A 128,143-nucleotide genomic window follows, 5' to 3' on the forward strand; every position below is an offset into this window, starting at 1 on the left:
TGTGAGGCCTGGGGGCACTTGGTTCGTGCCCCCCCCCAGATTCTGCACCTGGGGCCTCAGTCCCCCTGCCCCCCACACTATACCACTGCATTTATAACCAATATACTGGACTCTGTGTGTCCACAGAATCCTGTAAGATAGACTATGGGAAAACACCTGTGAACCCAGCACACTTAATATGTTTAGGAAAATCTGGGAATATCCGAGTATAATAAAACGAACAGTGATCTCACTATTAGAATGCCACTTTCCGGCGAGGTTGTACAAAAACCAGGACAGAGTAGTGCTACACTATCAGGTGCTTATCCCCCCCCCTCCCAAGATCCAGGCAGATGGCCTAAAACATAGTGGATTATATCCTTCAAAATATATATTCTATGTGGTGCCTGGTGTTTGAAGAAATAAAACATTAGCAAAGTCAGCGCCATAAGACATTGGATGGTATAATTTTCTGAATTTCTTCTGAAATGTGAAGCTTCTTAAAGAGAGAAAAGATACATAGACACTGGCTTCTTTTGGACCTCTACCAACGAGCACTGGGAGGAAGTGGTTGGCAGTGCTGCTTTGGTGGCCCAAGCTATAATGTCATGCCACTTTTAAGTTTATCTGTCACAGATTCTCCCCCAAGAATCCTGGGAGCTGTAGCTTGTTTAGGCTGCTTAGTGCTCTTGGCAACTCCAAGCCAAAGCAAAAAGAAGCAGCTGTTGGGTGGTGGGGTGGTGTAGTGCTTCAAGTTTCATACTATGACTGGTTCAAATCTGAACTTAGCCGTGAATCTCACTTGCTAACACTCAGCCTAACCTGCCTCACACAGCTGTTAGGAGGATGGCATAGAGAGAAAAACCACCTGTACTGCCTTGAGCTCCTTGGAGGAAAGGCATGGCTATAAATTGGAGGAGGAGGAGAAGAAGAGAGGGAAAAAATAGACTATACATATCCACAATTATGTTCAGGGATTCTTCTTTGCACCTGCAACCGGATTCAAATAGCAGGTCAAGAGATATGGCATAAAAGCTGTTATTTACCTTACCATACTAAAACATCCAACAGCTACAGTACAATATTCAAGCAGCAGGTCAAGAGCTATGGCATTCGGCACAGGCAGGTGGAACCAATAGGGTCTTTATAGCAACTGTAAGAGTCTGGCAACCAGCCAGCCCAGTCATGAGTTTACATTTAAAAGAGCCTCATTATCAGCACCTGCCTCTGCTGGTCAATCAATTCCTGACAGTTACATAACATCAACATGTTCTTCATGCAGCTCCATTGCACTCCCAATGTATTCTTTAATTTGGAAAGGGTTGAGTGGAAAAGGCTGCATGGACCTCCTCTTCAGTGCTCCTCCCTCCTATTTAAGGACTCCCTTTTGTTCAGCTCAGGCCTGAACAAGATAATGTAGCATTTGGGGAAGAAGATGCAAGTCAGCAACCCAGCACTGGAGGCTAAGATGGAGAAGATCTCCACAGCCACCATGTATTTCCCTTTGGTGCTCAGGTAAGTTGGAACAAAGGACAACCAAACACTGCAAAACACCAACATGCTGAAAGTGATGAACTTGGCTTCATTGAAACTGTCAGGCAAGTTCCGGGCAAAGAAAGCTACAGTGAAGCTGGCCATGGCTAGCAAGCCCATGTAGCCCATGACACAGTAAAACATGATTGGGGATGACTCGTTACATTGCAGTACAATCTCCTCAGTCATTGACTGGGTGTCAATATCTGGGAATGGAGGAGAGGTGGAAAGCCACACCAGGCAGATGCCTGCTTGGAGAATGGAGCAAGAAACCACAATGGAGATGGCCAGGCTTTTCCCCACCCACTTCCTGATCCTGGATGCTGGCTTGGTGGCCATAAAAGCCAGAACCACAGTAATAGTTTTTGCCAACACAGAAGAAACAGCCATTGTGAAGACAATGCCAAAAGCTGTTTGGCGGAGGAGACACGTCACCATTGTAGGTTGGCCAATGAAGAGCAATGCACAAAGGAAGCAGAGCAGGAGGGAGATGAGAAGGATGTAAGTGAGGTCCTGGTTGTTGGCTTTGACTATTGGAGTATCCTGGTGCTTCTTGAATATTCTTAGCACCAGAGCTGTGGTCAAAGAAAATGAAAGAGCAGAAATGGTTGAAATGATGCCCAAAGGTTCTTCATAAGACAAGAAAGTTACTGTTTTGGGAATGCATAAATCCTGGTTCTTGTTTGCATATTGCTCATCTGGACATTTGAAGCAATGGGCCATGTCTGAAAAAGAAATGTTATATTGTCTGTACATAAATATGAGTTATATTTTTCTTTTAAAAATAGTTTCTTGGGGAAAGTAGTTCCAATGTTTTTGGATTTTTAAAGCACAATGTGGGGCTGTTTGAAAGCCCTTTTGCAAACAGCTTTTTGCTGCATTCTGAACCTCCAGTTTCCAGAGGATTAAACTGCATTACAGAGCTGTTTGTAGAAGGACTTTCCAACAGCCCTGTGCTGAAATTTGTGGTACTCACATTTGGGACTTCAATGTGCAGCACCATCTGATGATGTAGGGATGTCAGAGGATAGGCAAGGTGTATAGCCCTACCGAAAGTGGGGAGATATGATCTGGTCTACCTGCCAAATAAAGTTCCCCTGCCTTTGTTCACATTAATGAAGAATTCTTAGAAATGATACAAAGCTGTTTGTCTTGCTCAGGTATTGCATTCTTTGCTGATGCTGTGAAACGTACCAATCTTTGCAGGGAATAATGGTTATGGGTTATGGGCCCTAGCCCTTTTGTTTTTGAGTCATTTTTTTGGTCTCCCTTTTCTTTTTTTTGCTGAGGGGAATAGTGACTCACTACCAACATTATATCTTCTAATTTTCCACACCCATCAATTTTGTGTCCCATTTTCGGCTAATGTAAAAAATAAAATAAAATAAAATGTAATATTTTTGCAGTTATGGCAATTTTGTGCATTTTGTGAAACTTGTTTCTTAACAATAGCACCCCAGGATCTAATGAGTGGTCATAGTTTTACCCTTTTGGTCCATGGAAAATGGGATTGGATATCCTTTTAAGGGCGAAAGGGCATTAAATTGCACAAAAAGCCAAGACCCACAAACAATGTTGAGGAAGCATGCAAATGAGACAGAGAAAGCAATTTTGCAATGGGAATCATTGTGCAAAGTTTAGAATACTCCCAGTTGATTCAAATTAAGCATTGTGAAACTGCAGCCAAAGCTTTAAAGAAGCTAGAATTAGAATTTGTTAGCAAGAAGTTTCCGGTCAAATGGATGAATCAACTATTGAGGCTAACACTGAATTCCAAAAGAAACTGTGGCAAGCATTTAACCCCGGTAGCAACACTAATTGACCAGTTTGGCCCTAACAGGCTTTGTTCTTGGTGATCAGCAAAAGGTCTCTGTGCTGATCAGCTCACTAGGAGATAATTCTGATGCTTTTGCAACAGTATTGGAAAGAAGAGATGCCTGGACTTTAACAAAAGCCATAGGATTTCTGAAACAGCATTGTTTTCAAAGGGAGGAAATAATACCATCTGCAAGCAGAGAGCCTTCTGGCTCAAATTACGTTTCACATTCAAGTGGGGAAAGCGCAGCCCTAGAGGGAATATCTTACCTGTTTCAAATGTGGGATGGAGGGCACAGGACTATTGTGTGCTGGAGTAACAACCCCGCCTACAAGGCAACACATTCCAGGCAACAATGGGGGAAAACCCCAGAGCAACAAAGCAATATGCTCCTACAGTGCAAACTTGTTGCAACTCAGAAAAATGCAGACACACTCCTATATACCATATTTCGAATACTGAAGACTGGTAACTTAGTAGAACAAGGAAGCATGAAAGATCATTTCTCACACTGAGGTTATGCACCCAAGAAGCTCTGTGTGTGCACTGATGTTCTTGCATGCATGTTCCTCTGGATCCTCACCAGTCTTCTGATGTGTCTGTGCACTAGAAGCCTCACCTTCATGGTCAGATATCCACCCTGTGGGGCATGGGATGCAATCATAGCAGCAGAAGGGCTCCCCATCCTTCTTTTTCATACTGTAACCAGGCTGGCAGTTGGCACTGCAGACAGAAAGGGGCTGTACCTATCCACCAATGGAAGAGGAGAATGTTAAGCTTCAGAAGAATAGTCCTGGAATCATTGAGGTTCAGGAAACAACCTGCTTTGGATTTTTCTATTATCCTAAGCCTGATCAGCAGCATTTGAGGCCTCCCTCCCTTCAACTCCACAGCACTTGAGCGCAATTCCAGACATCTGACATGGGAAGGTGACATCTGTCCCAGACTCTCTCCAAGACACATCACCAGGGATTGGGAGTGTAGAGAAAAACCTGTTGGCCATGCCTTCCTGACACCAATTCAAATCAGATCCTGGATCCCAAGACCCTGTCTCGATAATGTATCTGCCACTGCATGTGTTTTGCCTTGCTGGTACCCTGCTTGAGGATTGCTGCACATCATGCATACAACAAGTCACTGGCACTCAGTCCAAATCCTTGCAGTGTATCAGAAGTACTAAAGGTATGTGGTGATAGTAGAGTGTGAAGGATTCTAGCCCATAAAGGTGCACTGCCTGGTAGCAGTTCTTCAGGGCTTCAAACAGGGCGTCTCTCCCAGCCCTCAAGATGCCAAGGATTGAACCTGGAAGCTTCTAAATGCAAGGCAGATTCTCTGCCACTGAACTACAGCCTCTCCGCTCAAGAAATAATAACATAATAAAAACAAATTGTAATTTCGTATGCACTAGTACACAGGTGAGAATGCGAGGAATGCTCTAACAAACATATCTTGCAATAAAGGTACAGTGGTACCTCTGGTTACGTACTTAATTCGTTCCGGAGGCCTGTTCTTAACCTGAAACTGTTCTTAACCTGAAGCACCACTTTAGCTAATGGGGCCTCCCGCTGCCGCCGTGCCACTGGAGCACGATTTCTGTTCTCATCCTGAAGCAAAGTTCTTAACCCGAGATAATATTTCTGGGTTAGCGGAGTCTGTAACCTGAAGCATATGTAACTTGAAGTGTATGTAACCCAAGGTACCACTGTATTTGACTATGAAATACCTTTAAATGAAAATACCTTATGGTTTCCTATTTAGGATAAACAGTGGAACCTTGGTTCTCAAACTTAATCTGTTCCAGAAGTCTGTTTGACTCCTGAAACATTTGAAAACCAAGGCATGGCTTCTGACTGGCGCAGGCACCCCAGAAACAATAGCCGACAGCTGCATCGGATGTCTGGCCTCTGAAAAACATTTGAAAACTGGAACACTTACTTCCAGGTTTTTGGCGTTTGGGAGTTGATTTGTTCGTCAACTAAGCTGTTCGAGAACCAAGGTTCCACTGGATGAAAATGTCTGATCTGGAGTCTGTCTTGCTGGTTTAGGTTTTGGGTATTTTTTGTATTTAGAGGCCTTGTTACCTGGGATCCTAAGCTGTAGCTTACTATCATGTGCAAGAAAATTAGTATTGCTTATACACCATACAATTTAAAGGTTAAGGGGGGGGGGGAAATCACATTTGTTTTGCATTTCAAAATTTGTGGCTGATTTTGAGAACCACCTCATTAAAGGTGTAGCATATACAATTTTAAGGACTGTAAGTAACAACAGCAACAAAGATACAGAGTCCTTTATCTGTGTGATAAAGGCATTTGCATATTACAATTTGTCTTGAGACTAAATCCAGTAATTAAGACATGTTAAGGATTTGTTGTTTAGACAGAGAAAACTCTTCCAACTTCCAAAATTGGGACACTTCCCAAAAGATCTGCGTTTAAACCCCACCTGGTTAAACCAGCTGTGCCATACTATGGAAACCTCGCTGATCGCAAATTGTTCATCTGGAAGTGCCCAGGGATCCATCTTCCCAACCTTTGCTCGAATGAAAGACTGATTGGGAAATGTGACCCAATTTACAATGTCAAATCCTTGAACAAGCTCCCCTTTCTGGTCAAATGACACCTTTTCGCCAGCACTGTTGTTAAATGACACGTATTTCAGAAAATGGTGGAGCTGGATTGAAAAGGAAAAGAGAAAAACGTCATGGAAAAGTTGCAACTGGAGTACAAGGAACTGTACGGCTCCCAGCATCAGGATAGGGCAGGTTGCTGGCACTGGGGGGGCAGGGCAACTGGGGGAGGGGGGGAGACAGACATCTGCAGAGCCCACACAGAGAGTGAACAGAGTCCACCACACCAGCCCAGCCCTTGTTGCTGTTGCCGCCGGAGCCAGATATTAAGTTAAGTTTTGTATTTTTCTCTAGAAACCTTAATAAAAAAAATTACCAAAAAAGAGAGAATTATTAGAGTGGAATTGAGGGGACTGTAAAATTAAAACAAGTGAACAACTAACAAGAGAAAGTTACAGTCTCCAATGGTTTGCTCATTTACTTTTTTCCCCTTTTTCTTCATGCATAATTTTTATTAATTTGCGTAGTACAAAATACAAAATACAGAAAAAGATTCAATGCTCATTTACAACTAACTGAGAGATTTTAGATAGATAAAAAGACCTTTGGTAGAGAACCAAAAAAGACAAATTTCAAAACACAGTTGTGTACATATGATGAATATATTATTGAAAAAATGTAGAAATTATTGTTGAAAAGTGAAATTCAAGAAGAACAAGTTAAAGAATGCATAATTAAATGGGTGAGAAATTTTGGGTACAATATACAAATAGAACAGCAGGAACACATGTCAACTGAAGGGTAAACATATACACTGCGTTATGACTTAAAATAAAATTTCTATAGAATGATGTACCTTTGGTACTTAACTCTTGGAAAATTATTTAAAATGTACAAAAATGCCCCACATACTTGTTTGAAATGTAAAGAACATGAAGGGACATTTTATCATGCTTGGAAGGACACATAAAAAAGCCAAAAAATATTGGATACAAATACATACACTGATACAGAGAGTTTTGAAGGTTAAATTTCAATTGAAACACAATTCTTCCTGCTGGGACTTATGGACATACAGTTAGAAAACGACTATGGAACTTAGCTTCAATATATGAGACTTTTATATGCACAAACATAGAAAGACTCATCATTTCCAACAATGGAGGAATGGTTGTTAAAATAAATGGACTTAAGCTGAGGTGTTGAAATTGACATGTTTAATCAGAACGAAAGTCATTGTTAACATTTAGTATAGACTGGAAACCTCTCATAGACTTTTTGCATGAAAAAGAAATAATGACATTTGTATTGGAAGATTGAAGATAGTGATTAATAGAAAGTGGCTTTATTAGCTATTATACTGAACTGGATGAAGTGAATAATGTTTATATATAGTGGCTAGACGAAGAATTGGAAGTTCCTTAGCTTCTTAACTTCTCTCTCTCTCTCTCTTATTTTTTCCCCTATTTCCTTTTCTCTATCTCTTCTCCTTCCTCCCTCCTCCTGTTTTAGGTTGGAGAAAAGAAGATATTTGATAATAATCTTTGCATTTTTAAAAATAAACCCTAATAATTTCTTTTTTTCTAAGATGTGCTTTAAAGGTCTGTACGACAAGGATCTGTCCATTGTCTGTTTCTACAGAGTGGATTCTTATAGGTCAGCAGTGTCCAATCGTTTTTCAAAGAGGGCCAGATTTGATGAAGTGAACATGGTGGGGGCCGACCAAAGTTGTTGACCTTTTTCTAGGATTGAAGCTGTTGAACTTTTTTATTATTGAAGTTGTTGAGCTCTTTTTAGGATTTTACCCCAGGAAATAAACTGCGACAGTGGCTGGATTAAATCGACCAGCAGGCTGGATTAGGCCCCCAAAATGAACATTGGACATGCCTGTTATAGGTGATACTCTTGCAGAACTGGTTCATACATCACTCGAGACATGGAAAAGACAGATAGGGCCAATGTAGAAACAACCATACTTTTACCTCTCCATCACTGTCTACTTGCTGCAATCATTACCAGGAGTGGAACAGGGACAACCATGGTAATGCATTACCCCTTCCCCCTTAAGAAGTTGAGTCCACTACCTGCCAAGGCTGCTCTTTATGAAACTTTCTTCTCTTTCCCAGCATCATACTCTTACTGTTGGATATGGATGAGTGCAGGGCATGTAAAGCATGTGCCACAGCATAGACGCCATTGTAGATGCTGTAGCTGTAGCCAGTTACATTCATTGGGAAGACATGCCCAGGAAGGTTCTCTAGCTTTTCCTCTCCAGTGCAGATATCACCACTCATGTTGCCTGAAGCAGAATCCTGGAATGAACAGCCAAATGCCTGAGCCCAAAAGTCTTTGATAAAACCATCTGTTTCAGTGGTGGAAGGCTTTCTCTCCTGAATAAATGGTCGAAATCCCCAAATTTCATTAGAGTGAAGGGAAAGTCCAATAGCACCATGGAAGTCTTGTATGTCCCACCATTGTTCCATAGGAAAGGATTTTAACTCCATCATGACTGTCAGAATCCAGACTTTGCCTTTGGGCTTTTGTTTTGTGATTTCTGGGCTTAACAACCATCTCAGTAAGATCATGGACTTAACATCCCCACAGATGACCAAAACATTGGCTTCGTTGTTCATGACCTTATCATAAAATTGCAGGACACCTCTGACAAAATCCCCCTTCACAGCATCATAAAACAAGCTGCTGAAGGATTCCATGACTGCAAAACAGATGCCACGCTTGGAAAATTCAGGAACCATGTTCTGTTTGAACCATTCTAAAATTTCCCCGTTCTCTTCAATGAATCCAACCCATCTCCACTTGAAGTGATGAAGTAATTGGAGAATCCCTTTGTACTGAAGGGATCTATTTGGAACCATTTCGTAGAAGGAAAAGAGTTTTGGGTTATCCATGATCACTGAACCGGAATTATACATCAGCTAAAGATGCAAGGTGGGGATAGAGAGAAATATGTTTTTAATGACATTCATATTATCTGTTTATGAGAGGGGGTGCATTTGTACAATACTGTATTTTAAAATAAGATTTGTTCCATATGCTAGCCATACTGATTGTCCCAACATTTTAATGGAGTTTTAAAAAAGTTTCTTCTAAATTCTTCTAAAATGTTCTCTTTGGGAAGCATTACATTTTGCTGAGTTCTTATGCCACACTGTTGTATGAATATTTCCTTGTAGGTTTGATAGCATATAAATGGAAAGACAACAATACAGATGTGATCTTGGGGAAGGGGAAGAAAATAACTTAATTTTATTAGCCTTCTGTGATGAAACAGTTGGTTTTGCAGGACAGGTTGGATCAACAAGTGTCCCCCCCCTTTCTTTCCCTGCCAGCAAATGGTAAACAAATGGCAGCCTCTGATTGGCTGTGGTTCTAGGAGGGAAAGTTTAAAAGGAGAGGATGTGAAAAGAGAGATTGTTGAGATGGTTGGTTGAGGTGGGTTGGAATTGAGGTTGGAGAAGCTGGGAGACAGGTTGAGGTATAAAGAGTGAATGGGAGAAAGAGTTGGTTCTGGGGGAAAAACAACTTCCACTCTGAGTGTATTGTGAAGGACAGTGTGGTGTCTTGTAGGAGGAATAGACCAGAATTTTACTGGGAGGCAGAGGTTGGGCCAGGAAAAGTAGGAGCTGGAAAGGAACAGCCTACTTGGGACTCAAATCTAGTCTGGAGGGGAGAGATGCTTCTAAGGAAAAGAAGAAACCCCCCCAGCCCCGTGAAGGGAGGGAATGTGGAGAGCCCTTTGGTTTATTATTTAAATTACCTCAGGAGCAGCATTGTTAAAGGGGGTGGATAATTGAAAGAAAGTACAGTAGTACCTCGGGTTAAGTATTCAATTCGTTCTGGAGGTCTGTTCTTAACCTGAAACTGTTCTTAACCTGAAGCACCACTTTAGCTAATGGGTCCTCCTACTGCTGCCACGCTGCTGGAGCATGATTTCTATTCTCATCCTGAAGCAAAGTTCTTAACCCGAGGTACTATTTCTGGGTTAGCGGAGTCTATAACCTGAAGCGTATGAAACCCGAGGTACCACTGTATCACCATATAAAGGAGCCAAACCTATAACGCAAAAACAACTGAGGATGAATTAAAGCAAAATTGTACTGTATTCCTGAAGTAACCTACATTTAACCCATTTGTTTTATATACTACCTTGCCTTAAATAAATCTTTATTGCTTATTTAAAGAAAACCTGTCTGAGACTCCAACTTACTAATTATCCCCTCACAAAGGTCCCCCACAGGCTACTCTGGGCTAGAATTTTAAGAGGAAAGGAAAAGAAACCTTCAGGTAAAGGGTTGTTCGTGGGTGGTGGTGGTGGATTTATCTAAGTGAGAGTGGGCCCAACGGCATGAGAGGAAAAAGTGCCGTCATGCTCGTCACACCTTCATCCATCCATGCTATGTTGTAAAAGTGCTGACATAATGGGGAAATGGTTGCACTTTCATCCAAGTGGGAAAGGCATTGTCTTAACTGCAGTTCTGTTCCTTAGCCCTAGGCAGATGCCAATGTCAAACAGGAATGAGGGAACTTGGCAATTTCAGCTTCTCTCAGTATCTTACTTTTCCAGTCTTCCCTTCTGTACTCTATATTTTCACATCTGTTTGTGATGAAAATTCAACAACATTTGTGAATTTCTCAAAATATAGATCTTTTAGCAAAGCAATATTCCCTTATTGCAATGCAATTCTCTAATATATATGCACTCATACATACACTTTTACACCAGGATATGCATTTTTGTATGCATTGCAAAATCAGGAGAAACATAAATTTCAAAAGATGGCTGTATTTTATTTTATTTTTTAGTTCAGATCTTGTTTTGGAATGTGCAAACTAGGTAAGTTTGCTTTTACATGTGAATTTAATATCTCCCCCATTTCTGGACAAGTCTACATAATTAGGATTAGTGCATTTCTAGAATGAAAGGTAGAGGAAGCCTGAGGTGATTTACCTGTGGAATCTTGTAAATATTGAAAACAGTTGATATTGAGTGGGAGAATTCAGATGTCAGTTCCCCAATGACTGCCAGTAGATTGTTCTGGATATCACAGTTGTAATAGGGGAGAAAATTGTTTTGGGGAGAAATAAATTCCATTACGGCACGAGAAATCCAATTTGGATTCAAACAGCTGTCATGGATGCCGAATCCAAGTGTAATATTTGGTAGGATCTGGGGATTTTCATTGATCTCCTTTACAGCAAATGCCAAAGCCAGGATGTGCTGGTAGTTCTCAGTTATGCTTAAAAGAGATTGACATTTTGTTTCATAAACATCTTATACACTTTCCGAACCTGTATTATGGATTTTTTTTTTAAAGGCCTCCTCTTTAACTATTGTTGCCTGCAACACATTCTAATAAGCCTTTGCCTATTCACACATATAGATCATTACATTCCTGTGCAGCTTCCATCCTTTTCTCTTCCTAATGCATCTGCTGGTAGTTCTCAGCTGCTATGCTAAAAAGAGATCAACATTTTGTGTCTTAAACATATTCTACACTTTCTAATTTTTGAATATTTTTGTCATTCGTGAAAATATACACTATGCTTCTTTAAACTGTAGTAGGTAAAACAGAAATAAGACAAGCATATCAGTCCACAAGCCTATATTAACTGACATTATTATTATTATTATTATTATTATTATTATTATTATTATTATTAGTTTTATTCTTTGAATTTATATACCACCCTATACCTGGGGGTCTCAGTTCACAGAATAAAATCAAGATATAAAACCGCAAAAGACCTAATAAAAACAAAAACAATCCAACCCCCCCCAAAAAAACCATTTTAAAAGGGCATAGGCTGTAAATCAGATCAACCAAGGTAAAACATGCTGTATTCAAATAAGGCGAATTATTTACCACAGGGTGTACTAAAATGAATGCACACAAACTTAAATCTCTTCTTACTTTCCTAAATTACATCCCTCTTCCCACCCCCCACCCTATAATACTATTTTGCATCATTACATAAAGGAGATTTAGATGTGAGGTTTCAGCTCCTGATGATACTGAAATAAAGCTGAGTGGGGCGATTTATTTTTATTTTTTTTGGGAATTGCACTGTCTTCCAGTTTTTCGGGGGGAGGCAGCTTGGTTTGTGGAGTTCAAATACACCGGATTTACAGTGGGTTCCCAGGATTCTCAACAGCGTGAGACAATCCTGGGATGAAATCAAGCTGATAGGGAAGAGAACTAAGAATAGGAAGAGGACATAATGCAAATATAAGTCAGATAATGTTTCCAACTCTCAATACATGGTGGCTTTTTTGTACATGGAAAAACACCTTTACAGGGAAAAATGCCTCTTTAATTAATGTTGCCTACCAAACATTCTAGTAAGCAATTGCCTGGAGGTTAGTCATATTTCTGTTCACTTCATCCTGGAATGAAAGAAAGTCCAATAGGGAAGAGAGCTTGAAGAGGATGGAGATGTAAAATGAATGAATAATAATAATTTAAAGCCTCAATATATCCCAAGTGACTTTTTACACAGGAGGAAAAGACCTTCTTCCTTACAGTCCCTCTCTTTAATTAATGCTGCCTTAGCACACATTGTCTGGAGGCTACTTGTTTTTCTATTCACACACAGATCATGAGATTCCCGTGCAGTTTCCCTCCTTTTCTCTTCCATGGTCACATTTTCAAAGTGAAATTACTTTGCAGTGTTCAAGCCAGGTTTGCAAGGGGAACTGTTGCATCTATTCCCTTTCAGCTACAGAATGCAATCTAGATCTAGTCTTAAATTAGATCGGCTGGGCTCCCCAACCATCTAGACAAAAGTAAAGTATCAGGCATAATTTTTTCTTTATACAAACATTTTAGGTGATTGTTGTGGCCCACGAGAATGTTTGTTGAAGGCAACTGGAACAATGCATCCAAAGATGAAATCTCCTGATTGAGAATATCTGGAAAGAGAAGGCTGGGAGTGCTGCATCCCACATTGAACCTTCTGGTTTTGGCATGCTGTGTGAGGCAGTAGAAGCAGCAACATTAATACTAACATCAACATCCTGAGTACAAATGTATAATATGAACACAGGTTGCAGGAGATGCAAACAGGGAAATCTCAATCTTTATAATCTCTGTAATTGCACCAGACTGTTTTGACTGACCCAAATGATCATTCTGTTTGCAGATAAGACCAAATCCAGCATTATCAAACACAGAGTACCAGAAATTAGTCTGATGGAGGCTTGTTGCTCCTGAGACCCTGGTACTGGAGTGCATGGGAGTATTTATACCGCCCTTCACAAAGCATATTATTTCTTTTCTTATTAGTCATTAGATTTCCAGAGAGGACTCTGCAAGTTCCAGAGTTAACTCCTGTCCTTATGGTAATTACAGGGGACTCAGCTCAAAGCCTCTATGGCATTGCTGGAGAACACCTGTTTGTCATTCATGAAAGGAAGTATTTACTATGCACTGGATAGCATTGTCTGGAAGCAAAACTTGCCATTAAAGACTTCAGCCTATAGCCCTTCAGTAAAAAAATAAAAAAGGCTGTAGGACAGGTCTGAGCAAGACTACGATGAAATATTTCCCATCTCTGGAGAAAGAAAACACACTTTCGACATTCATGGATTTCCTTTTGGGAAGGGTCATAGGTCAGTGGTACAGCTTCTTCGTTACATGCAGAAGGTCCCAAGTTCAATCCCTGGCATCTCTAGCTAGGACTGAAATCATAGTGTAGACAACCCTGATCTAGGTGGACTAATGGCTTGGCTCAGTATGAGGAAGCTTTGGTATGTTCCTCCAAGTGTAGATCCACTGAGATGAGCAATTTAGGATGATCGCCAACTCAGTGGACTCATTCCTGGCTCAGCAGGCACTAAGTCTCCAAACCTAGTTTAGCCAAAGGTATGTTACTGCTAGTTGCTCGTTCCTGGCAACCTGGCACAAAACACTATTTTAAAGGCTTGCTTTCCTTGTGCCAGGTTTAGAAAGAGCAGCCACAGGACCTCTGCTACTGAATAGGAATCTATCTGGTATAACTTTAGACAAGCTTAACTTACAGAGGCTTGCTTTTTGCACTTATTGTGCATAGGATGGCTGCCTTAAATACAACACAAACCTCTCCAAAATGTAAAGTGGTATAGAAATGGCTTTAATAAATAAAACAAGAAAAGAAACATATTTTCTGAAAAATATGTTTTATGGTTATGGTGTTACTCTCAGCCTCGCTTTACTCAGACGTTATGAAAACAAATCATCACTATACAGTACAGAAGTCAGTAGGAGAACACTTCAGTCTCCCAGGACATTCAATACAGGATCTCAAAACAGCTGTCTTATTGCAAAAGAATTTCAGAAACAGACTTGAAAGAGAAGTTGTTGAATTACAACTTATCACTAAACTGGAGAGACCTGGTCTGAATAGAGATATTGGATTCCTGTCTCATTACATATGCTAATTATCTGCATACTATCACTTGCTTTTTCCTGTAGGACTAATTGCAGTCATTAACAGTTGTCAGCAGGTTTACCATACCCATTGAGTCAATCACCCATCTCCTACTACCCTCCTGAGAAAAACCCCACCCCACCCTCCCACTATATACAAGGGTCTGGTGACTTCTGTTTCAGTGTATCTGAAGAAGTGTGTATGCACACGAAAGCTTATACCAAGAACAAACTTAGTTGGTCTCTAAGGTGCTACTGGACAATTTATTATTTTATTATTATTTTTATATTTCGACTGTGTCAGACCAACATGGCTACCTGTCAGCTTACACCCAGTTACCCTGCCCACCTTCCAAACCCAGTCTCTGTTTACACCTCAGGGCAGGAGGCAGGGATCCTTCTCTTGCCTTGCCAATGTCTCTCAATGGCCCTCTATTGTTCCTTAATGACCCCAGCTGAGCCAGGTCGTTTTGCATAGGCTAGCCCAGAAATTACTCTGCAGCTTGCATTCTCCCTTCATAACCCAAATAATCAAAAGGAGGTAAGAGTCCAGTCCTGGGATTGTTTTTCTGACAGAGGATACAGCGTCTCGAGACTTGAGAAGCCAACTGGTACACCTTGGAGATATAGTAACAGCTCCCCAGATGTTTAGCTAGAGCATCTGGTCCCACATGACAGGAGTCATGATACTGTCGCACGACCTGCGGACCCAGAGACTCCGGCACCCACAATCGGTTGTCAGGTGTAAGATACCATCCTTGCTCTGTAACAGCCAATTTATCAGCCTCTGCCATCAGTCGCTCCTGTATTGCGTATGGTAGTTTGAGGCTAGTGTTCACAATCTTTTTCGGTAGCAGAGATCCTATGAAGAAAGCAGGTGCCAGTTGTCTCGCTGCTTGTTTAGCTGTTTTATTTGCTAGGCGGTTTCCTCTAGCCGTATCACTTGGTCCAGTCAGATGTCCATAGCAATGTATCACGGCCACTTGGTTGGGTGCCCATACTGTGGTTAAAAGATCTATGAGGGCTTGGGGATGTTGTACTTGGTTTCCTTTTGATGTGAGCATGCCACGCTCCTTCCAGAGTACTCTGTGGGCAAGCAGGGTGAGGAAAGCATACTTTGAATCAGTATATATAGTATACTATATATACTGATTCAAAGTATGCTTTCCTCACCCTGCTTGCCCACAGAGTACTCTGGAAGGAGCGTGGCATGCTCACATCAAAAGGAAACCAAGTACAACATCCCCAAGCCCTCCTCTAGGGCCACCACTGCGTGCCCCGCTTTCCGTTGTCCATCCTCTACAAAGCTGCTACCATCCACGAACCAGGAGGGCCACCTGGGATTTGCTTCATCCTTCAAATCAGGCCTACTTGAATATACTTCATCCATCACTTGTATGCAGTCATGTGTTGGGGGCCTATCCTCTCCCATATGTAGCAGCGTAGCCGGGTTAAGCGCCTCAGTGACTCAAAACTGCAATCGTGGGTGCATGAGCAGTGCTTGGCACTTCATCATCTTCGCCTGGGATAGGAAATAAGTCCCTTTCATGTCCAACAAAGCTGGTACAGCATGAGGAGTGACGCATGTGGTTTCCTGTCCAAAGGTGAACATGTCAGCTTTTGTAATCAGAGTGGCAGCAGCCACTACTGCTTGCATGCAGGGAGGCAAACCTTGTTCCGTAGAGGTTAATTTTTCGGACAAATAGTCTATGGGTTGTTGCCAGCTACCTAGCTTTTGGCAAAGAACACCCTTAGCTAGTGTGGTGTAGTGGTTAAGAGCGGTAGTCTCGTAATCTGGGGAACCAGGTTCGCGTCTCCGCTCCTCCACATGCAGCTGCTGGGTGACCTTGGGCCAGTCACACTTCTGTGAAGTCTCTCAGCCCCACTCACCTCACAGAGTGTTTGTTGTGGGGGAGGAAGGGAAAGGAGAATGTTAGCCGCTTTGAGACTCCTGAAGGGGAGTGAAAGGCGGGATATCAAATCCAAACTCTTCTTCTTCTTCTTCTAGCTATACCTTGTTCTTCATCTACGAACAGGGTAAATGGTTTTTCTGGGTTGGGAATTCCCAGTGCTGGTGCCCGCTGCAAGGCTTCTTTGAGCTCCCGGAACACCTGTTGTTGTTCTGGCCCCCACACGAAAGGGTCCTTTTCCATTCCATGGGTGGAGTTGAGTAGAGGTTGAGCGATGGCACTGTGGTTTGGTATCCATACTCTACAGAATTTGGATGATTGCCTGTCTTCGCTCATTTCGTAGGGTACGCTGGTGGTGGGAGATATCAAATCCAAGGTACCTGATGATTGGTCGACAGACTTGGGCCTTGGCCTTAGACACCCTGTAGCCAGCTGCTGCCAGGTGATTCAGAAGATCTTTGGTCGCTTGCGGACACGTGTCTTTATCTTTACACGCAAGACGAAGGTCATCTACGTATTGTAGAAGAACGCGGTTGGGGGAGGTAGGGAAGCTAGCCAGGTCAGTAGCCAGAGCTACCCCGAAAAGTGTGGGCGAATTTTTAAACCCTTGTGGGAGTCGCGTCCACATGTACTGTGTTTTAGTACCGGTCTCTGGGCCCATCCACTGGAAGGCGAATAAACTCTGGCTCTCCTCAGCTAGCCGACAGCAAAAGAAGGCGTCCTTCAAGTCCAATACAGTGAATTGTGTTGCATTTGGCGGAATCAGACTTAGCAGGCTATATGGGTTGGGGACATTTGGATGGAGGGTTTCCACGGCCTCATTTACAAAGCGCAGATCTTGCACCAGATTATATCCTCCCCCTCCTTCTTCTCTGGGAGCAGCGGGGTGTCCATTGTGACTGGCAATGTTTCAAAATCCCATGTTGGAGTAGCCTTTTGAGATGGACCCATACCCCTTCGGCCGCTTGGTGTGGGATGGGATATTGTCTGGCAGCTACAGGATTAGCAAATGGTTTGGGCTTCACGATTATGGGGGGTATATTTCTAGCCATGCCCGGGGGATTGTCTTCGGCCCATACCTCAGGATTCACACTTTCCAGGATGCAGGGAGGGATAGGTTCCTCCCTTTCCTGTACCATCATGAGGCGCCAGTGTTCCCTTAAAGGGGCTTCCACTATCAGTTCTCCGGATGGCCCGGCAGTGGACATCGTAACCTCTCCTGACGGTTTGAAAGTGATTTGTGTCTGTAGTTTGGCCAGTAAATCCCTGCCCATCAGTGGAATGGGGCAATCTGGTATGTAGATAAATTTATGTTGGACTGTTTGTCCCCCTAGTTTACAGGTCACAGGGTGCAAGACTGGCACTCGCTGTGATTTCCCGGTGGCCCCAATAATGCTGATCGATTCTGTCGTCGGTTTAGCAACGGGGTTTGGTACTACGGAGTAGGCTGCCCCAGTGTCTACCATGAATGGTATGATTTGGTTCCCTTTTACAATGCTGACCATGAGCTCATGGGAACCTGCTTTTGTTGGGTCCGGTCTGTCCTAGTAAGTCACTTCCACCCCTCTCAGGGCCATTGCTGGCTGGCCCCTGTCCTCGCCCTCTGCCTTGATTTCACAGAGTCCATGGACGGGCCTGTGGCTGTAATGCGGAGGCCCATGGCTGGGCTTGTGGCATCGGCCCTTGGTTACTGTTCCCAGCCTGTGGGGTGTGGGGTCCCTGGTGCTGTGGGCATTCCATTTTCCAATGACCCTTCTGCCTGCAGATGGCGCACTGGTTCCTTCCTTGGCATGCTCTGCCTCTCCCGCGGGCACCTTCACTCACACCGGGACTGCATCTGCATGGACTTTGAGGATGTTGTGCTATAGGGGGTCGACTAGATTTTCATCAAAAGTCCCTTCACTGGGCCACCCTGTCCCTTGGGACGGCCAGTCAACTTCACATAGGGCCCGGAGTCTTTCTTTCTTCAATTTAAACCCCCAATCATCTCCCTTCACGGCGTCCTTCCAATTGTCCAGAAAACTAAAAGGGGGTCAATTTACTGCTTGTCCCCCCCATGATGCGGGACACTCCGTTCACCTAGCATTATTTCTCACTCAGTCACCTTTCTCCACATCCTGTCAGTGGCCTGGATGGACTTGCGTCGCCAGGAACCGCACCTCAAGGTCCACACTTCGCTTCGCCAGTGGCTCTGAGCCCCAGCGTCTCATTCACTCAAACAGTAGCTGGAGTGTCCCCATACACATACACCATTCACCTTCCCCACTCCCCTTTACCCTAAACTTCCCAAAACCGATGGCACTCTACTGCTCCAACTGGAACCGGCGGCACTTTACTGCTCCTACCGGCGGGGATGATCAAGCCCTTTAGCTCCCACAAAATAAACTGCAGAGCTTACCTTTCCTCTGGGTACCCTCTTTCCTGCGCGGCTGCTGCCTCTTTCTCTCATCGCTGCAGCGTCTCCACTCAGGAATGGGGTGGCCGGTTCCTCCTGCGAACTGGCAGGATGCTAACTTGGAGCCGCCGACACTGAACCGAGCTGTTCGCCTTGCGGTGACGCCTCAGATCTTTGTCCATCGTCCTCGGGGAACGCAGTTTCCCAGCCAATGCACCAAGAAATGTAGTCTTCTTAGACTTTACCGATTGGTTGGGTGAGCTTTGCTCTCGGAGAGGGAGGAAGGAGTCAAAAGACACCGAGGTTGGTTCAGAGAAAGAGTTTTTTATTTCTGCTCTCCGGAGCAGCAGAAAGGCACTTGTGTGGTCAGTTCACAGCAAGCACACTGAAAGAGAATTTTCATACAGTATATATTCCCTCCAGACCCCCTCTGCCACTTCCCCAGGAATCCTGCCTCTTGAGTAAGTTTACCTCCTTGAGCATCCTTGAGCTTAAACAGATGTTTCGGTTCCTGTGTGCTTATCTTAGGGCAAGAAGGTCACCTAGCTATAGGAGTTTCCCCTGGCGCCGTCTCCGGGATTGGGGGCTGACAGGCCTGACAGGCAAGGTCTGTGCGTCAGCATGGCCAGGATATTTACAACCTACAAGATAAAACCCAGATCTTCCACCCTGTCTCCACTTGCTCCACTCGGAACTGACAAGGCCATCCATCACTAAGCCTTCCTGGACTGATAAGGGAGAGGCTTTGTACAGCTGGGTTCCTGTTATACACTGGCTCAAGTTAATGGATTTTAGCTAATGGACCCTTGAAGAAGGAATGCGGGAGTTACTGGGGCCTGGTTCTGGTCGCTCTGCGTTCAGGCTTGGGTAACCTGTTCCTTCACTAGTATTTATTAATTTCTAGGGTTTCAGCCCCCCCTCTCTCTGGAAACTTTTTTTGCTTTGAGCAATGGCCACGACTCTTGCCTTTATTCCCATGCAACAAGTCAAAAGTCAGATTGTAAGCAAATTGTGTTTCTGTTTGCATAAGTTCACCCAGAAGCAGTAGTACTTCATAAGTAAATACATACAGTGGTACCTCTGGTTGCGAACGGGATCCATTTCGGAGCCCCATTCACAACATAAGCAGAACGCAACCCGCGTCTGCATGGGTCGCGATTTGCCGCTTCTGTGCATACACGTGACATCATTTTGAACATCTGTGCATGCGCAAGTGGCGAAACCCGGAAGTAACCCTTTACAGTACTTCTGGGTCGCCGCGGGACGCAACCTGAAAAGATTTAACCTGAAGCAAACGTAACAAGAGGTATGACTGTATAAGAATAACAGAAGGATGCTTAATAGCCTGGAGCCACTGGGGGAATGTCCAGTGACTTAGTTAATAGCTCTCCAAGAGGAAATTAATCATTCTACAGGGGAAAAATTCCTAGCAGCTTCATCAAACATGATGCAACTTAAAAAGCCAATCATACTTTGAGGGGTAATCACCCCTATCATTGTCAAAATTACTGGTTTCCATCCTCTGACATAACGGATTTCCATAGCCCATTAGCAAGAACAACAATCAGAATCTGGAAAAAGCTATAAAACCCTTCTGTTATTCAGATGCTGATGTAGGTATAGGCAGGACTCTGTCATTGTTTCTACGATGATGTCCCCTTTAAATGATGGTGTACACTTCCACTGGCTGACTCCACCATGATCCTTAAGACACAAATGTAAACTATGAGTATCCCTGTTTCACATTCTTTGCTTTACTCTGTTCATCTTCTATTTTTCTTCCTACTTCCTGCTAATCCACTGCTTCTCTTTCATATACTTTGTATTTTGGGGGGCAAGCTGATAGATAATTCTCTGAGAAAGCCTTTCTACCTTGGGACGCAAAGGACAAAGTTATTTATATCCATAGATGAAGAGGGTAAACATATGACTAGATTTAATAGAAAAAAGTATAGTTGTCACTCAGTGCTGGATGATAAAGTGAAGAGATAAAGAAAACAATCTGTTCAACGACACTTATGTACAATGAGCCATTAATAAATATATGACTAGAGTACTGGCACACATATTATCCCACAGATCAAGCTATAACCAAGTGTAGCAGCAGAATCAACCACAATTTAAGGAAGATTGTAGCAAAACTGGTCATAGTCTCATATGACGCTGTAGATAGGATCATGGGAATCTACGTTCGGAGGGGACTTTTTGTTAACCGAATTGTGCTGGTGGTGATGTTGCTGCTTGTAATGCTGTGTCATACTGTATGCAAGATCCATTCTATTAATTGTTCCATATTTGATGATCCTCATCCTATTCCTCATGAATTTTACCAACCAGGAGATTTTGTCATTGGTGGGATTGTTTCTCAAGTCTTCTTCCTCTATAACAACCTCTCTTTCACGGAGCAGCCAGCACAAATATTGATTGATGAACCAATGTAAGGCATTTCCCCCTTTTGCCTCATATTCTATAATAGTTCAGATCGCAATGACTGAGAGCTCATCATTAAGCAATATTACGATTCATACAAATGATCCGTTATCTTTTGCTTCAATTGACTTTAACTTATTGTATATTTCTTGTTTGATTGAAACTGTTACAGAGTGCTTTTTTCATAGTAGATCCGTCCCTGAGACCATCTACTGCTTATCACCCCATTATTCAGGAAAAAATATATCAAACCGCAGCTCAAAGACAAGGTGGGTCAGCCAACAGTTACTACAGCAGAACCTTGGTTCTCGAACGCCTTGCTACTCAAACATTTTGGCTCCCGGACGCTGAAAACCTGGAAGTAAGTGTTCTGGTTTTCGAACGTTTTTTGGAAGCCAAATGTCCGATGCAGCTATCGGCTATTGTTTCTGGGGTGTCAGCGCCACTCAGAAGCCGCACCTTGGTTTTTGAACGTATCGGAAGTTGAATGGGCTTCTGGAACGGATTACATTTGAGAACCAAGGTACCACTGTATTCAGCTCTGAAGCAACTACAAATCAAATTGAGAGACAGGGAGGGGCAGAGGGTGTGGCTCTAAGTAAAAGAAGAGGGAGAGAGGCAGCCATTCAGTCCTTAAATAGGGTGGCTGTCCCCTCCCAAGGCACCAAGTGCGTGCATGATTCAGAAGTCCTATGCAGACTGCCTCTTTCAGCCTGAACAAGCTTCATATATGTCCCACCGGTTGACACCAAGGTGGAATGGGCAGCAGAACAGGGCACAGTGGAACAGAACAAGTGGGAAAAATCCTTTCTCCCCTTGTTTTTCTTATTACTCCATTAAACAACTGTAGCTCTTATTACAGATCAGTACCTAAGAACTACCAGCATATTCTGGCATTAGCATTTGCTGTCAAAGAGATCAATGAGAATCCCAACATCTTATCAAATATGTCTCTGGGGTTCCGCATCCTCGATAGCTACTATTCTGCAAGGATGACCTATAAAGCCACCCTGAGCCTGCTTTCTGCACACCATAGATTTACCCCAAACTTCAAGTGTGACAACCAGAGCAATCTGATTGCTTTCATTGCAGGATGTGTCTCTGAAATCTCTGCCAACGTGGCAATCATTTCAGCAGTCCACAAGACTCCACAGGTAAGCTGTCAGTATAGAGGTTTGTAGGTTTCACAACAATTTCAATCAAGCATTTGAAAAGTTCCCCTATTTTATTTTTGTTAGCAAACATACTAGAGGTAGGTCATAATGGTAAAATAATTATCAGATGAAAGACTAATGCTATTTTGCATTGCAGTAATGGATCGATAGTTTTCAGGTCATGGGGAGTAAAGTGCTGCCCTTTTCTTCATTGTCCTCTTTTGAACCTGTTTCAGTCTACCTAGATCTTTCTTAAAGGGAGATGGGAATGGAAGAAAGTCGAGGAAACTGGGTATAGTTAACCGTGAGAACAGGAGAATTATGGGAAATGATACATAATGAACTGAAAAAAATGTTTGAAAGTGCTCCCCCCCAACAGATTCCTTTCTGTTGGGGATAATTCAGACTGAAATTCCCAGGTGTCAAAAAAGGTTATTTATGTATGCCACTACTGCGGCCCATGTTTTGTTAGACCCAAAATGGAAAACGAGCGAAGTCCCAACTAAAGAAGAGTGGCAACTTAAATTGACAGAATATGTGCAGCTTGCAGACTTAACATATAGAATAAGAGAACAAGAATAACATATGTTTAGAGAAGATTGGAAAATGTTTATTGAATATATGGGAAATAACTGTGTACAGCTGAAAACGCTAGCAGCATTAAGATAAATTCAACAGTGCAAATAAGTTTTGATCGATGTAATAATGGAATACTAAATGGTATAGTTTTTGTAAAATATGCAGGGATTTATGATATGCAAAATAAACCATGGAAAGAGAAGAGAAGTCATTGATATCTTAAGGATGTAAAAATGAGTACTTTAAATTGTAAAACAGAAAATTTAATAAAAATTAGAGAGAGAGAGAGAGAGAGAGAGAGAGAGAGAGAGAATGTGAGGCTTTTTGTGGGAGGCGGACATTTTAAGCACTCTTCAAATGCCAAATATCTGAATGGTCATCACATCAAAGAGGGCAAAGACTTGCACTCTCTTGCTCAAGGAGTCAGGACAATATTGGGTTGAAAATTATGAGAAATGTATTAATGGTAAGCCCAATTCGAAGAGAGAATGAATTACTAAAGGGTAATAGGTGATGGTTAAGAAGAGGCTTAACAACTGTTTTTGTTAACTCCTGATGGCCTAGTAGATTCTAACTCTTAGATAGCAATATTTAACACACTTTTATTTTATGTGAAGGTTACTTATATTCTTTATTTCAGATCACTTATGGGTCATTTTTGACAGCAAAACGTACCAAAAGGCTGTTCCCCTTTTTGTACCGGATGGTACCCAATGAAGGCCAGCAATATGTGGGAGCTGTACGGTTATTTCAGCATTTTGGATGGACGTGGGTTGGGCTCTTGGCTGTGAATGATGACAAAGGGGACCGCTTTTTACAGACAATGGTGCCACTGCTTTCCCAAAACAATATCTGTTATGCCTTCATAGTAAGAATACCAAAACGTTCTTTTGTGGATGAATTGATAGCCTTGCTTATACAGCGGCTGAGAAGCTTTCACATTATCACGGAGAAAAAAGCCACTGCAGTCTTTGTATATGGAGAACCTCCATCCTTTCAGGTTTTGAGAGTGTTGCTCTTTCTAGCACCTTTCTCGTCACTGCCACCTTTCAGTAAAGTATGGATTATTACATCCCACTGGGATTTTGCATCTCTCTCTGTTCAAAAGATTTGGGACATACAAGCCTTTCATGGTTCCATATCATGGGTCCCTTCTTCCCCACATGGGCTGCCACCCATGCCGTCCACCACCACAACTGCACCCTTGCCTGTGGCTGCACCCATGCTGCTGCCACAACAAAGCAGCAGCAGCAGCGAGGGGGCAGCATTAATGGTGAGGGCAAGAGCACTGTTGCGGCAGTGGTGGTGGCGGCAAGGGCAAAGTTGCAGAAGGGGTGGCAGCAGTGCAATAGTGAGGGAAAGGATGGGAAGGGGAGTTGGTTGGATCTGCCGCCTGAGGTAAATTGGTTCACCCTACTTCATACAAGGGGGACGCGGGTGGCACTGTGGGTTAAACCACAGAGCCTAGGACTTGCCGATCAGAAGGTCGGTTGTTCGAATCCCCGCGACAGGGTGAGCTTCCATTGCTCGGTCCCTGCTCCTGCCAACCTAGCAGTTCGAAAGCACGTCAAAGTGCAAGTAGATAAATAGGTACCGCTCCGGCGGGAAGGTAAACGGTGTTTCCGTGCGCTGCTCTGGTTCAACAGAAGTGGCTGAGTCATGCTGGCCACATGACCCAGAGGCTCCCTCGGCCTATAGAGCGAGATGAGTGCCGCAACCCCAGAGTCATCCGTGACTGGACCTAACGGTCAGGGGTACCTTTACCCTTTTACTTCATACAAGCACCAGCCTTGTCTACTGGGATAGTTAGTACCAGTGCCTGAAACTATGGGATGCTCAGGGTTGATTGGTTTGTGCATTTTGGGTTGCCTGAGTTAACAATATTGTTGGCCAAGTTCTGGGAGTTGCAGTTGTGGCCCATGGATACATGAAAAACAGTTTAGAGTTTGGTCTCTTCTTTGGTCTTCAATGAAGCAAAGAAGATGCCTTGCTGCTAACCACACCTTCATATTTCCATGCAGGTGATGCCAGTTTCTGTATGCAATGATAACTGCTATCCTGGCTATAGTAGGAAAAAGAAGGAGGAAGAGAAATTCTGCTGTTATGATTGTGCTCCATGTCCAGAAGGGATGATCTCTAATCAGAAAGGTATAAGGGATAACCAATAAATTTCACAAAAGAGACAGGGAGCATAAAATACCAGCAAAATACATAGGAAGCAAAAAAACAATACCCAATTCCTTTTTGTTTGTTTGTTCCTGGTATTTCTTGCCCCTACTTCATCTTAAGGTCCCGGGGCAAATTACATAGACTAAAAATACAATTACAAAGAAACTATAATATACATATAAATATATAAAGTTTTAGTGCCAAATACATCTCTGTGAGGAGGGAGTTTTATCATTTTGGAGCCACTACAAATAAGGCTCTTTCACAAACCACCCAATTCTGCCTCCATATATTTAACCACCTTTTCCAAAAAACCTGCCAGTAGCTCCTTAACTTTGATCCCAATATCTTCCCTCTCCTTCTCATGAATCACCCTGAATTATGGAATTACTGGGATACAGAAAAACACATAGCCATTACATTACTACAGCACAGAACCATGTGCAAATTCAGAACCACGGGTACGCAAAAAGATGCAATTTCTATTTTCTTTCTTTCTAGAGCTAGTAAAAACAAAATCAAACAAAATTCATTGATTGTTGTAACTGATTCTTACAGAAAGATGTAGTTCGGCATCTTGAAATACTTATTATATCTTCATTTTATTTCAGACATGGATGCCTGTTTCAAATGTCCAGAAATTGAGCACCCCAATATTGACCAAACTCAATGCATTCTCAAGGTCCTAAGCTATCTGTCTTATAAAGAAGATTTAGGGATCATCTTAACTATTTTGGCTATTTCCTTTTCTTTGCTTACAAGTTTAATCCTTGGAACGTTTATCAAGCACAAGGCCACTCCCATTGTCAAAGCCAACAACCAGACCCTCACCTACATCCTCCTCATCTCCCTCCTCCTTTGCTTCCTTTGTTCCTTGCTTTTCATTGGACAGCCTGGAAAGGCCATCTGCCTTCTGCGACAAACAGCCTTTGGTTTAATCTTTTCTGTTGCCCTTTCCTCTGTGTTGGCAAAAACTATCACGGTAGTCCTGGCATTCATGGCAACTAAACCAGGATCCGAGATGAGGAAATGGGTGGGAAAAGGACTAGCAAACTCTATGGTCTTTTCCTGTTCCTGCATTCAAGCAGCTATTTGTATAGTTTGGCTACTTACTTCTCCGCCATTTCCAGATATGGACATGTACTCATCGAGTGGGGAAATTATATTAGAATGTAATGAGGGTTCACCTGCTATCTTTTCATGTGTGTTGGGATATATGGGTTTGCTGGCCATTGTCAGCTTCATCTTGGCTTTCCTAGCCAGAAAGTTACCAGACAGTTTCAATGAGGCCAAATTTATCACTTTCAGCATGTTGGTGTTTTGCAGTGTTTGGTTAACTTTTATTCCAACTTACTTGAGTACCAAAGGAAAATACATGGTGGCTGTGGAGATCTTCTCCATCTTGTCCTCTGGTGCTGGATTACTGGGTTGCATCTTTTCCCCAAAGTGCTACATCATTGTGCTGAGGCCTGAGCTGAACAGCAGGGAACATCTAATAAGGATGAAGAAGTGAAGTAATCTAAGTTCATCTCTTCTTTGTGCTCTTATATATCCTTCACTGGAAATCGTGTCCTCCAAATCATGGAGAGCCACTTGTTGCGGTGAGCTCACCAAACTGCCTTCTTGTTGCTGGAGCAGACCCATTTGGATGACCTCCTCACCTCATTGGTTGCCTCTTTGTTGCTGGGGAAAATTTTCTGTTGGTTGGGGTTTGATTGGCAACTAAGGGGCTATTTAAGGGGCTGCAGAAGGCGAAGTACTTTCTTTTTCGCATTGTGCAATGGATCTCCCTCTCTCCCTCCATGTAATTTAAGGTTGTGTTTTTGGCCTTGCTATGCCTGTCTAGGGGTGGCCTGTTTTTGGAGCAGGGGCCTGGTAGGAATTTTGCCACTTGGCTGGTGCCATTTGGTTTTTGCCTACCGTGTTGCAAATCGTCACTTTGTAAGGTTGGCAGTTAGGCATTGGTTCATTCTTTGGTGGAGGGGATTATGGATTGCCTGTGCCTGCCCCTCATTTTTGTTGCTGCTCTAGGGAATTCCGTTAATGGAATCCAGGGGCTCGATGTACTGTGTCTGATCCCCTCTCAGGGGTAGGGCCATGTCAGAGTTCCTAGGAGCATCTGGGGTAAACTAAGAGGCGGAAATCCGCCTCTGTGCCCCCCCAGTATGTTTTCACTTACTGACCTCTGGAGGTTCCAGTTGTGAGTCCTGTTCCTGCAGGTGCAGGTTCAGGTAGTCTGAACCAGTGCTAAGCAACCACTCACACATGCTGTAATCAATAAAATTGTGGCCAAAATTAATGCCAAAAATCTTAAACAAATATTCTGTGTCCTGTGTGATTTATTTTGGAGGGGGTTTCGGGGTCTTCACATGCAAATACTGATGCTAGGGATCTCATGAGAATTTGGGTATGTTTAGTAGATCATTATCCCAAGGCCAGAACTGAATACAAAGAGCAACTAATAAAAATAAAGATAAAATAATGTAAGCTCATCTCTTTAGCTAGGTCTTAGATGTACTTCACTGGGAATAATGGTCTTAGTAGTACAGTGGTGCCTCGCAAGACGAAATTAATTCGTTCCGCAAGTTTTTTCTTCTTGCGAGTTTTTCGTCTTGCGATGCACGGTTTCCCATAGGAATGCATTGAAAATCAATTAATGCGTTCCTAGGGAAACCGACTTCAGACCAGGTCCGGGGACAGTCTGTCCTCCGACCTCTTCTGAAGGCTGGGGGGGGGGACAAGGGCTTTTCTTCCCACCCCCAGCATTTTAAAATCGCCCCGGGACAGCGGAGGACTTCTCCGCTGTCGGGGCGATTTAAAAGCCCCTGGGAAGGCAGGCAGGGGGGACAAAGACTTTTGCCCCCCGCCAGCCTTCAGAAGAGGTCCTGGACCTCTTCTGAAGGCTGGCGGGGGCGAAAGTCTTTGCTCCCCCCGCCTGCCTTCAAAAGCTGTCCGGCCAAGGCTTCGCGGACCTCTCCGCCAGCAGCGGCAGCGCTGCCGCTGCTGGCGGAGACTTGCCGGCATGCCGAAGCCTGCGCGCGCTGACATCAGCGCGCCCAGGCTTCGCGGACCTCTCCGCCAGCAGCGGCAGCGCTGCCGCTGCTGGCGGAGACTTGCCGGCATGCCGAAGCCTGCGCGCAGCGCGCCCAGGCTTCGCGGACCTCTCCGCCAGCAGCGGCAGCGCTGCCGCTGCTGGCGGAGACTTGCCGGCATGCCGAAGCCTGCGCGCGCTGACATCAGCGCGCCCAGGCTTCGCGGACCTCTCCGCCAGCAGCGGCAGCGCTGCCGCTGCTGGCGGAGACTTGCCGGCATGCCGAAGCCTGCGCGCGCTGACATCAGCGCGCCCAGGCTTCGCGGACCTCTCCTGCCTTCAAAAGCCGTCCGGGATAGCGGGAAGCGCTTCCCTGCTATCCCGGACTGCTTTTAAAATGCTGGCGCTGGGGAGCAAAGCCTTTCGGGCCCCGCCAGCCTTCCTGGACCTCTTCTGAAGGCCGGGGGGGGGGGAGAAAGGCTTTGCTCCCCACCGCTAGCATTTAAAAGAGGTCCCCGGAGATTTCCCTATGGGCTTTCGTCTTGCGAAGCAAGCCCATAGGGAAATTCGTTTTGCGAAGCGCCTCCAAAACGGAAAACCCTTTCGTCTAGCGGGTTTTCCGTCTTGCGAGGCGTTCGTCTTGCAGGGTACCACTGTATTTTATGAGGATTCAGCAACGAATGCTTACACAGGGGAACAACTACTTTCTTTTCAGCAGAGGCTCGGCCCACCTGGATTTGGCATTCATCTCAAGACTGTTCATAGACACCCTGCCCTATGCTGCCTGTAACTACGTCCAGTTCCCAAATAGGAACATTCAACTTGTGGACCAGGACAGGGGACCATACAACAGCTGTAGCTCCTTTGAGAATGGAAAAAGCTTCTAGATTCCCCATCTCCTTCCATGTTGCTATGTTAGCTGAAAAAGATGCTGCAGTTATACTGGCATGGTGTCTTTTTCCCCTCCAGGGGTCATGGGTGTGGCATCCTGCATGATGGAAGAGGCTAGCTAAGGCTAGGGGGAGGTCCTCCCCCTCCACCATGGTCGTGCCATGCCTGAACTGCTTCTTTGCCACAATTCCACTGGGAACAGGGATTTTTGGCCCATGGGCCATATTCCCATAAGGAGCACAGTGTGTGCCAGAGTAGAATATGGGTAGAGCAAGGATTGTGAGTCTTACCCAGGATGGGGGAGAAATTTAGTTTAGTTTGCATTTAAAGGTCAACCTACCTAATCCACACTTTCTGACACAATATGCATGCAAAACACAACTATCCTTCCAAATGTGTATGTCTCTGAATTTTGCAATTCAAGTAATGTGTGCAATAATGCATAGACTAAAGTGTGCATACAAATGCATATATTAGTGAAGAGAATGTACATTATGCATTATATTATGGAACATTGCATTGCAAAAATGTGTATATTAGGCAAAATCGCATCAAAAATGGTACATTAGGAGAAATATATACTTAAAAAAACCTGACAACATGAAGAGCTATATGCCAACATAATGCTGAGCCTCAAATTCTCCAGGCTGTAACTGAAGTTAAACCTCAGCTTTCACATTATACTAATTTTGAGTGATCTGTGGTTAAACTTAAATATAGTCCTGGACAAAGGTAACCTGGGGTCACCAGGCAAATTTCCATAAACTAGTTATTATCCCTCTATGAAGAAAATAACTGTTCTATAATTTGAGAGGAACTCCTAGCGGTAACAAACTTCAAAGACCAGCAACACATTGGGGAAGATAGAATCATAATTACTGTTTTTTAAAAGTCTTCCTACACAATTGACAACCGAAGCCCATTTGCAAGATCAACAAGCAACACCTGAGGACAACCGCACATATTGTTTAGAACAGGATCTAGGCATAGGTAAGGCGGTGCCATTTTTTTCTATGATCATTTCCCCTTTATATGCTGCCATTGCTTTCACAAGATTTTTCTGTCATGATTTTAACCCCCACCCCAATATAAACTATGTGAATCCCAATTCTTATCCTCTCTTCTTGCCCTTTTCATCTTCCACTTCCCAGTTTCTTACTATGAAAAATTAGACCACATTGATTCGTTATTAATTTACACTTTCATTGCTGCACACTGTCTCACCCTCATTCGGACAAGCTGATTGAAAATCCTCTAGGTTACACTTTTTTTTTTTACACTTTAAAGCAAAATAATAGATAGCTGTACATGAAGAGGTGCGTATGACTATTTTTTAAGAAAAGGAAAATGTGTACTTCTCAGTCTCCCGTTGAGAATACAGTGAGGCAATAAAAAGAAAATTATGTACAGGAACACAGATCGACAAGGAGCTACTTTTAACTATGAGACGGGCACACAAATTCCCTAAAAGGCTCAGTGTAGCAATGGAATCAACCAAAATTCAAGGGAGGCTGTGGCAAAGCTGTTCCTAGCCTTACAGGATGCTGTAGATGGAAACATGGAAATCTACATTTGGAGAGGACTTTTTGCCAACAGAATCATGCTGGTGGTGACGTTGCTGCTTATAATGCTGTGTCATACTGTATGCAAGACTCATTCTATTAATTGTTCCATATATGATGATCCCCATCCTATTCCTCATGAATTTTACCAGTCAGGAGATTTTGTGATTGGGGGAATTGTTTCTCAAGTCTATTTCCTTTATAACAACCTCTCCTTCTTGGAACAGCCAGCACAGGCCTTGATTGAGGAATCGATGTAAGATTTCCTTCCTTCCTTCCTTCCTTCCTTCCTTCCTTCCTTCCTTCCTTCCTTCCTTCCTTCCTTCCTTCTCTCTCTCTCTCTCTCCCACCCCCTCGATCTCTCATTCTATAATAGTTCAGTTCTCAGTATCTGAGAGCACATAATTAAGCACCATTAATGCATTATTTATTGTCTGAAGCTGCAACACACAGCTACCTACCTTACACAGGGACAATCTAGGGTTTATGTTTGGAAATTATTATTTTTTTTTTTTAAAGATTTTTATTGGTTTTACAAATTTTAAAAAACAGACAAACACTTAAGAAAACAAACATACACGTATAAATTCATAACATATTTTCATAAACCTCTTTTCTGGGACTTCCCCATACCCCCCCTTTCTGCATCCCAATGTCTATAATTTTATAGCAACTCCCAATTGTTACTTTCCAACCTCAGTCATCTTAGTCATCTCTATATTCTGACCTTATGTCACTGTATCCCTTTGTTCCTAAGAACCAAAACACTCTAACATTCATTGAGTTTATAATAGTCCTTAAGGTAACTTTTGAATTTTCTCCATTCTTCTTCCGCTGTCTCTTTTCCTTGGTCGCGGATTCTGCCTGTCATCTCAGCCAATGTCATATAGTCCATCACTTTCATCTGCCATTCTTCCAGAGTGGGTAGATCTTGTGTCTTCCAATGCTTTGCGATGAGTATTCTTGCTGCTGTTGTAGCGTACATGAAAAAAGCTCTATCCTTCTTTGCCACCAATTGGCCGACAATGCCCAAGAGAAAGGCCTCTGTTTTTTTAGGAAAGGTACATTTAAGTACCTTTTTCATTTCATTATAGATCATTTCCCAGAAAGCCTTTATCTTCGGGCATGTCCACCAAAGGTGGTAGAAGGTACCTTCAGTTTGGATGTTTGGAAATTAAAGCACCATGGAGAGGGGCCCACAATCAAATCTGACTCCCTAATGAGAGTATGTGCGTGATGAATATGTTTTTAAGAATAGTCTTGTCACCATGTATTATTAATATTTTTTAAACTGCACAAGTGAAATATCATAGTATATGTTTCTTGAAAAGTAATTTCTGAATTGGTATTCACTACCTCAGGCACTTTGCACTCTCTTGACATAACTGGATTATGGTTTTCAAATGCAGCTGAGTTTATGGACGGTTGGAAGTCTCCCCTTGGCACCTTTTGCTTGCAATATCTTCTCTCATTTCATCTGCAAATGGTAGATGCATTTAAATTGCAGCAGTGTGTCCCTGGCTTTAGGAGATTAAATGATACATTAATTGCTTGCACTGATATTTCTTCAATGATTGAAATGGTTGCTACAGAGGTTTTTAAGGCATGTTCACAGACACGTAAAGGTTCAATGGGTGGACAAGGGAGAGGCACACATTCAAGGCCCACTCCCATTGTCCTCGTATGCCTTCCCAGTCCCTATGTTGATTAGTAAAGCACGGCCCATGATAGTGAGAGGTGTTCTACCCACATTCAAGCAAACATGAATAACATTCTCCTGCAGAGCTTCCCCACTCAACACAGGGATTGTTGAGGGCTGAGCATTCGAGGCAATGCACACAGGTCATTGGGGCAGGGCTTGGAGGCACATCCCAGACCCATGGATAGAGTGTTTGCATGGTCAGGCATTAGTGAATACCAAGAGAGACAACAGAAGAGGCTCACTTGTCTCTTCTCAGAGGTTGCTTTCAAAAGCTAGGAAGTACATTATATATGTCAAATCTATTTTGGGCTAGCACTTGTGTTTGTGTGCAAAAGGAGTGAATTATTGTTGTAAAGAAAGTGAACCTAACAAATGTAAGGAGCAGCATGTTATGTTCTTGAATAATCCCCAAACATTCTGATCATTCAACTATTCATCAGAAGAGTACCTGTTTCATATATCTTACTTTCTGCTAACTTTGCTGTACCTTTGCTTTTTCAACTTCTGTGGCATTGAGTTACATCTCAATATCAGTAGTTTGCAGATGAATGTTGATGAAGTGTACAAATGTATTTTTACTGGTGCTTTGCTGCTGCTTTATTAAACAGGCTGTACCTCTTTTTACAGTTCAGTGCCTAAGAACTACCAGCACATTCTGGCTTTAGCATTTGCTGTCAAAGAGATCAATGAGAATCCTAGCATCTTATCAAACGCCTCCATGGGCTTCTATATCCTCAATAGCTACTTCACCGCAAGAATGACTTATAAAGCTAGCCTTAGCCTGCTGTCCAAACAGAAGTTTGTCCCCAACTTCTGTTGTGATGGCAAGAACAAGCTGATAGGTTTAATTGGAGGATCTGTCTCTGAAATCTCTGCCAATATGGCCATTATTTCAGCAATCCACAAAATTCCACAGGTAAGCTCTAGAGATACCACGAAAGTGGCACATGTGGAAATGGAAATTGCCTCAGTTTATATGTTCATTTGTGGTCAGGAATGGAAATCATGCAAGCACATATGATCTTTATTCATTGTTGTTGTTTTCAGTCCCCAAATGATGTGTAACAGATGACACACACACACATATATAATTTTTTCTGATGTTTGCTTTACATTGAAATGAAATGGGCATTGCATTGAAATGATGTAATGACATCATTAATGACATAGTTAATTGCATAAAATTTGGGCACAGCAGACAGAGATATGAATGTAATTCTTAGTGGCAGTGGCATGGAAACAGTGCTGATTGCAATGAATATGGGTTAGAAACAAACTGATTATTTCCTGTATCCCTAGTCTTGATTTCAGCACAGCATTCAAAAAGTTCAAAAAGTTTCATTAGAAATCTGTTTCAATGCAGACTATATGGTAATATCATTAGGTTGATTGAAAGATAAAGAATGGAAAACTGCTCTGAAACTAACAAAATGCAAATAAACAAAGTGCCAAATTAAGGCAGAAAAAAATTTCAAAAGCAAACCTTTGGATAGGGGACAACTGGCAGAACAACAACACACCTGAAAGAGATATAGTAGACCAATGGTTCCCAAACTGAGCATGGTGCTCCATGAAGCATCTTCAAGTGCTCCGTGAAGAGCTTGGAAAGAAAAATAAATAAAATAAATGTAAATAAATAAATAAATAAATAAATAAATAAATAAAATAAATGTAAAAACAGCCCCAAATGCCCATGCATAAGGGTGACAATACTGCTCCATGATTAATTTCTCTCTTGAAAAGACTCCCACCACACAAAAAGTTTGTGAACTGCTGTAGTAGACCAAGAGCTAACTATCAGTTACCACTGTGATGCAGCCGCGGCAAAGTCTTAATGCAATTTAAGCTGCATCAATGCAACCAAAGTGCTATATATTGAGAAGTAAAAGCTGAATGTTATTTAATTAGCACACCTCAAGTTTAGTAGTATGTTCAGTCCTCAGTGCTGCACTTTGTCATAGATAAAGATAACTTGAAACAGCTTCAGAGGAAGACGGTGAAGATGGTCAGGAGAATGGGGAGAAATGCCTATGACAAAAGGTTGGAGGAATTGGGTATATTTAGCCCGGGGAAGAGGAGATTAAAATGTGTGGGTGGGTGGGGGGTCGTGAAGCTTACATCCCTCTTCAAGTATAAAATTTCTGAATAGCTGTGACATTGAGTTGGGAAACAAATTGTCACCTGCTGTTCCAAAGGGTAGGACAAGATTTTGGAACAGCATTAGGAGACTTCTCTTAATGCTAAATGTAGTTCAAATATAGAAACAATTACCAAAGGGTCCTTGCTGGAGCAGTGCCAGATTTAGGGCAGGGTGGATGGTTCCCCCTCACAGAACACCAAGCCAAGGGGGCTCCAAATTGAGAGGATCTAAAATTGAGATTGAGGGTGTGTGCATGGCAAAGTTGGGGTTTGCTTAGAGTACCCCTGAAGTTCTTCAGGCAGAGCCACAAAAAGTCATATATCGTGGGTGATATATATTGATTTCCTGCATCATGCTAGATTTTGCACTTGATTGCCTACGGGACCCTTTCCAGCTCCAGGATACAAAGACAGACCTTTTTGTTATGTGAAAAATTATTATACGTTTTATTTCAGCTTCCTTATGGATCATTTTTCACAGGACAACATGGCAAAATGCTACTTCCATTTTTGTACCAGATGGTACCCAGTGAAGCCCATCAACACATGGGAGCTGTGCGGTTATTTCAGCATTTCGGATGGACGTGGGTTGGGCTCTTGGCTGTGGCTGATGACAAAGGGGACCGCTTTCTGCATACAATGGTGCCACTGCTTTCCCAGAATGGCAAATGTTATGCCTTCATAGTAAGAATACCAAAATGGAGTTATATGGATGAACTGATAGACTTGCTTATACAGCAGCAAAACAATTATGAGATTCTCATGGAGAGAAAAGTCAATGTATTCTTTATATATGGAGAACCTCCATCCTTTCAGGTTTTGAGAGTGTTGCTTTTTCTAGCACCTTTCTTGTCACTGCCACCTCTTGGCAAAGTGTGGGTTGTTACCTCCCACTGGGATTTTGAATCACTGTCTGTTCAAAAGAATTGGGATATGCAAACCTTTCATGGTTCCATATCCTTCACTGTTCATTCAGATCAGCCATTGGGATTTCAAAAGTTCAATGAAGGAATAAGACCTTCCTGGGCCAAAGGAGATGGTTTTATCCAGGACTTCTGGGAACAGGCATTCAGCTGCTCATTAAAGAAGTCTAATGGACAAGAGGAAAAGGGGAAGAAGAGTTGCACTGGAAAGGAGAAGCTAGAGAATCTTCCTGGAAATCTGTTTGAAATGCACATGACTGGCCACAGTTACAACATTTACAATGCTGTCTATGCTGTGGCACATGCTTTGCATGCCATGTACACACAGAGCTCCAGATACAGAAGCATGGAAGAAAGAGGGAAACTAGCATTTCAGAATGTACAACCCTGGCAGGTAATGACAATTAAACACAATGGCAACGAAACAGACTAGTTTATGGCCCAGAGATAAAGGCAACTCGAAAACTACAACTAATTCAGAATGAGACAGCTAGATTGGTGACTGGGAGTGGCCACCTGGTCCTAAAGGATCTCCATTGGCTCCCAGTACACAATTTAAAGTGTTGGTGATGATCTTGAAAGCCCTTAACAGCCTTGATCCTGTATAATACTATATCATCATCATCATTTATACCCAATCTCCAGCCCAATTTTTCAGCCCAGACACTGAGGTTCACCTCCAAGGGCCTTGAGGTGGTTCCCTCACTGCAAGAAGTAAAATTACAGGGAACCAGTCAGAAGGCCTTTTCGACAATGGCGCCCTCCCTGTGGAATGCCCTGCTATCCGACGTCAAGGAGATAAACACAACTTGTAGAAGACATTTGAAGGCAGCCCTGTATCAAGATGTTTTTAATGTTTGACATTTTATTATGGTTGTAAGTGTTGGAAGTTTCCCAGAATGGCTGGGGCAACCCAGCTAGATGTGTGGAATATAAATAAAATGATGATGATGATAATAATGATAATAATATCATTATTATTATTATTGATTACATACCAACAGTTGGGAAGTGTTAGGGTATGGGGGGGAGGGCTATTCATTTTGACAAGTAGCACCAGACTCATGATAGATTAATGACAGTTTTATCAACAATGGGTCAAGAAATGGCAGCTAGAAATAGTGAACTCATAACCAAAAAAGAGCAGGACAGATTTTTTAAGAATGCTAAATATTAAATTACTTTTGAGGCCTACGTAAGTATCTCTTTGTCAATATACCCTTCCAAATTAGGTGCATCACTTTCTAGGTAACACCATATTCAATAACAGTGCTGGAGACATTGTGTACTTTGATGTAAATGGAGAATTAGTGGCCAGTTTTGATGTCACAAACTGGATGATGTTTCCTAATGGCTCGGTGGCTAGAGTAAAAGTTGGAAGACTGGAACCACAGGCTCCTCGAGGCAAAGAGTTAACCATTCACGATGACCAGATTGTCTGGCACCAAAGCTTTAATCAGGTGAGACATGGCACCAAATGATTGAGTAAATAAGAGTCAGTATGCTCAATTTTCAAAAAGGCATTGTTAATGCTTTTGAAAGCATCTTATTGCATTAGTTTTAATTCTTCTAAAATCTCACAGAATCTCTTTATTCCATGAACAAGGTCTCATCTCAAAGAGACTTTGTCATCTTGGTTGGTAGAATACACAACTCCCATCATCCCAGCACTTGAGACTACGTACCTTTTGCAAGTGCTTGTTTTGACGCAGAGCAAATTGAATGAGAAAGATAAAGGAAGTACAGCTTTCACCCTCCCACTGATTCTTTAAAATTCTGGTTATATGTAAAGAGAGCATCTCTACAGAGGTGTAAAAAGTGACAACTTAGATGTATGGTGACAATGTGCTTGGAGAGCAATATCAGCTCATGCTATTTCTGTTTGCCAAAGTGGCTCTGTCTCATTCACCCCACTGGGAATTGCTAGAACTGGACTGGAGGATCCTAGGCTGGACAATAATTTTACTGTCAAGGAGCATAGAATATCATTATGACTTGGCAGGTATCTAAACATGTATTTGAGAGGGAGGAAGCTGTAAAATGTGATGTTCAAGCATTGCCTCTCAGCCTTCCATTTGTAGTCCAATGTATTCATTTTGGCAACGGTGTATCATATCTGTGCATTAGGTAGGTCAGAAGAAGAGGTCCCAAGGAAGAATATACTGTTCCACCTGGCTTGGTGTAATCCTAGATGGACTAGAAATATTGTTGGCTGAGTTCCAGGAGTTCCTGTTGTGGCCTATAGGGCATGCAATAGGTTAGATGGTTTCTTTTTCTCCAAGGAAGCAAATTGCATTGAATTGATGACTGGTTTTGTTGCTAATAATCCTTCATGTTTCTGTACAGGTGCTGCCAATTTCTGTGTGCAATGACAATTGCTATCCTGGCTACAGCAGGAAGAAGAAAGAAGGAGAGAGATTTTGTTGCTATGACTGTGCTCGTTGTCCGGAAGGGAAGATCTCACACCAGAAGGGTAGGAGGAATAATCAATACATTTTATAAAAGACACAGGGAATATAAAACAGCATGACCTAGTTGAGAGAAGTCAATAATCAGAGGCAGAAGCTAAAACTGGGAGGAGGGAGGTCAAGAGGCAGAGATGAGTCAGGTTAGTGAAGAATCATCTTCCGTGACAAGCTCCCATCCCCCCAACTCTGAAAACCAGAAGAGGCACAAAATGGGAGGAGCAGAACACAGGCACAGTTTCCAATTGCTAGGAAACCCCCCCCCCCCGGTGAGGAGGAGACATAGATGGCTGGGGGAGGGGGACGACCCACAAGGAATGAGCTGCTGTACTCATTTGGTATTGAAATTCAGCCAAGTATGTGAAGATTTTTTTTTTTTCTAATCAAGGTTAACTCTAGCTTTGAACATTGTGATTTACTGACCAGCTCGCTCTGTGACAGTAATGTGCCTTCATATCATACTTTGGGATTAAAGGGTTCTCCATACGCAAATAAATACAACTGTAAAAATTAGAAATAAAAGCAATAATAATACTTTGGCATGTGAAAAGTACTTACTGAATGTTTAAAGTGCTCCACCTACATTATTGCAATAACACCTATAACAATTTTGTAAATTACACATGAGGATTAAGATTGATAAATAACAGCATTTCCAGGGACAACCTTCTATGTTCATGACTTGAGAAGAGGTCTGCATCACAAAAATCTTGGGTTACACAGAAACATTTAGCCATTACCAGATCAGTGTGATCACAAAAAAATTCTCACTTTCTCTTTAAAATTATGGGAGTCCTTTCTCCTAGCGTTGGTGAAAGAACTGCAAGAACATAAACATAAGGAAGATGTTGGTTAACATTTTTACATTTTCTACATACGATTGCCTCTACTTGGGCCCGATCCAAGTTGCGACCGCAGCAAAGCCGGAAGTAAATACCGGGTTTGCCGTGATTTGTGCACACACAGAAGTGGCTTCTGCCATTTGCGCATGCGCAGAAGCAGCTGCTGCCGTCTGCACATGCGCACAACAGCGCTTCTACCAGTGACCCATTTCACCTAAAGGGTGGGCCACCGGAATGGATTATGGCGGTAAGTAGAGGTTTCACTGTACTTAAACAGCTCCTCCTTTTTTTTCAGACATGGATGCCTGCATCGGTTGTCCAGAAGACCAGTATCCCAACAACAACCAAATTGAATGCATTCCCAAAATTCTAGTTTACCTTTCTTATAAAGAAACTTTAGGGAATATTTTAGCTACCACTGCTATTTATTTCTCTTTGATCACAAGTTTAGTTCTTGGAATTTTTATGAAGCACAAAGACAGTCCCATAGTCAAAGCCAACAATGCAACCCTTACCAGCGTCCTCCTCATTTCCCTCCTCCTTTGCTTCCTCTGCTCCTTACTTTTCATTGGACAACCTGGAAAGATCATCTGCCTTTTTCGACAAATTACTTTTGGCATCATCTTTTCTGTGGCTCTTTCATCTGTGTTGGCAAAAACCGTCACTGTGGTCCTGGCATTCATGGCAACCAAGCCAGGGGCCAAGATGAGGAAATGTTTGGGGAAAGGGCTGGCAAATTCTATGGTCCTTTCCTGCTCCTTCATTCAAGCAGGCATTTGTGCTCTTTGGTAATTTACTTCTCCTCCGTTCCCAGATAGAGACATGCACTCAGTGCATGGAAAGATAATACTAGAATGTAATGAAGGTTCAGCTACCATGTTCTACTGTGTCTTGGGCTATATAGGCTTCCTAGCCTTTGCCAGCTTCATTGTAGCTTTCCTAGCCAGGAAGTTGCCCGACAGTTTCAATGAGGCCAAATTTATCACTTTCAGCATGTTGGTGTTTTGCAGTGTTTGGTTGACCTTTATTCCAACCTACTTCAGCACCAAGGGAAAATACATGGTGGCTGTGGAAATCTTCTCCATCTTGTCCTCTGGTGCTGGATTACTGGGTTGCATATTTTTCCCTAAATGCTACATCATTGTGCTGAGGCCCGAGCTAAACAGCAGGGAACAGCTAATAAGGAGAAAAAAATGAGACAATATAAAAGCATGCCTTTATGGTACACTGTAATCTATATTTCATTAAAAAGGACAGTGGCAAGGATTTATGGGAATGTGTGAACGTGTGCCCCACAACTACTCTGTGTTTCCCCATCATATTTATTGTACAGGTGATCATGGTTGTAGGGGGTATTCTAAGAATTAAATCATGGATGCTTCCATTGGAGAACTTAGCTCATATTCTTTTTGGCAGAAATGAACAGAGCACAGCTGACTTAGATTTAGCACACACCTCAGTTCTCCTCATGCCCTCATTAGTATTTCTTCTTCTTTCATCCTGTCTTCGTATAAACCCGGAAAACCAGTACAGTGGTACCTTGGGTTACATACGCTTCAGGTTACAGACTCTGCTAACCCAGAAATAGTGCTTCAGGTTAAGAACTTTGCTTCAGGATGAGAACAGAAATCGTGCTCCAGCGGTGCGGCAGCAGCAGGAGGCCCCATTAGCTAAAGTGGTGCTTCAGGTTAGGAACAGTTTCAGGTTAAGAACGGACCTCCGGAATGAATTAAGTACTTAACCTCAGGTACCACTGTACTGCTGTTGATGCAATGTATCTTTTCATTTGTGGACAAGGAAATGAATGATTTTGAGACAATTGGACGTCAAAGAAATATTGTTTAACAGAAAGTGGAGGAGAGTTGTATGTTATCATTTTGTTTTAATGCAACTGGCAGATGGAAAATAAGAATTCCTTTTTTAAATTTTAAATTGTTTCCTTTCCCTTTCTCTCTCCCCCCTGCCTCTCTTTTCTTTCTTCTTCCTGATTCTTCCTCTTTCTTTTCTCTTTTCTTCATTCTCTCTCTTCTCTGACATCCTCTACTCAGGGCTTTTGTTAGGGTCCAGGAGTGATAGATGGTTGATGGAGAGACCCTGGATGGGAGGCAAGAAAATGTTGGTTTTCCAGTGTGAGAGGCTAGGAGGAGAAAGTGGCTACTACCTTCTGTGGGTGGCAAGGGTTAAGAACTACCTTTAAGAGAGGTCACCTTATTCTATTTGTACTTTTTGTAGCTTTTTAGAATAAAAAAATTACATTAATAAAAATCTTAACACCAAAAGAAAGAGAATGCCACAACCCAGCCCTTCTGCAGCTTGTGACCTCCAGCTCATTCTGTTAAGTGGGGCTGTGAACTTCTGCCCCCAGATTGCCCCCTGTTGCCACACTACAGACAGAGGAAGAAAGAGAAAAGCACCACTTACACAATTTCCTTAGAAATCCCACAAAGCTGTTTACAGAAGGAGTCTGTCATAATATTTGACTGTGTACATGACCTCGGATCTTTCACTCTCCCTGACTTCCATGGAATGAATAGGCTCCATGCCAAAAAACAAAACGAAAGATCACCTCAAGGTTAAGCAGACGACACGTGGCAATTTATACACTTCTCCAGAAATACCAATTCCTTTTCTTTGGTGGAATTTGCATTAGTAATTGGCCACCCTCCTTGATTGTCAACTGTCTTTTATGTTTTATCACACAGTTCCTGTTCCACCATTCTTTTTACATGTAGTGACGTGCTTCAGATCCTTCCTAGGAACTCAACTCATTCCTGTTTTGTTTACTCTATACAATTTGAAACTGTAGGAGAGGCTCCCCCCCCCCCAAGAGAGGTGGAATGGCTCTATAAAAGAAGAAGATTAATGCCCTCAAAATGAATGTCGTTCCAAAGCTTTTATACATTCTTAGAGGATTACCAATACATGTTCCCAAATTTTACTTCCAAAAAAGAAATCAACTATTTAGATCGTGCCTATGGGGTACAAAGCCACTAAAAATATCACTACATAAAATGCTACTTCCAACTAAGGAAGGTGGCTTTGGTCTCCCAGATCTGGAACTATATCACCAGGCCTACATGCTGAGTAAGACTAACGATTGGAGAGCTAGCACGAATACTCTCGAATGTAGTTTCTTTGAACCTCTTGTAGGGTGGACTAAACTCGGCTCCAAATATATGAAATATCCTATTATCCTGGAGACTATGAAAGCAACTATAAAAATTTGAATGAATATAAATAAAAATAATAAGGAGAAATTAACAATATGGGCCAACCCAAAATAAAAAATTGGAAATCAAGTAATAATTTGGCAAAATTGGATGGAAAAAGGTATTTTGACATTGAATCAATTAATTAATGAAAATTACAAATTTGTGGAATATAAGTAAAGTATGGATTAACCAGTGAAACACAATGGCAATACATCCATTTGAAACATATGTTGGAAAGGCAGTTTGGCCTTGACGCTCTAGCAGCATCGGAAACACCCATGCTGCTACAAGATTTAATTTCTGCAACAAAAACAAAGAACTCTACACTTGCACTATATAAAACCCTACTCAACAGGAAGAAATATGATTTAGAATATGATAGACAAAAATGGAGTGAAGAGTTAGGGGTACAGATAACAAATGATATATGGGAGTCAAGTATAAAATCAACAGAGATAGCCTCTATGGATCTAAGACTAAGACTTATTCAGCAGAAAATAATATTCAGAGTCCACTGGACTCCAGCAAAACTATACCAGAAGAAAATAACAAGTGCAGACAACTGCTGGAGATGTGGGAGTAAAAATGAGAACTAGTACATATGATGATTAATTGCCCGATGATAAGATTATTTTGGTGCGAGGTGAGGACATTTATAGCAAGAGTAATAAAAAGAAATTGTTATTTAGGGGAATTGAATTGAATTCTAAATTATATTCCGAAAACGTGGGAGATTACAAGGGGTAAAAAATATATATGGATGTACCATGCCATATTAGAAGCAAAAAAACTTGTTTTGATGAATTGGAAGAGCCACAAAAAGATTCCATTGAGCACATGGATGGATAATATGGACAGACTAGCTACATACGAACGAACTGCATGTTGACGCAAATTAAGAATGGATAAATATGAAGAAATCTGGAAGGAATATTTAAGCGATAAGGTGGACAGTGGTGGGAAATAGGGGGAGGAGAGGTGGGGAAATATTGTTAAAAAGGTGTAGTCATAGGTATATCAGTATTTAAATCTGAATTGTTGAATTGTGTTATTAATGCTATTATGGTTTTTGTTGTATGTGTTTTTTGCGGTTGTTGTTTGTATTGAAAAAAAAAAGATTAAATAAATTAAAAAGAAAGAAGAAGATGGTGATTTGTCCTTACCAGTGGGTGAAGCAGCACTTTATTTGGCAGACAGACAGAAAATACTGGTTCTTTTTCCAACCCTGGAGTGCATGGTGAGTAAGCCTTGCTTTGAATCTAGGGAGCAATTTTCCAGTTGTGCCTCTGTCCAGTTAGCCTTTGCTACTATCTTTGCCATTTACAGGAATGTAGGTGGGAAGAGACTGTAAACTAGGTAGGAGTAGGGGCTCTTCTTTCCCTTAGTTATGAAAGATGGAATGCCTGCTGTAAAACAGTTAACATGCAAGTTAACATTCAGGCAAATCCTGAAGGGGGAACCCCAAAGGGAGAGATTCAAGCTCTTTCACCATCTTGAAAGTCCTAAAATGACAATGCTTGTTTCATCACTTAAACATGGACAGGAATAGAGAGGATTTGAGTTGTATTCACCTACGTTTTATGCACAGTAGACCCACTGAAATTAAACCTACATTAGTTGTGTTTATTAAATTAAATGGGTATACTCAGAGTAGGATTAGCAATGAATACCACATTTCCCCTTTATTGACAACACATACATCCTATCCTTTCCTCAAAAAGTTCAAAAATGTGTGCTTGATTTCAAAATGGTTATGTCTCACTCAAAAGTGGCAGAGCCAATTTGAAACTACTAGGGGTTGTCCCCTTGCTCTTCACCTAATCTTCTGCCTAATCTTCACCCACTTGCCAATCACCTCCTCTAAACCTGGCCAAACCCTCTCCCCATTCCTTTATTCTTCTCCAACCCCTTTCTCCCCCTTTCCATTTCCTCTGTAAAGACCTCAATGGGTTGCCTGGAGTGTTAATCTCCTCACTGGCTCACATTTCTGCCCCCCAGATCTCTCTTCCACACTTCTCCTGGGTCACTTGCCTAGGCTACCAGCCTATGTTTCCTCATGATAATCTTGTCTGGATCACTCAACCTGGGCTCCCTGTCCACCCACCTGTCTGTCCTCCAGATACTGCACCTGCACCGATATCTCCAACATCAGATCCCTCCTTTCCCCCATGCTTTGCCTGGGCTGCCCACCCAACAGCTTAGCAGCTCATCATACTGTAGTATGCAGTGCCACCTGTCTGTGGCCAAGCAAACTGCAGAGTGATGACATTCTTATGATTTTATACAGTAGTTAGAACTTGGACAGCAGAGTGAGCAAGCCCAGAGATCAGCCACCACAGTCTTCTCCACTATTGTGAGATGTACTGTATTTCTATTTATACTATGTGTATGAAAAAGGATATAGAACATGCTGAATGGTGCCTGCTGACTGGAGGCCAGAATAGTCCAATAGAAAGGATCTTGGGAAATACAGTGGTGCCTCGCAAGACGAAATTAATTCGTTCCGCAAATCTCTTCGTCTTGCGGTTTTTTCGTCTTGCGATGCACGGTTTCCCATAGGAATGCATTGAAAATCAATTAATGCGTTCCTAGGGAAACCGCCTTCAGACCAGGTCCGGGGACAGTCTGTCCCCGGACCTCTTCTGAAGGCTGGGGGGGGGGACAAGGGCTTTTCTTCCCACCCCCAGCATTTTAAAAAACCCCGGGACAGCGGAGGACTTCTCCGCTGTCCGGGCGATCTTAAAATGCTCGCGGGCGGCATTTTAAAATCGCCCCGGACAGCGGAGGACTTCTCCGCTGTCCGGGGCGATTTAAAAGCCCCTGGGAAGGCAGGCAGGGGGGACAAAGACTTTTGCCCCCCGCCAGCCTTCAGAAGAGGTCCTGGACCTCTTCTGAAGGCGGGCGGGGGGCGAAAGTCTTTGCTCCCCCCCGCCTGCCTTCAAAAGGTGTCCCCGCGGCGGCGGGAGGTGTCCCCTGCCCCCCGCCCGGCTTCGGAGCACCGGGAGAAGCGATCTCCCCGCAGCCCCTTGCTGCAAAAGACGTCCGGGGGAAGCGGGGAAGAAGCGCTTCGCTTCCCGCTGCCCCCGGACGTCTTTTGCAGCAAGGGGCTGCAGGGAGATCGCTATCTCCCCCCAGCCCCTTGCTTCAGAAGAGGTTCGGGGGCAGCGGGAAGCGAAGCGCTTCGCTTCCCCGCTTCCCCCGGACGTCTTTTGCAGCAAGGGGCTGCAGGGAGATCGCTATCTCCCCCCAGCCCCTTGCTTCAGAAGAGGTTCGGGGGCAGCGGGAAGCGAAGTGCTTCGCTTCCCGCTTCCCCCGGACGTCTTTTGCAGCAAGGGGCTGCAGGGAGATCGCTATCTCCCCCCAGCCCCTTGCTTCAGAAGAGGTTCGGGGGCAGCGGGAAGCGAAGCGCTTCGCTTCCCGCTTCCCCCGACGTCTTTTGCAGCAAGGGGCTGCAGGGAGATCGCTATCTCCCCCCAGCCCCTTGCTTCAGAAGAGGTTCGGGGGCAGCGGGAAACGAAGCGCTTCGCTTCCCGCTTCCCCCGGACGTCTTTTGCAGCAAGGGGCTGCAGGGAGATCGCTATCTCCCCCCAGCCCCTTGCTTCAGAAGAGGTTCGGGGGCAGCGGGAAGCGAAGCGCTTCGCTTCCCGCTTCCCCCAGACGTCTTTTGCAGCAAGGGGCTGCAGGGAGATCGCTATCTCCCCCCAGCCCCTTGCTTCAGAAGAGGTTCGGGGGCAGCGGGAAGCGAAGCGCTTCGCTTCCCGCTTCCCCCGACGTCTTTTGCAGCAAGGGGCTGCAGGGAGATCGCTATCTCCCCCCAGCCCCTTGCTTCAGAAGAGGTTCGGGGGCAGCGGGAAGCGAAGCGCTTCGCTTCCCCGCTTCCCCCGGACGTCTTTTGCAGCAAGGGGCTGCAGGGAGATCGCTATCTCCCCCCAGCCCCTTGCTTCAGAAGAGGTCCGGGGGCAGCGGGAAGCGAAGCGCTTCGCTTCCCGCTTCCCCCGGACGTCTTTTGCAGCAAGGGGCTGCAGGGAGATCGCTATCTCCCCCCAGCCCCTTGCTTCAAAAGAGAAGACCCGCTGTCCCCGGGGCAAGCTTCGTTTTGCGAAGCAAGCCCATAGGGAAATTCGTCTTGCGAGGCAACTCGAAAACGAAAAAACCTTTCGTTTTGCGAGTTTTTCGTCTCGCGAGGCGTTCGTCTTGCGGGGTACCACTGTAAGGGTAAAAATGGTTGTCTGATATTCTTTAGTTCTCCTTGTACAGACTACTGTCTCAACAAGGAAGATGAGAACTGGATTGTGGAGGTGGTCAACCCCCTTTTTAAAAGGTTCCCTCAAGATTTCAGGGCTTTTGCTTTTGAGACTGTTTATGGGAAGGACACACAGAAGGAGGTTGTGGTGGAGGCCTGGGAAAGGATTCCCCCCTATTCCGGTGCTACAATGACAACCGAGACTGTATTCAATGCTTTGACAACAACCAAAAGGCTGACAGTCCATGCTTACGTGATTAGAGCCAGAAAGATGGTGATGATGCACGTTATGGCAGGTAGTTGTGGGACCTCATGATTGTCAAGTGGGCTCCTGCATAGATTGCCAATAGAGTCAAGGCTTCCCCTGCTTTAACCAACTTAACCTTTGTATATGATGCATATACTTTACTGCTTTGCTGATGAATCAATAAATATTGAGATCTTACCAAACTAGCTTCTTGTTTCTTGCTGTCTCTGGTATTAGCACCACAAGCCTAAGTATACACTTGAAAATTCATGAAAATTCACTAGCATATTAGTATAGATGTCTCACAATAAGCACATTTTTATACACAGTTTTGAGAAATGCGCACACCGCTGAAAGCAATTTTTACACAAACACACTTTCATTTTTATGCATACCTTCCTTAATAATCTTTGTAAGCATTGTTTGACTGGAGAACAGCATCACAAAATTAGGACAAACGCAAAGTTCAAAAGATAGCTGTGCTTTTGCTCACATACTGTTTTGGAAAGTGCAAAAAATGTACAAATTCTTCCCCCACCCCAGCTGTCATAGATAAATAATCTGAGACAGGGATGGGGACCCCAGACCCTCCAAGCCTCTCTATTTGGCCAATGGGACGCTACGCAGCCCCTCCTTCATCCCCTCTCAAATGCTTTGGCCTTTTTGGTGTGCATCCTTGAACTGTGACAATGCCTCTTATTTGCTTGATAGAGGATGAAGAGATGTTATGTGGGAAGTAGAAACCTCTGGCTTTTGCTGGGCTGAAACGTAGCTTACTGTCCGCATGGAAGAGTCACATCCATTGCTCCGCCCACTGTTGTCTCTAGCCACACCCATAGGTACCACTGGGATGTGACCCCTGAAAAACTATGACCCTTGGGCTGAAAAGGGTCCCCCCAATACAATGTGATTTTTTTTTTGAACTTTTTGTATGGATGATGTGCTAGAGACTTCAGAAGGCTCTAGCAGGCAGGAGAAGAGATGCATGAAGCTATGCCACTGAGTGCGTGAATCAATGATTGTTGCAGAAGAAGGCTTATGCGGGGCTGAGTACAGATGACCACCTAAGAAACAGTAACTTAGTAACTCATCATTAGGTAAGAAGGCTATCATGCTGCCAAGTAGTGATCCACAACATTTCTGGTTACAAGTGGATGTTTGGTGAAATCCTTGGTTGGATGGAGTGCAGGCCAGGATTGTGGCATGGATACTGAGGCAGAATCTTGCATGGACTAATTCTACCTGTTTGTGTAGGAGCACAGACTCCTACACAAAAACACAAGTTTTTGCATTACAATGTACAGAGCACAGAAGTAATGTGATCAGGTCAGGGATTATGGAAGTTGTAGTCTAACAACAGTATCACTATTATTGGGCTACAACTCTCATCAGCCTCAGCCAGTACAGCCAATGGTCAGGGATTATGGAAGTTGTAGTCTAACAACATCTAGAGGACCACAGGTTCCCTATCTCTGTGGTAGGACTTCCATATGCGTGTGTTGTGGGAATACACAACCACACGAGAGAGGATGTGAATCTCATGCCTTAAACATCAAGTGGTTTACTGTACAAGTGAAAGAACTATCACCTGACTTCCCCCCTGCAACTGTTGGCTCCTCGTGTATACACCTCCTTTGTGATTTTCCCTTTCTTATACATCCCCTTCTTAACTCTCAGCTCATCTGAAAGCTCCTTATGCAGCCACATTAATTTCCTTAGATGCCTCCCATTTTTCTTTCTTGCTGGTATTGATGTACAGTGGTACCTCGGGTTAAGTACTTAATTTATTTGGGAGGTCCGTACTTAACCTGAAACTGTTCTTAACCTGAAGCACCACTTTAGCTAATGGGGCCTCCTGCTGCCGCCGTGCTGCCGTAGCACAATTTCTGTTCTCATCCTGAAGCAAAGTTCTTAACCTGAAGCACAATTTCTGGGTTAGCAGAGTCTGTAACCTGAAGCGTATGTAACCTGAGCTACCACTGTAATCATTGACCATTGACCAAGAAGCCTAGGGGTAATGGGAGTTGTAGTCTAGCAACATCCAGTGACCCAAGGCTGAAGTACAGAGGCAAGTCAGCAACTGATGCACTTTTGTAATGGTGCTGGTTGCAGTACCAAGAATCTTCCCAAAATGCTGATGCAAATGTATTTGCAGTCTAAAGAGCTTAGCAAACAATATTTGGGTTCCCTTCACAGTCATTACATGTTGCAGAGGGAAGATGTGACCATAGGGTTTCTCTTTCAGTTCTCTTACCAAGAACAGAAAGAGTTGCAGATCCTCCCTGCCTCGTGACAATTTCTTCCTGTAATTGGTCAGGTGTTTTTTTTTAAAAAAACCTGACCAACTCTCTGTTTTGTGATTGGCAGTTCTATATACAAGGAGGGGTATCCAACCTTTCCTAAGAGAAACAGAATAGCTATATAAAGAGCTGGTGAATTATTGTTGTAAGTGGGAAGAAGACCATCTTTGGCTGGGAGACAAGCTACTTTCTTACCATGGAGCAGACAGTGAGTAACTCTGTTACATGTTACAATTTATTTGATATGCCTCTGTCAAGCTTCTGTTATTATTGTGGCATATAATACATGTTATGAATGAATGAATGAATGAATAAATAAATAAATATAACATTCATACCAGTAAGACATTATCATCATTCCTACTTACAAAACAAGTAGGAATGATGATAATGCTTCACTGAACTTCATTGAAAAGAAAACAACAACAACAACAGTATAATTCTACAACATTAGGATTTTGATTTAATATCTATGTGCTGCTTTCCTGACAACAAGGATGAGCTCCAAGCAGTTTAAGTTATTAACAGATGCGAAAGAAAGAGGAGGCTTCGCCTTGCCAGACTTGAAATTATATTACGAAGCATCATGCCTCTGTTGGTTAAAGGAGTGGATAAAATTAGAAAATGGAAAGTTGTTAGATTTGGAAGGATTTGATAATAGATTTGGTTGGCACGCATATCTATGGTATGAAAAGAAGAAAATCCATAAAGGCTTTGAAAACCACATTTTCCGAAGATCTCTTATAGAAGTATGGGATAGGTATAAAAACCTATTAGAACCAAGAGTGCCACACTGGTTATCTCCATTAGAGGTGATGAGTGTTAAAAAGATCAATATGAGGGGGAGATGGATAACATATGGAGATTTGATTATTAAAGAAGGAGGGAAATGGAAAATGAAACCCTATGAGGAGGTAAAAGAGTACGTGTACGATTGGTTGCATTATTATCAGGTAAATGAAATGTTTAAAAAGGATCTTAAAGAGATAGGTTTTGTTGAAAAGGACTCGTAATTTCAGAAATATTAAATAATGATTTTAAAATTTTATCAAAAATGTATAAATTGCTGCTGGAATGGTATACAAAAGATGAAGAAGTTAAATCGGTTATGGTACATTGGGCCAGAGATTTCGGATATAATATACAACTTAATGATTGGACAAAACTATGGAATTAAAGGTTAAAATTTACGGCCTGTACTGCGTTAAAGGAAAATGTTATGAAAATGGTATATAGATGGTACATTACTTCTGTAAAACTTACAAAAATGTATAAAATATGTAATAAGTGTAGGAAATGTAAAGAAAAAGAAGGGACATTTTATCATATGTGGTGGGAATGTAAGAAGGTGAAAAGCTTCTGGGAAATGATATATAACGAATTGAAAAAAATGTTGAAATATACATTTGTTAAGAAACCAGAGGCCTTTCTACTAGGAATAGTAGGAAATGAAATAAATAGAAAGGACTGTAAACTTTTTCAATATGCAGTAACAGCGGCAAGAATACTACTGGCTCAAAAATGGAAACAGGAAGAATTACCGACGGTGGAAGAATGGAGAATGAAATTAATGGACTATGCAGAACTTGACAAATTAACAGGAAAGATTCAATACCTACGGGATCATAAATTCATCGAGGACTGGGGCAAATTCGTAGATTATCTGAAAAGTGTATGTGACGAACAGACAACGCTTGTGGTTTTGCAAGAAGCTCTGTGAAAGTATTGGGAATATTGTAAAAAAGGGAATAGGATGGGGCAGGGTATATTAAAAGGCAATATTAAATTAGGAAATGCGTAAAGAAAAAATCAAAACGGAAGATTGGCAGGGAAACTGAGGGAAGGCCTAAAGAAGATTTGTGTGACAATTTTGATATGACTTTATAAATTTGTATTGGAAAATGAATAAAAATATTATTAAAAAAAGGATGAGCTCCAAGCAGCTCAAAACAATTAACAGTTCACAAGATGTAAGCCGATTAAATTCAAAGACAAATATTCAAGATTTACAGTAATAAAATTAAAGTACAATGTAATCGTTTTAGAACTGGGATCTTATAGGTATATCTTATATCCAGATAGCATTGCACCCTCATGTAGCTAATTAAGGAGTAGGTGTATGAAACTGGAAATGCATAGCTTGAGGATATTTCTGGAGCCACTATTGTCACTTGAGTCATAAGAAGCCTCACTGGCATGGAGTGTCTTCTATCAGTTTGGGCTGATGGTCCAGCTACACCCCTATCTGAACGGTATAGCCTAGCTTCTGCAGTCTAGCTCTGGCAACCTCTACCAGTCTCAGGGTCTCCACCCACTACTGCTAGCCAGTTAGATCAATTTTCTGGACTCTCAGCTTCCCAAAGACAGTCACCATTCAGGCAGCAGCTTCCTATGACCCTTCCAAAGGCAGGGAGTGGAGCAGAGTGGTTGGAAACACCTAGCCAATGACGCTACTCTCAGTGCCCTTTCTTTTTGTTTTCTTCTGACAGGTGTCCAGAAGTCGGTTGGGTTTCAGCCTGTTGAGTGTGACTTTCCTGTTGTGTTTGACAAGTGGAGCCTTTGGGTCTATAGATCCAGACAACCTGAAGGCAATCATTGACTACATCAGAGGGTGAGTAATGTTTTGGATTTTTCTGGGGCTTTCCAAGCAAGTGTTCAACACATTTCGAAAAACCCGTCAAAACAAAATCATGGGACCAAAACAAACAAGAATGTTGGTATTCTGGCTAAATAAAGCATTTTGCTTTCATACTCATAATAATTTGCATTTTACTATATGTGCTGCCGAAGTGAGCACTTAATAATTTACATTTTGATTATTTCATACAACATGGAGGAGATTGTTTTGCTTCATGTTATGAGCTTCCCTTGATGCTGATGCTGCTACAAGGTGGCCTAAGATAAATGAATAAGATTCTGTCTGTGTATGTATATTTGTGCAGAGGGGAAATGTGTGTGTGTTATATGTTTGCTTTCAAAGGTCTGCCCATGTGGTTTTGTTCTGGCATGCGTGCTTTCACATTTTGTCATCTTTAAGTGAAATCGGGGTGAAGATGTGGGGAAGGCAATATCATTATAACTGTGAATATTGCAAGGCACATAAAAACTTGTACAGTAAGATGCCTGTAGAGGGAAGCACTGCATAGGGATGGGTGAGCAGGTTGATTTCAGGTTCTCATCTTTCCACTCTTCAGTTTTCCACATTTCCAAGAAAAATCACCAGCATTTAGCGCAAATTTATATTCACATGTTTTTATGCAGTTTTTCCTAACATACACATTTTTGCAAAAAAATCTCCCCTAATACAATGATTTTATGTTATTTTTACAACGTACATGCATTTTTATGCTTACTGTACCTTAATATATGCATAATTAATTAATTAATTAATTAATTAATTAAATTTCTATTCTATTCATCCAAGGACCACAGGGCAGGTTATAAAAACACAAAAATATACACCATAATAACAAACAAAAATAATAATCCCCTCCTATGGAACTAACTTTCTCCTCTAGTCACCCTCTTAAGTTAGATATCCATTTCCAAATGAGCTTGTTAAGGAAATAATCTGTTCTTATATGGGTAGGACATAACAGTAAACACTGAAGGCATACCTAAATTCTACAGCACTTTAAAAGGTTAGTGGTTCTTCCATTTATATAGTCCTTCTAACGTTGTAATGGTCATTTTCTTCTGCTTTCAGAACAGGTCCTCCAAACTCTCATAGCAATGAAGTCGAACATTTCCCATCTGTTTTACACCTATAGCCTTTCTTGTCTTTCTGCTTTCTATTGGGGCTTTAGTAGTGAGGTCTTTTCACTTCCTAGAAAACCTGTTAACACACTTATCCCCCAAGTTCATGAAAATAAAGCTGCCCTTTAATGGGCTGTAGCAATGTCAGTGGTCATTTGTGCAAATTACTTTGCTCGAGAAGTACATTGCATAGTTTGGAGAAGTGTGAATTTCAGGGGGGGGAAGCTTATTTTGGTTTTCAAATTGTTTTGGAAAGTGAAAATTTGGTAGGTTCACCTTTAAATGTGGACTGAATTGCATTTCTCCACTATCCTACCTCTGGGAGAAAGGGCACTGCAGGAGAAACAGGGTGGTTTGGGAAGGAACTAACTGGGCATTATGCAGGCCTTGCTGGCTACAAGCCTCAGCCAGTGTGCCCCAAACACATTAGCGGTGCCATAGCTGAGGTGGTCTTTATTTTTTTAAAAACCTTGTGCACTCAGAACAGCACAATGTCTGGCTTCACTTCCTGGGACGCCCATGGGATTATGCAGCACATAGTCATATGGGTGTCCTGGAAAGTGCTGATGTGCTGAGAGCCTTCTTCTCTTGCAAGCAAATATGGTGCTTTTACTAGCACAGTATTTAAAAGAAAAGGGTATTCCCCCTCTAGGATGCATGGAATCCCTGATCTGCACCCACTGGTCTGGCTCTAATGGCACTCCTGGTTTTGCTTAGCAAATCTAATTCCAATTAACATGATAAACTCCATCATCTTGAGTTATTGGTGTCCCCCCCCCCAAAAAAAAACCCCTGGCTATCTGCTGTAACATTAAGTTGTGGCTTCTATCTATAAATAGGTCATCATAGATATTGCAGTAGAACTGGAACTTCTCTGCCTCTCCATTCAAATGACTGCAACTGAGACTATAATAAAAAATCAAGCCAACATGGGCCAAAAGGAGGAACCTGGTTTGGAATAGTTCAGCATCACTCATTCTCAGCTTTCCTTTGTTTTTTCCTAGGTATGCCATCCGCCATGGCCAGTATGCTGTGGCTGTAAGACTGGATAACACATACTGCAGAAATCCTACACGGCAGAATTTAGAGACTGCTTTACCTAGAAACCAAATGAATCAGATGAATAGGGCTATTAGACGGCAAAATGGAATATATAACCCACGGCACATAAGGGATGTTGTTGCAGCCAGGCCAAACTTTTTGACACTCCCAGCAGAGCATGCTGAATGGCGTTTACTGACCGGAGACCAGAATAGCCCAGTAGAAAGGATGCTAGCCAATAAGGACCAAAATAGTTGCCTGATCTTCTTTAGCAAATTATCCCCCTGTGTGAACCAATGTCTCAATGAGAATAACATGAGAAACATTGTACAGACGGTCAACTCCCTTTTTAACAGGTTCAATGAAGATGCCAGGGCTTTTGTTTTTGAGTTCATTTACAGAAGGGATGCAGAAAGAGAAGATAAGGTTGTGTTGGGGGCCTGGCAACGCATCCAGCATGCCCCACTATTTCGGTGCTATGCAGGTAATAGAGCCTGCATCAAATGTTTTAACCATGACCAACCTGATACCGAAAGCCTCTGCTTGGCCAATTAGGGAAAGCCAATGCTAGAGTAGTGCCCACCTAGGGATTGCAGTTGTGGCACTTAGCATTTTGCCACCTGGCCTAAGAACCAAAGTCACCCCTTCCTCATTCCCATATTCTTGTTTTCTCAAGATTGAGCATTACATATGATCTTTGTAGTCCTTTGCTTCGCTGTTGAATCAATAAAATCCTTGGAGCATATCACAAAAGCTTCTTGTCTGTTTGCTTCTTCTTCTTCTGCTGTACCCTATAGTGTGAATAATCACCCACGCCTACAGAAGAGATGTGCAAAGTCATGTGGGGCTGTAGTGTCCACATTGGGGCTGTTAACATGCCCATGCCTATGTGTGTTTGAGAATTCAAGGTTACAATACAATCCAGTGCCCACAGCTGGCATAAAACTTAAAAGCCCAAAGGACAATTTGCTGCAGTCTGGAGAAGCAACCTAAGTTAAGGAGAATTCGTTGCAACATTGCGATGTCTCTGAAAATCCAGATGTTATATCCTCAGTTGCTAGATTCTGCGCTTCCATGATGGACATTCATTGAAATATGGTTTTATCTTATGCTGGTCTGTGACCAAAATACAGTTTGATACTGATTGTGATGTCTTGATCTGAAAGACTAGGTCAAGGAAGGGGAGCCCTGGGATCATTGTTGGTGGGGTGCTTGGTTGATCTGGAATTCAGAGCATGTCCCTAAACCCCTTAGCTTAACTCAACAGGTCATTATAAAATAAGCACAAGCTCTTGCAAGGGCACAGAGGAAGAAATTGTTGACATAAACTGGCTGCCCACACATACACACACCTGTGGGTTCTTAATTAGCATTTGTGAGCATAAAAGCCTCCTTCCCAACTGATTCAGCCCTACTTATAAACTAACCAGCAGTTGTTTTGCAAATATTAAGAAAAGCACCCTTGACTTCTGTTTTGCCTCCTATTTCCACATGTGGTGGGAATGCCAATATGTGTGTGGATTTTGGAAGGTTATGCTGAAAGAATGTATTATTATAATAACATATGTTGTTGTTCTCAATGTTGTTCTCAATCTTTAGTGCTTGCACTATAGGCATCAACTTTTGCTTCCACAGTCCTGATGTGCCACAAATAATGTTGTAAGCATGTCATGTGTACCTTTATAGCTCTGGGAACTGAATCAACTTGCAGCCTAACCTACCTCACAGAGTTGTTGGAAGCACACTACACACCCAGACATACTGGAGATGTAAAAATACACATATTGCATATAATAGTTTGTTGGCAAAACTAGCTGCTTGTTTCAGGATAACTTTTTTTTAAATAAAAAAACCACAATATTGTTTTCCTGCCCAGTAACAGCCGTGACGCTAACTAAACCCGAGTTAATTTTTTGAGAATCTTTGTTGTAAAACCCATCTCTGTCCTGGTATATTAGCAGATGGTGGTTAGAATTTGTTTATCAGTCGTCACAACTATCACATCACCAATAAAAAAAATCCTTCCATCTCACAATGCCTTTCTATTCAGCTGCCAAACATGGAAGTTCAGTTTGGAATACTCAATGTTAGTTTTTGCTCATTCAGTGACACTCATTCCCACCATTTTTTGGTGATCATTCCTAGGTATGGCATTAAAAACATCCATTATGCTGTGGCTATAAGACTGGATCATGCATACTGCGCAGAACCTACACCAACGGTCTTGGAGACAGTTTTGCCCAGGAGCAAAATGCAGCAGATGAAGAATGCTCTCGACCACAGGAATGGAATATATGTCCCAAAGCCAATAGGAGATGTCATTGCAGCTAGGCCAAGATTTACCCGTAGTAAAGAGCACGCGGAATGGCGCTTGCTGACTGGAGGCCAGAATAGCCCTGTAGAAAGGATCCTATCCAATAAAGACCAAAATAGTTGCCTGATCTTCTTTAGCAAATTATCTCCTTGTGTAGAACGTTGCCTCAATGAGAGTGATGCGAGAAACATTGTCCAGATGGTCAACCCCCTTTTTAACAGATACAGTGAGGATTCCAGGGCTTTTGTTTTTGAGACTGTTTACATGAAGGATACAGTGAAAGAGCATGAGGCTGTGGTGGGGGCTTGGGAACACATCCAGGGTGCCCCCCTATTCCGGTGCTACAGTAGCAACAGAGGCTGCATTAAATGTTTTGATGACAACCAGTCGAGTGACAGAAACCCCTGCTTAGGCGATGAGGTAGAGACAGAAAGGTAGTGGGAGAGCAGCTGTGGCACCTGATATTTGCCACTTGGCCTCCTGGGCTATATATTGCCCAGATAAGCAAGGTACCTCCTCCAATCCCTGACTTAGTTGATTGAGCATTGCATGTTATATGTTATCTTTTGTTGTTTATTTAGTTCTCTGCCGTTCTGTTCAATAAATAATTGTTCAGAGCACACCACAATATATTATCTTTCTAGCTGCTTATGGTATTTCCCTCACTTTGGAGCACTGGACAGTCATGAGGACCCACAGTCAGTGGCCTAGTGTGTGTGTGTGGGGGGGGACAAGGGGGGCTGTGGCCCTGGGCACAGAATCTTGGGAGGTGCAAACTAGGCATGTGCCCGGTGCACGAGCCCCCTGGGTCAGTGCAGATGATGTTCTTCACCTCTGGGGTTGCCCCGCTCCTGCCCACCATCTGATTGTCAATCTCTGTGTGATAGGCGTTAGTGGGGTGTGTGTGTGGAGGGTGAAGAGTACCTTCCATGGCCCGCCCCCGCCCACCAGCCGGTGGGTGGGCACTCACAGTCTGGACACAGACAGAGCATGGAGGGCACTCTTCACCCTTTGCTCCTGCGCCCCAGCCAATGAGCACCTGCTCATCAGCTGACTGGCTTCTCAGGCTAGATTTCCCTTAGAATCAAGTCTCTTCCCCTACCCTCACCCCTGCTTGACCCTGGTGTCTGTAGTCATATGCTTTGCTCTTGCATCAATAAATGTTCAAAGCAAATCCCAAATGCTTCCTGTCTTTTCTTCTCGACTACTTCTGATGTCACCCACCCCGTGCTCACCACATCTGGCAGCTGAGACCTGTGGATTCACGAGGAGCTGCAGTGCCCACTATTGCCTGCATGAGAGCGATGCAATGGTTACATGTTTGCACTAAGATTGAGATTTTCCTCACATTGTTTGATTCACAAATAAACATTTTAGCATGCTTGGAAGTCTTTGTCTCTGTCTTCTGTTTTACATATAGATGATATCCAGACAAGTGCCTGGAGGATCAGTATCCAAACCAAGACCCAAAACCACAACATCCCTAAAAGCCTAAGCTTCTTGTCTTGGGATCACTAAAATGCAGTATGTTTCAATGGAATCAATTTACAGATTCAGACCCTAACCCTAATCCTGGCCTACTCATGCAGAAGAATTAGTTGGGAATGAAATGGTGTTGGCAGAATGGACTAAACTAGAATGGAGTGTAAGGTGTGTGTGTGTGTTTGTGTGTATGTATGGGTTTAGCATACTTTTCTAGGCAAAAGATTGTACTGTACTGTATCTTACCAGCTCCCTGATTGTTCATGTGCCTCCTCTTACTCATATATTTCCTTCTGTAGTTGCTCCCAGCTTCTACTCCTTTGAACCTCATGCTTGATTGGTTGATTAATTAATGTCCTTCTTGGAACTAACTCCATTGTATCCCATAGCATTGCTGCAGAGTAGGGATGTAGTTAATGAAACACTGTTGCAAACCCTCCTTGACCCTTTCAAGTGTAATTGCTCTGAGAAGCAGCACTGGATTTAACTGGCAGGTTCTGCTTGTTTCTCTGTCAGGATCCAACTGAAGCCTTGTTATAACGTCCTCATGGTCTAGTATGCCTATTGTCCCTAGGTTTGAGTCTTTTAATTCAGGCAGCCAGTCAGAGATCAGTACACAATTTATATGAGAATTGTTTGTGTTTGAGAAAAACATACAGTTCCTGACATCCTGCTTGTATCCTTGCCAGAAGTCCACTGAACAATATTGTTTGAACAATTCTGTCAAGAGTACCTTTAAAAAGAAAAGAAAAAGAAAGACTTACCCTAGTAGCCAGGTCTCTTATGGTGTCACAAGTCTCATTGAGAGCTGCTTCCCAAACAACTTCACCCTCTTTGAAAGTCTTAAGGGTTTGCAACATACGAGAACCATTTAAAAAAATCTAATTATTTCTCATTTGGTGCATAAACAGGTAAAGGTAAAGGGACCCCTGATCATTAGGTCCAGTTGTGACTGACTCTGGGGTTGCAGCGCTCATCTCGCTTACCAAGCCTAATGTAAGTTACCTGTGTGCGTGTTTCATCTCTACAGCTGTTTTGTGCTGAAACGTATGGAAGAGCAGTGGACTGAGAAGGCCATGAAACACAATTAGTTTCGCTTTTTGTCAGCTTTATTTGAAGAGGCCCAGAGTTCTTCCACAGCGTTTCAATTCCCAGAGCGACCTGTGAGAGCATCACAAACAAAAGCACTCCACACCTGTGGGTGGTGAAGGAAAAGAAGTAGAAATGACCCATTTATCACCTTTTGTGTTTGTGTGGCCTTCAACTTGTCTTCAGGCTGTCCATTTATCACTCTGACCTGCTGGTTGGAGATCCAGATGGGTTGGAACATGGTGGGTGGAGGGGACCTTCTTTGTTTTTTGTTTTTTTTGGACAACTCCCCTTCTGAATGGATAATGCATCTATTCATTTCTGGTGTGCAAAGCAGCTTGGTTCTTTCAGGCTCCATTCATATTCACTTCTTGCTCCCTTCAGCCCCTTTTTTTTGGTCAGCTGACCAGTTTGTAAACTAGCTAAATTGAAACTGTGTTGATTCCTCTCAGTTTAACAGCTGTGAAGGTAAATGATCACAAATCCATGTCGTTTGCTAAACTGGTGTGTGGGTTGAATCCAGCAAAGTCATTATGAGTAGAGTGACTTTCACAAATGCAACAAAACCTGTCCTCCATTTCCTCCCACTGAGTGCCCCCCAGAACTTCCTAAATTTGTTCTTGAGGGCTGGGGAAACTGCCAGAGCAGGGGTTTTTGGGGGGGGTGTGTGTGTGCAAGGCATGAGGAGGGGGAAGTTCTGTTCTTTGAGCAGAAAGTGTTCCACTCAAGCAAGGACTTCCTCTAAGATATAAGTTGTGTTTGTGTATGTGAGTAAATCAGCATTATTTGTAATGCTGACTGTAGTAAGAGCTAACTGTAAAGTTAGTCCTCTGCAAAGGTTGCAGGAAGTCAGGCTCTGTGACCTTGGAGAGCTGTTTCTTGACAATGCCAGTCCAAGTGGGTCAGGCACAGGTGTTTATCCAAGAGGCAGGACAAAATACAAAGCAGTGGGCAGAAAAGTAGAGCACTAACTTAGATCAGGCAGGAAGTGGGCAAGGGATGTAATGTTCAGGCCAAGAAGAAAGTTCTGAAGCTAATACTTTATAGACCCTGATGGCCAGGAAATGGTCCTTGCAGTCAGTTGATTGAATGCTCAGGTGGGTTGCTACTGCAGCCTAGATCGTGTCATGTAGTGAAAACAGAGCACTCAAGTGCAAGTTGTGAAGCACTTAAGCCTCACAGTCATCTGCACTGGAAGATAAGAAGAGCCAGCAGGATCAGGCCAATGATCCAGCTAGCCCAGCATCCTGTTCTCAACCATATGCATGTGGAAAGGAAGCAGGATCTGAGCACAGCAGCACTCTCCCTACCTGTAGTTTCCAGCAACCGGTATTGAGATGCTTCTGAAGATGGAGGTAGCACATAGCTATCATGATTAGTAGTCATCTGAACAGATGCATATCGTCCCTACCCTGCCATGCCACTTTTAGCTATATTTATCCTCCTGCACAATCAGGGTTCTCAGTAGAAGAGGGAATTCTAATCCAGTTAAAATCTTCCTGCAGCCTTTCATGCTTAGCATAGGAAGTTCAGGAGAGAGGAAGGAGAAAGGGTGCTGCTTCCCTTCCTCTGTCTATCTGAGCACACGTTTTTAATGTCTGATGAGGGTTAATGGCTACTGGTTCTGATGGCTTTAGGCTACTTCCAGCATCACAGGCAGAATATCTCTGAATATTAATTGCTGGGGAACAAAAGCATGAGGCAGCTCTTGCCCTCATGGCCTGCTTTTGGGATTCTTAGAGGCATCCGGTTGGCCATTGTGTGTGAAAGATTACAAGGGCTTTTAACTGAAACGTCACTATATAACTATATTACACCCAACACACACACACTGACAGGACATGCAGAAACTCTCTAGATGGATAAAGGAATTTCAGCACAAATACCACTTGCAGGGAACCACAGGTGGGGAGACTGCTTTTGCACTCAGGTCCTGCTTCCATATTTCCCATAGACATCTTGTTGGCCACTGTTGAGTACAGTGGTACCTCTGGCTACGAACTTAATTCGTTCTGGAAGTCCGATCTTAACCTGAAACCATTTTTAACATGAGATACCACTTTAGTTTGTGGGGCCTCCCATTGCCATTGTGCCACCAGCACACGATTTTTGTTCTCATCTTGAGGTAAAGTTCTTAACCTGAGGTAATAATTCCGGGTTAGTGGAGTCTGTAACCCAAAGTGTTTGTAACCCGTGGTACCACTGTACAGGACACTGGGCTATGATGGAATGATTTAACAGTGCTTTTCTTTTGATATTTCACACCTGAGTTTCTGTTTCAGTATCCAGGCGATACTATCTGTTTACCTAGACCATGGGTAGGCAAACTAAGGCCCGGATGCCGGATCCGCCCAATCGCCTTCTAAATCTGGCCCACGGACGGTCCGGGAATTAGCGTGTTTTTTACATGAGTATAATGTGTCCTTTTATTTAAAATGCATCTCTGGGTTATTTGTGGGGCATAGGAATTCATTCATTTCCCCCCTAAATATAGTCTGGCCCCCCACAAGGTCTGGTGGACAGTGGACCAGCCCCCCGCTGAAAAAGTTTGCTGACTTCTGGCCTAGACTCACATTTGTAAACACATTTGCTTCTTATATCATTAGCGAACCACACAGATGAGGCAGTGGAACAATGTGTTCTTAAAAGAAAGGGACAACATAACTGGCACTCTCATGCTAGTGGCAATGCTCTTTCACAGTATTAAGCCGATATTCCCAAAGCTGTCAAGAACCATTTTAACATTTATAAACCTGCCCCTTCTTCCCTCCTCACAACAAGCATTGCCTGCCATCACTGAAACAACCTGAGAGTTTCAGTCTCTTCTTTTGAAATGGTCAAAAGCAGTCTCTTTCTCAAGTTGCATTGCAACAGAAGAGATATGTATTCACACAAGAAATGGCATTCATTATGTGCTTTAGTAATATAGTTCAGTTGTACCTGGCAGATGGCCTTTTGGCAGTCAGAAGATTGCTCTTGATAGAATACAGGAATGGCTGGAGTGGTGACTGGGGACCCTGTGGCCCCTCAGAGCTTGTTGACCTACAGTGTCCATGAACCCAGACCATTTGTCAAGCTGGTGGAGGTTGATGGAAGTTGAAGTCCAACAACATTGGGAGCACCACATGTTTCCCATCCCAGGCTACAGAGTGGCTCAATGTAACTATTGGGAAATTAAGGGATCTCAATCCATCCTATTATTCCACCATAATCATTGGTCTGAGGTGACCTGACAGCTCCTGGAGAAAATGGCAAAAAGCCACAGGTGCTCTGTAGGAGAGGAGAAAAATGATTTATTTGCAGCTGTTCCTCTAGGAGGGAGGGAATATAAGTTTTGGCAGGCAAGTTGATGTGGGGAGCAGCCAAATAGAGATTATATAGAGAAGGGAACACATTTCACTTCTTATGGACTTACCGACGAGCTGAGATGTTTGCTATCCTGGGATTCCTTGTATTAGGCTGCAATCTCCATACAGTCCACACAGTAGGCAAAGGTAATACTGATGCCAAGAGATGCTTCTAGGTTCTCGAGCTGTGTCTTTAGAGGGCTATTGCAGAGGACTGCCAGAGTGATGCAGCCCCCTCAAACAGCAAATCTGGGGTTTGTCATGAGGAGGCAGCAAATTGTTAGTTATTTATTATGATCGGGTTTTATGATGGGGAGAGGTGTTGATGGGGTTTTCTGCTACAGGTGACAAAAGAGGTTTGGAGACTGTGTCCCTTTTGCTGCTCTGCCTCCACATCACAGTAACTTGGGCTGGTTCTGCGTAAGGTGCCACCACGTCCTAATTTACCGTCTTAGAGATGAAGAACCACTAGATAGGAGAGCAGGGCCTTGAAGTCCGCCATCAACAGTTAGCCCTGGGACAGGTACTCATGCCAATCTTCCATACTATGGTATCTGAAGAAGTGTGCATGCACACGAAAGCTCATACCAAGAACTAACTTAGTTGGTCTTTAAGGTGCTACTGGAAGGATTTTTTTTATTTTTCCATACTATGGTGAGGTCTACTGTATATCCATTTTAAATCCTAGTAATAATTTTCTAAATTTTCAGTTGCATGCCAATATGTAAACATGTGCAAACTTTGTCTATCTCTGTCCTTTTTGCTCTATGTTTTGGTGATGCCTAAACTGGCTACCCTAGCTCTATATGCACTCTTAGCTTCTCGCCCCGCTAACTGTTTCCTAACAGGACTAGGTTTCCTAACCGCTAACTGTTTCCTAACAGGAAGGCACGAAATTATTCGTATGGGCTGAGCTTTCTAGATTTAATCCATGGAAAGAAATGGGGTGGTTGATGGGAATTTCGCTGTTTCGGATTGTATTTGCCTCTCCAGTAAAGCTTCTCCCATACAATCCCAGACTATTTTTCCCTTTTATACTGAGATAACGATTGGGTCACCCCAGGTCAGTGGGCCCTCAGCTAGTGTGCCTGACCTGGCTGACCTCTGGCATACTGCCAGGAAACATATCTCAAGTGATATGTTGCAGTTCAGGTGATGTGAGGCTTAACAGGTCTGGCCCAATTATAAATGAATATGATAAAACCTGATGCTTGCTGTTGGGGAGACCAGATAGAGTGCCAGCCCAGAGTTCAAATGGTACCTACCCACTAGGAACACTTTTTAAAATGTTGCACCATTCAGACACCATTCAGCTAATCATTAGGACTTGTACAGCTTCTGTTTTATTCTGCCATGATTTTGATCAATCCCATTTGCTGGATTTTCATAACTGTAGTAATGCTGCTGAACTGTCAGAAACTGGCTTGGTGAATTGTACATTTAGAATCGTTTTTAGGAAATTGTTTCACTAGTCAAAATTTACCGTATATCAAATGTTGTTGCTCCTATCATTAGCTGGGCTGAGGGTTCCTGGTGGCCAAGTAGTGAAAAAAAATAAGAAAACCAATAAGAGGAATCCAATTGAATAAATATGCACATTTTAACTAGAAGCCAATATAGTTGGGATTTCTAACACACATTTTATTTATAATACAGCTTTTCTTTTTAACATGTTTTCAGGTGTTTTTCCTTAAAAAATGTAAATGTTTTCATTGCCAATTCCATTCATTTCAATGCATCAATTGATTGCAATAGTCCCCTGATATCCAGATGAAGTTTTACGTAAATAGGGGTGTCCTTAATCTCAAGGCAGGAGAAACCCCACACTTGCAGCAGAGATGAATGTGGAGAACCTTTTTCCATACTCAAGTGAACAGGGCTATATCCTGCTACTTTTACTTGGCCATGATTCTTAGAATAGCTTATACCGACAGCCTCTCAATTTCTTACTTTTCCTTTAAGGTTCTCCATCTTGCAGCTTCCCTTTCATTTTTGATGGTAAATCCTACTCGTCATGCACGAAGGATGGAGCTATTGATGAACAGTTGTGGTGCGGCACAACTCCTAACTATGACAAGGATGGCCAATGGAAGCGCTGTTCTCTCCAAGGTGGGTAGTCCATAATACTGCTAGAATTATTTTTTTCCCCCTGAACAGTGACTCAAACTTTATATAATACCTTAATAGTGATGGGCAAACCTTGTTCATTTCAGTTTCTCATTTTTCTCAGCCATTAAGTTCAGTTCTATACATTTCCACATCAGTTTGCAAATTTTCTCTCTCATGCAAGTTTTGCCAGCATTTTAGTAGAAATTTCTCCCAAGTTTGACTTTTATTTTTGTCTGAGAATTCCCCAATACACACACTTCTCAAAGCATTTCCCATGAATATTTTGTATTTATGGAATTTCACAAATATATGGATATGTAAGGTCTCTGCTGCCTGGCCTACCTCCCACCTTCTTGGTAAGCAGCAGTGACATGTGGCACTAGGAAGTCAAGTGAGCAGTGCCACTTTTTTCCATGCCACTGGCACTACTGTTCTTCACATTGTGGCTTTTTCCTTCCACATTTTCAGAGTACGGTGGCAACTCTGGAGGCAAGCCCTGCATTTTCCCCTTCATCTACAAGAATCGGACATTCTACACCTGCACTGATGAGGAGAAAGGTGTATTCTGGTGTGCCACCACGAGAAACTATGACAAGGACCTTGAATGGAGCTTCTGTGCTGACATCAGTAAGAAAACTGAGGGACCATGACTGCGATTAGTATTGGTACTCCAGAGGGAAATGGGAGATAAAGACTTCTGAGTCATCAGTTACAATATTAAGGGAGACCTGGGGAAAGAAAATGTTTTTTCATGATTAAGAGAAGACTCAGAGGGCAAGGTCAACGTCAGGCAGGGCCAGCTCCAGGTTTCTGGGGGCCCTGGGGCACAGGGTATCAGTGAGCCCCTTGGCCTTTCTCTCTTTCCTCCTCAAACCACACCCATCCCTCTTGACACCACCTATCTACTGTGGTAAAAATAAATGTCTACTGAATTATACATTTAAGCTTTAGTTATCACTGACTGCATTTTTTGCCTTCCATTACCATTCAACTCCCAACTTGCAATGTTGTTGTTTTGCCTACAGTACTTCAAACCCATTGTTGTTATGATTCAAATGTCTTACCTGGTCTTTACTATAAGGTCCCAGGGCAAGTTACAACGACATAAAATACGAGCTTATAATCTGTTAGAACCAGTGCTTTTTTCTTAAAAAAATATGTTTAGGGCTACTCTCATTTTCCTACTCATATTGAAATACTGCCCCTCAATGAGGCCAAACTTAGATTCACAAAATGTTTAATAATAATAATAATAATAATAATAATAATAATTTTTTTATTTATACCCCGCCCTCCCCAGCCAAGGCCGGGCTCAGAGCGGCTTACAAGCAATAATAAAAACAAGATGAGTGATTACAACTTAAAAACAAAAATAAAATACAACATTAAAATAATGGAACATTAAAATATTAAAATGGAGCCTCATTGCAGGAGAAGGAAAAGAAAAAAGAAAAAGGGGGCGGAGGGAATCAAATAGGGGTATGCGTACCCATGCGCCCCCCCAGAAAAAAAACACTGGTTAGAACAATACACAATCAAAAGAATAGGTGATTTCTAAAAAGTGTGTGTGTGTGTGTGTGTGTGTGTGCGTTTTGTGACGACTTGCCAAATTGTAGTTTGGGAGAAAAAGAATCCCTTATAGTGGCATGCATTCTGGGAAAAGGAAGCAGATGTGTGCAGAACAGTCTATGGCAGGGGTGGTTGACCTATGATTCTGTTATTGTTGTTGGACTCCAACTCCTATCAGTCCCAGAGAACATGACCTAATGGTCAAGGAAAGATGGGAGTTGTAGTCCAGCAACATCTAGAGGGCCATCAGTTTCCCACCCCTACTTTATGCTCTTGAGAATAGGCTGAGTTGAGTGTTTTACCCAGGAATCCAAGTTGAACACACTATCCACTGGAGTACACTTGTATTTATGCTTCTTGTACCAACATTTCCCTAAAGGGTAGGGAGAACACTGTCTTTGTCTCCCCTCCTCAGGACTAGATGCCAATCCCAAGGGCCCGTGTGTCTTTCCTTTCACCTACAACAGTACATCCTACTCGGCATGCACAACAGATGGGATTTCTAACAAAAAGCCCTGGTGCTCCCTTACCAACAACTATGACATTGACTTGAAGTGGACTTACTGTGAGCCCTCAGGTAAGAGAAATGATTACTAACCATGATGGCTACTCTCTGCCTCTATGGGTGGAGGCAGTACTGCTACTGAATCCCAATTGCTGGAAGCCATAGGAGGGGGAAATGCTGTTGGGCTTGGGTCTGGGTTATGGGTTTCCCACGGGCATCTTGTTGGCCACTGGGAAAACAGGAGGCTGAACCAGATGGGCCGTTGGTGTGATCCAGCAGGCTTTCCTTACATTCTTTTGAAAGCTGTAAGCTTGGTAGGGAAGAGGCAGGATCCCACCAGGAACACTTTTCTGTGATCCAGCTAGAGGTGATGACAACAGTTAGGTCTGTTTCACCACAGGACTGCTCCAATCATATAGAAAGGGGAGATTTCCAAAAGGGGTGGGCAGGATCAGAGTTTCTGAACCTCGCCACTCAAACCTACCTCTTAGTTCCCTCAACCTCTTTCTGCAAGCTTTCCCCATTCGCCAGCTGAGGACAATTACAGCATCAAGGTGCAGTGGAGGAGAGAAGCACTCTGGGAGAGAAGTTATGGGGAGGGCTGTGTGCTCCAAACTGTGCATCCTTTCTGTCAGTCACCCCCCCTCACCTCTCCTTTCTATGTGAGAGTCTTGTGTTGAAGTATTACTTCATACCTAATTTGGCCCTAGGAAGACTTGGCCTAGGCTAGGAATTTTTGCATGACACTGTTTTTATGGTTGAAGACATTGCTTTTGATGCTCCAGAGGCACTCTAGGAGAAAGAAAATGGCACCTGGAGAATGCCAAAAATATGGAGGGGAGGAATCTCAGCATGAAAAATGGTTCTTTTAACATTCCATCTTCGTTTCACCCCATTTTCTTGAGGAGCTAATTAAGAAGGTAGAACCCCATTTAGCTGCGTTGTAGTTTATACTGGTGTTTTTTATTTGTCTTAACTGACCTATATTTTAAATAATTCTTAACACTGTTGTCATTGTGAATTTGAGATATATTCATGAAAATTCATCAGCATTTTGACCAAATTTATCTTTTGAAGCAATTTTTTTAGTAAATAGCATATTTTTTTTGAAAGCAATTCCACACAATTTAATGCATGCTTGGATGCAATTTTCACTAATATATTTGGTTTGATATACACATTGGTTGGAGGACTGTATTACAAAATTCAGGGAAGTGCGAATTTTGAAAAAGAGATTTGTTTCGGTTCTCGTATTGTTTTGAGAAGTGCAGATTACTTTTTAAAATGCAAGCAAAATTAAATGTCTCTTCCACCCCTTGGTCCAATTCAGCACAACACAGTTTCACATGCTCCTACTCTAGGTGGTCTACAAATCCTCACATTTGCCTTCTTTTTATTTTAAAATCCAGGGCCAGCTCCAGCTTCGGAAAACCCATTATGTGTCTTCCCCTTTATCTACAAGGGCAAGTCCTACAGCACATGCACTAATGAAGGCATGAGTGATGGGAAATTGTGGTGTGCAAACACCAGTAATTATGACGTGGATAAGAAATGGGTGTACTGTACTGTCACAGGTAGGAGGAAAGCAGCATATATGTTTGTGTTGGGTTTGGTGGAAGGGATCCAAATGGGTATGAAAAGTACACTGGGCTCCTTTTGAAGGAAGGGCAGGGCATATGTTTAATAATAATAATAATAATAATAATAATAATAATAATAATAATAATAATAAAAAATAAATAAAACATCTGAGTGAGAAGAGAATAAGTACATCACTTCTGCACACAACTACACAAAAAGTTATTTTTACGCATGTGTGAATTGACAATCAGCATCCAAGCACTGGGGCATATAGCCAGACAACACAGGTATTGAAACTGGCAAAGGGTTTGACTTGCACAGTGGCTTCCCTATGCCCTCGTATACGTTAATTAACAGGTGAATCTTTACCATCACCCTGCAGAGCCACCAGGGAAGCAAATGGGCAGAAAGGTTCTAATCTGTGCCACACAGCCTGCAGCAGACTCAAATGCCCTGGTTGTTCCCACATCCAACTCAGGAGCAGTATCATGACGGCTATCAAATTCTGACCTGTACATGACTTTGTTCGTAGCTTGCCTTTCACCTCGACAACCCTTTCCCTTTGACAATGCACACAACTCAATGTCCCAGTCTATAGGAAGGTTTCTAACAGCACATCAAATCATAGTTTGATTCCGTGGCAGAAAATTCATGATGCGCACAGTGCAATCCATGCTGGGATACGGGACTATAAGCATGCATAATGATCTTCTCTTTTGGTCTTGTGAACTTTGCCTCCCCATTCCTGCTCAGATGCAGCTGCTGAGCCCAAGGACCTTTGTGCCTTTCCTTTCATGTACAACGGCAAGCTCTATGAGTCCTGCACAACACATGGAATGTCCCAGAAGAAGCCCTGGTGCTCTCTCACAGCAGACTATAATGCGGACCTGCAATGGACATACTGCGAGCCTTCAGGTAGGAAGGATGGGAGGGGCAGGAAAAAGTTTAGTGGTGAGAGATGGGATGCCAGGTAGATTACACAATACAGAACAAGATGGAGGCAGCTTTCTGTGAAATGCTTGTAAGAAGGCGGCACATCCCACAGAATCCTTTTTCCAAAAGTGCAAGCCAAACTGGATGTTTATGGCAGAGTCCCCCTGTGTTCAAACATAAAACTATTTCAATCCTGTAGAAAGGGCATGCCCAATTTCAACAAGAAAAGTGGTGGATAGGTGAGAAATACTGAATTTTCCCAATTTCTGCCATTCACTTTCTTTTTCACATATGAGATGTGAGAGGTGAGGCTCTAATATGGCCATAATATGTGGCCATGAATGTATGGAAATCCAAACAGGTCAATTAGAATGATTTTTCTTCTTCTGTCCAACCATTCCTAGCAATACAACTACTGTCAGAGGCAGTTCATATGCCTGGTTTAACCAGTGTGTTGTGCTCACCAAAGTTAATTCATTCTCCACCCACCCTGCCACACCCCTGAATACCAGGCCACTGTTTAAACAGGATCTTGTTGGGCTTTTGGCCTGATCCAACAGGGCTCTTCTTTATTTTCCTTATGTGAAAAGGGCTGCTTTTATATATCTTGAAATATATTGTCCTGATTCAGAGAGGGATGGAAAGGTGAGGCTGATGGTTTCTCTAGCACAAGGATATCTCTGATTAACTCCAATCCCTCCCTGACATACTGTATATTTCTTTTGCATGGTAAAAAAATCAGGCCCTGATGAGATTGCGGAAAGTCCACCTTGCATCTTCCCATTCATCTTTAAGAGACAGTTTTACTACAGCTGCACCACAGATGGGCGGAGAGATAAGAAGCCATGGTGTGCCACCACAGGAGACTATGATACAGACAAGAAGCTGAAGTTATGTCCGGAAGAGCCAGGTAAGAGAAGCTAAAGGCAGGAGGAAGAAACAAGCCAAGCAGGGGCCATATCTATTTATTTTATTTTGTAGATTCAAAAGTCACATTAAAAACAACAACATGTGTGTAGGGCTCCTACAGGTAGATCAGGTTGTGCTGCTGGCCATATCCCTGAGGCTGTGCCTTTTCTGGACCACCCCCTTGTCAGGGATGGAGAATCCCTTTCAGATAGAGTTCCTTGTTACTTTCTGGGCAACCTTCCAGTGGCGAATGAAACCAGAAGCAAAAGTGGGTAGAGCAATGAATGTAAATTTTCTCTATTGTAAGATAGGCTAGTTTTTGCACATGTTCATGTACCCTTCTCTATCCTCCATCCAGCCAAGTGAGAGGCATTATCAGAGTTGAAGTACATATTCCAGCTTGGTAAAAATACTCAAGGGGTGTGGCTTGGGTGAAAGAGGGTATGTCCTGGGGAAAGTTTCAAGGGTCAGACAGAGAGGTTTGGAGAACCACATCTGGCCCACAGTCTAGCTTATGTATAGCTGCCCCATACAATTGTGTGGAGCACCTACCTGGGAACAACAACTACAACTCTTTCTAGACATCCATGTGGGTGTTGAGGCAGAAGAACGAGCAGGAGGTATGATATTGGGGGCATGGCCTCACTTTTCATTATACCTGCAGAAGACTACATCATGTGGAGAAAACATGAAGAGGTTTTTAGTATACTAAATTGGCTGATATCATTTCCTCTCTCTGTGGCATCAATTATGACATGGATTGCCCACATATCCCTCCATCCACTTTATTTCTAATTTTAAAACCTAGGTCCAGATGTGAAGGTAGAGAGTCCATCTTGCACCTTCCCTTTCATCTACAAGGGCAACTCCTATAGCACATGTACTACAGAGGGCATGAGTGATGGGAAACACTGGTGTGCCACCACCAGCAACTATGACACGGATGAGAAATGGATGTACTGCAATGTCACAGGTAGGAAGAGGACAGCAAAAGTGTTTGGGTTGGTTTAGGAGAAGGGTGTTCCTCTTTGTTGCTTGAGAAGCAACATTCCACATTTTCCTGGATGCTGCTTGCAGCTCTGGGTGTCTGTGGATGTTATATCTTCTCTATCTATAATCTGACACAAGCTATTTTCTTGGGTGCTCCGCAGATGTTTAAACTCGCTTCTTTTTATATTAACATCCAGGGCCAGATTCAAAGGCAGAGAGTCCAACGTGTGTTTTCCCCTTCATTTACAAGGGCCTATCCTACAGCACATGTACTTCAGAAGGCATGAGTGATGGGAATCTTTGGTGTGCCACCACAAGCAACTATGATGTGGATAAGAAATGGGTGTATTGCAATGTCACAGGTAGGAAGAGAACAGCAAAAAGTGTTTGTGTTGGTTTAGGAGAAGGGTGTTCTCCTGCAGATGGGCGGAGTGATGGGAGACTCTGGTGTGCCACCACAAGCAACTATGAAGCTGAAAAGAAATGCCCTAGAGCAACTTTTTTCTCTGCTCATGGATGTAAGAGCTTCAGCTCATCATGGATGACCATCAAACAAATCATTGTCCTGTTCCTTGCTTAGAACAGAGGCGAGTACATCTCAGATTGTATGTATTCAACTCTGGAGTGAAAGTGTGCAGGTTGTGTGTTGATAGAAAATCTTTCTCTAAGTAACCTAAGATGATAACTGCTTCTGCTCTAAGAGGTCCACAAATCCTTGACCCCAGTGCTATTTTTCTAGAAAAAGAGGTGCTGGAACTCACCCGGAAGCCCCCTTTGTTTTCTTATAATGGCAATAGTACCCACCTGAGAGTTGATGGAACTGAGTTCCAGTGAGTTCCAGCTGAAAAAGCCCTGCTTACACCCACTTTCTTTTTCCTTTCAAATTCAGGGCCAGACTCAAATGGAGAGGGTCCTTCTTGTGTATTTCCATTCATTTATAATGGCAAATCCTATAGTGCATGTACCACTGATGGCATGAGTGATGGGAAATGCTGGTGTGCTACCACCAGCAACTATGATTTAGATAAGAAGTGGATGTACTGTAATGACACAGGTAAGAGGAGAAGGGCATATGTAGACTGCAAATGATACTTTATGACATTTCCCTCCATTTGCATTGAAATGAATGGAATGGGATAATGTAAATACAATCTGCGTCATTCATTATATAATTTATGTAAATTACACAATTTTGCCACAGTGAACAATAACATAATGTACTTTTGGGTGGAAGATGAACTGAAGCAGAATGGAAACAGTGCTGCATGCAATGAACAGCACCTTCTTGCATCCCTAGTGGTACATAAGAAGCAACATTCCACGTTTTCCTGGATTCTGCTTGCAGCTCTTGGTGTCTGTGGATGTTATATCTTCTCTATCTGTAATCTGACATGAGATATTTTCTTGGGTGCTCCACAAATGTTTGAACCCACTTCTTTTTATGTTAACACCCAGGGCCAGATCCAGAGGTAGAGAGTCCAACGTGTGTCTTCCCTTTCATCTACAAGGGCCTGTCCTACAGCACATGCACTTCAGAAGGCATGAGTGATGGGAAACTCTGGTGTGGCACCACGAGCAACTATGATGTGGATAAGAAATGGATGTACTGCAATGTGACAGGTAGAAAGAGAACAGCAAAAGGTGTTTGTGTTGGTTTAGGACAGGCATGGCCAAACTTGGCCCTCCAGCTATTTTGAGACTACAACTCCCATCATCCCTCGCTAACAGCACCAATGGTCAGGGATGATGGGAACTGTAGTCCCAAAACAGCTGGAGGGCCAAGTTTGGCCATGCCTGGTTTAGGAGAAGGGTGTTCCTCTTTGTCTGATCATGCAAAAGCAAGGAACTGCGGAGCTTTAAAGGAAGAGAGCACTCTGGAGACAAAGAAGGACAGACGTCATAGAGGTGTATAGAATTAGCCTAAAACTAATGGATGTTCTGTAATGTCACAGGAAGAGAACAACCCAACATAGGAAGCTTCTAAATATATTGAGTTAAGACCATTTGAAATACTAGCTCAGTGTTTTCTATATCACTTGGCAGCAGCTCTTCAGGGTTTCAGGCAGGCAACCTTGCTTGCAGTTGCTAGAGGTTCATTCTGGAGTCATCTGCATGCAAAGCAGTTGGCCTACCACTGAGCTATGAGCCTTTTTCCTTTCTGGAGTAGTCAGGTTCTGCTATCACTGGCTCTTGGGTGGGCTAGCGCTGGCTGTGTCACGTAGTTTTGACAATCATTTGCGTTTTTGTGTCCTTTTGGTGATATAGTTAGGCATTATCATGTGACATTTATGTGATGTTGTAGTTTGATTAGTGCAATGCATTGCTTTCTTTTCTTTTCTTTTTTGTAATTTCATACAATGTTTTGCTTCATTGTTCATTACATGCATTATAACATTTCCATTCACTTGGAGCTTCCAGATTTGGATGGAAAAGGGACGTTATAAATTTATGTCTTGCCAAATGCAAGGTGGTTCTTTTAAATGAGATCCAGAAGTAATACAAAACACAAGTGAGTGAGAAGATTAAAGATTTTATTCTAAACAGCAAGTAATCTATACAGTGGTACCTCGGTTTACGAACTTAATCCGTTCCAGAAGTCCATTCTTAAACCAAAGCGTTCTTAAACCAAGGCATGCTTTCCCTACTGAGGCCTCCCGCCACTGGTGCCCTTCCACCATTCGGCTTCCATTTGACTTCCGAGGCAAAGTTCACTAACCGGAACACCTACTTCCAGTTTTGCAGAGTTCGTATCCCGAATTGTTTGTTAACAGGGCTATTCGGAGACTGAGGTACCACTGTACATACCAAGCAAGCACCTCAATCTGACACTTGGAAGCCCTCAAGAAGTGGCAAAGTGACTCCCTCAGGTAGCCTTAGGCCATCAGTCCATGCATGAGCTTCTTAGACTCTGCTCAACACCATCTGATTAATAGCTAGCTAGCCCTTTAGCCTGTGTGGCTTGCTCGCCTGGCTACATGCAGATTATTCATTCGCCACCTCTCCCAAGGCCTCACGTTCTCCAAACAATGTCTAACACCAAAGAAGGTGAAGGTACCCAGCACTATCACTTCCTTCCACAGATTAGGGCATTAAAGGCTGTTGCGTGGCAAGGCCCCCAGACCAGCCCCTTGTTAAAATAAATTCACACGGACACAGAATATTTAGTTTAAGGTTACTGGCAAAATTATAGGCCACAACTTTATTGAATTACAGAAATGTGAGTGGTATTGGCATAGACTATATCGGACTCCTGCCCGCTTTGCAGGTAGTCAATAAAGGTAAGCCACTCCAATAGGAAGCCACATCGGGGGAACTCGCCTATAGCTTTCCTCGGTGTTCCCAGAGGGCTGGCATGGCCCTAGCCCCTCAAGCAGACTTTGGACAGGAACCAGGCCCTGGCTTCCTTTAATGGAATACCCTTGGTCAATGAAGGGGCAGGTGATGGCTGACCTCCCCTCCCCCACAATTCAACGAGCCAATGCCTAACCGCCAAGCCTTACAATGTTGTGACGATTGCTAAGAGGTAGGCACAAACCAAGTGGCCCATGCCAATTTGCCAAATGGAAAAATTCCTACCTGTCCCCTGTCCCAAGACAGGCGACCAACCAATGTCCATAGCAAGGCCAGAGAACACATAAATTACAGGGCGGGTGTGCGGGTGTTTGGCAGTGTGAATCAGGTGCATAGCCATGTTGCGCTGCCGCTTTTAAACTCCTCACAATCCCCCTGCTCAAAAATGATTGGCCAATAGGTTTGGGGTGATTGTGATGCCACCGTGGCATGAAAGCATTACTCTGCTCATGCCAGGGTGGGGGGAGGAACCGGGCTGGGCGCCTGCCCACAACCAGACCCACTCTAAAGATGATCCCACTTCTCAGCCATCAAAGAGCTAACAAGAGATAAGAAGGGGAAGGAACGGAGGCAGGAAAGGCAACTATGTTAGATCACTAACTCCTCAATACAATTTATTTTCTGGATCGATTGCCCATACAATGTGAGAACTGCCTAATAAACTGCTTCTCCTCCATGTCTACCCCAGTCTTCTTCAACTTCCCATCATCCCTCACCATTGGCTAAGCTGATTGGGAAAATGAGATGGAATTAGCAAGTCTTGGAGAACAAGCAAATAGAATAATGAAGGTATGTGTGAAAGTGTTCCATTCTTTAAGAACATTTCTTCCTTCTATCTGTTCAAAAACCAGGGCCTGATGAGAGTGTGGAAAGCCCGCCTTGTGTCTTCCCATTCACCTACAAGGGCAAGTTTTACCTCAGCTGCACTGCAGATGGGCGGAGTGATGGGAATCTCTGGTGTGCCACCACAAGCAACTATGAAGCTGACAAGAAATGGAAGTTCTGCCAGGACTCAGGTAAGCTCAGAGAAAACAGAGGAAGTGAAGGTTAATCATTCCCATTGGTACCAGATGGTCAAACTGGTGTGGGCCAAGATACTTCCTCAGTTCCTCAGGAGCTCTGAACCCATTGGTTTCCTCTTGTTTAGTGAAATGCTAAGATTTCATTAAAATTACAGTGTTTTAAAGGAAGCAATAGCATGACAGCACACAAGCTGTTCAGTGGATGATAGTCGCACTAGATAGGCTACATCTAACTTCAGAATATAATCTTTATCCTTGCTAGCTGGAAGAGTACCAGCTTTCAGTCCCAATCCTACCTGCTCAACCCTCCTTTAATTTTTTTTAACCCAATGTATTTTGTCAGTGACCTGATGCGTTTTTATTTTCTTCCTATCTACAAATAATCCAGAGGTTACTGAATGGACGTAACACTTTATGTTTCTTACAGGAACTGGGCAGTTGTCTGGGTTAGGGCATATCTGAATCCCACCCTATAATGATAGGAGCGTAAAGGGCTTTGGGAATGCAGGATAATATGGTGGTGGGCATGGATTTATTTATAACATTTCTTACCTTCCCCTTCACCATAAGGTCGTGGGACAGGTTGCAACAATACAATCATACAATGATAAAAACACATAAAGCAAGTTTATACAAGAATAATAAAAAGAAAAGCAGCACAATATAGGTTAATTCGGGAGGAGTTGCCATCAGACGTAAGGGTTGGGGCCTTCACAGTGGTAACACACTGGGGTAACACACTGACTATGGAATGTTTTTCACAGGGAGTTTCACTTCACATCTGCTTTAATGTCATTTCAGCCCCATCTGATTTCATTTTTTTAAAAAAAAACTCTCTCAGTGTTTTCCCAGCCCCCTCCTATGATAGGGCCTAGAGGTACTTTTTTCTCTGCTCATGGATGTAAGAGCCTCAGCTCGTCATGGATGACCATCAAACAAATCATTGTCCTGTTCCTTGCTTAGAACAGAGGCGAGTACATCTCAGATTGTATGTATTCCACTCTGGAGTGAAAGTGCGAAGGTTGTGTGCTGATAGAAAATCTTCCCTATAAGTAACCTAAGATGATAACTGCTTCTGCTTTGAGAGGTCCACAAATCCTTGCCCCAAGTGCAAGAAAAAGAGGTGCTGGAACTCACCAGGAAGCCTCCCTTGTTTTCTTATAATGGAAATGGCACCCACCTGAGAGGTGCTGGAATTGAGTTATGGTGAGTTCCAGCTTAAAAAAGCCCTGCTTGCACTCATTTTCTTTTTCGTTTCAAATTCAGGGCCAGACTCAAATGGAGAGGGTCCTTCCTGTGTATTTCCATTCATTTATAATGGCAAGCCCTACAGTGCATGCACTACTGACGGCATGAGCAATGGGAAATGCTGGTGTGCTACCACCAGCAACTATGATTTAGATAAGAAGTGGATGTACTGTAATGACACAGGTAAGTGTAGAAGGACATGAGTAGTTTGTGTTCATTTAGGACAGGGGTGGGGAATTCTTTCATTCAAAGGGCAGCTGACCCATCTATTTCACACTTGATAAATTCTCCATGGATTTTTGAACATGGAAATTATAGGAGTGGGGGGAGGCATTCAGAACATATTGTACAGACACTGTTGCAGTTATATTGGTTGTCTATTTGTTTTGGGAATTTGTTTTTTAAAAAATTGTGGCATTGATCTTTAAAGCCCCTAAATAATTTCAACCAGATTATTTGAAGGACCATCTGTGCTCATAGGAACCTTCCCAGTTCTTAAGATAAGCCTCAAGAAGCTTGCTCAAAGGCTTGCTGTCAAGGCCCATTAGGCTGGTAGGCACTAGAAACTGGGGCTTAATCATTGATGACCCCATAATTTCTTTTAACTGTTCTGAAGGGGATACTTGTTAACTTTCAAATGGATTTTAAACCTTTTTATTTCTATGTGAATTACACTCACACCCTTAAACAGCTATTGAACTGTTTTGTAATTTGCATTGTATTGTATGGATTTTAAAAATAACTCATATGTGGTACACACGGTGGGGTGTTGCTTTCCTGGCTATGGCAGTGCTGTTGCTTGCTGAGAGTGGAGTGGGGTGGAGCAGCATGGTAGCAAGGTCACTGGTTTGGCAAGGGCCAGGAGTGTCAGCTTGGCCCTGCAACTGTGGGTACGTGAGGCCATGGGTGCCAGGCAGCTTGCATGGCCCTGTCACTGAAATTTGTGGGTGCCTGGCCCCTTCATGGGTAATTTTTGGGGTGCTTGGGCACCCAGAGCCCCAGGGAGTTGGCACCTATGGCAAGGGTAGTGGACCCTACTGTATGTGTGTCTGCACTGGCTTCTGCTAACCCAATCCTTTCTACACCCTCACTGCTGTGCTGCCCTATCTCACCCTGGTTCTGGCAAGTGGACAGGAGCAGTACCCCACCAGACAGACACCATCACTAGACAGACACAGACTTTCTGTCCTTCATTTGAGCTTTAAAATATATAGGACTTGTATCACAGAACAAGAAAATAAGTTAAGACGTCCGAGAGAACATTTCTACTTTAAGAATACATAATCTATTTGTTTAATGACAGGACCTGATAAGAGTGTGGAAAGTCCACCTTGCACCTTTCCATTCATCTTTGAGGGAAAATTGTATGTCCACTGCACTGCAAGTGGGCGGAATGATGGGAGGTTGTGGTGTTCCACCACCAGCAACTATGATGTCGACAAGAAATGGAAGTTCTGCGAGGAGGACTCAGGTAAGGGCCTGAGGAAGTCAAAAGCTTGGAGAAGAAAACAGAGACAAACCTCCAGCAGTGAGATACAGAGGGGAACAGAATGAATGCAGATTAGTGATTGCCATTGCTAAAAGTTGGTTAAATATGTTGGCAACTCTTGGGACAAATTGTTATGTTTGTATGTCATCACAATGGGCTCCAGGTCTTCCACCCTGATCCCACTGCATTCCTCTAATGAGTTCCTGTCACCAGGTGCCAAAGCAGTAATGGGAGTAAGGGAAGGAGATAAATATTTGGGCAGCACCTATGGATGTTAGAGAATTTCAGTAAAAATGGAAATGGGAGTGGAAATCACCAATGTTCTTTTATTCATCCCATGAAAAAAATCCAGTGAATAAAATCAGTATTTGCTATTGTTTCTGTTTTGAGACTGCAAATGATACTTTATGATAGTTCCCTCCATTTGCATTGAAATGAATGGAGTGGGATAACGTAATGACAACATAATCAGCGTCATTAATTATAAAATTTACATAAATTACAATACATACAAACTTACGTACAATTTTGCCACATTGAACAATAACATAATGTAGTTTTTGGTGGAAGATGAACTGAAGCAGAATGGAAACAGTGCTACATGCAATGAATACAGGGCAGGTTGGAAAATAATACCTTCTTGTGTCCCTAGTGGTACATAAGAAACAACATTCCACGTTTTCCTGGATTCTGCTTGCAGCTCTTGGTGTCTGTGGATGTTGTATCTTCTCTATCTGTAATGTGCCACGAGATATTTCCTTGGGTGCTCCACAAGTGTTTGAACCCACTTCTTTTTATGTTAACATCCAGGGCCAGATCCAGAGGTAGAGAGTCCAACATGTGTCTTCCCTTTCATCTACAAGGGCCAATCCTACAGCACATGCACTTCAGAAGGCATGAGTGATGGGAAACTCTGGTGTGCCACCACCAGCAACTATGATGTGGATAAGAAATGGGTGTACTGCAATGTCACAGGTAGGAAGAGAACAGCAAAAAGTATTTGTGTTGGTTTAGGAGAAGGGTGTTCCTCTTTGTCAGATCAAGCAAAAGCAAGCAGCACTGGAGGATTAAAAAGGAGAGTACTCTGCAGACAAAGAAGGACGGACATCATAGAAGTGTATATAATTAGCTTAAAACTACAACATTCTTCTCTCCCCCCTCCACTTCCTTCTTGAAACAGGACCAGATATAAGCAAGGAAGCTCCCAAATGTGCCTTTCCATTCATCTTTGAGGGCAAGTTGTATATGAATTGCACTGCAAGTGGGCGGAATGATGGGAAGCTGTGGTGTTCCACCACCAGCAACTATGATGTCGACAAGAAATGGATGTTCTGTGAGGAGGACTCAGGTAAGGGCCTGAGGAAGTCTAAAGCTAGGAAAACAAAATAGAGACCAGCTTCCAGCAGGGAGATTCAGAGGGGCACAGAATGAATGCAGATTAGTGATTTCCATTTCACATGTTCACGTGCCCTTTTCTATCCTTTAGCCAGCCAAGTGAGAGGTATTATCAGAGTTCAAGTACACATTCTAGCTTGGTAAAAATACTCAAGGAGTGTGGTTTGGGTGAAAGAAGGTGTGACCTGGGGAAAGTTTCAAGGGTCAGACAGAGAGGTTTGAAGAACCACATCTGGCCCACGGTCTTGCTTATGTATAGCTGCCCCATACAATTGTGTGGAGCACCTACTTGGGAACAACAACTACAATTCTTTCTAGACATCCATTGTGAGGGTTTGATTAGCTGCTTGTGCGTGAAAACGTGCTCCCTCAGAGTTTGTGCGCCCCCACAAACCTCCGTGTGTGACGGAGCTCCTCAGACATGTCTGCTCTAGTCACTAGTAGAGTCCGACAGTGGCTGTCTGCGGAAGCGTTTCCAGCAAAGAAGTTCCTTAACGGAAACGCGTCTCCTGGACTCACGGCGTGACAGTTTCCTGCGAGGTATGGGTCTCCCGATGGGAGACTCCGATACCTCACCACTGTTCTCGCTGGAAGCCTCCCTGAGCCCTCCCTCCTGCTCGCATTCCCTCAGAGACCCACTCCTCCCCCTGCTGGTCCCTGCTTCAGCAGTTGAGTCTCTTTCATCCTGCCTGAGTCCCTCCACCACCTGATGCTCTGATGGCAGTTCCCTGACATCCACCTCCCCTCCAGGGCCCCCCTCACCCCCTCCCAATTCCTCCCCCCTGGGAGGTGAAGGGCTAAAACCCCGAAACGAATCTTCCTCATCTTCTGACGTCTCGAACAATTCTCTCCATCGATCGTCGTCCTGGCCAGCTGAATCCTCCTCCTCTTCAGAATCTGGGAACCCCTCCAACTCCTCTTCCTCGTCGGTGGTGGCAAAGTATTCCCTTCGGAACCTCGCTACAGGCTGAGGTTTACGTGGGAACCTCTGATGAAAAGTCTCTATTAAAACCTCGTCATTGACATCCTCTGCCCTAACCCAGGTGTTTTCCGACTCCGGTTCCCCCTCCCACATTACCAAATACTCTACTTGATCTCCCTTCCACCTGGAATCGAGGATCTCCGCTACATGGTAGCTGTGTTCCTTCTCCTCCATTGCTGGTCCCCTAGTGACCCTCCCCTCACTGTCTCCTCTATACGGTGACAGCAACGACCTGTGAAAAACTGGGTGCAGCTTCATGTGGTTCGGTAACCGGAGCCTGAAAGCCACTGGATTGACCTGCTGTATGACTTCAAACGGACCCAGCCTTTTGGGTCTTAATTTCTTACAACCTCCTTTGAATGGCAACCCTTGGGTTGACAGCCACACCTGGTCCCCCACCCTGATGCTTTCACCTTCCCTTCTGTTTTTGTCTGCTTGCCTCTTATATTCCTCCTTAGCCCTGTTTAAGTTGAGTTGGAGCTGGCGATGGATCGCTTCCATTTCTTCCACGAACTGTTCCGCAGCTGGAACGCTCCAGTTCTCCCCCTCCCCCCCTGGGAAGGCTCTGGGATGGCACCCGTGATTAGCCAAAAAGGGGCTCATCCCCGTGGACACGTTCTCTGCATTGTTGTAGGCAAATTCTGCCAACGCCAGCTTCTCCACCCAATCATTCTCTCTGTCATTAACATAACACCTCAAATATTGTTGGAGAACCCCATTTGCTCTTTCCGCCTGCCCGTTGGTTTCAGGATGACGGGCCGTCGAGAAATTAACCTCTACATGCAGTAAGCTCATGAGCTTCCTCCAGAACCTGGAAGTAAATTGTTTCCCTCGGTCTGAAACCACCCTCAAGGGGGCGCCATGCAACCTAAACACATTCTCTACAAACAATTTGGCGGTTTCTTCTGCTGTAACCGCATGTGAGCAGGCTATGAAGTGGGCCATTTTAGTTAACAGGTCTACTACAACCATGATGGCTGTTTTCCCTCTAGACCTTGGCAGATCAGTCATGAAATCTATTGCCACTGCTTCCCACGGTCTCTCAGGTGTGGGCAGTGGTTCTAATAAACCAGCCGGCGCCTGCCTCTCCCCCTTGGCTCTTTGGCATTGTTCACACCCTCTCACATACTCCCGCACATCTTCCCTGACCTTGGGCCACCAAAATTCCCTGGTAACCAGCCACATGGTTTTGTGTTGCCCAAAGTGCCCTGCTGTGGGGCTATCGTGCAGCTGCTTGAGTACTTTCTCCCTCAATTCCCCTTCAGGTATATATAACGCTCCCTTATAATACAATGCCCCATTTCTCTCCTCAAAACCACCGGGTTTGTCTTCCTCCCCTCTGAGATCCCTGAGTTTCCCCTGGGCGTATGCATCCTGTACCGTACCCTCTACCAATTCCCTTTGCCCCACCAAAGTCGCCCCACACACCCAGCGGTCCTCTGGAATGATATGGGTTTCTTCGGGTGCTCCCTCCCCCTCCAAATATTCAGGTTTGCGTGAGAGAGCGTCCGCCCTAACATTCTCTGGGCCTGGCACATAACAAATCTCAAAGTTAAATTTGGAGAACTCTTGGGCCCATCTCAACTGCCTTTGGTTGAGCACTCGCGCCGTTCTCCAGTACTCTAGATTTTTATGGTCCGTGCACACTTGCACTTTATGTTGTGCACCAACTAGCAGATGCCTCCATCTCCGGAACGCCTCATGAATAGCAAGCAGTTCTCGGTCGTACACCGTGTAGTTCCTCTCGGATTTGTTCAGCTTCCGCGAGAAGAAGGCACACGGACGCCACTCCGACTCCTCCTTCCCCGGCTGCAGAAGAAGCACCGCCCCTATGGCTCTGTCAGATGCGTCTGTTTCAACCCTTAGCTTCTTTCGTAAGTCCACATGCAGAAGTTGTTCTTCAGAGGCGAAGGCCCTTTTCAGTTCCTCAAACGCTCGCTCCGCCTCCGCCGTCCATACAAACTTCTTCTTACTGCTGAGACAGTCAGTGATGGGCGCCGTCAGATGGGCGAAGTTGCGGATGAACTTACGATAAAAGTTTCCAAACCCTAGGAACCTCTGCACATCCTTCTTGGTTTTGGGTGTTTTCCATTCCAGCACTGCCTGTACCTTGCCGGGATCCATGGCCAATCCCTTGTCTGACAGGCGGTACCCCAGGAATTCCACCTCCTTGGTATGGAACCGACACTTCTCCAGTTTGACCCACAGCCTGTTGGCTTGCAGTCTGCTCAACACTTCTCTGACGTCTCTCACATGTTGCTCCTCATTCTCAGAATACACCAACACATCATCTAGAAAGGCAACGCAATTCTTGTAGAGCAAAGGGCCCAGCACGTGGTTCATAAAAGATTGAAAACACGCGGAGCCTGCTTGTAATCCAAATGGCATAACGAGGTATTCAAACGCCCCCAAAGGGGTAAACATGGTGGTTTTCCATTCATCCCCTTTCCTTATGCGTATCAGGTTGTACGCCCCCCTTAGATCCAGCTTTGTGAAAATCTTTCCCTTCCTCACCATGGTCAAAATATCATCAATTCTGGGCATAGGGAACGCCACCGGTTCAGTCACTGCATTCAGCCGCCTAAAATCACATACAAGTCTCGGCTTGTCCGCATTTTTTTTGTCCACAAAGAACACTGGGCTCCCCCCTGCTGCTTTGGACTCTCTGATGAAGCCTCTCTTCAGGTTCTTGTCAATGAACCCTCGCAACTCCTGCATTTCCCTGTCTGACATGGCATACAACTTGCCCACGGGAAGCTGTGCTCCAGGGAGTAAATTGATCTGACAATCAAAGGGTCTATGAGGTGGTAGTTGGTCAGCTTCCTTCTCGCTGAACACGTCGCTGAGATCTGCATACTGTGGTGGTACCTTCACCTTCCCCATTACTTCAGTCCCTGCTAGGGTGGCTTGGGCCCCTACTGAACCCTTCTCCCCTTTGCAGTGTTCTAGGCAATGTGCTGAACCAAAGGACACCACTCTTTGATGCCAGCCAACCAGCGGATCATGTAGAGCTAGCCAGCTCATTCCCAAAATAATGGGAGCGCCTCCCAGGGTGGCCACATTAAACGCTATCAGTTCTGTGTGCCTTGCCACCCTCATTATCATTGGGACAGTCTGCAAGCGGACTCCTCCTCCCAACAACTCCCTGCCATCAATCGTGGTCACCTGCAGGGGGTTGCTTAAAGGGATGGTCTGTATCTGGTGTTCAGCAGCAAACTCCTTGCTCATAAAATTGCAGGAGCTGCCTGAGTCCAATAGCGCCTTTATTTTTAGGGGATGCCCATTCTGCAGCTCTAGCGACACTTCAATCACTAGAGCAGGTCGAGGAGCTTCTGGCACGGGCACTTTCACTGCTCTTTGGCCTGGCTGCAGTGCCCCAATTGTGGCAACCAGGCGTTGGCTTTTACCTGCTCCGCTCCCCCTTCTTCTCCCCCCTCAACAGCTCCCACCATCCCTTGCCATTCCTTCCTCTGGGGGCAGACTCTGGCAAAGTGGCCTGGCTGTTGGCAGAGATAGCATTTCCGGGGGCCCTTTCCCTCCTTCTTAGCTCCCTCGCTGGTTTTTGAAAATGCGCGCGCGCGCGCTGTTCCGATTTCCATCGGCTCTGCCGGCGGGAAAGCTGGCTCAGGAATGTCTGGAATGCGGAACTCCTTCCAACGTTCCCCTCTCCCTTCCCGCCTCTCCAAGGCTCTTGCCTCCTGCCGCGCTCCTATGGTCAGCGCAGATTTGGTCAGCTGATCCATAGACTCCGCCCTGGGGCTCCGTGCCAGCTCGTCTTTCACCCCCGAAGAAAGACCTTCTTCAAATAGCATTTGAACGGGTGCCGCCGATAAATCCCAACTCAGTCTGTGAATCAGCATGGTAAACTCAGTCCAATATTCACGGACAGATCGACTCCCCTGCTTACAAGCCATTAGCTGTCTGCGCACCACCCCTTCCTCAATATCGCTGGAAAACATGATATCCATTGCACGAAAGAACTTCATTGTGTCCTTTAGTATGTCATTGTGCGTTGCCATTAGGGGTCGAACCCAGTCTCTAGCCCCTTTCTCAAGATGCCCAATTACAAAAGCAACTCGCGATTCCTCATCAGGGAACTCATCGAACTGCACATCAAGGGCATATTGCATCTCTGTCCTAAAAGCATGGTAGTCCTTGGGGTCCCCCCCAAATTTCTGCACCAATCCTGGTACCTTTCTGGGGAATTGAGTGGCTCTCCCCTTCTTGTCTGCATCCTGAGCCCTTCTCTCCTCCAGCCTCGCCGTCTGCAGGGCCAGTTGAACCTCCAACGCTCGGTATCTATCTTCCAAGCTTGGACCAGCTCCAGCCCCTGCTCCTCCGGTTCCGGTTGGTTCGCTCATGATGCCTTCTCTTGCACAGGCAGCGTACAAAGACTGTCGGACTGCTGTGAGGGTTTGATTAGCTGCTTGTGCGTGAAAACGTGCTCCCTCAGAGTTTGTGCGCCCCCACAAACCTCCGTGTGTGACGGAGCTCCTCAGACATGTCTGCTCTAGTCACTAGTAGAGTCCGACAGTGGCTGTCTGCGGAAGCGTTTCCAGCAAAGAAGTTCCTTAACGGAAACGCGTCTCCTGGACTCACGGCGTGACAGTTTCCTGCGAGGTATGGGTCTCCCGATGGGAGACTCCGATACCTCACCACTGTTCTCGCTGGAAGCCTCCCTGAGCCCTCCCTCCTGCTCGCATTCCCTCAGAGACCCACTCCTCCCCCTGCTGGTCCCTGCTTCAGCAGTTGAGTCTCTTTCATCCTGCCTGAGTCCCTCCACCACCTGATGCTCTGATGGCAGTTCCCTGACATCCATATTTAACATGTGGGTGTTGAGAGGGAAGAACGAGCAGGAGGTATGATATTGGGGGCATGGCCTCACTTTACATTATACCTGTAGGAAACTACATCATGTGGAGAAAACATGAAGAGGGCTTTAGTTTACAAAAAAATCAAAAACACAAAAACTGAACTGCATTGATCTGATCCAAAAAATTTGTGACTCCAACATTAAAAGACAGCCATATATGTGTGTCTAGTTGTTCCCTCAGCATGTCATATTTATTCAGAGACCTCAACTTCTGACTTGTGGGGATTCTCTATCTACTAAAGCACTTCTAATACTTGCTTAGTTATTTTGCATATTTCTCGTATGGCTCTTGTCCAGAGTAGTTGGATTTTGGAGCATTCCCACCACATGTGGAGGTATGTGCCTGTGGAGGTGCATCTTCTCCAGCATTGTGGTGAGGTTCCTGGCGTATTTGTGCTAGTTTCAGTGGTGTTTGGTACCACCTGTGAGGTCTTTCTTTTTTGTTGATATGGATTTAAAGGGAGGTTTAAACCACATTCTGGTCCACTGAGTGGGATTAATATCATAGCCTATGTCATCCTCCCATTGTTTTTTGATTATGTCTAGGGGGGTTGTGGAGTAGTATTTTGTATATTGCGGATGCTATCCATTTGCCATATCCCTTTGTTGTTAGGAGGAGGTTTTCGAAGGTCTTTAGGGGCCTGGTTTGCTGACATAATACCCCACACATACATTAAGTAAAATAGAAACATTGCCACCCGACTCTACCCCCACTCACCCTGGCCACCTCTACCTCTCCCCCCCTTTTCTTCCTAATGTAACACTAATGTCTCAACAAATGAAACTGACTTGTAGAAAATGTAACTTGAAAAAGAGACATTGACATACTTTTGTAAACCAAGAAATCTTTAACTAAAATATATTAAAAATAAAATATCTATTAAAGCGCTGTTATCTAGCAAAAAACAGTAACGGGAGAATTACTTACTTAAATTAAATATAAGGGAACAAAATAGTTTTTGGGGCCCAAATATGCAGCAAAATTCAGCTTCTCGGGTGTTGTGTATGGGTATTTGGATTGTCTGGTATCATATTCTCTCTGTGTGGCATCAATTATGATATGGCTTGCCCACATATCCCTCCACCCACCTTATTTCTAATTTTAAAACCTAGGTCCAGATCTGAAGGTAGAGAGTCCATCTTGCACCTTCCCTTTCATCTACAAGGGCAACTCCTACAGCACATGTACTACAGAGGGCATGAGTGATGGGAAACACTGGTGCGCCACCACCAGCAACTATGACAAGGATGAGAAATGGATGTACTGCAATGTGACAGGTAGGAAGAGGACAGCAAAAGTGTTTGGGTTAGTTTAGGAGAAGGGTGTTCCTCTTTGTCTGATCATGCAAAAGCACCGAACTGTGGAGGATTACGGAGGAGCGTACTCTGCAGACAAAGGAGGACAGCAGGGCCGTCTTTAGCATATGTGCCGCTGGGGTGCAAAGATCCACCCAGAGCCCCCAAATTTAGTTTAGGGGGAGTGAACTCAAAGTTCACCTGTAACAACAATGCAGCGGAAAAAACTGCTTTTGTTCCCTGACTCATCGGGAATATTTGACGCTACGGAGTAACAGAGCGATGGTGGAGGTGGGCGGGGACTTATGCTCTGTTACTTTTCACTGCTGCCGATCGTGAGGGACTGGTTGGCGCCCCCCAGAATTCGGCGCCTGGGTGCCCCACACCCCCAGGTGAAGTTGGCCCTGGAGGACAGGCATCATAAACGTGTATATAATTAGCTGAAAATTAGCCTCTCCCCGCCCTTCCTCCTTGAAACAGGACCAGATATAAGCAAGGAACCTCCCAAATGCATCTTTCCATTCATATTTGATCGCAAGAATTACAGCAGCTGCACAGAAGATGGACGGACTGATGGGAAGCTGTGGTGTGCCACCACTGCCAACTATGATGCAGATAAGAAATCAATGTTTTGCACCATCACAGGTAAGAGACAGGCAGAGGAGAAAAGTGGAGAGGCATACCTTTTCTCTGAGGCTCATTCTTTATTGCAATTAAAATGGAAATTCATGCCCCCTTTTTTCTTGGGATGCAATTGCTGATGAGTCACCAAAGTCTACAGCTTTCCAAAGGAGAGCATCAACATTTATCTGTTAGTAGATAAGCTCATTAATGATGCTTGATCTGCTTATATCACATCTAGATGAGGGACATAATCCCAATGTATTTGGTGACCACACTCATTTTTGATCACATTATTTTCACATTTTGACTATGAGGTTTTCACTGTTTGTGTGTGCTGGAGGTTTAAATGTGTGATAGGGCAATATAAGTGCCAACTCTACCCCTATTCCCCATTTTCATCACCAAAGGTGCATGTGCAAAAATCACTTTGTGGTAACCTTACTGCAACAAAATATAACGAGCAAACTGGGCTGCATACATGTGGCAAATTGTTCACCACTATAGCTTTCATTTATACAAGAATAATCTTCCTTGTTCTATCTTGTATCCAGAATTATGAACGGCCCTCTAAAGTAGAACATCTGCTGCAAATACTCCTCCCTTCTGTGTTAAGGGTTGGGATTAGCGAGTGCTTCCTCATCTGGCTTGCTCAGTACCTTATTATGACACTGTCATTAAAAAAACCATTTATGTCCATGTAAAACTGAAGAGTAACTACTCTGTATAGGGCAGCAAAGCCTGTGAAAGTAAAATACATGCATGAGAAAGAAGAAATTTTGTGGCTGTGAAGAAAGGCAGCGTGGCAGGAATCTAGCTATTTTCTCCTATAGCAGTGTTCTTTGACTTTGGGTCCCAATATGTTGTTAGGACTACAATACCCATCATCCAGAGCCAGCTTGGCCAAATATTCAGGGATAATGGGAGTTGTAGTCCAACAACATCTGGAGAGCTAATATTAAAGACATCAACAAAGAGGGAGTTTTAGTTCAAGGTTAAGCCTTTTAAAAGGCAAGCAGTAACAGGAACACAACCAGTTATTCTAAGGCTCACTGAAGAAGAAAACAACATGCTTGCCATGTGAATGCCATTGTTCTCTTGATTTGTGCTGTTGGTGACTTAATATTGTTTCTGGTTTAAAATTAGTTTAATTGTTATGGTGTCACCAAGGAATGACAGGAGCTCTAGTTTCTAAGAGGCACCAGACACTTTCTGGCAATGGCTATGATCCCAGAACCCCAAAAAGGACCAACCTGGAATTTCTGCAGTTAGGAAAGTAATGGGGAAATGCAGTGAAAAGTGTGAATCAGGATGAATGCTCGTTGCTGTATAACCTTTCCACAAACAAATAAGCTCTAAGTTAGCCTTTGTATAAACTTTGTGGAAGCAAATCAAGATTGTCTAATCTCCTTGTGAACAATTTGGAATGAATGTTCAATAAAGACCAGCCATAGTCTAACGTCTGTGTAAGCTTTCTTCAAGCAAATCTGGATAAATGCTCAGTAAGCAGGTCACCTGGAAGCAACCTAAGAGAGGGAATTCTGCAAGGAGTTAAGAAAACTCAACATAACATGTTCCCATAATTGGGGTCCCTGGGATTCCTGGGAGGCATCGTGCTTGTTTAAAGTAATTTGCAGTCTGAGATGCAAATGTGGTCTTACTCCAACTCTCTCTCCCCCCTTCTTTTCTATTCAGAAACAGGCTGTGTCTTCCCTTTTATCTATAAGGGGAAACCTTATGAAAGCTGCACCACCCTGGATAAACATGAAGGAAAAGCTTGGTGTGCCACCACTCCAGACTACCAAACTGGCTTGAAATGGAGATTCTGCAACCGTAAGCAGATTGGGAGGGCAAATAAAAGGTCAAGGGTGGGGTGGGGGTTATTTATGTTCCTATTTGTAGGTCAGACTAAAGACCAGGTCAAAGTGTGGGTGCATGGAGCCTGTGAGTTGAGACCATACAAAATCTTTACTTCTTACTTGGCATGAAAGTTAAGGCATTTGTCATGCCTTACAATTTCCTGGTGGTTTTGGAGCACAAGATTGTGCCTTAACTTTCATCTGAAACACAAGGGGTTTTTAAATCACTGAATAATGTTGTCATAGGTAGAAATTATGGGGAATGGTAGACTAAAAGTGTGAAACTTAAGTAGGGATGACAAAAATATACTAGTGAAAATAAAATAACCAATTTGTTATCTTAAGAGAAAGATACACTTTTCAAAATTGTGTATACAGTCGTAGCTTGGAAGCCAAACACCTTGGCACTCGTACATTTTATCTCCCGAAATGCCACAAACCTGGAAGTGAGTGTTCCGGTTTGTGAACGTTCTTTGGAAGCCAAATGTCCGGCACGGCTTCCGCAGCTTCCGAATGGCAGTCAATCAGAAGCCATGCCTTGTATTCCAAACAAGGTAGAACTCTACCGTGGTACCTTGGGTTACCTTATGTAACCAACACTTCAGGTTACATACGCTTCAGGTTACAGACTCTGCTAACCCAGAAATAGTGCTTCAGGTTAAGAACTTTGCTTCAGGATGAGAACAGAAACCGGGCTCTGGTGGCGCGGCAGCAGCAGGAGGCCCCATTAGCTAAAGTGGTGCTTCAGGTTAAGAACAGTTTCAGGTTAAGTACAGACCTCCGGAACGAATTAAGTACTTAACCTGAAGTACCACTGTATTAGGAGAAATTTGCACTTAAACAGTGAGAGTAACCAAAATTGATAGACTTGCCCATCCCTCAGGTTAACCTCTTCAATCCGCTTTTTCTTTCTTTCTTTCCATTCAGAATTGGACTGTGTCTTCCCCTTCATCTTTCGTGGCAAGTCATACGACAGCTGCACCAAAGCAGGACGCTCAGATAAAAGGAGCTGGTGTTCCCTCACTAGCAATGCTGACACTGACAACAGATGGATTCTGTGCTGATTCAAGCAGAGGAAGTTCAGGTGGGGATGGATCACAGTGGAACTGAGGGATGCTTCCAGACAGGCAGAGATGAAGAAATTGGCAGTAAAGTCTAGTAGCAGACATGTCATGTGGGGTTGCTGGTTCATGTGTTTTGTCTCATATGTAGGACGAGGCAAAGAGATTTTATCTTAACCCACATGCTGAGACTCTTCCTATATATTTAGCTCTCTTTTCAGTTTGTGTCCAAAGGAGCTGACTAACCAACTACCTGGTCTTGCTGAGATGTTTGTAGTTTTAGTTTGGATGGTCCTGACTCTAAATGATGAGGATGTCAACGAAAAAGAAGACCAACAAATGAACCAAGTCCAGCTGTCTTTTTCTTACTTCGATGAGTTTTGTAGCTGGGAATAAAAAATCTCTCAGACTTCCAATCTGTATGCCTTCTCCTTCTACCCCCCCTTTGATCTTTCTGAAAATCTTCCTGTCCAAGGTGTTTCTTAGCAGCTGTGGTGTGCAACAACTCTAGTGCAGAAGAAAGCAGGCTTGAAGCTTGCATATTCTACTAAAAATTAGTGATCCACCAACTGGAGTCAGATGCAAAAGTCATACACTTACTTAGAATTAAAGAGCATGGTGCTTCTGAGCTACTGCTCAGAACTGAGCTGGGCTCAGTCTTTTCACTCAAAATCTGCTTTCCCAGCATTCTTCATTTCAACAGTCGAAGGAGCAAGGTGAGGAGCCATTTCATTGTCCCTATTGTTAAAACAACTCCAAGAGCCACATATCCTTGCTGATCTACTGCATATCAACCAGACACCTGTCATTAGATCTGCTCATCCTGACCCACCCATCATTGCTGCCTTGCACTTACCCTGTATAAAGCAGTGACAAAGGATTGAGTTCTCACATGCATGCTCCTTACTTAAGGACCACCACAATCAGTTATGGACTTTAGATTCATAATTCTGATAAAGGAGTTGGCATGGGAATCTATTGTTGTTTGGTATTAAACCATTGCTGGCTTAGAGATGAACTACTTCTGAATACTGGACTGGAAATAGTTGGCTAGAATATCCTATTCAATGTGGCACCTATTACACGTGCATTTGCTCAGTGCAAAGGAACAGCTGACACTCTCCTTTGTTCTCAGCAGTGATTGCTAGGAAGGAACAGAAGTAGCTTTCTAAGTTGATGATGTGAAGCACACTTAAGATAGAAACACTTGAGGAATTCAGCTTATTTGAATTCCTATGCAAAATTACCTTTTCTCCAAGTATTGGGAAGCTTTAGGAGCAATGCTACCAAGTTTACCATTTGGTGGGAGACCACTGGGATTGTGAATTCAGCTGCTTCTTCGGAAGTGAGGTTGAAAGATATTCAGGGGTACAAGAACTGGGGGGATAGCGTGGAAAAAAGTTACCATCACCAGCCTGGCATCAGTTCTGGGTTAAATGTAACCTTGTATCTCCACCAACAATGAATTTCCTAAGGAGCTATTTAACACACCTTCTGTGACCTCATAAATGATTGGAATCAGCCAATCAGGAATCAGTGGGTATAAGCACAGTGTGACATGTTATGATGTCATAATCCAACAGCCAGTGTATAGGCATAACTGTAGACAGAGTAGGAAAGGCAGCTCCCCTTAACCACTTCTGTTTGTCTTGATAGGAACACATATGTAGCCAGTCTCAGGGGTGTAGTGTGGGGGATGCCAGAGAGGCCACGGTCCCTGGCACACAATTTTTAAGGGGGCACGAACCAGGTGCCCCCCATGTAGGCACCCCAGTGCAGAACAGCTCAGTGCTTCTTCCTGCCTGCTAAGGGCCGCATTAACTGGCTGGGCTCCCCCTGCACGGGAGGGCAGGCAGCTCATCACAGCCCCACTTTGCTCTAGTGGGGGTGGGGTTGCTCTGGCAGCCTTGTGGGCTCGGCTGGCACACTCTGCTTGGCAGGTGCGCGTGCCCCAACTGCTAGCAATCAATGCTATGCCACTGGCCAGTCTATATGAAGGTAGTAGAAGTCACCCACTATTACAACATTTCAAATGCTTCCTTGATTTCATTCTTTAAAATAATAGCACCTGGTTTTCAGCAGCTTACTGCCTCTGATAGTGGAGGCAGAACATTGCCACTATGCCTAGTAGCTACTGAGAGACAAATTCATGAAGGATAAGGCTATCTTATAAATCCATTCAAGTCGCTGGCCATCACTACATCTCATGCGAGTGAATCACATTATTTGATTATATGCTATGTGAATGAATACTTCATTTTTTTGTGTCCTGCCTCTTCCAACTTTCAGCTTCAGCGCATGTTCCTGTGTTCTGATATTATAGAAAGATACACACTTTCTCACCTTTCTCTACTACTTCTGAGCAGACACGCTTAGGGTTTTTCTGACATGGAACCATTTCTTCACAACTTGCATAACCGGACTCTTATATTCCCATTACACCAGTTGACAGATCCTTGGAGAATGATGAAAAATTGAAAATCCTCCAAGAACTGGTCAGTGCCAGATCCCATCACTTTTGGCATTTACCACATCCGGGTAAACATTCACTTATCACCTGGCACAGCAATTCAAAGTTCAGTTATGAAAGAGAACTAGTTACATAATTATGTGATCTGTGGGAGGGGGCATTGGGGAAGAAGGCCCATTTCCACAAAAAGTTTGGAAAGAGCCTCTTTTGTAGGAATCTTACCATGCCTCAAATATGCACGAGGGAGAAATTAATCCACTTTGAATTTTAAATCAAAATTACCTAGTATGCACTCCCTGGGGTAGGGTGCTTTTCTAATGATTCTAATACATTTTATCCTGCACTGTAAATAGCAGGTTGTGGCAGGGTGGATTCAGATTGGTATAATGGTTTTGGTGGAAAGGATTAATAGAACTTTCCCTATTTAGAGTTTTGGATGGTATGAGAGATCCAGTCACAGACCTCAGGGTTCACCTGTGGTTTGGTTTATAATAGGGTCCCCAAATGCACACTGGTACATTATGGTCTTTACTGATCTTCTAAAAAACCAATAAAGAGTTGGGCTGCCAAATTTCCATAGTGAGGGCACCACACCTTAACCCTCACCCAGGCCCTGTACCAGCCACTCCCCATACCATCCATTGGTTGAGTGCAGTGGGGCAGCCTGTCAGACACACATAGTCTGGCCCCATGAGGTGGAACCTTAAGTTTTCAGAGTTCCAACTCTTGGGATGAGCCTATATACATTCGGACTCCAGATACAACCTGTAACACATGGACAGTGGTGTGGGGAGGGTGGTGTGAGTCACAATAGGAGGGATGGGGCGAGTGAGCCAGGTCCTCCTGCTCCTCTCACTCATGAAATTATCACTGCTTGTTTTGGGTCACCTGTATAAGTCTTGTTATCACAACTTTTTCTGCATTAGTGAACAAAGACACCCTATCTTCCATAGAATTATCTACAAAAGTTACCGGTCGATTACCTTCTAAGCGTGGCTTTTGTTCTGTTTGACAGCAGTGATAAACCCTGCTTCAAGAGCTTCTTCGTAGGTAGTTAGGCCACGTTCCTTCTGAGAATTTAACTCTTCCCTCCTATGTATGCACTGACTCCCAAAAAGTGAGATAGAGCAGGTATCTTAGCAGTTTGGAGAACAGTTAGGAAAACCTCCCATTTGCTCTCCAGTCCCACTGTACCTTAGTGAGTTATTTTTAATCTGAGGCAGAAATATCCTACAAACCTCTCTCCCTGTCTCTGGTTGCGAAAATACAACAGTAATAAAATTAAATAGGTAACAATTTGTTGCCCTTTCATAAACCTTAAAATCAGCTGCCCGAGGCAGGCACCCCACTACTGGTAGGGCTGGCCCTGGGTGTTCTTTAGGGTCTGGATATAGCACCCAATAAAACATAACATTCCCATAGGCTGGACAAACAATGAAACTTCTATACGATTGGTGGTTTTGTTCTAATGCATGATTGTATAACACACCATTCCCATTGGTTGGACAAACAATGGAACTTCTATATGATTGGTTGCTTTGCTCTAATGTGTGATTGGTTTGTGTCTGATTGGACAGTGGGGTTCTTGGGGCCAGTTGAACAGTTAGAAAATTCAGATGGAAAACATGGTGAACTTGCTGAGAGGTGTAAGAATCGGGGGGAAAGTGAGTAAGAAAGGCGCTGCTTCAGAAATGTCTTTAAGTGATAATAATAACTCTGGGCAGCTCCCAACAGATTGAAAACAGAATCAAACATCAAACATTAAAAACTTCCCTAAACAGGGCTGCCTTCAGATGTCTTCTAAAAGTCAGATAGTTGTTTATTTCCTTGACATCTGATGGGAGTGCATTCCACAGGGCGGGTGCCACCACCGAGAAGGCCCTCTGCCTGGTTCCCTGTAACCTCACCTCTCACAGTGAGGGAACCGCCAGAAGGCCCTCGGAGCTGGATTTCAGTGTCTGGGCAGAACGATGGGGGTGAGTATTGTTATATTTATATTCTATTTCCCCCCCAGGATCTCAGGGTAGAGTACTTGGTTCTCCCTTCTTTATCCTCACAACAACCCTGTGAGGTAGATAGGTAGTCTGAGAGATAGGGACTGGCCCAAATGAGCTTCAAGGTCACCCCAAATCCCACTGAATTAAAGGAGATTTGGGACTAAGTAACATATGTATCATTTATATGTGTCATTTTTGGATTTGTGGCTTGTCTTCTGAATGGTAAATAGCAGGCACAGCCACTCCCCCTTCAAAAAATTAGAATCAGAACCACAGCATGTTGGGAGAGAGGGATTAATCCATTTTGCCCCTGCAATTGTCACAATAACAACAAAAAGGCTGTCCCAGAGGAATGCTTCAATTGATGTCAATCATGGTAATGGAAAATTAATAACAAAACCTTGGACTAAGTGACCAGTATATACATATTATTTCATAATAATTAAGGACTTTAATAGTACACTGTTGCTCTTTGCAACCATCATGATTAACCTTGAGTGAGCTTGTGGGGGGCAGAGGAATAAATTCTCTGTTTTGGGACTCTCACAGTAGATTTGGCAGATTGCTTTGGAAAGGGCAATGAAGAGATAACAGGAACTTGAAGAGTTTATTTCCGTGGCCAGACAAAACAAGCACCAGTCAGACACCAGTTCTCCAGCGCATGGTATTACCTGAAGCAGGTGGCAGAGTGAGGTGATGAGCAGTTTTGAAGTGTTAAGAGGACAGAGTTGTGTGTGTCACATGGCCTGGACAGTGGTGGAGGTCCTTGGGAACTGAGTGGGGATGGAAGCACTGGGAGGGAAGGCAAAGCAAGAGTGAAGAGGTTCCATGAATACCTCTACAGCAGGACTTTTGACCTCATCACTGACCACAAGCCGCTCCTGGGCCTCCTCGCCGGTGATCGTCCAACTCCACCGGTCCTCTCGCCACGCATGCTGCGATGGACTGTTTTCCTGGCTGCCTACCACTACCGGCTTGTCCATTGCCTGGGGAAATCGATGGGCCATGCTGACGCCCTCAGCCGTTGCCCTCTTCCAGCGTTTGTGGAAGACCTGGCTCCTGCTTCATCGCTCCTCCTGATTGAGGATCTTTCGGCAGCGCCTGTATCGGCTGCCACTGTGGCCTCCGCATCTGCCCAGGATTGCACCATCAGCCGTGTGCTCAACTGGGTGTGGACGGGGTGGCCACAAGGGCCTTTTGCATCGGAGTTCCAACCGTTTGCAACCAGACAACATGAACTCTCGGCTCATCGCGGCTTTCTGCTGTGGGGAGACCGTGTTGTGATTCCCCAAAGACTCCGTCAACGTGTCCTGGAGGCTCTGCACGTTGGCCACCCGGGAATTGTCAAAATGAAGGCGTTGGCTCGGTGTTACGTCTGGTGGCCTAACATGGATGATGCCATCACTGCCTGGGTGTCCGCCTGTCAAGCGTGCCAAGAATCAAGGCCTGCACCACCGGCAGCTAAGGGACACACCTGGGAGACGCCCAAGACTGGCTGGAGGTGGCCCTGATGCCCTCCACCACTACTGAGGCGGTCATCCGGGTGCTGCGAGGCCTCTTTGTGACGCATGGGTGTCCTGATGTCCTTGTCTCCGACAATGGACCGCAGTTCACGTCAGGCACTTTGGAGTGGTATCTTTTGGGACTGGGCATCCGCCATGCCCTAACGGCACAATTTCATCCATCCAGCAATGGGCAAGTGGAGAGAATGGTGCGCTCGGCAAAACAGGCACTGGCGCGCCTGGACCGGGGAGACTGGCACCAGCGGGTCGCTGAATACTTGTTCGTGCAACACATCACCCCTCCTGCGGCCACAGGGCAGAGTCCTGTCGAACTGCTTATGGGCCGCCGCCTCAGGTCCCCGCTCTACCGGCTGCACCCGGACTTTGCCATGGCCGAACCCCCAGGATGTGCCAATGCACCACGGTCATTTGTTCCAGGAAACCAGGTCTTTGCCCGGAACAATGTGGGGGACATTCCTTGGGTGCCAGCCACAGTAGTGGGAGTCACTGGACCTCGCTCGTACCAGGTGGCACTCAAAGACGGATGCTTGTGGCACCTGCACATAGACCAACTTAGGCGCAGGGTTGGGGACTTGGACACTACCGTGGTGCCCCCAATTGCGCTCGTGGCTCCGGAAGTGACACTTACAGATGGTGAGGCTCCACCTCTCTCGCAAACTGCCAGTGTGGAGCCGAACCAAGCCACTTCAGAGGGTCTGTCAGACTTACCACAGACTCAGACCACTCCACTTGCGGAGGCTCCACCCACAGCAACGGATCCAGGGGACTTGGTTTCAATGCCACCTAGGGTTGCACCACAGACTCAGCAAGAATTGGGTGGCCCCCCAGACTTGGCTACCAGTCCCCGGTGGTCTGGCAGAGTTTCCAAGCACCCAACTTATTTAAAGTACTATGTTGTTGGACATGTATCACTGTTGGTCTAAGTATGTGAAATGTAACCGATATGCTGGCTAGATCAGCAGCAACTTCCAGGTCATTGTGTTTAGCTCTCAGGGATGAAAACTTCACTTGTTAGTTTCAGTCTGTGTAGCCTCTGTTAAAGAGATAGGAGCAGGCAATGGCAATTTTCTTCCCTTTAGCCATTTGGCAGTCCCAAGCAAAAGCTTTGTCCTGTACTGTATCAGCTCGTGCAGAAGTGAAGCAAAAATGGGAGCGGTCTAATGCTGTTTGAAAAGGTCAGGTTTAACATAGCAGGGTTTTGAACATCTCCTTCTGTTGTAGTTGTGGGAGGAAGATGTGGCCGGGCAGGGCCTATATAAAGAATGAGCATGATGTGGTTTATTCACGCCTGTCAGATTCCCTGACTGAGAGTAGAGATGGCTCCTGTCATAGCTTTCCTCACCTGCACCTGGGCTCTCCTGCCACTGCTTATGGCATCTGAAGGTAAGAACCATTCCACCTGTCAATTCTCTGGCCCCTTTCTGCTGGGTTGGTGTGTGCGTCATTTTACTTTCTTATCTATTTAATGAGATTTATACCACTTAATCATGAAAGCCTCTAAGTGGTTTACATAAAATATGCATTAATATTATTGATAAAATAAATACTGAAAATAAGCCACCCTATTCCCCTATTCCCCCCTATAAAGCCAAGAGTTTTAAAAAATATGCATTATGAAACACATATTAGCGTAGTTTTCCGTGTATAACATGCCCCTGTGTATAAGAAGCCACCTATTTTTGGGGACTCAAAATTAAGAAAATGCACCATGCACTATCCATGTATAAGACGACGCCTTCTTTTAAACTTCAAGAATGTAGGAAAATGTATAGTCTTCTACACAGAAAAATATGGTCTATATTACATCATATCAAATGGGATTACCTTTATGGGCAGACTTGCTTAAGCATTTTTTTTTTAAAAAAGCTGGCGCCAAAAAGTGTACATCAAAAGTGCCTAATATCATGGATCTAGTTACAGATCTGAAGAAGTGTGCATGCACATGAAAGCTCATACCAATAACAAACTTAGTTGGTCTCTAAGGTGCTACTGGAAGGAATTCTTTTATTTAATATCATGGAGTCCTACTTTCAACAAATCCCTTGCAGTTGATTTTAGCTTTAATAGTTAGTCTTTTATTTTTGCATTGAATATTAAAACACACAAATTGACATATTGAAAAATGACAGATTACCGGTAATTACGTAACTAGTAATGTTATCATAATTGGGCATGCTGAGGAAATAAGTAATTTGCCATCCAAATAAGACAACATGTCTCCGTTCCCCCCCAATTCCACATATTAATTTGATCCATTACATCAAATAAAGCTCTCTGCAATTCAGGTTATCATGTTCCACCCAGTATTTTACAAAGGAGCCCCATATTAAATAAAAGTGATATTTCCTTCTTCCAAGAAAAGGGGGTTCTCCTTATTTATTGAAACCTGCACAGTAGCAAACAATGTTCCTAGATTTTAGCCATTTCATCACTGACATTTTTTAATACTGAAACCAAAGCAAAGCAAAACAGAAGCACCTGGTTCAAAATAAATTCTGGCAAAGTTGATTGATTTTTTTTGCCACTGGGGTGCTTTTTTTTTGCTCCTATACCCAAATGAAACGTATGAGACACAAGTGGAAGAAAGGTTATATATAACAAGTAGTTTAACCAAATTAACCAAATTAGTAAAGTATGCTGCTGTTGAATGCTCCCCTGCAGTGTGCATGCCAGGCCCTAAAAGGGCCCATAGTGCACCATGCATTTTTGTACACATTATTCAGCTAGAGAATTGCACTGCAAAATTTGGAGACGTGAGAATTTTGAAGGCACATTGTTTTGAAAAGTGCGAATTTGGTAGATTTGCCTTTAAATGCAAACTGAATCAAACCTAGCTCCTGGACACCCAAGGAACATCCATGATAGATGGCCATCTCTTCTGTATTTTTCTTTTCACACAGTTTCTGCTGAGTGTGGTGCAACTTTCCTTATTTTTCCTTTTCCTTTGTCTCCCTTCCAGCCCCTCCAGGCTGTGTTCTCCCCTTCCTTTTCAATGGCAGATACTATTCTTCGTGCACCACTGATGGCAACCCTGACCAACAGCTGTGGTGTGCCACAACTGAAAACCATGACAAGGATCGTAGATGGAAGCCATGTGCTCTTAGAGGTGAGAGGCATACAGTCCTTCTGGTAACATTCATTTGCGTGTTAATATGTCGTCCTGCAGACTATGTTTATTTACACACTGAAGTGTTCTATGAGTTGAAATCGATCCAAAAAGGTCCTAGCAGGGCTGGCCTGCTCATGAGGTAGACGGAAGCAGCAACCTCAGGCAGTGGAATCCAATGGGGGTTGCAATCCTATGGCTAGCAAGCATCACCAGCAGGCCAGTGGGACAGGGATTCCCCTTACTCTACCACCACCTCTCCCTCCTCCTCTTAAAGATGTTATTCCATTTTCTGAGCTTGCAAAAAGTCCTCTTGCACCATCCTAAAGGGAGTTCTAATCCTCACAATGCCCAGTAATGCTCATTGCCCCCTCTTCAAATTAGCTCCTTTGGGCAGTTGCCCATTTGCCCTCTTGGAAATATTCCTCTGATGGAACATTTGTTCTGATCTGTTTGTGGGGAGGTTATACAACAGCAAGCATTCATGCTGATTTGCTTGCACAACATTTACAGTGGTACCTCGGGTTACATACTCTTCAGATTACATACGCTTCAGGTTACAGACTCTGCTAACCCAGAAATAGTGCTTCAGGTTAAGAACTTTGCTTCAGAATGAGAACAGAAATCGTGCTCCGGTGGTGCGGCGGCAGCAGGAGGCCCCATTAGCTAAAGTGGTGCTTCAGGTTAAGAACAGTTTCAGGGTAAGTACGGTCCTCCGAAACGAATTAAGTACTTAACCCGAGGTACCACTGTATATGTCTTACCATTAGACATTTGTTTATCCCAGACTGTTTAGGGCATTTCTCTGCCACTTTACTACTTGTAAAAGTATGTATGTATGTATGTATGTATGTATGTATGTATGTATGTATTTTAAAGTGGCTTTAAGCTACTTCAACTATGCAAACCTGAATTCCTGATGTGGACATGAATCCCTCCTGCAAGATATTTTGCTCTGGAGGTGACCAAAAAGATTAACAAAGTTCATTACAGTCTCAATCTCATCCTATTGTTAAGAAGAGCAGCTTTGCAGGGAGTGATTAACCATCTTCCTACTCCAAATTGCTCACCATTAGCTGTTTTCCCCTCTTGCAGTGTTGATACTGCATATCGGCCCATGCAAACATGTTTGAACGTGTGTGTGTGTCTAGGCAATATGGAGATGGGGTCAACATACTCTATCACTGCTTTTCTGCTCTCAGTCACTCTACTCAAATGTGCCTCCCCCAGTAAATGGGCAATGACACATTTATACTTTTGTGTAACATATAGTAACCCTCTGACCTCCCCATTCAGGAAGTAAATAGGTTTAATTCTCGTTAATGATACGTATCTGTGACAACCCCCAGAGGCAGTGTCTATATAGGCACTATGTGTCTTTGCCTGAGTGGTTGGATTTCAATCCCAGCAGGCAAAGGAAATGGGGTTTGGTGGTGGGCAGTTGATCAGCAGCATATACAGACCCTGAAGCCTTTGTCTGCCTGGTTTGATTTGTCTTGCCTACCTGTCAAAATAGCCCACAGTGTTTGGGGCAGGTAAGAATCTGGCTGTTGGCTGCATCCAGTTCCCTGCCCCTGCGAAAGGGTGTGACTATTTTTTTTAAAAAAGCATAATATAAGAAAAAAGCAAGAAAACTGTTACTAATGATTTATTGGCATAAACATGCACAAACTCTGCTTTTGTCTTTTGCCTAGAATATGGAGGCAACTCGAATGGAGCAGAATGTGTTTTCCCCTTCAGCTACAAAGGCCATACTTACTACACCTGCACTAACAAGTTCGAAATAAAAGGGCGCTACTGGTGTGCTACAACAGGAAGCTATGATAAGAACAAGAAGTGGAGCTTCTGTGCTGACACCAGTATGTAAACTGGGGGCCTGTTGGATTAGAAGCCAGGGTTGGGTTGCGTCACAGGGCTTGGAAGATGGCTGGTTGTAGATTAAGCACAATGAATGATTTTTTGGGGGTACACATTACTGAGAATATTCCCTTGTAAATTCCATTCTCTGCAAATGCTCTTTGTAAACTCTCCTTTCCAGTGCTTTGCTTTCACTTTGACATCAGCATCAGCATTGGCCAGGCAGTCACATTACAAAGTGGAAGTGTGAAATTAAGGGTGTCAGAGCCACCCAAAATTAAGCAGTTTTTCCATTTATTTTAGTGGGTGGATTACAGACCCTCCAAGTGTCACTATTTCCCTGGGAAAGTCCTAGATTTACAGAAGCCATTCTGGTTTTTTATTTGATCTGCTCCTGGAATGCCCTGCTTTTCCTTAGGGTGTCCCTATTTTCATTGGAGAAATGTTGGAGGGTTTGGCATATGTTTAATTTTCTCCCATTGGAATCAATGGAACATGAGTGGCAATCCTATACACACTGTTTTGGGAGTATTTTTCTTTATTTACTTAAAACATGTTTTACCCCAGGCTTGATTGAAGAGGGGTGTGTGGTAAAAGCTTTCAGAGTGGCTTGCAACAGTCAATAGTCAGATTATCAGTGTGGAGCAGTGGCATTGCAGGGTGGGGGCAGTTTGCCCCAGATGCCATCCCTGGGGTGTGTGTGACGAACCCCCCAGTGCAGCGGCACTCACATCCCCCCTGCAGGGTGGATCAGTCCTGCGCCGGTCGCACTCCAGGCGGCGGATGCGATGGCGGGGGGTGATGGAGCCAATAGCTACACCCCGGTGCAGAGTCCCTGCAATTCTTTCTCTCCTTCTGCTGTACCAGAGTTGAGGATTCCACCTCCATCTGAGGGCCACCCTTCTAGGTAACGTTCCCAGGGCCACATGGTAGTGATGAGAGGAGTGAGAAGGAAAAGTGAGCACAGCAAAGAATGTCCATATTACCTTACACTTACACAGCCCTCTCTGTCCTTCATTCAGTCATGCAAGAAGCGTTATCAGAGTTCAAGGACACATTCTAGCTATCCCAAAACACTCAAGGAGGGGTCAAAGCAGGGCTGGTGAGCAGTGACACTAGGGAGGGAGTATGACCTGGGGAAAGGCCTGGGGGTGCATTCAGTCCCCAGCCCTGAAGTTCCCCAGCCTCGTTTTATAGTCTGATTGACCTAAAAGGGACTTACCTCTGAGCAGATATGCATAGACATATCAGCCGGAATGTGGTGGAACTCAGTTCTGGCACCTCTCAGGTGGGCTCCATTGCCATTATAAGAGAACATGGGAGGCTTACATGGTGAGTTCTGGCACCTCTTCTTCTAGAAAAATAGCACTGTGCATAGGATAGCATTTTTAAAACTTTAGATGGATGGTGATGTGGGTAGTTGTTCCATGATTTAATCAGGCATAGGAATCTGATTGCTGAGCGCATTGAGCAGGACAAAGAAGCATTGTGGGTTATTAAGGAAGCCCCTCCTTCTCTCTCTTCTCCACTTCTTCCAGGACTAGATGCAAATTTAGCTACAGGGCCCTGCATGTTCCCTTTCGTCTTCCAAGGCAAGTGGTACAAAGCTTGCACAACAGATGGGAGATTCGATGGGAAGCTCTGGTGCTCTCTTGTCACCAACTACGATGAAAATCCGACGTGGGCATACTGTGAACCCTCAAGTAAGCAAAATAGGGAAGTATGTGGGAAAGGCTGTTCAGGGTGACAGACCAGAAATGTTTCTCTTCCTGTTCCCAAATAAGGGCTGAACACCTGGCCATTATTATTATTATTATTATTATTATTGCATACCTGTCCTTCACTATGAAGTCCCAGGCCAGGTTAAAAGTAGGGTTGGTCCTCACAATATTGGCTGCATTCAGGAAGTACTTTATTCAACCCAATTAAACTGGAAAATCATGGGAGTTATGTGCTATAATTTTCCCCATGGTTTTTATGTAACACACTATGTGATGAAATCTGGGGCTGTATTTCTGAAACCAATTCTTTCCTGGCCTTGGGAGAAAAGAACCACACATGAGGATTAAGGGATGATGACCCGTCTGATGGCACACGCTGTTGTGGGACACAATGTGAATGAAATCTAGTGCAACATGCAGTACTATCCTTCAGGAAGTCACCGTTCCATAACTCCACAGGTAATGCAGTGTACAAGGAATGTTGGGAAAGGGACAGAAGTGCCAACATTGTAAACAGGAAAACGAATACAATAATTCCCACATCTGAATGCACATTATATCTAAGGTGTCATTTTATAATAAAATCCTACTGCAATCAATGAGACAAATTCGTGACTTAAGTGGATTTCAGTGGTACCCGAGTACAACTGACATAACCTGGATTCAATCCATTTCATCTATCTATCTATCTATCTATCTATCTATCTATCTATCTATCTATCTATCATCTGCAGAATTTGGCCAATTCCCCTTACAGCTGGCTAGCATGCACACAAAATGCAACGGAATATGAATATCACACCAATCCCCTCTTTATGTTGCTTCAGTTAATGACTCACCTCTCCACTCTGTTTCTCTTCAGAACCTGCCTCCTGCGTCTTTCCCTTCAAGTATAGAAACAAGTCATACTCCTCATGCACCAAAGAAGGAAGTTTTGATGGGCAGCTGTGGTGTGCCACAACTCCAGACTATGACAAAGACAGCAGTTGGAAAGGATGTTCCCTCCAAGGTAGAGTCCTGAGCTGACTGCCTGGCTGCTGCCGGCTTCGCCTCCTATTTATGCGACTGGCCCCACCTCCAGCAGTGCTAAATGATTGAGGTTTGGCGGGAACCTTCAAAGAATAGCACTGAGAGGCAGGCCAGCCCAAGCAGCCGGTAGGTCCCCAGGATCCTGCAAAGGGCGCCCACAGTGTAAGTTGTGAGCGCTCATTTTGGGCCTAGTTTGTGGTGCAAACCACCCTTTGATGAATATTCATCATGGCAGTGCAGAATCTAGCAACTGAGTATGTAACATCTGGGTTTTCATCTTGAAGTAGCAGGGAGGTATAAGGTTCTGTATGACCTGGGAATTTATGTAGTATAGGCAAGATCAGGCATAGGCAAACACGGCCCTCCAGCTATTTTGGGACTACAATTCCCATCATCCCTGACCACTGGTCCTGTTAGCTAGGGATGATGGGAGTTGTAGTTCCAAAACATCTGGAGGGCCAAGTTTGCCTATGCCTGGACAACGTGAACCTAGCTTGTATATCTGTATAGTATTGGCAGTGAAAAAATACATGTTCTGTTATTTCCAGTTGCCCAGAGCCATATAGGCATTAATCTGCTCCTTGTACGGTGTCTTCCTAAAGTGGCCTTCCTGGATGGTGACTCTGCAGATAACAGGATTTTAACTGAGTTTTAATTGGATATAATTGCAATCCCACAAAATGTAGCGATGACCACCAACGTGGCTGGCTTTAAAAAGGGGGTTAGACAAATTATGGAGAATAAGGCTCCCAGAGACTACCAGCTACAATGGCAGTGTTCCACCTCCAATGCCTGTGTTTAGTAGCTGCTGTGAATCGGAAGTGGGGAGGTTCCTGTATGGGCTTCCCATAGGCATCTTGCTGGCCACTGTGAAAACAGGGTGTTGGAGGAGGTGGGCCTTGGCCTAATTCATTAAATGTTTGTCTTTATCTAGTCCTTGAATGCAGAGGCATTGCCCATATCCTTGATACGGTTCTCTTTGACAACACGACAAAACTCTACGCCATGTTATTTTTTGTGTCCCCCCTGTCTGCAGAGTATGGAGGGAACTCCAATGGCCAGCCCTGCTGGTTCCCTTTCACCTTCAACAACCAGACATTTGATGCCTGCACCAATGAGGATGACAACGGCGAGAAGAATGGGGGATACTGGTGTTCCACTACTCCAAACTACGATGAGCAAAAGCTATGGAGCTTCTGTGCTGACACAAATTTGAGAAGTGGGGAAGTTTTGTTACCAGGTTAGCAGAAAGCTGCCCAGGTGGGGATGTAGGAGAAAATTGGTTTCAGACATGCAGCCTGATCTTATGCATGTTTACTTGGAAGCCCATGCCGCCAAGCAGATTTTTGATCCTAATGTGTTGAAGTAATATGCTGTAGGCTGCAATTCAATGCACAGTTATTTGGGAGCAAATAACTTCTAAATAATCAGAAGTATTATTAAGATAGCTTCCTAGCCTCCTTATTCCTTTGCTAGAGGTGCTCATCTCATGATTTTCTCTCACATTCCACTCCCAACGCTCACGGGACAAGATGGAGAATCTACGAAGAGCTGTGTCTTTCCTTTCACCTACAATGGCAAGTCTTACACAAGCTGTACAACAGTTGGGACAGTAAACTGGAAGTACTGGTGCTCTCTCACCAGCAACTATAATATAGATCGCCAGTGGAAATACTGCGAACCTTCAGGTAGGAATGAATCCTTCTTGGTGCTTCATAAAGTACTTTATAGTGGGCATGGGGAGCAAGAGCAACAGTGGAAGCGTCACAGATTAGAAAGCTTTCAGTTTTCCATTCTGTGCAGTTTTGTATCTATATTTAGGTTCCCCTGAAGTCCTGGTTTCCTTTTACAGCTTAAATCCCCTCCCCAACAAAACTTTACCTTATGTTCAACAGATTTGAAAAAACAAGAAGATTATCAGCCATAAAGACAAGCGAGACCGGCAACTATCAGTAAGGTAAATGTGTTTCATGTTTCCATGTCATTTTTATTTGTCTCTCAATCTGGGAACATTTTTCAGCTTGAGGGACACATTCCCTTCTGGGCAACATTCCATAGACCACATGACAGTGGTGGGCGGGGCCAGGAGCAGCTGTGGGTTCAGCAATAAATGCAAATTTTACCTCTGTACAGTAGGCTGGCTCCTTCACGCTCTCACACCCTTCTCTATCCTCCTTCCCATCAACCAAGAAGCATTATCAGAGTCTGATGATACACTGGAGCCCAGCAAAAACATCCAAGGAAGGTGCAAAGCAGGGCTGGTGAGGGCTGTGTCTCACAAAGAGTGTGAGGCCTGGAGAGAGTCCTGAGAGCTACCGTATTTTTCGCTGTATAAGACACACCAGACCACAAGATGCACCTAGTTTTTGGAGGAGGAAAACAAGAAAAAAAAAATTCTGAATCTCAGAAGCCAGAACAGCAAGAGGGATCGCTGCGCAGTGAAAGCAGCAATCCCTCTTGCTGTTCTGGCTTCTGGGATAGCTGCGCAGCCTGCATTCGCTCCATAAGACACACACACATTTCCCCTTACTTTTTAGGAGGGAAAAAGTGAGTATAGAGCAAAAAATACGGTAAATAGAGAGTGTTCTGAGGTTCTCCACCCTTGCTTTGGGCCCTGTCTCTTTTAACATGCAATACTGCTTAACACTTCAGTAGACAATGAATGATCAAGAGTTAATTTGGGGGGAAAGTGGTGATGAGCAAACTTCCTTTCCCTTCACTTAGAATTAGGCTTAGCAAGTCAAGGTGATTCCTACCTCCCCAAGCCACATATAGATAACAGCTTGGTTTATTTTCCTAATTTTGAAATTTGGACCTGGCCATGCTTCCAATCACATAAATAAGCGCACAAAAGAGTCAGAATGCCTCTCTCATCAAGTGCCAGGGGCAAGTGCCAGGAGCAGGTCAGTAATAAACATACACAGCATCAGTGAACTTAACTCCAAGAAACAAACAGCTCAGGAGGCCAGGTCTAGTGAGCACATCAACTCTTCCTGGTAGATCTTGCCCCAATGAGGCAGTTGTGAGAACTGAAGGTCCCCGTCTTCCCACAGTTGTCTAATCCTCCCCGCCCGCCCCCCCAGATCCTTCCCAAGCAGTTTAAGACTTTCTTGATGTGTGTGTGTGTCCTTTGCCCTGGGAGACCAGGGGGAAGGAGAGCTGGTCACAGCAGGAAGGGGAGACCCTTTGGCTTCTTAAGCAGCCTGCCTGATCTCTGCCTCTTTGACCTGCTCCTCTCTAGCTTCTGCTTCTGGCCTGCTGTCTGCTACAGACTCTTTCTGCTCAGTAAATCCTGTCACCTCTTCAGCTTCCAACATCTCCTCCTCCCATTCTTCTCCCTTTTCTCCCTCTGACCACTCATCGTCATCCCACCACCACTCCCCTGGCTCCAAACCTTCTTCCCTTGGGGGTTCCCCAGCTAGTGCCTCCCACCACTCCTCTACATCCAGCCTCCCCATGGCATCAAGACACACTGACTTGCACCCTCTTCTTTTTCTGGTTACCAAGTGACAGTTCTGGAAACCTTTCTGTAAGATCTTTTCTCCTTGGCTCCTTCAAGGCTAAAGTAGCAACACCCCAGGCACCAATAATTCTGTGAAATGCAGTTTCCTATGTTGCCCGAGTACACTGGGTACTCTGGAAATGACATGCCCCAGGGCTCCTTATGCCTGAGAATGCTGCTCTTTGGAGTATTCATGAAATCAGCTCATGAACCCTTTGCCTTCTAGCTTTATTGGACTTGCTACATGCCTATTGGCTCTGACTTTAGGTGTTGTTGGTAACTAACCAGCATGTATCTTTTCCCACCAGATTACCAAAACCAATCAACCAATATCTTGGACATCTGTGATTCCCACTACATTGTTTCACTAGTGGAAAGTGGCTAGTTTTCATCTGGGCCTATCCTGTTTCCACCTATGCTACAACTATGGATAAAGTCTCTTACATACTGCAGCTGCTCTTCATCCCTGGCCTAGGATTCTGCTAGGGATCCAGTCTCTGAAGATGTTTTGCCCTCATCACCAAGGAACAGCAGTTCAGAAGCACCACCAGCATATCTAACACTGTTGTCAGTTTCATCCTAGATTTCCTAACTGATACACAAACTCCTCCTCCGTCCTTTACTCACATGATGAGCAGCTCTGTGCTCAGTTGCTGAAAAACAAAATCTATTCTTGTCTCGTCTGACAGCTGTAGTCTTTTGGATTATACACATGGTAGCACTAAGTCATATAAAAGCATATTAATTAAAATTAGTAATTAAAATCAAGCAGTAATATAATTGTGCATTTTCTGTACGGCCATGATTTCACTCCCTTAACAATGAAAATATGGGTTCGCATCTGGGTTATCATTAATCATCTACGGATTATTATGGTTGGGCAGAAGAGTGTAAATAGGGTAGGCTTGGTGAAATGTTAGAAGCTGGAGTGGTGTGAATAGACAAGGGAGAAAAAAGAAGGGAGTACTGCCTACAGCATCTCCTCCCCTATAGCTGCTATTCTCTAGCCTCTGCTAATTGGAATAAACTGAAGGAAAAGGGTTCATTTGGGATCAAATCTGAAATATTTAAATTTTGCTATATAAAGGGAGGGTATACTGTGTAATCTAGCTAGCATGAAATAAACACTATTATCAAGAACTGATGAGGCTGCTCTGTTCTGGGCACCTATGTAATTGACCTCTGTGTACCATTGCATAGTTTACACTTTGATGACAAGATGACGTGTGAGTGATGTTACAGATGTACACAAGAAATGTGCAACTTTCAGATGATTGTGGGTGGATGATTGACCCGGGTTGTTGTAAATGTGTCCTCCTGTAACACTAAGTGGTTTATTTCACCTGAATACTTAATAAAGTCTATCCTTGCAAATTCACAATAGAGTAGCTTTGTAAACTGTGAACCACCAAGACAGAGAAGCTATGAATGAAGTGGAAAAACTCTGACACCGGGAGCTTCATTCCTGTCAGTGTTTTTCTATGGGTACCCAACATGGTGCCATCCAGATATTGTTGGTCTACAATTCTCATCAGCTAGAGCCAGTGTGCTTGATGGTCAGGGAAAATGGGAGTTGTTGTCAACAACAACAACAACAATAGACTACTCCTGATCTAGTCCCACTTTAGTTCCCACAATATGACTGCAGACTCCCAGTCTACCCTCTTCAGCTCCAGTGTGCTTGCTCACAATGTCTGTTCCTCTGTTTGCAGAAAGCTGGTTCTGCTTACTGTTTCTCATTCTCCAGCAAATGTTTGGGGGATTGGAACCTTTATGTGTTGAATTCCTTAATGGGGATGCAATTAAAGAGAGGGAAAAGAGATTTTTTTTCTGCTCCCAGAGTATGCAAGGTGGTGTGATCAATAACTGCATTCTCCACCAAATGTTAGAACCCTGTTTGGAAGTTGGAACTGAACTGGAAACTTTGTTTGAAGGGGGGGGGGACAGCACAAAGTGGCTACAAGCACCTGAAAACTGAGCCTGGTACCCAAGCTCATGCAGAGATCAAACTCTTATTTCTTAGTGTCTGACTTGTATGCCTTTTTTGTGGTGTGCATAGATGAACAATTCTTTTAAAAAATAACATAACATACACATTTTTCACAAAGCTTTTGCCCCCTAGTTTTGATATTCTCCTCAATAAAATGCATTTGTTTGTGCTATTTTCACTAATATATGCATGCTTATGCACATTTAACTTAGTAGATGCGTTTTTGGAAACATTACTTTGCTGAAGAAGTGCTTTTGCAGAATTCAGAGAAGTGCCCATTTTTAAGAATAGTTGCGTTTCAGTTTATGTATTATTTCAGAATATGTGAACTAGGTAGAATCACTTTTTAAAAACAAAGTGAATTGACCCCACCACCCCAATCCCTAATTCTACCTTTCTTCCACAGAACTCAAGGCAGTCATGATTTTCAGGTAATCTATCAAGTACTGAGCAGGTTTAGCTACATCAGGCTTACTGCACTGTTCTCATACTTCCACAGCATAACCCTGGTTCTAGAGATTCCATGCACAGTACAGCTTGCATGGGAAATGAGTGAAGTTTGCATAAATAAATAAATAAATAAATAAATAACTGATATGCAGAAGCAGCAAACATGGAATCTGTGCATCTCCTTGTGGCCTTGGTGATTAATTTGGGAGAAAAGAAAAGAAAGTGCTGATTCTCAGGCTGTTTAAAAGCTACTCCTTTCTGTTCTCAAAGGCCCATATGTGTGTATATGCGTTGCTGTTCACATCCCTTTTCATGCTCAAGGACATCTGTGCCATTTCTTTGCACATTCCAGGGTAGATTCCTGGCACCAAAGACAGAACCTGTGACTGATTCCTGATTAGGTCCTGACTGAGTGTGCTAGTAGGATTCATCTGTCATGATCCTGGAGTTATTAAGGTGATGAACACCCACGTGAGAATAGCGAACATTCTTTCCAAATATCCCCCAAATGCAGCAAACAGATGCTCTGGGCAGGCAGATCTGTTAAATTTGATTGGATCTTGCTTGCTCACTGCCCCCTTGCCAAGCATTCTGCTTCCTAACCTTTGGCCGTGGCATTGACCTGATCAAGTGGTCAAACTGAGACCATGAGTGCAACTTCTCTTTAAACCAACAGTGGGACAAATGCTCTGTTTGTCTGCTCTCATTTCTTGTAAGTTATTTGCATTGGTAAATAAAAAAAATGCTGAGGTTTAGAAATCCTTTTAAAAAAATTAAAAATTAAAAAACTCCCTCCTGGAAACTCTAGTGAATTGCTGGACAGTCAAGGAGGAGGAGGTAACAGTGGCAATGGTGAGGTGGTCCCAGGAATTTGGCCATTCAATAACCATGGCCCAATGGGAAAACTTATGGAAGATCAATTGGAAATTCACAAATTGTTACACGATTAGAGAGAACTTTCAAAAAATGCAACACCGATGGTATCTAACACCATGGAAACTTTCGAAAATGTATAAAAATGTGTCCAGTAATTGTTGGAGATGCGGAGACTCAGGAACTTTCTATCATATGTGGTGGATATGTAGTAAAATACAGGTATTGCGTGGCGATTCCCACCTCCCACCAGTTGGAATAAATGAAGACACAGGACAATGTTATTTTAGGTTAATGGGCGAAAATTGGCCACAACTTTATTGGTTACAGGTAAGAGCGGTATTGGCTTTAGGCACTGGTCCTATCAGACTATCCGGCATGAGAACCGGAAAGGGTTAACACCAGCAGGGGGAGCCCCTGAGATGCACATCCCTAGGCACTCCCCGAGGGGTCACCGCTCGGGCGGGCGCTTTAGGCCCTAGCCTCCATAGGTTTCGGACGAGGCAACGCCCCCTGGAAGCCTTTACCGGACTACCCGTAAATATTTGGGGGAGGTGATGGCGCTCCTCCCCCCCAACTCATCTGCATAATAATGCCCCTACCAATGCCTAACTGCCAAACCAAAGACGTTGTGACGATTTGCTACGAGGTAGGGGAAAAAACCAAATGGCTTTTCTTCAGTGCCAATTAACCAAGTGGAAAAATTCCTACCAGGCCCCTTACGGCGACCAACCAAGGTCCATAGCAAGGTCAGAGGGAAAACCTAGAGGGTGGGTGGGTGGGAAACCACAGCTGCTGCGAGGACGAAAAGGGGAGATCCCGGGGCCGCGCCGACCTTAAGTGACCCAGGCCACGCCCCCCAGGCCAGCCGAGGATTGCCCAGGTCGCGCGGGGCTGAAGCCAGCCCCGTGCACATGTTGGGGGCATGAGCCCGCAACCCCACCCCCTCCTTATGTCGGGAGTGGCTTTCTGGGAGAGTATCCATGCAGAACTGCAAAAAATACTAAAGATCTCTTTCAATAAAAAACCAGAGGCCTACCTCCTGGGAATAAGAGATTTGGATATTCTGCAAAAGAGGAAGGGTATATTTTTATATGTGACGGCGGCAGCAAGAGTTCTGATCACAGCAAATTAGAAGAGTAATGAAATCCCCTCTATACAAGATTGGATCCAAAAGCTGACAGAATATGCTGAATTAGATGGTCTATCAGAAAAAATAAAGAATAAATCAAAACAGGAATTTGCTTCAAAATGGGAGGTTTTCAAAGAATATCTGAAAAATAAATATAGTAGTTTAAATTCTGTTGCAGCATTCGAGGAACTTCAGTAATATTTGCAAGGTAGATATAAGAAATTAGATATATTAAGAAAAAGTTTAATTATGATAAAAGTGTGTATTGACAATAAATAATATGAAATCGAAATATGGAATAGATGGGAGGTTGGGTCTTTAGTGTTAAGACCAATATATGTTTTATTGTTTGCTAAGAAAATTATGTTTCTATGGTTATTCCTGTCTGTAATTTGGTATTTGTGTTTTTTTCTTTTTTCTTGCTGTATCAATAAAAATCTTAAAAAACAACAACACAATGGTAAGAGACCACAGGTGAGCAAGAGGAATGCCATGATGGAGCCCATCTCTTCTCTAAGGCACTCTGACAGGCATGAGGCGGGTATTCTTTTTATAAGCCCCACTTAGACCTTTCCTTCCTTCAACTACAGTTGTCTGATGTTTGCACAATCACAAGAAATGTATTTCCCAACAGCAGCTCAGTGTGCCTGATCATTTTTTATTTCTTCTTTCTGCACAATGCTAAGAACAGAGAAGTGGGTCTTATCTTGTAATGAGTAAATAAGGAGGCTTCCTTAGAAAAGGATTACATCTGACCTGAAACAGAGAATTATTCTCTCTATGTATCAACATACAGTGGTACCTGGGTTAAGTACTTAATTCATTCCAGAGGTCTGTTCTTAACCTGAAACTGTTCTTAACCTGAAGCACCACTTTAGCTAATGGGGCCTCCTGTGGCTGCCGCGCTGCCGGGGCACGATTTCTGTTCTCATCCTGAAGCAAAGTTCTTAACCTGAAGCACTGTTTCTGGGTTAGCGGAGTCTGTAACCTGAAGCGTACGTAACTGAAGGTACCACTGTACAGTTCTACCTTGTTTGGAATACAAGGCATGGCTTCTGATTGGCTGAAGGAAGTTCCTGCAGCCATTCAGAAGCTGCGGTAGCTTTATTAACAGCTTTTATTACAGATTTATATTTCATTCCTAGTTCCAGGCTGCCTCTGCAGTTTTATTAATGTCATATAGTTTCCCCCTCATTTTCTCGATCTTTTTCTTAAGGGGACTGATTTCCTGTGCCCACTCTTCTGACAGTTCATTTTTAAACTACTGTAGGAGTTCAGTTATGGGCTCCCAGTCCTCTCTTAAGAGGTGTGCTGATTTCTGAGGCACAGTGGGGCCTAGCACTGGATCACATAGCCCCACTGAAGAAACACTCCCACAGGGGCCAAACTAGGTTTGTAGGGATCTTTCTTTATAGTTTTGAAGGTTCTGGCTCATGATCTTCTGGATAACTTCTTGTTGGGTTGTCATAAGAGAGTGGCCCCCCTCCTCAGGGGAAGGACCAGGGCCCTGGAAGGAGCGCAAGTGAAGGCTCTGTACCGGTCGGGAAAAGACAGGGACCACACCAGGATTGGAAAAAAAGCAAAGCCTGATCTTTATTGAAAGAACAGAAAAAATAACACAAAAAACTGTTGCAACAGGGTCCCCGCTCACGCAATGACACGGAGTCAGAGACCCTGAACAAAGGGACTGCCTTGATTCTTATACCTTTTGATTTTCATTCAGATCAAATAGCAAGGAGGTGGGGGGAAGCGATATGAGGGGTGTGAAGAGTGGATTAACATAAGGTAAACAGGATGTTGAAAGAGTTTCTGGAGGTGTCAATTTGCTGAAGGGCTCAGGTGGTAGGTGTTGATCTTCAGGTGGTATGTGTCGATCTTCGTGTTATTTAATTTTGGATCTGCTTAAAATGGCTTTTCCTTTATCTACAGGAAAACCTCCGCAACTGTTGATAATCAGCATGCAGGTGTGAGGCTGGATGTTTGAGAAGATGTTCAGGAAATGACTTAAATGTTAATGTGAAATCCTATTCTGCATTGCTATCAATTCGGGTGATAGCCTGATGTTTGCATACTTTTTGGAAAATAGGATTGCTTTATTTCGAGCTCATATCTGTGTGTATTCATGGTATGGTTTGCAGACCCAGTAGGAGGCAGTGTGGTGGATTGAGTTTTGGCAGCCTTTTGGATACAATATTGAGTAAAGTATATACATTTTGAAATATATAGATTGTTACATTATTTTAAAACTACATTTTGGATACATTCAGAAAAGTACAGCAAACTACATTTTGGATACATACACAGGAATGGCAACAGGCACGTTACATTAAGATGATGCATTAAAAAGGCACACATTATATTACATTCAATGATACGTGAAGAGACACAGTAAGATGGCATCTTCCCAACAATGCGTTCTTTAAGGCACAGTTTATTATTATTGTGGGACTTTGGGTAGGATGATATCGTTAGGATCATTTTACCTTTATTCCCCTCTCTGACCCTGACTCTCTTATGACAATTCCCCTCTCTGAGGCTTAATTTTTTGGAAAAAAAATTATTGCCTCACATCCATTGCTACATACTCTCCTTCTCCAAGGTGATACATGGGCAGGACCTCGGGAAGGGTGCGATCGGGTTGCAGTGGTGCAAGAATGGGAGTGTGGGGTAAGGGTGAACGGAAACTGGACATAAGGATAGGAATACATTGTCCGCAGCAGCACAGGATGCCAAGGAAGACAATCAGGGAAATGAATATAATCAGTATGCCTCTTGCTAATTCACGGAGCCAAGAGGTCTGAGGTAGCCATGACCAAGGATCCCAATCGGAAAGACCTTCATGGGGGATCTCTTTCAGAGTATCAGTTAGGGAATCTATGGAGTCAAGGTGTCCAGTGATATTGAGGGTCTGGTCTGACACAAAGGAACAGCATTCTGTCCCGATTAATTTACAAGCACCTCCTTGGGATGACAATAAATAGTCCAGACATAAACGGTTTTGAATGGACATTTTGCGCACTTCAGTGAGCTCGGTAAGGACAGAACGTGTAGTGGCTTCTGACTCTTTCATGAATTGTAACAGGACATCAGCAAGCCTAAGAATGTGTAGGTGATTTGAGAAGGTTCCATAAGCGGGGAGGAGGGCTCGGAGCCACGTTTCCCCATTTGGTTTTGGCTGTGGGCGTGTCGTGGGAATGGGGGATCGCCTGTTTCTCAAGCGGCCGCCAGGTAGAGCTAGGGTAACTCTGAACCCTGGGTGAATGTGGCCGAGGTAACAGGACCCCTGCATATGAATAGAGACCCACGTATAAGCTCTTTGCGCACAGATCCAAAATAGTCCTCCCAGCGGCTTTTCTATACGCCCAGTGCGGAAGGCAGTAATGAGGTCTGGCATAGGTTTTTCTCGAGTGAAGGGTGTCAGTACTGCAGTCAAAGCATCACTGAGAGATTTGAATGAGCGGGTGTGGGAGTGGTTATGAACCAGTGTGGTGAGTCCCTCGGGGTCGGTTTTGATGGTAACATTACAGGCGCTGGAGCCTACATGGTCTCCAGTTCCCGAGAACTCCTTGCACACTGGTCCAAAGGTTCGGCCACTCAGATAAATATATTGGGAGCTGGGTTTCAGGAAAGTTAGGTTGCGTTGAAGCAGGTAACTAGATCTGTATTGATCTAGTGTAAGGGGTGTGCTTATAAAGGGTATCCCTTCATCAATGTGTGACGGGGCGTGTGCACAGATCCAGCACTGCGAAAGATTTGTGGTTTGTACTACCTTCTGTAAAAGTTGTACATAAGAGTTTGCTTGCCATGACGATAGTCTGCGGGCTGGGGGGGGAGGTGTTATTTCTGAGAGCTTAACATGTCTTGGGGCAGTTCCTATGGGTTGGACAGGGTCCTGGGACTTGAGGAGCATTGGGTCAGTTGCTATTCCCCCACATCGTTGCGGTCCCTCAGGATCCCATTCCAAGGTTTTCCCACCACCCACAGGATGCAACCACCCTTCAAGATACGCTTTTCCTACCCAGTCAGAAGTTGTGTGTAGGTCCCATATACAGCAGAATCTTCGGACGCAAATACCTTGGTAGGTGGAAGTAGCCATTTGATTGGTGCAATAAAATCCATAAGTCCAATGTTCGTAGTACATGGAATCTGTGTAGCTTTCCCAAAGTCCTTTGCCGATTTCAGAGGGTTGATAGTGTCTGCTGACTTTTCCCCATTCAGCTTGGATGTAAGTTCCATTGTGACAGGCCAAGCGGATCCATGGATCTTCAAGGGTGTATATGGCTCGTCCCAGGATGGCATAGGAGGCACTTCTGATGATAAGTTCCCAGGCTTGGGTGTTTCTGAGTCGTGGTCGGAAGGCGTGGGGAATCAGGTTCCTAGTGCCGGACAGGCAGAAGTCGAAATCTCCCAAGGCGTTGAAATCGTTGGTGTCTGTAAGGTCGCGATCAAGGTAGAAGTGTTCCACGGGGGTGTCTCCACACTGGGACCCTGGCGGTACACTGGTGGCAACTGGAAGGAGGGTACAGATGAAGTACAGGGACGTCAGGCAGGCGATTCTCCAGGAAGTCATAGTGGTGAACCTGTAAAAAGAAAAGAAGACAGACAACACACACGGACACACACAAGGAGGGGGAGGGGTGACAAAAAAGGGGGGAAACAAGGGGGAGAAGAGAGATTATCCAGTGTTGGAACTGGTTTTTTCTTCCTTCCGGAACTGCATTCTGATGGGGGGGTGGTCGGGGTCTTCTGGGCTAGGATCGACAAGTATCCTCGAGAGCCACTTTTCTTCAGAACTCTTCCCTGGTTCCTCTCCAGCTGCTAGGGGACTACGATTACCCCCGTTGTCATCAGTTGGGCAGTCCTCATTGTCAGGCAGAGTCACGTCCGGCAGGGGGTCTGGGTCTGCGTCGGGGAAGCTTGGAGGATTGGACGCTTTGCAGAAGGTGTAATGGATCCAAGCACTCCTCTCTGATATTTTAATTGCAGTGGGTGTTGTGAGAAGGATCTGAAAGGGGCCTTCCCATGACGGCTCTAGAGTGTCCTTCCTAAATGATTTCACTAGGACCCAGTTCCCAGGTTGAAAGGGATGGGCATCCACATCCAGGGGAACATTTTGGTTTGCTGCAGCGTATTGGTGCAGCTTCTTAAGATGTCGCTGTAGTTGTATAACATAATTAGTCAGTTCGTTTTCTCCCACCTCAAGTTCGGACACAGGAAGCTGAGTGGTGTGGGTAGGGGATGGGCGCCCAAACAAGAGTTCATAAGGGGAAAGTTTTAAGGTTCCTCTCGGTTGACTCCTGATATTGTGTAATACAATAGGAAGGGCGTTGATCCACTTGAGACCAGTGGCTGCACATATTTTTCCTAACTGAGTTTTGATTAGTCCATTCATGCGTTCAGTTTGCCCTGACGATGAGGGATGATATGGGGTGTGCAGCTGCCATTTAATGCCGAACGCTTTTGCTACTGACTGCACTATTTCCGCAGTAAAATGAGAGCCCCGGTCGCTGTCTAAACGTCTAGGTACCCCAAACCTGGGAATGATTTCTTGTACCAGAATACGGGCCACAGTTTGTGCAGTTGCACGCTTGACTGGATATGCTTCGGGCCAAAAGGACAACTGATCTGTTATGACAAGTATGAATTTATAGCCTAAGCATTTGGGAAGTTCTGCAAAGTCCAGTTGCAGGCTTTCAAAAGGGAGGAAAGCCCATGGTCGAGATCCAGGGGGCTTTTTGGGTTCCCTCTTTGGGTTGTAGCTGGCACAGATAGTGCAGTTCTTTGAAACAGCCTTTGCATGTTGGTGAGCGCCTGGGGCGTACCAGTGTCTAAGGAGACTATCGGCCAGCCTATTTGCCTCCCAATGCGTGCATTGATGTAAGATACGCAAGTGTTTGGGGACCCATGCTTTGGGCATTATGAGGCGCCCATCAGGAAGTGTCCAGGCTTGACCAACTTTATGCCCCCCTATGTCCTGCCAATGCTTAACTTCCTCAGCCTGAGCTGAGTTGTACATACGTGCAAAATCAACATCTGAAGGCACTACAAGAGCCTGGAATTCATTTTGAGGCTGTGAGGAAATCGCGGCTTCCTGAGCTGTGGAGTCGGCGATGCGATTTCCGACAGAGACAAAATCAGTTCCATTAGTGTGCGCTTTGCAATGAATTACAGAAATAGCCTCAGGAAGATGTATTGCATCTATGAGTCGCTTTACAAGTGGCGCATGTGAGATTTGGGTCCCTGCTGCTGTTAGAAATCCTCTTTGTTTCCATAGTATTCCTGTAGCATGGACTAGACCAAAACAGTATTTGGAGTCTGTATATATATTAATGCGCTTTCCTTCACTTAATTCGCATGCTCTTATTAAGGCAATTAGTTCAGCAGCTTGTGCACTGTACCTAGGACTGATAGGTGCTGCTTCCAATATACTCTCATGGGTGACTACAGAATATCCTGTCTTCCGTACTCCAGAAATGGTTTTTGAACTCCCATCTGTAAAGATGGTGAGATCTGGGTCCTTTAATGGTAGATAATCTAAATCATCTCGTGGTTTTTCAGCCAGCCTGACAGCTTGGGTACAATCATGGTGGGGGGTGCCGTCATCAGGGAGTGGAAGGAGGGTTGCAGGATTGAGTGTATTAACCCTCTTAATGTGGACGTTTGAAGGGGTCAGTAGGGCAGCTTCATATTGGCTGAGTCTGGCGTTACTGAAGTGTTGGCAGCCACGCAAATTTAGCAAGGTGGCTACTGCATGGGGACATTTAGGACAAGTTCTTGGTTTTGCACAATTTCTAATGCCCTTTCCACCAATTCTGCTGATGCAGCTATTGCTCTCAGGCATCCTACTGTCCCTTTTGCAACGCTGTCCAGCTGGATGCTATAATAGGCAACTGGCCTTTCCTGTCCCCGGAATGTTTGAGTCAGAACCCCTGAAGCCACCCCTCTCTGTTCATGAACAAACAAGGAAAAGGGAAGCCGATAGTCAGGGAGCCCTAGGGCAGGTGCTGATCTTAGTTCACGTTTTATGGTTTCAAAGTTATTGAGGCACTCCTTAGTCCATTTTAGGGGCTCTGGTCCATCCTTATTAGTCATTTGCACCAGGGGTTTGGTCAGTTCACCATACCCCGGGATCCAGGCACGGCAGAATCCACTCATTCCTAGGAAACCTCTCAATTGTTTCTTAGTCTTTGGTAAGGGAACTCTTTCTTTTTTTTTTTGCAAGTAAATTTTTATTCAGAATTTGTAAAAGAAAGAAGAAAAAAGGACAAACAAATACAAAAATAAACATTTTAACATAAATTATTCATCCTATTTTCATGCTATACAAAAAGTAAGCGTACAATCATACAAAAAAAAAATATAAACATTAGGCTCTACTTAGCCTTTGACTTCCCTTCACCCTTTTGGTAAGTATCAAATAAATCCCGGGTTACGTAATTAGCTTATTAAAGTTTATAATTATTAGCTGATAAAGTTTTTCTAATACCGCTAGTTCCTCCTATATATCCGTTCCAATATATTTCCAAAATTTACTCCAATTTTTTTGAAATTTCTGGTCGTCTTGGTCTCGTATTCTGCCTGTTAATCTATCTAGCTCGGCATAATTAATCATTTTGACCTGCCAGTCACTTACGTTAGGTATAGTTTCTGTTTTCCAGTTTTGTGCCAGCATAATTCTTGCGGCTGTGGTGGCATAGAGAAATATTTTTTTATCTTCATTTTTTATTTCCTTACCCATAATTCCCAGCAAAAAGGCCTCAGGTCTTTTGGGAAAAGTATATTTAAAAACTTTTTAAAGTTCATTATAAATTGCTTCCCAAAAAACCTTCACCTTGTTGCATTGCCACCACATATGGTAGAGGTCTCCCTCCACTTCACCACATTTCCAGCATGTCTTATTTTCTGATCTATAGATTTTAGCCAATTTTGCCGGCGTAAGATACCATCTATAGAGCATTTTCCAAGCATTTTCTCTCAAACTCGTACAGGCCGTAAATTTAATATCTCTATTCCACAATTTCAACCACTTTTCAAACTCGATGTTATAGCCGAAGTCAATTGCCCATTTAATCATTGCCTCTTTGACTTCCTCATCTTTTGTATGCCATTCCAGTAATATGTCATATAATTTAGACAATGTTTTGTTTTTACCTTCTATTATTTCTATATTGAATTTTGATTTCTTGTCCTCAAAGCCCATTTTTCTTTTGTCTTGCTTTAACATATCATTCACCTGATGATATTGTAGCCAACCGGTGAATTGATCCTTTATTTCCTCATACGGTTTAAGTTTAAGCCCTTGTTCTGATTTTCTTACCAAATCTTCGTAAGTGGCTGTCTTCCCTTCCATGTTGGTTTTTTTTATTGTTAAGACCTCTACTGGTGAGATCCACCATGGTGTTTTTCTTTCAAGAAGGTTCTTATTTCTTTCCCAGACCTGATATATTGGTCCCCTGAAAATATGATTTAAGAAAGCCCTGTGGACTTTCACCTTCTCATACCAGAGATATGCGTGCCACCCGTACCAATTATTGAAACCTTCTAAATCCAATAGGTCTCTGTTCTCCAGTTTTATCCAATCTTTTAGCCAAAGTAGGCACGCTGCTTCATAATATAGGCTCAAATCTGGGAGAGCAAAACCTCCTCTTTCCTTTTTATCAGTTAATATTTTCATTTTAATCCTTGGTCTTTTCCCCTGCCAGATGAATTTCATCACGGTTCTCTGCCATTCTTTACATTGTTTTAAACCTTTAATAACTGGAAGAGTTTGAAATAAAAACAACATCCTCGGCAAAACATTCATTTTAACCACTGCTATCCTCCCTAAAAAGGAAAATTTCATCCTCCCCCATATTTCCAGATCTTTCTTTATTTTTTTCCATGTAACTTCATAATTATCTTTATATAGGTTTATGTTTTTTGCCGTGATCCACACTCCCAAATATTTCACTTTTTTCACCACCATGATTTCCACTTTTTGTTCTAGATCTTTCGTTTCTTCCTTAGTTAGATTTTTAACCAGCATTTTAGTTTTATTCTTATTTACCTTAAAACCTGCCACCTCTCCAAATTCCTCAATTTTTTGTAATGCTTCTTTTACACTATCTTGTGGATCTTCCAAAGTCAGAACAATATCGTCGGCGAAGGCTTTGATTTTGAATTCCTTCTTTCCTACTCTAATTCCTTTCACTTCTGTTGCCTCCCTCAGTCTCTTATTAAGTACTTCCAAAATTATAATAAATAATAAGGGGGACAGGGGGCAACCTTGTCTGGTCCCTTTATAAATGTTAAAATATTCTGTTGTATTATTATTTATCACCAGCTTTGCTTTCTGTTCTTTGTATATTGCTTCTATGCCTCTTCTAAATTTTTCGCCAATTCCCATCCTCTCCAAAACCTTCTTTAGGAAGTTCCAGGAAACATTGTCAAATGCCTTTTCGGCGTCTATGAAAACCAGTGCAGCTTTTCTGTCTATTTTCATGTCCAAGTATTCAATAATGTCAATCAAATTCCTTACATTATCCCGTAATTGTCTCCCTGGGAGAAATCCTGTTTGGTCACCATGAATTTTATTAATCAATACCTTCTTTAATCTTTCCGCCATTATGTCTGCAAATAGCTTATAATCATTATTTAATAATGAGATTGGCCTATAGTTCTTTACTTCCATAGTGTCCACCTCTTTTTTAGGAATCAATGTAACATAGGCTTCCTTCCAGGTATTAGGTATCTTTCCTTCTCTCAATATATTGTTCATAACCTCTCCCAGCACTGGTGATATTTGGTTAATTAATATTTTGTAATATTTGGCCGGAAGGCCGTCCGGTCCCGGCGCCTTCTCAGCTTTCATCTTTTTGATAGCCTTTTTTATCTCTTCCTGTGTTATTATCTCATCTAGTGCTGCTCTTTCATCTTCTACCATTTGTTCCAGGTGGTGTTTTTGCAAAAATTGATCTATTTCCTGTTCTGTTTCCTCTCCTCTTTTATACAAATCCTTATAATATCTTTGGAATATTCTTTTTATTTCTTTTGGTTCTTCCATAATCATATCTCCTTCTTTTATTTTACTGATCGTACTCAACTTCTTCCTTTCTCTCAACTGCCACACTAAATATTTCCCTATCTTATTTGCGGACTCAAAGTTCTTTTGATTCATCCTCTTAATTTTCCACTCTATCTCTTGGTTAATTATTGTAGCAAATTTAGCTTGTAATATTTTTAAGTTCTGTTTTAAACTCTCTTCACTAGGGTTAACAATTAATTCTCTTTCATTTTCCATAATCTGTGTTAAAATCTGCTCTTTCTTTTTTTCCTTTTCTTTTCTTAATTGGCTATTTTTCTGAATCAAAAACCCCCTCATGACCGCTTTTCCTGCGTCCCACACCGTCTCTATGGAAGTTTCTCCATTTAAGTTCCACCTAAAGTATTCTTCAATTGTTTCTATAGCCTTATTTACTATCTTTTGATCATTAAATAAATATTCATTCATTCTCCATCTGGCTGTTTTAACCTCTCTACCTTTTAACTCCATGGAAACCGCGCTATGATCAGATAAAGTTCGAGGCCAAATTTCAGACTTAATTAAGTTCTGTACCAATTCCCTCGAGACCCAAATACTGTCTATCCTCCCCCAGCTCTGATTCGGATTTGAAAAAAAAAGTGAATTGTTTTGCAGTAGGATTTTTAAATCTCCAAGCATCCGTCAATCCCAAATTATTTACCATGTCAAAGAAAGATCGTGGTAATTTACCTTCTTTCCCATCTTGTCTTTTTGTTAATCTGTCCGTATTCGGCGTCACCACCCCATTAAAATCTCCCATCAATATCATTTTCTGATCCATCCATTCCATTAGTATATTATCTAATTCCAAAAAGAAAGCTGATTTTTTCTCATTTGGGGCATATATTCCAACCACAACTATTTTTTCTCCATGAAACACCATCTGCACCACCACAACTCTCCCATGTTCATCTTTGTACAGTAATTGCGGGTCATATTTTTCCTTTATATAAATTACTACCCCTCTTTTCTTAACCTTGTCGGAGGTCACAAAGTCCAATCCCAATCTCTTATTACTTAATACCCTCTTGTGTTTTCCTATTACATGCGTTTCTTGAAGACAAATTAGATCCCAATTCTTTTTCAGCAATACATGCGCAATCTGATTCCTCTTATTTTTATTGTTCAAACCGTTCACATTCCAGCTTATTGTTTTTAAAGCCATCTATTAAACTATTCTAGCTAATTTAACTAGATTAAATAGAAACTACTGTTCCTTGCTTTCCTCCTCTTGTTCTTCCCCTTCTCCTGTTAAGCTCTCCTCTTTTTCTTCTTCTTCACTCCCTTCACCCTCCTCGTCTCTCTGTCGTTCCTCCCTTTCCACCTCCCCTTCAACTTTTCCCAGGTCCTTCTCGTATCTCCTCGCAAATTTTTGGAGTTCAACACTGGTGCTTAATTTAAACCTTTTTTCCTTAAAGTAGAATGAAATGCCTTCAGGAAACTCCCATCTATACAATATCCCATTCTTCTTCAATTGGTTTGTTAATTTTTTGTATGTCTCTCTCCTTCGAAGAAATCTCGAAGGAATTTCTCTAAAAATAATAATTGGGTTTCCTTCAATATATAACCTTTTTATGTGGTTCTGTTGCAGTATTTCATTTCTTATTTCCAAAGTGTTGAACATGACAATTACATCACCTGGCAGCTTTTTCTTTCTGGCTCTGTCTGACTTTGGTCTTATTCGAAAAATATTTACTAAATGACAGTTTACCTCCTCCTCACTCTTATTTAACCAAGTTGCCAGCTCTTTTATCATTTTAGATCTAATATTCTCATTTGGGGTCTCTGGTACACCCCTCAGTTTCAGGTTGGTTTGATTTTGCCTCATTTGCATCATAGCCATATTGTCCAACAACTCTTCCTGCACTCTTTCTGTCTCTTTAACTTCTACTCTAATTCTATCCACCTCCTTCTTACTAGTTTTCGTATCTTTTTGCACCTTTCTCATTGAATCTTCCAGAACCTTAGTTCTTACTGATAAATCTTTAACCTTTCCTGTCAATTCCCCCACCACTCCCTCCAATTTCTTGTCCAAAGTGTCTTGTACCTCAAGTAATTTTCTCTCAATATATTGTTCATTATTTTTGAATTCTTTCCTTATTTCCGCCATCAGACTACTATAGTCTTTAATTTCTTTGCCTTCCTTGCCATCCTCTTGTCTCGACGGCCTCCTTTCCGCTGGCGTTGCCACCCCCTTTTTTGCACCGTTTGTCATTTTGTAGGCTTGAAAGATCTTAGGGTCCACCACACTAATGTCTTTGGGGAGTTATATAAATGCAGCAGATTTATAGACAGGTTTATAGAAAAACATAGTCCTGAATGGTCAACCTGCAGCCCTCCGAATATTGCTGAACTGCAATTTGCTCACAGTTCCCAGGATTTATAACCATGAGACATGTAGCAGGGCCTTTTGTGGTAGGACCTTGGATCTGGAATAATCTCCCCCAGAAGCTAGTCTCTGTCCTAATGTCTTTCACAAAGGGATGAGGCACAGGATCACAGATAGTCTCTAATGGGTTAATAGGTTACCGGGTCTGGCGTTGGGGTGTAATAGCAGATAGTAGGCGTCAGACTATACACAAAGTTTTACAGTCTTTACCTTTTACAGCCTTTACCCTCTTATAGGGTGGTATTATAGAAGTCTGGCGTCACCAAAAATTTTCCTTTACTGGAGACTTGGAGGTTCTTCGGGAAGTGTTCTTTATGCTGGTTTAAATTCTCCTGTTTGGCTTTTGGCGCATGTCCCTTTAAATCTCAAATGCTTGCAGAGACGTGGTAGATCAAGAACAAATTGAAATGGCGAATAACAGAGCCAAGTTAAGTCCCGAAATGGCTTCCTCCTCCCTTTTTTAAACCCATAGGGAAGTCACTAACATAAAAACAGCATTAAGGTCTGGGGAGGACCTTAACTAGATTACATTTTGGATACATACACAGGAATGGCAACAGGCACGTTACATTAAGATGATGCATTAAAAAGGCACACATTATATTACATTCAATGATACGTGAAGAGACACAGTAAGATGGCATCTTCCCAACAATGCGTTCTTTAAGGCACAGTTTATTATTATTGTGGGACTTTGGGTAGGATGATATCGTTAGGATCATTTTACCTTTATTCCCCTCTCTGACCCTGACTCTTATAGAAGGATTGAAACCAATGATAAAGGACTTCATGGATCAAGGAATCCTTGTGCCCTGTGCCAGTCCATGTAACTCACCCCTCCTGCCTGTCAAGAAACCTGGCCCCCCAGGTACTCCCATCAGATACCGCCTTGTGCAGGACTTGCGGATCATAAATAATTTTGTAATCCCAAGACATGCCATCACGGCCAATCCAAATACCATATTAACAGGAATCCCTCCTGACAGCACACACTTCAGTGTCGTGGACCTGTGTTCTGCATTTTTCTCTATAAGAGTTCATGAGGAAAGCCAGTTCCTTTTCGCGTTTACATGGGGAAGCAGTCAATTAACATGGACTAGATTGCCCCAAGGCTATGTAGAAAGCCCTACCATCTTCGCATCAGCCCTGCATAAGGACCTACAGGACTTAATGTTCCCAGCAGGATCCGCACTCTTGATGTATGTTGATGACTTGCTCTTGAGTAGTACCTCAGAGGAAAATTGTCAAAAGGACACCATTTACCTCCTTACAGCATTGGCATACAAGGGGCACAAAGTCTCACCAAAAAAACTTCAGTACTGCCTTACTAAAGTCAAATATTTGGGCCATATTATAGGACAGGGAACTAGAGCCCTTACCTCAGAAAGAGTAGAAGCTATTGAAAGAGTTCCCTTACCAAAGACTAAGAAACAATTGAGAGGTTTCCTAGGAATGAGTGGATTCTGCCGTGCCTGGATCCCGGGGTATGGTGAACTGACCAAACCCCTGGTGCAAATGACTAATAAGGATGGACCAGAGCCCCTAAAATGGACTAAGGAGTGCCTCAATAACTTTGAAACCATAAAACGTGAACTAAGATCAGCACCTGCCCTAGGGCTCCCTGACTATCGGCTTCCCTTTTCCTTGTTTGTTCATGAACAGAGAGGGGTGGCTTCAGGGGTTCTGACACAAACATTCCGGGGACAGGAAAGGCCAGTTGCCTATTATAGCATCCAGCTGGACAGCGTTGCAAAAGGGACAGTAGGATGCCTGAGAGCAATAGTTGCATCAGCAGAATTGGTGGAAAGGGCATTAGAAATTGTGCAAAACCAAGAACTTGTCCTAAATGTGCCCCATGCACCTTGCTAAATTTGCGTGGCTGCCAACACTTCAGTAACGCCAGACTCAGCCAATATGAAGCTGCCCTACTGACCCCTTCAAACGTCCACATTAAGAGGGTTAATACACTCAATCCTGCAACCCTCCTTCCACTCCCTGATGACGGCACCCCCCACCATGATTGTACCCAAGCTGTCAGGCTGGCTGAAAAACCACGAGATGATTTAGATTATCTACCATTAAAGGACCCAGATCTCACCATCTTTACAGATGGGAGTTCAAAAACCATTTCTGGAGTACGGAAGACAGGATATTCTGTAGTCACCCATGAGAGTATATTGGAAGCAGCACCTATCAGTCCTAGGTACAGTGCACAAGCTGCTGAACTAATTGCCTTAATAAGAGCATGCGAATTAAGTGAAGGAAAGCGCATTAATATATATACAGACTCCAAATACTGTTTTGGTCTAGTCCATGCTACAGGAATACTATGGAAACAAAGAGGATTTCTAACAGCAGCAGGGACCCAAATCTCACATGCGCCACTTGTAAAGCGACTCATGGATGCAATACATCTTCCTGAGGCTATTTCTGTAATTCATTGCAAAGCGCACACTAATGGAACTGATTTTGTCTCTGTCGGAAATCGCATCGCTGACTCCACAGCTCAGGAAGCCGCGATTTCCTCACAGCCTCAAAATGAATTCCAGGCTCTTGTAGTGCCTTCAGATGTTGATTTTGCACGTATGTACAACTCAGCTCAGGCTGAGGAAGTTAAGCATTGGCAGGACATAGGGGGGCATAAAGTTGGTCAAGCCTGGACACTTCCTGATGGGCGCCTCATAATGCCCAAAGCATGGGTCCCCAAACACTTGCGTATCTTACATCAATGCACGCATTGGGGGGCAAATAGGCTGGCCGATAGTCTCCTTAGACACTGGTACGCCCCAGGCGCTCACCAACATGCAAAGGCTGTTTCAAAGAACTGCACTATCTGTGCCAGCTACAACCCAAAGAGGGAACCCAAAAAGCCCCCTGGATCTCGACCATGGGCTTTCCTCCCTTTTGAAAGCCTGCAACTGGACTTTGCAGAACTTCCCAAATGCTTAGGCTATAAATTCATACTTGTCATAACAGATCAGTTGTCCTTTTGGCCCGAAGCATATCCAGTCAAGCGTGCAACTGCACAAACTGTGGCCCGTATTCTGGTACAAGAAATCATTCCCAGGTTTGGGGTACCTAGACGTTTAGACAGCGACCGGGGCTCTCATTTTACTGCGGAAATAGTGCAGTCAGTAGCAAAAGCGTTCGGCATTAAATGGCAGCTGCACACCCCATATCATCCCTCATCATCAGGGCAAACTGAACGCATGAATGGACTAATCAAAACTCAGTTAGGAAAAATATGTGCAGCCACTGGTCTCAAGTGGATCAACGCCCTTCCTATTGTATTACACAATATCAGGAGTCAACCGAGAGGAACCTTAAAACTTTCCCCTTATGAACTCTTGTTTGGGCGCCCATCCCCTACCCACACCACTCAGCTTCCTGTGTCCGAACTTGAGGTGGGAGAAAACGAACTGACTAATTATGTTATACAACTACAGCGACATCTTAAGAAGCTGCACCAATACGCTGCAGCAAACCAAAATGTTCCCCTGGATGTGGATGCCCATCCCTTTCAACCTGGGAACTGGGTCCTAGTGAAATCATTTAGGAAGGACACTCTAGAGCCGTCATGGGAAGGCCCCTTTCAGATCCTTCTCACAACACCCACTGCAATTAAAATATCAGAGAGGAGTGCTTGGATCCATTACACCTTCTGCAAAGCGTCCAATCCTCCAAGCTTCCCCGACGCAGACCCAGACCCCCTGCCGGACGTGACTCTGCCTGACAATGAGGACTGCCCAACTGATGACAACGGGGGTAATCGTAGTCCCCTAGCAGCTGGAGAGGAACCAGGGAAGAGTTCTGAAGAAAAGTGGCTCTCGAGGATACTTGTCGATCCTAGCCCAGAAGACCCCGACCACCCCCCCATCAGAATGCAGTTCCGGAAGGAAGAAAAAACCAGTTCCAACACTGGATAATCTCTCTTCTCCCCCTTGTTTCCCCCCTTTTTTGTCACCCCTCCCCCTCCTTGTGTGTGTCCGTGTGTGTTGTCTGTCTTCTTTTCTTTTTACAGGTTCACCACTATGACTTCCTGGAGAATCGCCTGCCTGACGTCCCTGTACTTCATCTGTACCCTCCTTCCAGTTGCCACCAGTGTACCGCCAGGGTCCCAGTGTGGAGACACCCCCGTGGAACACTTCTACCTTGATCGCGACCTTACAGACACCAACGATTTCAACGCCTTGGGAGATTTCGACTTCTGCCTGTCCGGCACTAGGAACCTGATTCCCCACGCCTTCCGACCACGACTCAGAAACACCCAAGCCTGGGAACTTATCATCAGAAGTGCCTCCTATGCCATCCTGGGACGAGCCATATACACCCTTGAAGATCCATGGATCCGCTTGGCCTGTCACAATGGAACTTACATCCAAGCTGAATGGGGAAAAGTCAGCAGACACTATCAACCCTCTGAAATCGGCAAAGGACTTTGGGAAAGCTACACAGATTCCATGTACTACGAACATTGGACTTATGGATTTTATTGCACCAATCAAATGGCTACTTCCACCTACCAAGGTATTTGCGTCCGAAGATTCTGCTGTATATGGGACCTACACACAACTTCTGACTGGGTAGGAAAAGCGTATCTTGAAGGGTGGTTGCATCCTGTGGGTGGTGGGAAAACCTTGGAATGGGATCCTGAGGGACCGCAACGATGTGGGGGAATAGCAACTGACCCAATGCTCCTCAAGTC

General features: G+C 43.7%; 3 protein-coding genes, 1 long non-coding RNA gene and 1 pseudogene across 11 annotated transcripts; 4 read left to right on the top strand and 1 right to left on the bottom strand.

The window, feature by feature from the left end:
* Window positions 1-20,805: 20,805 nt before the first annotated feature.
* On the top strand, window positions 20,806-39,712 carry LOC308570624 (vomeronasal type-2 receptor 26-like; annotated as a pseudogene). Its single transcript has 9 exons — window positions 20,806-21,065; window positions 21,921-22,212; window positions 23,432-24,064; window positions 30,597-30,700; window positions 32,774-33,062; window positions 34,742-35,602; window positions 36,441-36,668; window positions 37,555-37,681; window positions 38,811-39,712. The product of its transcript is annotated as a vomeronasal type-2 receptor 26-like (transcript).
* Window positions 39,713-48,463: 8,751 nt separating this feature from the next.
* LOC308570589 (uncharacterized protein) lies at window positions 48,464-56,802 on the top strand. Of its 3 annotated transcripts, none has more exons than XR_014001199.1 (3): window positions 48,464-48,725; window positions 51,007-51,128; window positions 53,113-53,265. XR_014001199.1 is itself a non-coding variant. In XM_081165510.1 (3 exons), exons 1-3 carry the CDS (start codon window positions 48,714-48,716, stop codon window positions 53,867-53,869), a joined length of 726 nt encoding a protein of 241 aa, XP_081021636.1. In that variant the 5' UTR covers window positions 48,504-48,713; the 3' UTR covers window positions 53,870-54,067. The 3 variants fall into 3 exon arrangements, 2 of the variants coding, with proteins under 2 accessions (XP_081021636.1, XP_081021635.1); XM_081165510.1 differs by lacking the exon at window positions 53,113-53,265 and adding an exon at window positions 53,278-54,067 and having other exon boundaries at window positions 48,504-48,725; XM_081165509.1 differs by lacking the exon at window positions 53,113-53,265 and adding an exon at window positions 55,460-56,802 and having other exon boundaries at window positions 48,572-48,725.
* A 14,211-nt stretch (window positions 56,803-71,013) lies between these two features.
* LOC308570479 (uncharacterized protein) lies at window positions 71,014-89,755 on the top strand. Of its 3 annotated transcripts, XM_081165351.1 has the most exons (11): window positions 71,015-71,196; window positions 71,598-71,762; window positions 74,345-74,509; window positions 75,782-75,946; window positions 78,063-78,227; window positions 78,433-78,600; window positions 85,616-85,780; window positions 86,279-86,443; window positions 88,115-88,252; window positions 89,206-89,362; window positions 89,549-89,755. In XM_081165351.1, the coding sequence occupies exons 1-10, from the start codon at window positions 71,118-71,120 to the stop codon at window positions 89,340-89,342; spliced, it is 1,512 nt and encodes a 503-aa protein (XP_081021477.1). In that variant the 5' UTR covers window positions 71,015-71,117; the 3' UTR covers window positions 89,343-89,362; window positions 89,549-89,755. The 3 variants fall into 3 exon arrangements, with proteins under 3 accessions (XP_081021478.1, XP_081021477.1, XP_081021476.1); XM_081165350.1 differs by having other exon boundaries at window positions 71,016-71,196; window positions 89,206-89,755; XM_081165352.1 differs by lacking the exon at window positions 78,433-78,600 and having other exon boundaries at window positions 71,014-71,196; window positions 89,206-89,755.
* A 111-nt stretch (window positions 89,756-89,866) lies between these two features.
* On the bottom strand, window positions 89,867-93,156 carry LOC308570603. The gene is made up of 3 exons (XR_014001206.1): window positions 92,793-93,156; window positions 91,683-91,794; window positions 89,867-90,716 (listed from the first exon to the last, which is right to left on the bottom strand). It is a non-coding gene; the product is annotated as an uncharacterized lncRNA (long non-coding RNA).
* Window positions 93,157-93,372: 216 nt separating this feature from the next.
* Window positions 93,373-107,925, top strand: LOC308570491 (epididymal sperm-binding protein 1-like). 3 transcript variants are annotated; one of them, XM_081165389.1, is made up of 10 exons: window positions 93,373-93,473; window positions 96,551-96,712; window positions 98,289-98,435; window positions 100,130-100,294; window positions 101,831-101,995; window positions 102,876-103,022; window positions 104,079-104,282; window positions 104,575-104,730; window positions 104,938-104,999; window positions 106,853-107,925. In XM_081165389.1, exons 2-9 carry the CDS (start codon window positions 96,646-96,648, stop codon window positions 104,967-104,969), a joined length of 1,083 nt encoding a protein of 360 aa, XP_081021515.1. In that variant the 5' UTR covers window positions 93,373-93,473; window positions 96,551-96,645; the 3' UTR covers window positions 104,970-104,999; window positions 106,853-107,925. The 3 variants fall into 3 exon arrangements, with proteins under 3 accessions (XP_081021515.1, XP_081021517.1, XP_081021516.1); XM_081165391.1 differs by lacking the exon at window positions 93,373-93,473 and adding an exon at window positions 94,453-94,470; XM_081165390.1 differs by lacking the exon at window positions 93,373-93,473 and adding an exon at window positions 94,455-94,499.
* Window positions 107,926-128,143: the final 20,218 nt, after the last annotated feature.

Source organism: Podarcis bocagei, assembly GCF_964188305.1.
Source record: "Podarcis bocagei genome assembly, chromosome: 13".
NCBI lineage: Eukaryota > Metazoa > Chordata > Lepidosauria > Squamata > Lacertidae > Podarcis > Podarcis bocagei.

Coding starts and splice junctions, on each gene's coding strand:
- LOC308570589 (XM_081165509.1), top strand. Junction 51,129..55,459: donor ATCATTGACTACATCAGAGG/GTGAGTAATGTT, acceptor GATCATTCCTAG/GTATGGCATTAAAAACATCC.
- LOC308570479 (XM_081165351.1), top strand. CDS start 71,118: ATGAGTGATGGGAAATGCTGGTGTGCTACCACCAGCAACTATGATTTA. Junction 74,510..75,781: donor GAAGTTCTGCCAGGACTCAG/GTAAGCTCAGAG, acceptor TTTCAAATTCAG/GGCCAGACTCAAATGGAGAG. Junction 86,444..88,114: donor AATGTTTTGCACCATCACAG/GTAAGAGACAGG, acceptor TTTTCTATTCAG/AAACAGGCTGTGTCTTCCCT.
- LOC308570491 (XM_081165389.1), top strand. CDS start 96,646: ATGGCTCCTGTCATAGCTTTCCTCACCTGCACCTGGGCTCTCCTGCCA. Junction 96,713..98,288: donor ACTGCTTATGGCATCTGAAG/GTAAGAACCATT, acceptor TCTCCCTTCCAG/CCCCTCCAGGCTGTGTTCTC. Junction 100,295..101,830: donor GAGCTTCTGTGCTGACACCA/GTATGTAAACTG, acceptor CACTTCTTCCAG/GACTAGATGCAAATTTAGCT.